This window comes from Diadema antillarum, unplaced genomic scaffold, assembly GCF_040938485.1.
Source record: "Diadema antillarum isolate AM-2024a unplaced genomic scaffold, OU_Dant_1.0 seq00000341_RagTag, whole genome shotgun sequence".
NCBI classification, from domain to species: domain Eukaryota; kingdom Metazoa; phylum Echinodermata; class Echinoidea; order Diadematoida; family Diadematidae; genus Diadema; species Diadema antillarum.
The window spans coordinates 952443-1096621 of record NW_027271354.1 but is presented as its reverse complement, the minus strand read 5'-3'; the positions used below and the strand labels follow the sequence as shown (position 1 = coordinate 1096621).

The following is a 144179-nucleotide window of genomic DNA, read 5'->3' as shown; positions in this document are numbered from 1 at the left end:
CATAAAGAAACTCAAAATGACTGGAATGGAATTCCCTTGCTGAAATCAGGAGACCAGAAGGTGGTGACTGATCCCCAAGCCCAAGTTAAAGCAGAGGTATTCGATGAGAAGTTCAAGCAGGCCTTCACAGCCGAAACAGACTTGCCCCCCCAAATTTTCCTCTTGCAGTGTCACCATCTGACACAATGCCAGATATCAACATCACCACCCCCCCCCCCCCCCCCCCCCCCCCCCCCCAATGGCACTGAAAAGCTGCTGGGGAGACTTCAAGTTGGCAAGGCAAAGCACACGGACCGGATGGAATCCCAGCTTTAGTCTTGAAGAGGCTGTCAAGAGTAGCCTCAGCACTTTGTACCATTCTGAGGCTTTCCTACCACTACCAGACAAGGGAGTCGACCGAAAAATTGTTCTGTATCTGATCGTCGGGGATATGTTTCGCAGAGACTGCCTCTGGCTTCACGGATCCCATCTATGGAGGAGAGTGATAACGTCAAAAAAAATACGACTCCTCCGGATCTTTCTGTCCAACAAGGGAGGTACCACACGACTGGAGCTGGAGGCTAGGAAATTTTGTTCCTGTATTCAAGAATGGGGACAAAGTGGATCGTGAGAACTATAACTATCCAAATATCCTTCACATGCATTGCCTGCGAGCTGATGGAACATACTTTAACATGACAGACAAAAATGAAAGATCATCAACTCATCAGCGCAACGCAAATCCCCGGCTATAAACTCGTAGCGTAGGCCCGTGCGGGGCTGCCAACTAACCGAGGTACGCAGTCCGACAGATCGCCCGAGCGCCCGGCCGGCCGGCCGGCCTTAATGAAGTACAAATATATTTACAATACAGTTATTGACTCAATTATTGTGACTGGAACACTATTAAAAAATATATATACATCAAGTACTTGGGCTAACGTTAGAGCTCGCTAGTGTAGAGCTTAGTCGAGTCTTACCTCGATTTTCGCAGCATTCAAAGCTAATCGTATGACCTCAGCAAGTCCTCGACCAGCAAAATACGTCAGTCGTGGTCGCCCCTTGTCTGCCATAGCGAATTTCTCTCTCCCTCTCGGATTTCTGAGTAGACGTTGATTGGGTTCAGCCAATTAGCCTCTTGAATGATGTAAAACGAGCGTGAGAATTAGTAGTGACTGATGAAACGTAATTAGACTAACATTCAACACCGTGTATTATGAAATCATGAACACATAAAACATGTACCGGTATATTTGACCGAAAGATCGGTCTGTATCTGTCCGTCGGGGAATGTTCCGCGGAGACTGCGTCTGGCTTCACGGATCCCCTCCGTGGACGGCGTTAATGGTGAAATACAAAAGAGTCCTCCGGACAGACGGATCTTTCTGTCTACCGGTATGATACTCGCCTTCACAACACAGGTTGCCTAATCGCTGCTGTCATACGTCCTAGCTAGCTAGCTAGCTAGCTAGCTCGTTAGCTAGCTCCGCAGTATCGTACGATCGTACATGGCGCCACACGGGAGGAGATTTATGTCTGCAGATCACCGATAGAGGGAGTTGTTCGAGACTTCACGATGTGCGAAGAAATACTGGCCACTACTCCTCAACCCGCGACAACCCAACATGTCTTTCATCAGATGCCTTTACTAAAGCTCACAATGTTAAAGATTTCGATAAAGTGTATTGTTTTGGAAATGATCAATAAAATCACATGCAGGATATCGTAACTTACCAATTGATTTCAATTATTTCTTCACGGTTTTCAAATTAGACTAGAAAAAAAATAAAAGGTATTGCGAAAATGTAAAAAATGACACTATAGTGACTTTTGACATGTGGAGGTAACAATTCAAAGGATGAAATGAGATAAGAATAAGGTAACAATGTTGGGAAGCAAAGTGACGTCCAATGAATAACGAAAAGGTTTTGTTCATGTAAAATTCTCTTCTCTGTGGTATCATGCTCATCTAATTTTTAGTCAAGTTTCACCTTAATTCATTTCTGTATGTTCTAGCAACCTCTAGATGAAAATTAAATCATTTGTACAAATTGATTACTATTTGTACAAATCAATTTTCTAATGATAAATCTACTGGGTAGTTGTGTTGACATTTTTTCTGTCTGTGGCCTTTGTATGAACAGTTTTGTTTAGATATCCAATGCTTGTCTATCCATAGTCTGAAGAATGATAAGTACGCAATGTACAGAGCAGTCGCCCTGGAAACAATAACATTTGATACATTAGCTAGATTTGTTTGCTTGTAGTGTTGTTTTGTATAAAAACAGAATTCTATCAGAAACATCTCTGTAGTTGAAAACGAACAAAGGGTTTATGATAATAAATCAACATTTTCTGTATAATTTCTCAACAGTCTCCTTTAACTGCCAGTTCTATCTGGAAATGTGATGAATTGTGACGTGGAGAGGAGATGCCGCATGAGAGAGAGGACTTGGACGAGGATTGAGAGCGGGAGAGAATATATAATTATTTTCAATTTCAATTTCAATTTATTTTCATATTTCTCGGTGTAAAAAAAAATACATCAAATATATCAAAATAAGATGATACATGATTTCCAGCTAGGATGCATAATAGAACATTGCAAACATATAGAACATTTGCTTCAGATATATAAGAGAAAACCTAGAAGGGACAAAGAAAAGGGGAGAGAGAACGACAGACAGATAATTCTACAGAACGGATGGGTGCACGCCACATTGTATGCTGATGTAAGTAAAGTGCATGAATTAAGAATTACGTAACACATATAATGGGACAGAGCGATATATAGATTTTGATTTGATATAGACTTATATAGATAAGTATGTTTGATGAGTGGGGCAAAGTTTAATTTTTCTAGCATAATGAAAAATTAATTGACTTGCTCAAGTAGGCCTACCTCTGTTATAAAGAAGGGGTTAAAAATCATTATGTCAGGAACGAGTAAAAGGAGTGTGTACTTCTCTTTAAATGATATTTTTGGAATTACTGATCTCTTTCTTTCATCTTTTGTGTGTTAAAACCAACACGTGCATTTAATTCTCGTATATATATAATACACACACACACACACACACACACACACACACACACACACACACACACCATATACATATACATATAAAATTATACATATTGATAAGTAGGAAGGTATACGGTAGCAGGGAGTAGCCAGATTTCAGAAAGTTATTTTAATGGTCGCTCATACAAGGCTTCATGCACTCACGTACAAATGGAAATGACTTCATACAGAGAGGACTTGGACGAGGATTGAGAGAGAGGGAAAGAATATATAATTATTTTCAATTTCAATTTCAATTTATTTCATATTTCTCGGTGTAAAAAAAGTATTTAGTGTTGTCGCACAATACTAAAATATGTATATATATTTCCCTCTGAAATCAACTCAATTCGAAGTTTACAATTTACCATATGATCATTATCATTTCAATCCTATTACTCTAGTGCAAGTGCTGTTTAATAGTACAGTCATATATAAACAGAGCGATGCTGTAAAGAGTAATTTCCTTTTGCATATGCTAATGTAGCCCTGATGAAGGTTTACTAAACGGACCGAAAGCTCGGCCAATAAAACACCCGCTGATAAAACACCCTGTACATCTATACATTCCTACCACTCCATCATACTTCTCAGAGTCTTGATTATAGTATATCATGAAGAAGCAACAATTACTTTTTCTGTACACGATGAGGTCAATTCCATTCAATATAATTTAATTCAATTCAAATTCATTCTCTTTTTTTGGTAGAACATAACAGCATAAACTGCACATCTTTTGGAGGCAAAGGTGGCATTGTGTGGCATTGTGAAAAAAAAAAAACAAGCCAGTGTATATAAAACATAAATTTATAAAACAATTCAATTCGATTTATTTATTTTCATTCTCATTTTCTTCCAACAAAATATAACACAGAATAAATCAGGAATTATATCATAAGCAAATACATTAGAATGTGCGAACCGAAAATTAACAAATATGATATAGAGATAATACATTTGTACACATAATCAGCAAAATACTACGTTATGTTTGGAGGGGGGAAAGAGAACTGAGGGGTCCACTAAAAAGCAATGATTGTGTTTTGTGAAGCACTCAATATTCATAACGAAACATTGTAATAAATCACCTATATAGGATTTGTGGGGGCGCTGTGGCATCGTGGATAAGACTCTATGATCCCGACTCCCGATCGGAGAACCCGAGTTCGAATCCCGCCCAGTGCTTACGTCCTTGGACAAGATGCTTTTGCCCAACATGTCCCTCTCGACCCAGGTGTACAAATGGGTAACGCTGGGGTAATAATAATGGCAGGGCCCTCTGGTAGAGCAGTGGTAACATTGAAGAGGCTACCCTGGGTAAATAAGACCTTATTATTATTGTTTTATTATTTTAGGATATACAAGCAATAAGCATGCACTGTACGAAAAATACATAATCATGAACGTTTCTGTATATGTATTATAGATAGATAGATAGATAGATATATAGATAGATAGATATAATGTACTACGTATGCTTTTCCTTCCGCCTGTAAATGACTAGTATGTTGTATAGGTAAATTGGCACCTCGTCTACACCCACCCTGTCCACTGTCCACCTAGTCTAATGCCATCTCGTCTAAACCCACTTCGTCTACTACCAACTCGTCTACCAACCATTTTGTCTATATGCCAATTAGTCTAATTATCATTTCGTCTACTAGCCATTTTATCTATAGTCCAATTTGTCTAAGTCACATTTCGTCTAACACCCATTATGTCTATTGACCATTTCGTCTATTACTCATTAGGTCTATGAATAAAATAGTCTACAGTTCATTTTGTCTAATAGCCAATTAGTCTACAACCACCTTGTCTAATAGTCAATTAGTCTAATAACCAGTCAGTCTACTCCCAACTCGTCTACTCCCAATTGGTCTACTCCCAACTCGTCTACACCCAACTCGTCTACTCCCAATTGGTCTACTCCCAACTCGTCTACTCCCAATTGGTCTACTCCCAACTCGTCTACTCCCAATTGGTCTACTCCCAACTCGTCTACTCCCAACTAGTCTACACCCAACTCGTCTACACCCAACTCGTCTACTGCCAACTCACCAACTAGTCTACTCCCAACTGGTCTACTACTAGTTATAGTTTTTTTTTTGTTATTTAAGTCTACTTCATCCAGTTTCTTTTTTCCCAGTGAAATAGGTTGAACACTCTTGGTGCCCCATTTGAATTTTAAATTTTTATGTTCTAATTATGACACTTTTTTAGGAAAAAAAGATAATGTCACAGTGTGAAAAACTTGATGTGTTATTTTTGTGGTGGATGTGTAATTTATATCAGAAGCAATCATGCAGCATTTATATGTCCAAACTCCAACACTCCATCCATTCAACTTTGATACACAATCATAAGTATGGTAAAAATGAAAATGAACACTTTGCAGAAGTACATTATCAGTATTCTTTATTCTGTCTGCCACGTACTGATGTATGTAAACGGTTAAATGCACAAAAAAGGTTGAAACATGCACAAAAATATGATTCATGTACAATATATAGCTACTACTGAGATGAATAATTTACTAGCCTGCAATCATGGAGGTAGAAAGGGGCTTCTACCTCCATGCTGCAATGTACTCAATACACGTTTCGCGAGGAACCTAAGGAAGTCCACGCGCTTGCGTACAAAAACCAGCCAGCACACTGATAGTCTTTGCTCAAGTGACACAATTGGCAATTTCCAAAAAAAAATCGCATCCCGCCAAGATCGCTGCATGCATGCATGCACGCGCATGGAGGTTAGTTTGCAGGCACAAACCCTTGTTGGTCGTAATAGGAGTCTGCATGTGCCAAGACTAATTATACACGTACCACTGCACTGCAGCCTCTCCCAACAAGGGTTTGTACAGACTTCTAAAATCAGTTTCTCACGGTGAAAATCAAACTCCACCCATGTGATTGGTTGCTTTCCAATGTCCATCACCATCTCTTGGGACTTGTCTGGCAGCACCCAGTAACTGGATAATTAGAAAGGCAGATATAGGCAGATATCACCAGTCCATGGGTGAAATAAAAACAACACTGGTCAGACCAGGGAGGTGACCTCCCTGGTCAGACAACCCTTATACCAGTGCACCAAATTCCAAGGGGTGTATCAGGTGACCTTTTCTTCCTACTCTGCACAGTAGTCCGTATTGTCATCTTTCCCCCTTAATCTGGCTCTTCTGTAAACCATGGAGTAACATATTATGCAGATATATGTGGATTCATTCACGTGTAAACCATGAAATGACTAAAATGTAATGAGATATTTTGGGGGCATTATTTACTATTCTGAACAAGATTTCAAGGCATGTTATAACTTTTTGCAACAATTCATGAGATTCCCCTTATCAAAAGAGCATACATATTATTCTAAGAGACGAAAATCAAATTTGAGATGGTCGAGATATCCCGAAACAGAGTGGTCCTAATGAAATGTGGGAAATTTCTTTTATATGGACCACCTTGCTTTACTTTGTTTTTGGATATTTCCAAATCCGACTTTCATCAAATAGAATTTTAACTTCTGTTTGATAATAATATCTCGAGTAGTTTCTATCTTGCAAAATGTCAAAAGCTGAATCATCATCTCAACCAAAATTACCATCCTTTAACACCTACTTGTTTTCTTTTTCTCGCTGGTATACTGTGTACTCATGGGCCCTAACACAAACCTAGGTTCATTGTAAGTGTATACCAACCTAGTGTATATGACAATCTAAAATTGATACCCTTGAATTTCATTATGTGTAGGTTCTGAATGAAACCTTAATTTTGAGAAAAGCAATGCTGAAAAGCAAAGAACAGTTCTTGTGCCTATGTAGGAACCAGACCCAGAAAAACATTTTACTTCTAAGAGGTTTTCTACTTCCAGGAGGAATTTTTAATAAGTGGAGTCAGAGATGGTCTTCTGTATAACTTCTCTCCCTAGTTTGATCTCTCTCCTAGCAAGTTCCGACAGTGTTTCAAATTCACTGTAAATTCCTCCCTATTCATTGGTCTGATAAAACAATACATTTCCAGAGTGAATGTATGTATCCATACATATTTTAAAACTTGTGATACTGATAGATATCAATGTAAAATCTCCTGGATGCTGCAGTTGATCATAACTTGCAATTGATTGCAATTCTCTATTCTATACTAGTTAAAATCATTTGCTGGTTGGCATCAATTTTTTTCCATCTTTATTAATTGCAAAACACTGAAAGAGCTAATACTTAGTTGTTATGTGTTCACTCAAAATGAGTTGAATCTACTGTGTCATAGCTGTAATAATCTAATTAAGTGCTTTTTGGAAATGAACCTGCAGTATGTTGGCAACAACATAATATTTGTCACTGTCGTCCAATGTTTTGCCATGATTTACAACATCATTCATATTTTTTTGAATCATTTACAATTTTGTGGATCAAACTTTTTGCTCAGTTGTATTTTTGGATTTGAGTTGCAATTTGGGAATTATGACCACTCTATAGTTGGCCTAATGTTATTTGTTTTGTTTGTTTGATAGATACTTTATTTTCTGCAAATCAATATACATAAACTGAATAATCGTGAACATGGGAAATATACAAAGTATATTTGAAACAGAGTCGTTTGACTTGCATAAACAATGATATAAAAGGAAATTAATGATATTACAGTATGCATGTCTATGCAGCTGGGATTACAATAACAATATTATATTTAGGAAATGATAATGGAGAGGGCCGCCATTGTAAGCATTGCTTGAAAAGATGGCCGGCCCGAGGAAAAGGTAGGTAGGTAAATTGGTAAACAATACACATTCTGCTGCGAGGATAGCAGGGGAAAATAAACTCTGATGTGTGAAGGTGGTGAATGTGCGTGCGAGTGCTTGAGAGTGCACAGGGGCAGATAGGCTGGGATTTGGAATGATAAAATTGGTTTGCTGGAAGAGGGAATGACTTACGATGTTGCTACTATCGGGAGACCAACATAAGTCATATAAATTAGTCGGGCTTAATTCGTATTTGAAGTATACTGTGATAAAATATACTTCTTTAAGTTTGCTTTGAATGAAAACAAGGAGGCACACTGTTTCAACTCTTCAGGAAGAGTGTTCCATGTATCCGGACCGTGATGTCTAATCGACTTTTGACAACACTTAGATATGATACATATAGAATTTTCAATATGCCTCTTTCCATTAAACAATATTGTTATGGATAAATACAAAATCACATGAACTGACCTACACTTTGTATCTCCCTCGATTTTTGAGCATTAGACTTGAAATTTGGCACATGACATTGAGGCCGCCATTGTAGAATTTTAGCTTTTGTCATTGTCAACAGTGTTTGCCATGGTAACAGCATTTTCATTAAAAAAAAAAATACAAAATTTTGTGGAACAAACTGCTCACTTTTTGAACAATTGATTTGCAAGTTGAGAGACTATAATGATCACTCTTGCATGTTAACCCTATAAAGCCCAAGGGGGGGGGGGGGCACATTGTGCCCCCCTACCATATTTTTGTTTGCTGCTCCTACACCCTTTACCCGATTTCAACCAAATTTGGTGACTTTTCCTAAAATCTTATTGCGCACATTTTGATGTATAATTTAGCTATGTCCAATATTGCTGGTTGCCATGGCAACCATAAACTGCCAACCATGTTCGTCAGATTTTGCATGATTTTCTGTTCCAATTTCAGTTAACAGTATAATAATGGATGAAATGGGGTTTTTCTTGGCTTGTAATTTGCTGAAGGACCAAAGGGTGAAGGAATTATGGTTGTGAATTATCATGAAATGGTTTTCTTATTATTTCCTATGTTTTCTATATCACATAGGCATCAAACAATAGATATAATAGAAATAATCAAAAATACAGCATTTTCCAAAGACTACCCTTTTATTTTGTGTTATCTTCACACAAGTTTTGCCTGTAATATCATTTGTTTATCATATTATCAATCTACAAACTCAAAATTACAATATTTTGGAAATATGAAATGCAATACCAATATATGTATCTACTCCAAGCAATACATCATAGGTTTTATATATTTCTTTATATTGCAATGAAAAGCGCCCCCATGTGTTGACCTTGAGAAATTTGAACCATAACAAATAGTGAAGGTTGACTTGCTTTTGCTTTTAGGTAAATATGAAAATGATTGATATAAAATAAAAAGATATATACTTGGGATAAAGAAATAAACAGAAAAAACATGATTTTAGCATATTTCCTATGTATTTCTTTATATTTTGGTAAATAGCGCCCTCTGTGGATGACCTTGAGAAATTTCAAATGTTGGGTCATGTAGAGTACAAGTTGCTCTACCCATGTGCCAAATATAACGGTCATACATCATATAATAAAGAAGTTCTATAGGGGGGGCACAATGTGCCCCCCCCTTGGGCCTGGAAGGGGTCAAAATAGCTTGTACTATTTCATTTTAGCAAGACAGTTGTGTGTGTGTGTGTGTGTGTGTGTGTGTGCGTGTGTGTGTGTGTGGTTTTCAGTCTGTCTGTTGCCATGACATGAGTATTATCTTACAATTACAGAATTATGTGGATTGATCTAACTCCCTCACTTATTGAGCATTAGAATTGAAATGTCGCATATATGTGGCCGCTACTGTAAAGTGAAGACATGCAAACTTCATCTCTTGTCATTGCTGGTCAATGTATTGACGTGATAACAGCATTTTTTTAAAATTAAACATCATACAAATTGTTAGTTGATTTTTAATAGCTAAACCCAGCAGTTTGTAGGATTTGACTTGAAATTTGACACATAATACCAATACAAATTCAATTGCTCAAAGTATTTCTTTCGTCAATATCAAACAATGGGATCCCATGGCAACATCCTTTTTCTATATTATAATTATATATAATTATATATATATATAAAGAAAAGTAACAAATCTGCAACAAAGTTCGTGCTGTATTCACCAACGGTTTATTTCTTCACACAAATTTTGGAGCGTCTCGCCGCCCTTTCTCAAGTGTTGATACTGTTGAAGAAATAAACCGTTGGTGAATACAGCATGAACTTTGTTGCAGCTTTGTTACTTTTCTTTTTATCTTGCGTGGACTACCTTATCAACACACACACACACACACACACACACACACACACACATATATATATATATATATATATATATATATATATATATATATATATATATTAGAGCTTACTCCCTCAGTCTTTGAACATTTGATTTGATATTCGGTACATGTGACCACTATATAGCATGTTGATACTTAAATTCAATCTTTGGAGTATGGAAAATCCGTGTTGCCATTGTAACGGCATTTTTCATTAAAAAATATTCACTTCTTTCGTCAGGGACAGACAGTATTTGCCACAGAAATAATTAACTTTTTGAATAAAAATCAATCAAACAAAAACATTGCTTACGCTATTTTCCTCAGTTTTGAGAATGTTGTTATAGCTTTAGATTTAGCACATTTTGGTAAACCATTATAGATTTTAGATATGCATATTGAAAAACACATCTTTGTCAATGTTAAATAACGCATTGCCATGGTAGCAACTTTTTTATTTCTGATAAAAAGCATACAGAAGCATTGTGTATTGACCTAACTCCCTCAGTTTGAGGTCCATGGGGTATTAATCACATTTAGTGATAGTTCTAGTCTGTATTGCATGTATTGTTGCTGCCAGTCCTCTTAGTCCAGCGGATATAGAAAAAATCATGCACTTTATGGTAAAAGCACCATACTTGGTACACATGTACATGATGCCAATATAAGTCATTTCTGATATGGAAGCCACTCTGATTCTCCCTTTGGCGGCCGTGGCGGCCATTTTTCAAAATGGCCGCCATGTGATATAGCAATAGTGTGTATTTTGGAAACTATAAGTCCGATTGTCGTGATTCTTGTACCAAAGTATAGGTTTTGAGGGTCAAGGATTCCAATAAAATAATTTTTGAGAGGATCAAACCATGGCAACCTACTTATTGGCGGCCATTTTGAAAAAAATATGGCCGCCATGTTAGATAAAAACATATCCTTAAAACGTATGGACAAAGGGTCATGACTCTGGTACCAACTTATATGTTTTTGGGGTCAAGGACTCCCATAAATTCAACTGTAAGTGAATATGAATCGCTTCATCCTACGTTTTGGCAGCCATTTTAATGCATATGGCTGCCATACAACAGAAAATGAATATTGTATACCTTCGAACTCAAAAGATATATAATCACGATTCAAGTGTAAAAGTATAGTTTTGGGGTGAAGGTTTTCAATTTAATGATGTTTTAGCAAAGTGAATAGGTTCATCACATCCTTTGTTTTGGTGGCCATTTGATAAATATGGCCTCCCTCCAGTTATATAGCGTACGAGTGTTATGAAAGCGGGATGCCCATTGTGGATTGATTCTGGTGTAAACGTTTGTTTTAGAGTTCAACAATTACTTATTCACTCATTTTTAGTATTCTAATGTGGAACATCTGGGCATAGTTAACTTTGGAAGCATTTTGGAAAATATGCTCAACTTCCTTGATAGGATTTATGTGTGTACAGTGTATGTGAAAAACATTATCTTCACAATTTCATGTCTGAAGTACATATTTCTCACGATTATACAGTTTCTAGAAATATAGACTCTCGCTTTCTCTGGTCCCTGGACCATGGAATGAAAATCATAGTTTCCAACCAATATAGTACATCTGTTTCCTTTGGAAATATGACACTAAGTGTGAGAAAATTTCTAAAGCTTATTGGGTCACTTACATAAAATGTAAACACACTACAATTATGTATGCCTGTGATCTTCACAATTTCATGTCTGAAGTACATATTTCTCACGATTATACAGTTTCTAGAAATATAGACTCTCGCTTTCTCTGGTCCCTGGACCATGGAATGAAAATCATAGTTTCCAACCAATATAGTACATCTGTTTCCTTTGGAAATATGACACTAAGTGTGAGAAAACTTCTAAAGCTTATTGGGTCACTTACATAAAATGTAAACACACTACAATTATGTATGCCTGTAAAATTCATGATTGACCAGGCTGTTCTGATACAACTACACTGAATCTTATACATCAAACGATAAAGTAAATACAATAGGTAGTATACAATACATCTTTATAGGTTTACATCTAATTGTAATTTGCAGCGTAGTGGGTAAAGAATCAGCCTCATGAAAACAAATCAGATTTTCTGCCAAAGTTTTGTATCCTATACCAACATCATTTCTTTTAGACAAAGCTGGACATGATAGGTTTTTTGTGTCATCATCTTGACATATGAATATGATGTACTTGGTCCAATCTGTTTCTTTCCTGGGAGCTGGTTTGTCTCGGTTGAAATGAGCTTTGCTTTTGAAGCCATGTTATCCTACAAATAAACCCAATTACCAATTACTTAAAAAGATAACATTTTATGTATATGTGCTTGACAGAGGTAAAGCAAAAAAATTATGTATACATTTTTTCTAGAAATGTGACAAACATTTTCGTTAAATGGATTTGTGGTTGTGAATTTTACCTTTTGATGTACAGTAATTTGTAAAGAACAAGAACAAGGAAAAATCAAATCATCTGTTTCTGTGTGTAGTTCTACTCTGAATACATTACTTGTTATAGTTGATCTATATGCATTAATTTTTATCAATGATTTTAGCCTCGTGAACTGAATTTCACCCTACCCTAACCCCAAAGAAACTATACAAATATATATTTCATGCATTTGCCATTCTCATATGGAATAAGAATTAAGGTTTCATAATTCAAAAGCAACTTCTACAGGTAAATGGACAGTGGGCGTTTCAACGCAATTTTATAACGTAACAGCACCCATCCAAAAACTACAAGAAAAATTATGCTAATTTATGAATTTAAGGAAAACCTCAAAGAAATACAAATGTTGGGGTTCATAATTATTGGAAGATAAAACTGCAGAATGAAATATTCAGTATATCGATCTTTCTACTTACCATCAGCACCAGTAGAAATACTGAAGACATTCTCCAAAGCGCACCTGCATCTACATAATTATGCATTAACGTTCATCACTGCTCATCAATGGATGATCAGGAACAATAATTGTTTTGGATTGTCAGAGCTCATTCGATTCCTTTATATGATTCCTTATTATTTTGTGTAACAGTTTTGACAAGGTCATACTATGAAATAATGAAAAAGAACTGAGAACTTTAGAAATCAATAGGTCTTATAAGACTGCAATAATCATGTTTTTGTGGCTGGAAACTATGACATTACACTTATTGTGCTCTCCTGTCTATGCATCCAAAATTGGGGGGAAAGTCTTCTATTCCATTCTCACCATTTACTCTACCTAACTGATATTCAACATAATTATCTTTATAGTATTCCAGTTATGTAACAATTGTACTTATGTGATGTTCAATACCTATACTTGAATAGTGAATGTGATAGAGGTATGATCAATCAACAGCAATCAATGAACAATAAAGAACTAAACGCCGCAACAACAAAGGAGGTTCATTTACCAATAAAAGGTGAACGATTCTTGTCAATGGGACAATACATATGGCAAGTGAGGGTGTATATAATAATTATATATGGTGGCCCCTCAGAAAACGGAAAGGAATATTTTTTTCGAAACCAAAATGAAATTGTCCAATTTGGTTGAGTTCTTTTCTTTCTAGACATGTTTTTGTTGATCATTAATTTGTTACTTTATTTTATCAAAGCTCAGCAACGGAGACTACCCAACAATTGAAGGTGAATTTTCGACAATAATCCTATTCAAGCATTCCACATTGTGATGTGCGGCCTCAATTCTTTGTTAGTCTCCCAAGGCAGTGGCTTTTGTTCGATGCTGAAATTTGTTGAATTGAGCTAAGAAATTTACGCTCAACCCGTCTTTACAAAAACATCTGTAGAATAAAAACTACTCAACCAAATCGGATGATTTTGGTGTCATTCTTCTTCTAGATAAATTCTCTATAACTTTATGTCATTCATTTTTGCATAAAGTAATGCAAATGTGAAAATTATTTGCGAAAACTCGCGTTTCCATTAATTCTATGCCACACTGTATATAATGTGTGTGTGCGTGTATGTGTGTGTGTGTGTATATACTCTATGTAGTGCGGCAGTCATATCTATCAAAGTGGACCTGAAAACGAGATGTGTTAGTTCTATTCATCAGCAAATGCTTGTTTAAAATCATTGACCCCCCATTAGTTTCAAAGACGTACAGTATAGTATTGCGGTGGCCATGTTTTAAAATGGCAGCCAAAACATATAGGATGTGATGGTTGTATACACGAAAAGATGTATCCATATAAATAATTGAACCTCAAAAACATATTTTTGTACCAGAATCATGAAGATGCATCCATTGGTTTTAAAGATATATGAATAGAATGTAGAGCGGCAGCCATGCCTTTTTTCAAAATGGCCGCTAATAAGTAGGTTACCATGGTTTTATCCTCTCAAAAATTATTTTATTGGAATCCTTGACCCTCAAAACCTATACATTGGTACAAGAATCACGACAATCGGACTTGAAGTTTCCAAAATACACATCATTGCTATATCACATGGCGGCCATTTTGAAAAATGGCCGCCACGGCCGCCACAGGCAGAATCAGAGTGGCTTCCATATCAGAAATGACTTGTATTGGCATCATGTACATGTGTACCAAGTATGGTGCTTTTACCATAATGTGCATGATTCACCCTATATGTGCGCTATATCCGCTGGACTATCTGTGGTACATTCTTATTATTTTCTGAGCAACACATTTTTGCTTGTTTGTTTACATTTCAATGAACTTCTGTTGTTGTTTTTGAAAGAAATGTAGGTAGGCTATTGTTCTTTAAACTGTAATATTCTCTGTTAAAAAAAAAAAAATGGGCGTATATTCCTTGGCAATGTAGCCCACATTATGTGTGGGACCTTGATATTTTGACCTGGCTATAGAAACTTCAAAAATTCATAACTTTTTCTTTTTCTAATTTTGCTCAAACTGTCACTGATATGTTCTAATAATGTTGCTGAATTCTCTCAATCCACATGATTTCAACGTGAACTTGCGCAGTACTTACTTTTACGATATCATCAAAACATATCTAATCTCTTTTCTGTTACTCCCCAAATTAGCCAAAAGCATTACAACATATATAATACTACAGTTATCAGGGTCATGGCTTTATGACAACATAAAACTGTTTAATTGAAATATCAAACAATCGCAAAAAATATTTTGATGATATCGTAAAAGTCAAGTTCACATTGAAATACATGTGGATTGAGAGAATTCAGCAACATTATTAGAACAATAAACACATTAGTGATTGTTTGAGGAAAGTTAGATAAAGAGCAAGTTATAACTTCAAAAATTCATAACTTTGTTATTAGGCTCTATAATATTATCCACATTATTCGTAAGATACATGAACGCCTATATTTATTGACTAATTCAGCTAAAACAGTTCGAATGCATGACAATTATAAATTTGACATTGGTGTCAGATTTTTACTTGAATGGATTGATCCAGGTTATAGCTATAATCTTATATCTCAGCTCCTATGGGCCTATTGGCAAACTATTTCGTTGAGATTTTGCTTTGGTGCATGTACAACACATTAGCAATAGCACGACAAGACATTACGTAGGCCTGAAGGGAAAAGTCACCAAATCATTAAGTATAGTAATCTATTACTGTAGATGAATAAGCCTTAGTAGATTTATCTCAAACTTCCAAGAAGGCGAATTTGATAAAATGCATGATAAGCAGGCACCATGCATAAATAGGTGAATTAACTTGGGTTTTTATATATATGTAAACTCGCATTCACAATTAAATCAGAATGTCACATACAATGTAAAAGCTTATTATAGCTATTATCTTTTTTTTTCTTAAACAGATAAAGGTTAGGCTCGTATAGACATATCAGTAGTTTTGTACAATCTTGTATAGCCCTTCATGAAATATTATAGAAATATGAAAGAAGGAGTTATATGACACATTGGATAAGTATGTCGGCCAGAGGCCAAGAAAACTATACATGTAAGGTAGACTGATATAAAAAAAACACAACAAAAACCTACAAACTTGTTCAGCTATTAATGCAAATGGGGAGTGAATTTTCAATGTACAAAAACAGAGAATGATTTAGGCCTTTTGTAGTATTTCTTTCATAAAGAGATTTATTGAGAGAAAGGTGAAAATAGAGGGAAAAATCATGTTGGTCTTGACATGATTCAGTAATTATGAAGAGTAGACAGACGGACAGAAAGAAAAAAGATCTAGTGAGAGCAAGGAGGTACTAGGCTTGCCTAGTACCTCCTTGGTGAGAGCTTGAACAGAGAGAAAAGAAGAAAACGAATAAACAGAAAGGGAATGGCTGGGATAGTTCCTTGGTTCCTCATGCAAGGAGGTCTCTCATTGCAGACAGTTGGAGCATTTCTTGCTCTAGAAAGTACATTCCGAGGTGTTACATAACAGTTCAAACCACCATCTGGCTTTCTACTCAGGTTGACCTTTATCTCAGTGGGGGTTAGCCAGACAGGCCCCCATAGGACATGTCAATCACGGTTACCATGACAATCCTCTCAGAATGAAGCTCTGCCGAATAAACATGAAAAGGTGTTTCTGGACTCAAAGGCTGTTGTTCCTCTCACCTCCCTGGGAGAAGCTACAACCAAGGAGCTTCAGCTCCTTGCTACAACACAGGGCCTATGGGACAGTGCCGAAGTGGGGCATATAGTAGTCTTGGCGCAGACTCCTCTACGACCAACAAGGGTTTGTGCCTGCAAACTACATGGAGGTACGGGTGGACTGGGGTGGTCGGTCGAAATGTAATTCTGTTACGTATGACTGACAATTCGTTTGTGATGGAGGATTGTAACTGAGCTAGTTTATCATTATTTAGTTATTTTACGGCCAGAATGTAGACTGGATAGTCATGTCTCACCATTGATTAGTATGTCTTTATATTCAGCATGTGCGGAATAATTAACAACTAGAATAGGCTAATAGTAATATTGATTTTTGTGCTAATCAAGGGCAGGTTTAATATGAATAGTTCATGACAGTGAGACGGACTGGACACTAGACAAAGTGGTATATTCATTATAAGCATGACCAGATGGAAATGATCAGTTTGGGTAAATTGTTGAGAGAAAAACTATATCAGTTGGGAGTACACCAATTAGGAGTAGACGAGTTGCTGGGAGTAGACCAATTGGGAGGAGACGAGTTGGGAGTAGACGAGTTGGGAGTAGACGAGTTGGGAGTAGACCAATTGGGAGTAGACCAGTTGGGAGTAGACAAGTAGAGAGTAGACCAATTGGGAGTAGACCAGTTGGGAGTAGACCAATTGGGAGTAGACCAATTGGGAGTAGACGAGTTGGGAGTAGACCAATTGGGAGTAGACCAGTTGGAAGTAGACCAGTTGGGAGTAGACCAGTTGGGAGTAGACCAATTGGGAGTAGACGAGTTAGGAGTAGACCAGATGGGTATAGACCATATTGGGTATGGACAAACTAGGGTTGGACGATATGATAACTAGACAAAGTGAATGTAGACTGAATGACTTGTAGACGAGGTGGGAGTAGACTAACTAGTAGTAGACAAAATAAATATTAGACGACATGGCAAATAGACATTGTGAGTGTAGACGATTTGGCTATTAGATCAATTGATTTGTAGACGAAATGCTCCTTAGACGAGTTGGGTATTAGACAATACGGGTAGTGGGCAAAGTGGCTATTAGACAATATGGGTACTGGACAAAACGAGATGTAGACCAAATGGGTATTAGACTAATCGGTAATAGACGATATGCCAGTAGACCAATTGGAAAACAGACAAAGTGGCTGTAGACGAGGTGACAATAAACCGTTGTATAGGCCTTCAAGGCCACTTGGGTAGTCGATGGTCAGTACGTACAATGCCGGAAAGGATGTTATCACCACAGTGTCCGACGTTCGTTCGTCATTCGTTCGCTCCCTCGCTCTCTTGTTTGTTCGTTTATAGCTGTTTGTTTGTTTGTTTGTTTGTTTGTTTGTTTGTTTGTTTGTTTGTTTGTTTGTTTGTTTGTTTGTTTTTTGTCTGTTACCAACTTTGTGCAAAATCATTCTGAATGAATTTGTACGAAATTTTTCGGGCGGATAGGAAAATTATCATTTTTAAGTGGCTAGCGGAATCATCGTCTGGGTTGCTTGTGTAGGACACTTTTGTACCATAGGATCAATAAGATCAATACAGAAAATAGCATTGCATCACTCGCACGGCATTCATATAGTTAGGGGCAATGAGGTACCTTTATAATGCAGCGGAGGTCTTACTTCATGGGTGTATGCAAGGGGGGGTCGGGAGGGTCGTACGACCCCCCCAAATTTTCAAAAGGTCCACTTTTTGTAAAAGACATTTTTGTTTTTTGAGGGCTTTTTACTCTATATAGGCCTACAACAGGGAAAAAAAGTGACCGGTGTTCCAGCAAATTGTCAAAAACCTCGTAAATTTCGTAACTTAGTTTTAATATGCCATAATTTACCTTATTTCTAAGCCGCGCTGCCATGCCGAAAAAGCCACTTTTGTATGCACCAAATGGCCCCATTTTAAGATACAAAATTCAAAAACTCCCTACCGTGGGAGGGGGGACACCCCCCTCCCACACCCTCCCCCCGCTCGGTCGCTCCGCTCCCTCGCAAAGGCAAAGGTCCAAAAATTTTGATTACGACCCCCCCAGAAAAAATCCTGGATACACCCCTGTACTTCTCGTGACATAAACACATGAGTTAACCTGCAATTGCACATCATCATTTTAAAGGTTAACTTTCATTGATAGCTCGTAATCAGACGAAGAGGTAGGAGGTTCAACCTTTCCATCAAAATCGGACCTTATCTGTACATAAGAAAGTACTGCCAAATTTTAAAGTTTGCTGTCTGGTGTGTTATACAATATAAGTGAGATTCGTAGCAACCATATTTTATACTCAAATTGGCAGCGGCGATCACTTCTAAAGCTCTCATTGACCCCCCACCCCTTCACCGAATAGAAACAATATCGTCACTAATTTTCATGATTTTTTAAGAGAAATCGATGAGAATGAGATGCGAGGCCTCTAACTTTCACATTCAATCTAGTAATTATATACAATGCAGCGATTACTGGTAGGGAAAAGAGTTTGCCAGCATCCAAGTTTCTCAACCATTGACCAAAAACAAGATTTTGATCATCATGTTTTGTGTTCAAACTACTTGAAGAGTTCTTTACTCACAGTGTTGATTACATTGTCCCATCTTCCAGTTTGTGTTTGATGAAAACTTCTGAAATTTAGAATTTCGCATTTCTTCATTAAATTTTTTTTCATTTTAGTTGGATTTTGATGTAATTGAAAAAGAAATATGGAAATAAAAAAGAATGGAGGCATCAAGGATCTATATAGGCTTACCTCCTTGGTAGCTGCTATTTGTTCACTGCTTCGTGAATTGTGACACTGTAAATTCTGGAACAACTTGAACGTATACAGTACATGTTTTTTTTTCCAAGCTTTTCTTTTTTTTTTTTTTTTCTTTTGATTAGGTATTTGATAGGAGGGGAAAAACGTTTAAGCAGACAGTTTCTGGACTCAGCATAGCAAGGTTTACCTCAGAATTTAGTCAGATTTCGTAAACCCCCAAATCAGTAGACATAAGGGTGGAGAGAGAGAGAGGGGGGGAGAGAGAGGGAGAGAGAGATGCATGATGATACAGTCCAGGATAATGGACCAGGGAGTATTACACTGATTACACGGGTTAGATAAAACTGGGACAATTTTGACATAGTTTATTAGTCTTTGATAGAGAGTCCGTTACTATATTTAGGTCTAGTGTCAGTGAAATCTGTTTGGTATTTGAGTTGGGGTGATATCTACTACTGTTTCTGCTCGACCTTTTGGGCTAATATAAACGTACATGCGTATATGCATACACATACTTGTACAGTGAATTCACTGACATTGAAATGAAAATTATGAAACTCATTTTTGGAAACTACAGACTACTAATACTACTAGAGTACTACTGTACTAGTTCACAGCCCAATGACGTCATTGGCAAAGTTTTATAACTCTTGAGAGCACCTTTATATCACATACAAGTAGGACGAGAGTGTACGTTACGTGTTATGTGGGATATGATACGAACGCGTACGGCGCACGTACATGATTGAGTAGCATGCTCGTCTTTACGTTTTACTTTGGAAGTGCGTCGTAGTGTTTACGCACTCACAGGTAGAGGAATGCGTAGTCGCGATAGCACGCACCGGCGTGCAACATACAAACCGCAGCCAGTAGCAAAGTACGTAGTTTGTGCAACTGCTACACATTGCAGATACACGTACACTGTATGTACACACACACACACGATCAAGACGATACGCCAGAAAACTATATAACCAACCATCATCAAGGCAATCGCAAGCAACGAGGTCATCAGGTCATGAATTTGGTTCGTGAAATGCGACATCTTACACTCTAAACCTGCCATTTGCGAATGATCTGCAATGGGAAGATAACAGCATTATTCTATCACTGAGCCATGATTACATTCGTCGTTCTCAGGGAAGGACACGAAGAACACTAATTCATGTAAAAACTGATGAGAGATTGAATGCACAGCATATTAAAGTGGAACCACACTCACTACACTACAGCTGCAGTTCTTAGGTGAGTTTGATTCATGGACATTTTGCTGTTAAATTTGATATGATTGTACATTGTAGAATGTATAATAACGTTCTGAGAGTCTATTTAACTGTTAAAGAAGTTCTACCACTGGCACTGCTCTGCATTACATTCAGTTCTTTAATATTATATATAGAATCTAGGCCTAGATTTACCGTAAGTTACCGGTCCATACTACACTAGATCTAGCGGTTAGACCGACTGTAACTACACGCAGCTCAGTCCGGGAAACCCGCTCATGAGGACCGCCCCCGCGTACGAGGATGGTCCCTCCTCATGAGGACCTCCCCCCGCCTCATGAGGCCCCCCGGGGAACGCCTCATGAGGCCCCCCATTCACTTCTTATTCATCTCACATCTGACGTATAAATTGTCGCAACTTTGCACGGTGATTTTTTGTTACACACACATGTCCACTATCCATGATGAAAAGAAGAAAAAATCCTGTCTGTTTTTTTTTTTTTAAATCGAGTTTTAATCACCCGATGCAGAGCGCCCATCAAAACACGGGCGCCAGCGCGTTCGCACAATGCAAGACTGCCGCACCTAGCGGCCTGATCCGACTAAATATTTTCGATGCTTTTTTCTGCGGCTCTCACCTCTCCGCGCACGAATTAGCCTCGTGAAGCTGAAGTCTGACATCTTTTTACACAAATTCGTAACGAGAAAAATTAAATCAGTACTAACCTGATCTTGTCCATATATTCCAAATTACTATTCCACACTGATAGAGTAGGTGGGTAGATGACATACTCCAGTTTGTTAGCAAAATAGTCACTTTGTAGGTATGACGAGTTCACTTTCTTGCATTGTGGGGGGGGGGGGGTGAAGCAGTGGAAATTGACCGAAGGCAAAAAAAAGAAAAGAAAAATAGATTGGTCTGTACCACTGTCGAGGACTTGTTTAACGGAGACGCCTTCTGGTGTCACGAAGTCCCCGTCATCCTACAATTACAAAAGAGAACGGATTAAAAAGAGTAAAAAAATGATAAACGAAAAGACAGTATAAGGGTAAATTACAGTATACTGGCAGCCAATCACGGAGAGCGCAAATCGCTCTGATTAAGTCTGAAAAGAGCGTAATTACGCTTGCTGATAGCAACCATCTGAAATACTGTATACGCCGAATATTTCGCGAGGTTTTTGTTTTCGCGAATTTCGCGAGTTGGGTGCTATTCGCGAAATAAAAGACACGCGAAAATATTGGCTCTGACCCCGATGTACTGTAAGTGTTACATATGCGTTTACATTTTCTCCATTCAGTACCGCGAATTTAACCACTCGCGAAATCGTCGGGAATTCCCGAATCGCGAAATTTTAGACTTGCGAAGTATATGGCGTATACAGTATTCATCCGATCTGCAATACAGTCCGTGATTCGGCTGTCGACGATTACATTTGTTTACATGTGTTTTCTTTGGTCAGTGCAGTATAGTATTTGGTCTGTATTCAAAGGTGGTTTTCGGGGGATTCGGGGGTGTCCCCCGATTCTGATAGCGATAATAGATCCTGACAATGCTAGTCTAGACTAGCCGTTAGAATTTACTTGAATTTACGATGTACTGTAAAACGAGGAATTTTCGCGCGCATTTTAATTTCGCGAATTTCGCGAGCGCCAAAATTTGCGAAATTAAAATGCACGTGAAAGGTTATTGTCTACACTACAGCTAACTACACGCAGCGCTGGCGACAGCGCTGCACCTCTTTTCCTTCGCGGACGTTGTTATCGTTCACTGTTTCCTTCATGAATATCTTTATTAATCGTGGAAAACTAAAATATAAGGAATTATCGTAATCTATGACCATCATTCAATAACCGGTATGCGATTTTTTGTTTAATTACGTCTAAAACTTACCGAAATCTATGGCTGAAATCAGGTCTGTAAACGTCCTTACTGCTTCACTCCTCATCTGCGTGTTAAATGAATGGCATTCACTCTCGTATACTACAACGTAGGTAGTCGGGGCGGAAGTGATGAGATAGTCGGATGACCCCGACTAAAAAAGTTCAAATCATTGCCGGTGCAGCACGCGCGGATCTACTACAAGCTTTACGTAACACATGAAACGCACGGGCGCACGGGCGTACGTAAAAAGCAACCACTTCTGAATGCGCATGCGTAGTAGTTTGTTGCTTTTGTGAAGCTCTCGAAGGAAAAGTTGCCACCGCACGATCTACTCCGAAAAATTCAACAATAAGGTCTGGATACCAACAAAACGCCGAATTCAACTCAACCATCAGGAAAATACGCTGTAGGTAAGTGTTGCAAATTATATTACTCTTAAAATCATACAAAATAAAAGGTATTTTATGTGATTTTGCGGTCAATAGTGACGGTCGTTTACAACGTTGAAACACTAACACATGTCAGACCCTGTGCGCAGCACAGTGTCTGGTCAGGCTACACTACAGCATAACTGTACATGCATTGAATGCCAGCAGCAATTCGCGAAAATTTCATGCCACGAAAAAAAAGCTGTCGGCTCCAATTCGCGAAAATTTCATGCCGCGAATATATCATGTTTTACAGTATACTCACATTTTTAGGAGTTGAGGATAGTCCATATCCTAGAAATCGATAGCAATTTACATGTAGGTGCAACAAGAAAACAATCACATAATCTATTTGCTGGTGCTAGCTTACAGTGCATAGCTGCTTACGCACTGTGTGGGTGCGCTTGACAGCCCACCATGTTGACTCTATGCAGTCATACAATAACAGTACCGGGTACCCTACACATAACAGCTTATGATGCGTACGTGTGCAGTGGTAGCGCGTATTGAGTCTGCAGAACGCGCGCATGTTTACTAGTACAGTGTACAATATGTATAGCAGTTGAGTGCGCACATGTCTATTGATAATACCCTGTACGCGTATATGCGCTGCCTTGCCAAACTAGTGTGTAGTGTGATTGATCGTGAATGACTTGTGTCAAAAAGAGTGAAAGGAAGAAGAGCTGCTACATTGTAGCTGTGATGACGTCATCATGTTTAAAATAGTTCTGTCAAAATCGGCTCAATTTTCTTTATCGATGATTTACTCGAGTTATCTTCATTTAGAGCAGTTTTCCGCTGAAACCACTCAATTTTCATAAAAATTGTGTGGTCAACCTACTTTTTGATGGCCGTTCCGTTTCTGGCCTTTTGGGGGGCCCCAGACGACGGGAAAGACAAATTTCAGCCCTTCCGGCTGAAATTCATCTCTAAGGGAGAGCCGCCGGAGATGGGGCCTTCGGCCCCGCCTCCGGCGGCTCTTATACACACCAATGATATGACGCAAAACCGGTATTCTGTAATTTCCCCCAGTATAACGTTAAAGAGTCCTCCGAACACACACTTGACACAGACAGCGACAGATTTTTCTGTCTAGAAACTAACACTATCAGGTTACTTACAGGACAGTGGAAAGTGCCCCCTAACGTTACTGAGTTATAAAGGGCCTTGAGTTGCTTGCCCGCCCCTGCTGCCACACAGTCGCTGTAAAAACGCATAACGTATTGTTAGACTTCTAACTTAGTTCTACTACAATTGTACGTACTAGGGCTGTACCAGGAAGGTGTAAAACACAAAATGAACATGTCAATTGCATTGAGAATATTCTTGACATCATTTTGTCACCTCAGATTCAGAAAGCCAGACTAGCGCACAACTGCCATTATTCAAATGTGGTAGATTAGTCTATATTTTGAATTCTGCAATGATGAACTCCGATGGTCAGGAATTGCGCTATAGAACATGTAGAAGAAAGTGGCATTTTATTTTTATTTTTTTTCTGTTCCATGGACTTTGCATGAGTATAATTTTGGTGGAACATATAAATTTTCATTAGTTTTGTAGAACTTTGTGGTTTTCACTATGATGGCGAGGCCTCGTTTGTCTGACGCTGTGCTGCCGGCTGGCGCACAGTCGGGCTACTAACTAATTTAGAATGAATAGAAAGCACGTAACAAATTACATGTATTTGAATATCTACACTGCATTACCTATACAGAAAGTACATTCATAATTGTGTAGAGATCAGCAGATTTTATCTTGAAAGAAGGGCAACTGATAATTATGAAAGTAAAATATGAAGTCCCTATTCAGCAGATTGTGTGAATGAGGGTGGCAATGACAAGACAACAGTACATTTTCAGTGGCGATCGTCATTGTTTGCAAAGCGATGAATGAACGATGCTCTGAAAGGACACGAAAAAGACAGCAAGTATATAATATTTTGTTAAGTGCGCTTGTAACAATTTTAAGCCGGATGGCAGTATTCGCGCCCCTGGCGAGGTGCGGGCCACTCACTATACATGTAGAATCTAGTCTGAGCCATTTTTACTTCTCAATTTTCACATTTTCCCTGCAGTGGGAGTTGGACAAGACACCTCCCCCCCCCCCCCCCCCCCCCCCCCCTTTGGTCGCTTTGCTCCCTCACCTGAATTTAGCCCCTTTCTCAAATCAAAATGCTGGCATTTTAAATATGACATGGTACACTGTAAGTGAGACCCCGTTTACAGTGCGAGGCTCGGCCGCGGCCCAGCCCACCTTCATTTCAGTGTAAACGCGCAAAAGGCCAAATGCGAGGCCAAAATTGGCCACGCTCTGGAGGTGGTCTCGGCCACGGCCGAGCCGCGGCCGAGCCCGGCCTTTTCTCAGTGTAAATGCAAACTGGGCCAAATGCGCGGCCAATTTTAGTCTGGCTTCCAAACCCTCTGCCCGTACTATTTCGCTATTCAGGATATTAACCCCCTCCAAGTCGAAAACTAGTATAGTTTAAGGTGGTTTTGTCCTGCAAAGGATTTTTTCCTTCGGCAAAGGCCTTTGCCCGAACGGTGACTTTGTCGCCACGGAATTTAGTTGGCAAAGGGTCTGAAAACCAGACAATACCAAATTGCGTTTGTTTACAAGCAGAGCCCCACTACGACAAAATATTGAAAGGTTTGAATCAAAAGCACGGCCGAGCCCGGCAGTGTAAACGGACAAAATTGCCGGGCTCGGCCTCGCAATTGAGGTTGGGCTCGGCCGCGGCTCGGTCCAGCCCCGCACTGTAAACAGGGTCTATGTGGACTATGTATAATTGTCATCCAGCCATGTGCAGTGACAAGTTTTTCTGATCAAGTCACAGTTATACATCTAGCTTTTTGTATTACGAGACTGTAAATATACATATACTGTACTGTAATTTCAAATTTACTAAAGTGTAAAAAGTTGATTAATGAATTGTGTCTGGTGATATCGAATGGCATAGTGTATGAGGAAGTTACAGTGAAAACTGCACATACAATACCTAATATAACATTACATGTATGTACAGTACACTGTACATATTATACTGTATAATTACTGTAGATGTACAGCTGTACATTGTAAATGTGTGCAGCTTTTGTGCAATTACAGATTTGTAGATGAGGAGAGCTTTGCCCTTGGTCAAATTCATCTTTCTATGTGACAGAAATTTTAAAAGGCCGAAGCAGGTGTCCTTGTTTGCTATTAAATGTACAATGTACATGTAGTGAGTTGACCTACAACACAGAGGCTTTAGTAGTTATTAAGAACAAGCAACTATCCCTTCATTGCAAGGTCAAGTCTGTTCCGGCAGATGTTTTCTTAGTGTGAACTCAATGATTTATTGTGAAAAAAAGTGAAGTCATGGACTCGCTGGCTCTACACCATGGCCTTTTTTTTTTCTGTAGATGTCTCTCTCTCTTTCTCTCTTTGCCTTGTAACTCAGTGCTTCTAAACAGTCAATGAAAACGCAAAGGGCACTTCCTGACCTGATTTACTTTTTCTTTCACTAGAGTACAAAATTCAAGAGTACAGGATACTAGGCCAACAAATTGTACATGAAGGCAAGCAGGTGTGAATGAAATTTCAGTTTTCATGGTCAAGAAAATGAATTGTGCTATGCCTGTTACTATCTGTGCCAGGATCATTGATTCTCACATGTCCAGAATATGGTAGATTGCTCCATGTCATAATGAAACATAAATGTATAGAAGGAACATACAGTACACACTAGTGTAGCTTCTTTTTTTGCGTAGAAACGTGTAAAAAATTGTTCCCTGTACAGCCACTACGTGTACAGTGTACTTTTGTACATTTACCATCAAAGCTGTAGGCCTGCAACTACATTTTGATTATTTAGCAGTTCTGAAGCAAACATTCTGCAAGATATTTGACTGCATTTAGAAGTCTGCCAAAATACTGTTTTTTTTTTTTTTTTTTTTTTTTTCAGGTAAAGAGTTCAGAATGCAGACAAACAAGGAAATAGCAGCAGTATGCCCATTTGGGCTTACCCATGCAGAACTTCCTCTTTGTCAGACAGTCTCAATAGGAATGCATGGCCTTTGTAGGCTTTGTGAATCTGAGTAACAAACATCCTGGATTATTGAAAAAGGCCAATGCTAAACTGATCTATTGTGTATGTAGTAAATTAAAAGTCCTTCCCACTTGAATAGTGACGATGCATTTTTAGAGCCTGCTATCAGGGCTGCAAGTCACTGGACATACAAATTTTGTATGTTGTACATGTACAGGTTGTAACCCATACTTCTCTGACCATGGTAAAAAAAACAGTGTTTACAGTAGGCCTTACATGTATTGTAAACAGACCAGCAAAAACAGCTCAAATAGCACTGTGTTTAAATGATGATTTTCACAATATTTTATTCTCATGGAGTTCTTTCTATCCTACTCTGTTTGCAGGAATTTTTGATGTCTGCATGCCGAAAATACATTTGTAACACTGCCATCTCAGAACCACTGAACACAGCAGCCTTCTCAGGACCAAGACGTCATTCCTGTATCAGCATCATCACCCTCTCAACATTGCCACTCTTCCAACCTCTTGCCAAAGCGAGTGAGCTCTCTGTAAAGCCCTCTGCAACCCCCCCCCCCTTCCCTCACTACTCTGACCAACAACGATGGCACACATTGCCCGACTCAGATGCCCCTTCCTGACGCACCTCCCCACGGGGTACGCCAAGCGTGCCGGCACCGCGCTCTTCTCCTACGCCGAGAAGTGTCCGGTCATGACTCAGCTGCTGTCTCGACACGCATCCACCAACCAGCAGGACTCGGAGAGCAGCAAAGGTAAGGAGGCCAAGAACTAGATGGTATTTTCAAGTGTTTCCTCTTGTAAATGCAGGCATCTATTAAAAGTGTCTAAAACAGGATAAGCATGAGGTTCTGCATGTTTGCACATGTGTACAGTGTATGTACATGAAAGTTCACATACAATGTACATGTACCAGGTACAGTGACAAATTGGATATCTGTATAAGAAAAAAAAGTTTTCAAGTGATTTACACCAGGCACTCCACTGCAGACTTGTCTTTCATTCAGCTCAAACAGTTTTAAGTTTATGGACAAATTCTTAGTGGGTTTCTCAATCTTTGCTTTGGGCCAATATATTATAGTCTTTCTTGTGTCATAATCAGCAATGACAGAGTTTCCTCTTTTCTCTTTGTTTGATTAGGGATTATTTCCAAGTTTAACTCACTGAGAATACAAATGTAGTTCCAAAGTTATCTGGAATGATTAGATGCAGATGTTGTACACAGAAATAGCACAGCCAGGAAGAATGTACATTGTAGACTGATTTTGAGCTCAGTTTAAATACCAATAGTTATGTTCAGACGGCAGGCCCTAACCTTGAGGTTTAGCTCTTGCCCCCTAACTACGACGTGTGTCTACACGACGAATCTTAACCTCGAGGTTACGAAACCTCGAGGTTAAGCTTCTGCCCCCCCCCCCCCCCCCCCCCCCCCCCCGTAACTACGAGTGGGTCCCACTCGATGTTAAAACCACAAAAGCGGAAGTTTCAGCCCACACTGCTAACAAGGCGTCTATTTATTCTATAGTCCAACCCTGTCGGACTCACTTACACTGCAGAGATAGCACTGCACTGATGACTTTATGCCTTTATGAAGATATTCGTCGAAAACATTTTTTTTTAGCGTCGGAGAAGAATATAGAATACAGTAGCGAGTTTGACGTGTTCAGTTTCAGAGATCAAGCGCATGGGAAGAAAAGATGATGTTGTTGTGTCGTGCGTCATAGGTTTTTCACGTGTAGTGTATTTGTGGTGTACGTTTGGGAGGTTGACCCGGAAGCAGAGGGAAATTGTGGGGGCTGGAGTTTACGGCGAGGTCACTCTTAACTTCGAGTTCGTTGTTTTTTGTGTCCACACGGTGCTTAACTACGAGTGGGGACCCCCCGTGGCTCGTGGTTAGAGCGCTAACCATAAGATTTCTCGTGGCTCGAAACATCGAGCAAACCTCGAGGTTTGCTAACTACGAGTGCGTCTTCACGGTCCCTAACTACAAGCTCTAACCTCGAAGTTTCCTAACTTCGAGGTTAAGGGCTCCCGTCTGAACGTAACTAATGCCTTTCATCTTATCACTTACGTGTAGATATGTACAAATGCACACCAGGCAAATTACGTCACGCTGAAAAGCCTTTTCGTTGATACCCCAACTACTTTGGAATGTTTGCTCAAGATTCACATTTAGATACTTTTTTGTAGGTCACAAGTGTGCATTAGGGAGGATTGACCACAAAGTATAAAACTGAATAGGGGAATATTTGGTGTTCTTTACGTGCATGTCAATAGCTATGGCAATTTGTCAATCAGTTGCCATAAATGGTAGGAGAGTTCATGAGGAAGTTCTACTTTTTGTTCTTCTCTCACTCCACATGGACTGTTAATAGTTGGTTTAAAAAAAATGCTGAAACATCGTGAGAAAATCTTTTCACACTTGTATGAAAGATAACATTGATTTTTTTTTTTCAACACTAACTGAGGAAATGAGGTTGCACCTGTTTGCAAGTGAACTTTGGAGGTACAGTAGAAATCTGCCACAGGGAAACTACAGTAGACTTCCTCACAAAGATCAATAGTCATTCAGTCTCACACAGGACCACAGGGTGTGATGAATCAAGGCGTAGCCACCTGATTGGCCATTGGATTTGGGTGCCTCTGTACCAGGAAGCAAGTGCTGTGAAAATTGTCAATTCATTGTGTGATATTCAACGTTCTGTGCTTTGATGCCAGAAACACCCATTTTCCCAGAGACATAATGGCAAGCCATTGTGCATCAATTGTACAATGCACAAAATGTGTGCTTTTTTTTTTCTGTTTGCATAGTTGTACAAACATAAAATTTGCAGGTCCTTTTTTTTTTAGTTAGAGAGAGAGAGAGTTACACAAGAGTAGCAATAAAAATTTCGAAAGAGAGGCACTACACTGTATGTGCGTGAACAAATTTGCATTGTATTGTATACAGCAAGGCACTCTACATAATAAAACAGTAGTTCTTAATGTTATAATAGCTTCTCCTTTCTGATGTTTGAAAAGAATAGATAACTGATTTATATTTCTGAGTTTCTCAAGGGGGTGATTTTTATGTCAACAACCACATGTAGAGTTAAGAGTCCTGCTAAAGTATCTACAACTGTACATGTATGATGTATTGATCACTGAAACCAAGTGTACAATGTATTATGATATGCACAAGCTTTATGTTGTAAAGTGTGTCATGTATATTAACGGTGTACACAATACCAGGCACATACAATATTTGATTGTCCCAAATGCAGTAAAAGTATTCATTTGATCGTAAATTGTGCTACTGTGTCTGCATGTTTTGCATGTTTGGTGATACTTATCACACTTTTTACTATAGCAGTGTCACATACAATTTTTGTACTCTGTATACACAGGTACATGTACATTATGTGTGTTGTACACTTCTGTACACCATGTGTAATATCCCATTTCTCAAACACTTGTCAGGTTGCGTACAATTATACAATATGATGATGATGATGATCCACAGCATTTGTATGGCGCCATATATCTGTCACAGAAACATTCAAAGGCGCAGACTCCTCCAAGACAGTTAGCAATTAAATGTCTGGTGAAAAATGTGAGTCTTGAGTGAGGCTTTGAAGTGATCCAGTTTGTCAATTTCACGGAGGAAAGATGGGAGGGAGTTCCATAGGCGAGGAGCAATAGAGGAAAACGCCCGGTCTCCGTATCCCTTGAGATGTGTGATGGGCACCTGGAGAGTGAGGCCAGATGAACGAAGGCCAGGGCGAGACTGCCGTCGCTCAATTAGGGAAGACAGGTATCCTGGGGCCAGACCATGAATGGCCTTAAAAGTGAGAAGTAAGATCTTGAAATCAATTCTGTTCTTGATGGGAAGCCAATGCAGCTCAGCCAGGACAGGGGTAATGTGATCATACTTCCTCAGCCCGGTGAGCAAGCGTGCTGCTGCATTCTGTACTGCTTGAAGTCTGTTCAAGGTTGCAGATGGAAGGCCAGCTAGGAGGCTGTTACAAAAATCCAGTCTTGATGTTATGAGTGAATGAATGATGCTTTCTGCTGCTATCCTTGTAAGCAGAGGTCTAATAGCTGCGATGCTACGAAGCTGGAAGTAAGCAGTCTGGCATACCTGCGAAACATGCCTATCCATCCTCATAGACTGGTCAAAGTAGACCCCAAGGTTACGGACGTTATCTGCAGGAGAGACAGACACATCACCGACCTGAAAATCCATGGAGACGATCTTGTTTCTCATTTGTGGAGAAGAAATGATGAGGCATTCAGTCTTGTCGTCATTGAGTTTCATGAAGTTCTTCACCATCCATTGTCGGATATCTGACAGGCATTCAGTCATCCTCGTAGCTGCTGCTGTTTCTTCAGCTGCCACTCTTGGATCGAATGTCACATAAAGTTGAGTGTCATCTGCATAGAAGTGGGGTTCTAAACCATGCTGACGTGCTATGTTCCCAAGGGGGGAAGTGTATAGTGTAAAGAGTAATGGTCCGAGGACTGAACCTTGTGGGATGCCACAGGTCAGGAAGGCCTGCTCTGACAGAGTTCCATTGATGTTCACAGACTGTCTTCGGCAATGGAGATAAGATCTGAACCATTGAAGGGCAGTGGCGCCAACTTTGAAATCCTGCTGCAGCCTGTGAATGAGGACTTTGTGATCAATTGTGTCAAATGCAGCTGACAAATCCAAGAGAAGTACCATGGCTGCTTTCTTGTTGTCAACTGCTCGCAAGATGTCATCAGCTATTTTCAGAAGGGCTGTCTCTACGCTGTGGTGTCTCTTATAAGCAGACTGCATCGGCTCATAGAGTTTGCAGACCTGGAGATGTGACATTAGTCTTTTGGCAACTACTTTCTCGAGGACTTTGGCAAGGAATGGCAAGTTAGATATAGGTCGGTAGCTGCTCATCTTATCCGGATCTAAGGGTGTCTTCTTGAGTACAGGAGTGACATGGGCGAGCTTCAGCTCATCTGGAAACATTCCTTCCTGTAAGGAAGCATTGATTATCCTGGAGATAGGAACGGCCATTAGTTCATAACTCTCTTTCACAATTGAGGTTGGGATTGGATCCAGGGAGCATGACTTGGCAGGAGAGCTGCGGATAACACTCTGTATTTCTGCTGGAGTTGTGGGCGCGAGTGTAGTAAGATGTTCATCACTTGAGGTTGTATCACTGTCTGACTCTGGCTCTACAGTAAGAGACATGTTCGACTGTAGATTGCATCTTATAGACTCAATCTTACCAATAAAGTACCTTGAGAATTTAGAGGCTACACGACCAGGAGAGAAATGATGCCCTAGTGCCACAGCTGATTCTGTCTTTCTGTACAGAAGCTTGTTGATGATGGCATAGAGTGCTTTTTGGTCAGATCCACAATCAACTATTAGTTTATTGTAGTAGGCAGCTTTGGCACACATGAACAACTGCTTGACTCGATTTCTCTGCTCTTTGAAGAGTTGTTTATCAGATGGGGCACGAGTTTGCCTCCATCGGCGTTCAAGCTGTCGCCGCGTGCGTTTTGCAGTAGCGATAACCTCACTGTACCAGGGGACAGCCGGCTGTTCCACAACTACACATGTCTTTTCAGGAGCATGTTTGTCCAACAATTCCCTGAGAACCACATTATACTGATGGACTGAGTCATTCACGGCACCACAGGTGTTAGAGAACAGACCGGAATGTTTCAGGTCAAACCTAAGCTGAGTCGAATCAATAGTCTTCAACTTGCGGTAGGTGATCTTCTTCTTCACAGGCTTGGGTTTCTCGAGTTGGAGGAGACAGTGGACAGAGCTGTGATCTGATATCGAGTCCTGGATACATACTGAATTTATGCCTTCCACATCAATATGGGTGATGATCAGATCTAAAATGTGACCTGACTCGTGAGTAGGCTCATCCACAATCTGCTGCAGATTATGATCTAGGAGAAGTCTCTGGAAAGCTTTAGTGTCAAATGTTGGATTGTTTGTTTTCCCAGTGGATGTTAAAGTCACCAAGAATGAACAATTTCCCAGTGAACAAGGAATGTCTATCTAACAAAACTGAGAACTCATGGATGAACTCAGTAAACGTACAACAGTTCTTACGTGATGGTGGTGGACGGTAAACCACAATTACCTTAATCCTTGCAGTACCATGTGACAAATCAGTTTCCATAAACTCAAATGATTTAGGTTGAATGTTGGTTCTTACTGCTTTTGAGCACAGACTTGATTTGTACAAAAGACCTACACCTCCACCCCTGCGATACTTCCGAGGGACATGAAGCAGTCTGTATCCAGAAGGAGTTACTCTCGCTGCGCTCTGGGGCTCGCCTGACTTGAACCAAGTTTCAGTCAATGCTAGAACATCAATATCATGGTCTATCAGATGATCCTTAATTAAATCAGATTTATTGCATGCTGATTGACAGTTAATCAGACCAAGAGTAAAGAGAGCATGCACAACTACAGGAAGAGTTGAACTCTCACTCTCAATAATCTGCTTCTTCTTACCACCACGGCAGCCCCTGTGACCATTGCGCCTCTTGTGTATTCCCAAGGTCTTCAATTTTCCATAAGTAGAAGCAGCTAACATGCGTTGGTTAAAGCTCATACCATTCCATATTGACTTCAGTTCACTTGTGCTGTACTGAATAAGTGGCATTCCTGGGGAGAGTCCACTCTGGCAGAGCTATTGACATTGGTGGTACTAAGAAGAAGCTACACAATGGACACTGCATGTCATCCTATTGTGTGTGATTCCGGTTGGTTGCACAGAAGAAGCACCCAGCTAAAGCCCATGAACTTCAGAACAAGACATGAAGAAGTACATATGGGACAGGCAGGCAAGTAAAAGTGAAATAGGACCACAAGCTGAGAAATTGACTCTACAATTTCTGAGGAGATGAAATTCCATATCAATCAGATAGATGTCCAGTGGTATCCAGGTATCAAACTGGTCAACTAGAAGCACTCACAAACTCACAAATCACAGCAGACAATGCAAAAAGCCAACAAATTGGAGGAGTCAAAAGAGGGGTCGCCAGCAAGGGCGCACACACTACAAAATATGGCATCAAGGATCCTGTATTGTATGCAATTGCACATGTACAATTGTACAAATGATACATACAACTGTACTTGCACAGCAAAATCTGTACTTTTTCAGAGACTCCAACTCTCCCGTTTTCGACGGGAGATTTCCCGCCGAAAGCCTATTTTTGCACAATCTCCCGTTCTCCCGTTTGAGATTTGATTTCTCCCGCCCTGGCTCTGTGTCTCCCGGTGGAAAGGATTTCTTACTTATTTCTATCGTATGTTGAAAAAATAAACCTTAGATAGCACCAGAGAACATTTAGAATCCTAGGAACTTCGCACTTCGCACACGTCAACTTGGAGTCTCCCGTTTGCTAGGGGTTTCCGGCGGGAGAATCTCCAGATCAGAAGGTGCTTGGGATTGGAGTCTCTGCTTTTTGTTACATACATGTAAACACAGGGGAAAAAAAATCATATTTCAAAGATGTATTTATACTATCAAATATATCAAATGTGCCAGTTACTTTTTCCCCACATTGAAAGTAAAGAGTATGATATCATAAAGTGCTGCGGAAATATTCAGTTCCCATACACGTAGATTGTGTCTAACTCTACATGTACAGCTGTACCACAAGTACAGTATTTGAACAAAGAGATGTACTGTATGCAAAAGTCAAAGTCCAGGAGGCATCAGGTGATGTGCACATGAGAAACTCACATTTACAGAGTACTGTTATTTCTATTCTTGTCAATGTAATTTGCATAGATGAAGGCGAGAAGCCAGCAGCAGCATCTGTCAGGAAGTGCCCCTTCCTGGCCCAGATGGAAAGCATGAAGAAGTTCTCTCCCGTCGTTGACACCGATATCATCAACGCGCGCTCTGAGTCTCCTCCCAAAGATCTCAGGAATGGTAAGCTCCTATGTACGTCTTGCAGAGAGAGTTGATTGTGATATAATCATGAGCCCTTTTTCAAAGATTGAATGTTAGAAAGGAGGGGGGGGGGGACAAATCAGTCATGTTTTCAAATGTTGATTTTTTATATGATGTTACAAATTGTGTACATTGAATTCATTGTAGATGGTAGAAGTTCTGGTATATCAGTGTGGAAATTATCAATGAATCAGATTTTAGGAGGTCAGTACAAAAGCATTCAAAGAAGATATACACTGTAAGGGTGCATTGCTCCTTGACCCTGCCAGGAACAGGTGTACATTGAAGACAGAGACCCCCTCCCAACCCCCCCCCCCCCCCTTAGCCCTTTAGAAAATACAAAAAGGGTACTCTGCAACCCTGGCTACAATTGTACATCAATACATAATAACCATTGACAATGGGAGAACTTTTCAGGTGTTGTGATTATGCAGCCACTAAGGTGTGCAGGCCCTGCCAAATATTAGTGTTTGCTGCAATGTACATATATACATATACATGTATGTACATGTAGACCCCACAGTCCTTTTCTAATTTCTTCATTGTCCCCCACGTTATGAAGACATACAAATTGTAGTGTATGCCCCGAATGGAAAATAAGGCCAGGGTACAGTAGATATGATGAAGCCATGACATCATCGCTGTATTCTTCATCTTTCTAAATAGGGTCATGTGTGTGCTCTACACATGAACAATGTACATGTATGCATTCCTGTGGGTGTGTGTGTCCTCTAAAATGATTGGCAAATACTATAAAGAACACCATGTACACCGACAAATATTTGCAGTGTATATAGATCAGGATTTACAATAATTTCTTTTACTGCTGTTAGGACATTCCCTGTAAATACATATTTGCCTGTCAGTTTGAAGTACAGCTGTAGAAGGTTTGTGCCAAAATTTGTTAAAGCTGCTGATAATAAAGGTTCCCTGCACTGTACGATACAGTCTGCAATGTCTGTAGGATAATGAAATTGCCTCGCACCGATTTCCATACCAGGGTCACTTATCAGGTTATCATTAGGCACATAAGCAAATCATCCAACATTCAATAACGTTGATAAGGAGGGAAAAGGTTTCTCACCTCAATCGGATCATTGGCTGAGGGACTGCATATACACTAACTCTGAACTGATAAGGCAAGAAAGGTTTCTCACCTTGTCATTTGCGGATCTTTACATTGGAACTAGAACTTGGATCATCCCCTGTTGAGGTTTAAATTGCTGAATAAACATGTCATTTACAATGTACAGTGTATGTGTTAATTGCAATACAATGTACAGTGCAGTCTGCAATGTACAATTTTGTACATGTAGCTGTAGACTAAACAAACCTCACACCAATTTCCATGGTGGGGCGACTGTTCAGGTTATCATCGGGCACATGAGCAAACGTTCTGACACTTTATAACTTTGACAAGGGTAGAAAAGATTATGATCTGCATACATATGCTTATTGTTTCCAAAATTTCAATTCAGTGGGCTGTTTTGACATGGGGGGAGGGGGGCAGGTGCAATGTGCACAGAAATGGCAAATATTTATTTTGTGATTTTAAACCTTGACGCAGGATGCTGAAAGTTCTATTAATTTGCAATGTAATCAACAAATGACGGGGAGAGAAACTCTCTTTTTTTCCATCAGTTTAGAGTTATGCAGTCCCACAGTCGATGATCCTCTTGAGGTGGAAAATCTGCTACTGTATTCAGGAATTCCCACACAGCTTCTATGAATGGAAAGTACTTGAAGTGGATGCTGTTAGCAATTTTCAATCTGTTAACAAATTGTTCAAAGCCCTAACTTTCAAATTTATAACCCTTTGAGGACAGAGTGATTTTGCTACAGCACGCATTTCCCATAGACCCCTGCCCGAGTACACTTGGGACTCGTCCTCAACGGGTTACAAATAGTGAAAACGAAAAGGAATGCCATCTGTAAGCCGTAAGGTGCTTGCTACTTGAGCTGCTCAGTTTTCATTGTGAAAAAAAAAACCACCACCAAATACTGTACGCAGGTGTACACATCCCAAATTTAACCCTATTACACTGTGTACACAGTATGTTCAAATGTTCTATTATACAGTGTACACATGTGCAGGTACTCTACCCATACATGTAATATCATGAGTGTAACATTTATTGATATCATGTTGTATGAATATTCCACATAATTGCAGTTCTGCAGTATTACAGTATAATGCATTAGATTGTGAGTAGACATGTATGGAATATTACAGCATACAGATTACAATACACTGCATGTACACAGTAGTTAATTTTATGTACCTGGTACAGTATCCAAGTATAACACATAATGTAGTAAGGTGGAAATGCTTGGAGTGATGCGCCATGACCAACATGGTGCCAGAAACTCCTACCGTGGTACCTGGTACTATAAATACAAGGCTGTACGTACCTGGTACAACATGAATATTCTATGATATTATTACTAATGTCCTAGGGAAGACTTTGCACCTCCCACATGCTGTATTTTCCTGAGAATTGTCGGTCATGTGCAAATAGCAGGTACTCATGTTACCAGGCGCAGGTGCTTCTCTCTGACCCTGCAGTGTCAAATCATCCCCTGTGACCTTTTCCGCAATTTGTGTGCACAGTGTCAACTTCTAATGGTTGACAGTGTATGGCTTGCCATCCCAGTAATGAGTCCCAGTGCTCTCCTTTGGCCTTTAAAGGGATGGTATTATACAGGGTACATTAGTTGAGGTGATGATTCAGCTTTTAACATTTTGCGAGATATTTAAAAAACACTGTATACCGAGCATACAATGCTATCATAAAAGGGAATTGAAAGTTTATTTGATGAAAATCGGTTTTGAAATGACACGGGATATCCAAAGACAAGGTAAAAAGGATCCTAATAAAAGTCATGGCCTGTCACATTTTATTTGGATATCTCAGCCTTATCAAGACCAATTTTCATCAAATAAACTGAATTCCTCTAAGAATTACACGTTCTTTCGTACATGTATGTACAATGTATTTCATAAGAGGTTGTCATCTCTCAAACACACTCACACACACACACACTCACACACACATACACACATAAAGTTGGAAACCTGCAGCCCCATCTAAACCAAAACAGTACCATCCCTTTAAACAGACTCATTCTTGTGATTTATAGTGTGGGTACAATAGTGGCAGGTTAGAGCTGTTCTACTTCAGTAACCTTGTTTGTGTAGTGTAGTCAAAGCAAGACAGGCTAAAAGCAAAACATACATGTAGTTTATACATTGTAGTTCTGCAACATAACTCTGAATGCTCGGCTTATTCACATACGTTTAGCTGTTATTAAAATACACACTTGAGGGTACATGTATGCACATACACATTACATTATGAGACATTCTAATTATTTGCCTTGAATTAAATGTACCGTATGCATGGTACAAACCATTATGGCATTAATGGATGAGTTAATTACCATCAATCTTGTGACCAGTTTCCTGGCAATTATACTTCATATCAGAAATGACTGGAATCCAAAACCAGGTTGGGGTTACACTATACATGTAGGCCTATGTGTACATGTAGTACACTGCATCACAGTCATTATGTCAGTAATGGCTTCTTCACACAATATTTTCTTCATAAACATGTACATCATCTAGTGCCAAGTGGTACTTCCTTGGTAAACAGTGAAGGCCCATATTGACAATTATGTACATGCTTCTTTATAAATGTACATGCAGTGCTTTTTCCTTCAGCAAGCGTGGATCAATGACAGACATACACGATGTATGTACCTGATAAATGAAAAATGACCATGTGAATTACGTGCATTTAGTTTTTCTAAAAGGAGAACGGTGCTGTAGAATGTGCTGTTTCTCTTTTTATACAGTGTGGTAACTAGAGGAAATGATGCCAAGTGTCATACTTTTCCCTGTGAAGTCCATGGAGCCATTCAAGGATATTGTCATCCCAATACAATAATACGGAAGTGAGAAAAGAAAGGAAAATATGAAAGGCCACACGTTGTTGTTTTGGTCCACAGATTTCTCTTTCCTTTTGAATTTGTTATTTTGTCTCTCTCTTTTTCTTTTTCTTATGGGGGGGGGGGGTGAAAAGAGCCACAAGCTTGTAATGCTGCAGCCCCCATTACCCCTCCCCCTTTAATTTGTCTTTCTTCAGTGAGGTAAGTTGATGTAAAAATGCTTATCTCTGCATAATATTTCATTTTTGGTGCACAGGCGTGGAAGAAGTGACAGCCTGCGTTAGCGATGCAGTGTTTGTCTCTCCAAAACAACAACCCCAGCCGGAGCCCAAGCCTAAGCCACTCAATAAAGAAGACTTTGTCACAGGTAGGGTGTATGTTGACAGGTGCATTGAAAGTAGAATTTATGTACTGTACAGTTGAATCATTTTGGGGACTAATGTCTGAGATTTATGTTTACTGTCAAGCATTTAATCGTTGGGAATTTACCTAAAGCCCTCACTCAATCATATATTGGAGTATTGAGGGTCAACCTCTTTGAGGTCATCTTGCTCTTGTAATGCACAGCGCACAGAGCATCACTGGATGAGATTAAGCATGTGAATAGACCTAAACTTCAAAGCGTCTTTTCTCAGCAACACTTTCCAAGAGGATGTGCTTCCTACATGTATTTATTATTTAGATAGGCTCGGAGAGTCCATTTAAATTGAGTGTTATGTCATTTAAAAGATTACAGTCTCTTTTTTTTTTCAGAATTTGCTCATATATGTTATTGAGAATCATGTTTGGCGATGTTTCAGTGGTTATTGTTATGTGATGCAGGGTCACATAATTACAAAGATTATATCCATGGCATGATATTTCTTGTGCTATCAATTGCACTTCTAGTAAAGATAGGCCATTTTGTTTGCATTTTCTCTTGTCATTATTGATTTGTTTGATTTGTTGAGTCCAATTAATATCAGGTGCAGTCCTAAGGTACATGCTTGCTTTCGTAATTCTTGCATCTGTTGGTGGAGTATGCACAATTTTCAGAAAATGTGGACGCAAATGTTGTTTGTACTTCTGCAGACCTAAAAAAGTAGGCGTCCATGGTTGACAAGCAGTCATAAATCATTTTAGGTTTACACTTGATAATGAGAATGAATTACTGCAGAGTGCAAGTGATACTAGCAGTCAAGTGGAGGGCATTTCATCAAGTGATTGTCGAGTGATTTTCACTGACAGATTGGCTCTAGTGTGATCAAATGCAAGGATTTCAGTGGCTTCGAACAGTTGTCAGTGACTGACAGGTTTCATGAAATACTGCCAAGATGTCAGATGGTGAGATTGTATGGAGTATGGATTGTCTCTTTAACCTTTTCATTGTCCATTTCTTTGGACAGCGTGCACAAGGCTATGGAGTTTTTTGTGCCAGTCAACACTCAAAGCATGCAAAGGGTTAAAGGTGACATTGTATTTTCATGATGTACTTGGTGTCCACAGAGAAGGGACAATTCAACTACACCAAGTGCTTCAAGAGCCTCGTCAATGCCAAGAAGCAGGACCACACCTACCGCGTCTTCAAGCGCGTCAACCGCGAAGCGGAGAGCTTCCCCTATGCCTACGATTACTCCGGGGAGCGCTTCCTCCATAACGATGGTCACCACGTGGCTGTGTGGTGTAGCAATGACTACCTGGGCATGAGTCGGCACCCGAAAGTGAAGCAGGCAGTGGCGTAAGTTTCTTGTATTTGTTTATCCAGGTTTGCTGAGGATGACCTAAAAGTCTGGCTCAGTGATGACTTGTGCATCTTATTGTTGCATACAAGAAGATCTTGCCAGAAAGGCTGAATCTGACAGTGTTGTTTAATTTCTCTTTATTATAGATGATATGTGGCAAGACATGGTGGTTCATTTGACTCTTTTTTATAACAGTTTAGATATAGATGAATGCTGTTGTTCATCACAAAACGTAAGATGAATAACAGTCTGTTAATCTAGAGTACATGGACAACTATACAAATTTACATGTGGACAAGTTGGCATGCACTGTAATGCATAATGATGAGCTAGGACAGTTAAAAAACTATGAATTTATCAACACTTTATAGAGTCAGTGGAAAAATAACTGCCAGCAGATACTTAACTGAAGTGTAAGAATGCAAAATGTGTATAAGCTCTTAATGGATTGTCATGCCATTGATTTCTGTCCACGCAGGGACACGATGGAAAAACACGGAACAGGCGCTGGTGGCACCCGGAACATCTCGGGAAACACTACGTTCCATGAGAACCTGGAGGCACGGCTGGCTAAACTCCACAATAAAGACTCCGGTCTTGTCTTCACCTCCTGCTATGTGGCCAATGACTCAACTCTCTTCACCCTTGCCAAGTCTTTGCCAGGTTAGTTATTTTTCTTTCTTTCTTTCTTTCTTTTTAAAGTCCAATTTGAATAATTTGTGTGCATTATGATTATTATATTTCCTTCTACGCAGGCAATGAGCGAGGAAGCAATTTTATTAGTTGCACCGAATGATGGCAGAAATTATTTTTTGTTTCCTTACAAAGGTAGTTTCATATTTAAGGAGTACAGCTAGTATCAACAGTATAATGTTATAATTCTTTGAGGATTGCAGTTGACTTCCCTTCAGAGTGTGCTGATAAAATGTGATATTTTCTCGAGAATTTGCCACATCATGGCCATTAAAGCACTTGGCATAGTAAGTGCTCTTCACTGAAATGAATAATAGAGGAACATTATTCCCTAAAATGCTGTTACACAATGTATGTGTTTGCACATTCTCAAAGTCTTTACTGGTACATTCATGATAGATATCATGAGTTAAAGGAATGAAAATTGGCCTGTCATATTATCAGTATTCAATATTAGACCAGTCTGCCAAAATGAACAAATGCAAGTGCATAACAAGGGATACTGCAAGCTCTCACACAGACTGCAATTACTGCTAACACAATGTATTACCTCATATTCCTCCCAGTGCGAAAGAATTTCTCATCTATCACCACCCCCAGGTCAAATGTCTAGCTGGCAATAACTCTCCAGTTGCTGTTTGTGGCTTTTCCCTTTCTTTCTTCTCAACGCCCCCCTCCTTTCTCTCTTTTGTTTTTCATCCCTCTGTCTTTTTATTACTTTGATTTATGGTTTCTCTAGATAAGAATTTCTCTTAAACATTCCTAGACACGATTCAGTTTATGTGCCTTGGCTACGTGTCCATGTTTCTCCCTCTCACAGTGTAATGGGTACAAGTGACATACGACCTGACCTGTCACGACTTCTAAACAATTCTTCCTTGGCACTCTGTCATGTTTAGCTTGTTTATTTTGAGTGTGTGAGCTGTATTGAACTAGTTTTATGGAAAGGATAGCCCTAGCCCCCCCCCCCCCCCCCCCCCAAGAAAAAGAAAAAGAAGACAAACAAATGAAAAACACACAACTAGGGGTGAAAGGTGATGGTATAGTGAGGAGCTGGTGGGTAAAAAGAATAACAAATAAAAGAACATTCAAAATAATAATGAAGTGTATTAGATCTCTTACACTCTACACAATACATTGCAGTTTTACCAAAGCCTTATAAAGGATAAGGCCACACAATATGTGGTCAAGAAATTATGAGTTTATCTCAAGTGTCATATACGGAGTTTAAAATTACGAGGAGATGTGATTTCATAGCATAGGAGTGAAACTGCACAGATGGAAATGTCATCCTCATTAAAGTAAACGAAACAGTGAATTCATATTTATAATGTCTATGTGGTAATTGTCCTTGATAAGATGCAAAGACTCATAACAAGCCATTGAAATTGAATGCGACTGTTTATAGGTAATATTGAACTTCTTAATGACCTTGTTAATCATTTATCTGTGATGGCGGTCGTTAAACTGTTCAGTCAAGTCTTAATTTGCCTCTATGCCATCCCATTCTCTGGCAAATGATTAATAATAATAAGGCTCTTTAAATCTCACCTACCCCCTCCCCCTTATACCTGTGGTTTATTCTTCCGTCTCATAATTCTTAGACATAGTCTAAAACTCACATGAAATTGCCTGAGTGCCACCTTTGTTTGAGTATGTTCTGCCTTTTGCATTGCTTAATGGTGCTAGTATGGTTAACAGGAGGAAATGATGTATTGCTTGCAATTTCCTGTGATATGATAATCTGTTTCAGTTCTTACGACATGCAGTTCTCTTGAAATGTTCGATGATTAGAAGTCCAAAATATTTGATAACTTTAGTTTCATACTTGGTTGCAACTTGCCCAGGGCAACTGATTGTCACTGTGAGGCAAGTAAAATGAATGGGCACTTGCTTTACTTGAAATATAGAGCCCATGCCCTAATGCCCAATTTGGAAAAGGGAGAAACATTTTTTTTTAATGCCCTGCCCACAATTCTGCCATCACATACCTAAATCAAGTATGTGTATACAAAGTAGCTCCAGTAATAATCATTTTCATTGCGTACTTGAATTTCGTCGATAACCCTTTTATTTTTTGCATTGTCTTGTTCTGCTGGCCTCTTCAGGTTGTGAGATCTACTCGGACGAGGGGAATCATGCCTCCATGATCCAAGGTATACGAAACAGTCGCGTGCCCAAGTTTATATTTCGGCACAACGACCCCGCGCACCTAGAGGAGCTCTTGAGCAAGTCGGACCCAACTGCACCCAAGATAGTTGCCTTTGAGACCGTCCATTCTATGACAGGTGAGCAAGTATTCACGTGTGTTAGATGACTTGATGTTAAGGGACCAGCAAATTTTGCGGGCTGTGGAATATGCACCTTATTGAAATGCATTTCTCTCATTCACTAATGTATGCATAGTTATGGACATTTTGTTTTTGATGACCTAGCGACACGCTGTTCCATCAATCTGTAATTGAATAATTTCAATACTTGGAATCCACTTTGCTACTGTTTCAGCTAAGCATCTGGCAAGCTTAACCAGTGATTTAATGTGTGCAAACACTTTGTCTTTATAAACTGGTCAATTGAGTTTAATACTGCACTGAGATTTTTGTTGGAAAAAAAGAAAAGAAATGTGCAATCAGTGGCATGTTTGGGGTGTATAATGAAAGCATAGAAATGAAACTGAATTACTGCATTGTTGTTGCTATGATTGCTATATTTTGAATTTTTGCCCATGGGAACTAGATATGGCTGTCTCTTAAAATTTACACAAAGTACAGTAGGTGATAAGCACAATCAGGGTATGCAATCATGACTTTCTCACTTTAAAAAATTGTAACTTCTAAAAGAATGCACCAACTGACTTAAAAATTCACATGCAGCATGCTAAGACATCAGTAATCACATGTGGTAAGACAATAGCTAATTTCTTCTCATTTACTGTTAATTATTAAAGGTTAATTACCAAAAAGTCCCCCAAAACCCACGTAATGCGTCAAAAAAAGCGTTTTACAACTTACGTAAAATCAAGATTTGAGGTCCATATTTTAAGTCTACCCCTATGTGTTTGGTATCAAATTAATGGATTTTTTCCTGGCATTGCTTGCATGCAATAAAAAACAGTGGTTCTTTCAGCTGGAGAAAGTTATAAGGTCTGAAGTCCCATCCTGGTAGGAGTGTAATGCTAGCTTATTTTTGTGACATTGTGACCTTTTAACCCATGCTGTACAGCTATACATGGAGAAACAGCTTATTTTTCTGCTTTTCCTGAAAGTACTGAAGACACACTACAATATGGTGCGCTGTTTGCCAATAAATGTTCAGCCAGTTTTGAGTTTTGAACCATTTTCAAATGCTGAGTAAAATAAGTGCAGCCGTTTTTCAGTATTTTCAGTGAGGTATATCCTAATTTGACTACTTTAAAGACTCTTTTCCCCTTATTGAATATCCTTGTTTTTTTAACCATGAATTGTACATATGTAGAAATCTATTGTGTGAAAATTTTAGCAAATTTGAGCAATAGGAACTTATTTTTTTATATTTTTACAAATTGCTGAGCATAAATAAGTGCGATACACACCCATGTTATACTGCATGAAGGTCATATGATAAGTGTTCAGTGTTCATATTTCAAAGCTTGTTCAATTTCTAAAGATATCATAAGCAAAAACATATTATTTTGGCTTGATATGTCATTGTTTGACTGTCACAGCTTGGATATCAACTCAAGTCATCATAAATCTCACATTCATTCTTCTATCTGTGTTTACAAATATGAGAATTGATCCAAACACTGTGCGCACATTCAAGGTCAAACTGTACAGATAATTTTTTGATGAAAAATATAATATCTTCCAAAGTACCAGCCCTAATTTCATAAAAATTTGTAATAATGGCCACTATATGTCTGTTACCTATTCCTGAAAGTTTCGCCTCTTCACTCTGTGGCAAAAGTGAAATATGATAAAATATGTAAAAGTGGTTTTATTTGAATTCAAAATAATGCCTACAAAATTGATCATCCATTTCGAGAAGTGAAAATATGAAATTCATTCATATTTTGTGATATGTCATGGCTATGTGCTGGTGGTGAATGAAAGAGATATTAGGAATATCTAACAGCATTATCAGATGAAAAAAACATTCTCCTTTTTTTAAATGAATTTTTCCAATATATTAGTCATTTCAATGTAATTCGACACCCCTAATTTAAATGCTAATTTATGCGCAGTTTAATGCAAAATTTTAACTCGTTCTATACATGAAATGAAAATTTGAACACTCAGCTACAACAAACAACAAAAAAAGCATTTTCACCTAGTTTTTTTCATTTTTGCCCTGTTACACAATTGCATACCCTGATTGTGCTATTGACCAGTACTCTCCGCATAATCGGGTAGGCTCGGGCAGAGCGTTTCTTACCCGATTTAGCGGAGTACCCGATTAACAGAAGAACACGTCTCATTCACAATTGACACACACAGTGTGTATGTACATGCATTGTACACTGCACCAAACACCTACACTGTATGCTTAACACTCGTGCTTGCACAGCACATTATACATACCTTGCACTTACTCAGTCACGAGCAATAATTTACACTCTTTTTATCACTCCCCAAATGGTCCATCTTCTTTGCAAATTAAGCAGAGAAGGCGATCAGCCGTGGAAAATTTGACATTCATGATTTCTTAAAGTGTTATATCTGCTATAAAATGTGGGTAGAAAGTAGATAACAATGAAATTTTTTACCCATTTCTGCAAAGAGGCAACCCGATTATTAGGTAATTTTAATGTTCATTGGAACTGATTTTGACATTACTACCCAATTAAACGGAGTACCCGTTTTAAGCGATACCCGATTACACGGAGAGTACTGTACTGGAACTCGTTGGCACCAGTGTTGGCTTCAAAATTACAAGAGCAGCAGGAAGAAACATATTATACTGTGAAATTGGCATTTATATGATGTAATCCGGTTCTCAGTAACCCTCTCTTCCTCTCCCTTGACCTACTGTCACTCTGCAGGAGCTATATGTCCCCTCAAGGAGCTGTGCGATGTTGCCCACAAGTATGGCGCCATCACCTTCGTGGATGAAGTCCATGCAGTGGGCCTGTATGGTCGCCACGGCGCCGGTGTCGGGGAACGCGATGGCTGCATGGATGACATCGATATCATATCCGGGACCCTGGGTAAGACTATGATTTTGCACTAAAGTTTGAAAGGTCCAGTGAAGATAGCCACATATAGCCTAGTACAATAGTTTGCGTTGTGTCTCCTACATGCAGATTTTATAGGTAACGTATGTGCATGAAATATGCTTCCTTCAGATGCACATATTGCATTTCACTACTGTCTTACCATCTACCAATTAAAAAAAAAAATAGTGGTGACGGGAACAGTGATTCAAATATGATCAGAAAATGCATCACATCTGAGATATAAAAAGTTTTACACATCATGGTTGTGTCAAAGATATGCACATAGCTAGCTATTTGTTCTATCAATTAAATTTTCAGTTTGCCTTACAGCAATTCATTGGGTATCAAAATCATGTCTTTGATTTGTCTGTAACTTTAGTATTTAAAAAAAAAAATCGTAAGAAATGTAGGTGCTGCAATGAAAGAGGAAAAAATGGATTTGTCTTCTAGAAACCCAGCTTTTGATTATGTATGATTGCAATCGTGCATTTAAATCGGCTAATACACTTTGGGATCACACAAGAGCACATCAAAAAAAAAGAAAAGATGCAAGCGCATTCACACCTGCAGAAGATTGCAAACTTTTAAAGGAGAAAAAAAACACACCTTTCTGTCATGAGATTAATTGTTAACGCAAATACTATTTTCTTCTTGATATGACAGGCAAGGCTTATGGCATGATAGGAGGCTACATTGCCGGGGATAGAGACCTTGTGGACATGGTGCGCAGCTATGCCGCAGGATTTATATTTACGACCTCCCTGCCACCCATGGTCTTGGCTGGAGCTCTTGCATCCATTGACGTAAGTTTATCTTTTCAGTGCCTTTTTCTCTGGCTCAGATTATGCAAATACTGAATATTTCATATGAGCTTTATTTTCCCGAATTTAAACAACTCGCCAAAATATCACCCTCTGGGTGCTAAATAGGAGAGCAGTGTACATATATGCAACATTGGCAGGCACTGGTTGCACTCAGATGTCCAGCTGACATTTGTATGTGCACACTACATGTCTGTATTCTAAGTACACACAAGCAGTATGATATTCGCATTCTGCATCGCGAATTCAACCACCTGCTAAATTTTCATACAACTCCAGATGCGCAAAATGTTATGCCCACAAAATATTTGGCATCTGCAGTAGTTACAGATGTATTGAATACTCTGCTGTCAGTTGGAAAGTCATGTTTTTTTTCTCTGTGCAAAAAGCAATGAGGGTGATTGTCAAAGGCTTGTATAGGATATTTGATGTATTAAAACAAGAATTCACATCCCACACACTCTTTGGCTTATACATTGATGCCAAGAAGCACTTGTGAGATAGACGTCTCAATGGCCTCGCAGGATAAGGCCTTCCCAAATGAAAAGTCATTTGATTGATCTTGACTTGACTAATAAAAGGAGCCATTTGCAAAAATCACTAGCGTACCCACCTTCATTTCTTGCACACAAATGCCGATGATCCAGTTAAACACTCACTGAAGGATTCACCCCTCCTCCATTTGACTATCTCTTTGTCCCTTCCTGTCCTGTTCCAGGTTCTTGCCAGCAAGGAAGGCATGGATCTGCGTCAGCGACACCAGGACATGGTGTCCCTGCTGCGAGGAAAGCTGATAGCTGCCGGACTGCCAGTCGTTCACTGCCCAAGCCACATCATACCTATACATGTGAGCATCAAAAGTTTCTCTTAATCTTTAATGTCACTATATTCTTCCTCATATTTTGTTTCTTTGTTTTCTCTGCCTTCTCACCATGGATGTAGGGAAATGATTTGCAATTGCTGCTTTTCGTAATCTCTTTTCTCTTTTTGTTTTTCTTGCCTTCCTTTATTTGTTTTCTTTTGGCCCTTTCTCTTCTGGTTATGCTATTCTTTCTCCATTTCTTTTTTCTTCATCAAATTTCGTTCCCCTCATATATAGCCATGATTTGACAGCACAAGTACCAATATAGCATGAATGATATTTCAGAAGTACTTTTGTTGTCTGTCAAGTTGTTGTATGAGCACTGAAAAACCAGGACATTTGGGGCATGAAAAATTTTGTGAATTAGATTCGACAGCCTTTTTCGCAGCTTGAAACTTGTTGCAGGCATCCTTTGCATCGTGTAGAGAAAAACTTCTTTGTGCTTTTGATTCTCACAAATCTTCACTTTTCGCAAAATTTGTGAAAGTTTCATGCACGAAAAAATTTCTCGTTTTACAGTTTGTATCAGCCAGATGTAATGATCGTCTAATCCAGTGTGAGAGAGCTGTGCCTCTTCATGACCTTTGGAGGGCCATCATCGATATCCTATTTTTTGTATGACAGTAAAGAAGTCTTGATCATGAAGAGCCACTTCTTTCTTTCAAGCTGCATCCTATGATATGTGCAGTTTTTTCTTACAGTGGCTGCAGTCAGTGGTGTTCAGAGCAGACTATGAGAACTTAGATAAAGGGAGGCTTGAAAATATTTCCACCATTCCCAGCTTATGTCCCTCTGTCCCATCTACTCTTCATTATGATTTTTGCTTCCCCATCCCGTGCAGGTGGGTAATCCCCAAGCCAACACCCGTGTAGCCAACTCACTCTTGGAGGACCATCACATCTACGTCCAGGCCATCAACCCTCCGACTGTACCGGCTGGGGAGGAGAAGCTGCGCGTTGCCCCGACCCCGTTCCACACCCCGGAGATGATGGACAAGTTTGTGGCCTCGCTGTCCCAGGTGTGGGCAGAGAGTGGGCTTCGCTTCAACCAGCCTGTCTGCCCCAAGGAGTGCGAGTTCTGCAAGAACCCGCAGAAGTTTGAGGAGCTGTCCGCACGCGAGCGCTCCCTTGCAAAGCAGCTGAGCTGTGGCCTGCGCCTTAACCAGGGGTTGACATGTATGAAAGCTTGAGGCCATGGGGGGCAAGGTACAGTTGAGTGGGCAGGAGTGGTGTAAAGGAGGTGTTCATCAGCATGGTCTTGCACAACAGTCGTATGAATACTTGGAACGTATGCCCTCACAGATACTTAAAGAAGTTTGTTTGAAAGCTGAAGAAATGAAGAGATTATAAAGAATAGTTTGTTGCTAGGAATCCGTAAGTACGTTTCGCATGCAAACCCAGGCATTGCCTGCTCGCGTTACCTGAATCTTATTCCTTTCCCTTCATCTCATCAGCTTTCAACTCTCTGTGGGTATATGTTGCCATGTAATCACTAGCATTTCCTTTTATCTGTCGGGGTAAGTGATGAATATCTTGTCATGTGCCTGTGATAAGGACCCATGTGCACACATAATGGGTCTGTGATCTCTTGTGTTGTAGACACTTGACAGCCCTTTACACCATAAAAACACTCAACTGTACCATGTGTGAGAGAGGAAGGAGTACCTCCGAAGGTCACTGAAAGAAAGCCAGTTCTAGAATCATGCTCTATGAGTTAATCATAAACTATCCCTTATAAAACAGTAGGGAGAACATCTATCTTTTCAAAAGTTCCTTTTCGTCTCCTCTCTTTTATTATGCTCTAAGTTTTCCTACAATGGCATCAGAATTTAATGTTCATAATGAATTGTTTTGGAGGGAAAATGAGATGATTTAGGCATTTATCAAGAGGCATTCTTTTTTCAGACAGGTGGCTACAATGCATGAATATCTGTATTATTTCATACATTTTACTGTCCTAAAGGCTTTCATTAACCATCATCTTGACATGAAATTGAAAATGATTTGATGAAATTCATCTCTGCATCAATCATAGATATACTTACAAGATGACTACAAATCTTTTATATGATATTTTATATGATATTTAGCTTCTTTACGTGCCAGCCTGTCCCGTCTTTTAGTTTTGGCAAGAACGCCAGTCACATTTGCTGTTTTTGGAAGTCTATTACTATGCATTTGTTTTCCTCCCTCTTTCAAAATTGAAAATGTGTCTGAAATGTTGACTGTAAAGATGAAAATCAGGCCAAACTGGGCCAAAGAAAACACCTCATGGATCACATCTATTTGCGTATTTTAAGGTTCTGAGCGTGATTCTAGAACGGAACGGTCTTTTGAAAATGATGATTTGAAAAAGAAGATAATGGATAAAACAAACAAAACAAACATTGAAAAAAAAAATCCCATCTAAGAAAAGAAATAGAATCAGTTTATGTATTTCTTTTAAAGAGATTTAATAGTACTTAAGAATGTGAAAGATTTTATTGAAGCAGTTTACTGCAATGTTGACATCTCTTTTGTATATCATGAAGTGACGAGGCAGAGAAGTCTGTCATTGAATTGACTGGTACTACCCATGGATGATTGCTGAGCTTCAAAGTTTATCACCAGCAAGAAGCATTTCACATTTGTTGCTCTTCATATTGATACAGCAATTATCATCAAGAAATTCAACCAGCGTTGCTTGCCATTTAGTAACAGTCAAGCATGCAACTTTTGTACCTGTATTGTTTGGTAGCATTGGTGTTGAGATGTTGCAAAAAAAAAAGTTCCTAGTAGCTGGCTGAATTGTTACGCAGTATGATTTTAATTGCTCATGGATTAATATGCAATAGGGGTTTCATGGTTTTTGTGAATGGTGATTGACTGGTTCATGTTAAGTTTAACGCAGTATGATTTTAATTACTCATGGATTAATATTCAACAAATGTTTTATGGTTTTTGTTAGTGGTAATTGACTAGTTCGTGTTCAGTTTGACTTTAAAATGAAAAGATTGATTTAAGATTCTGAGTGAAAGTATAGTTGAGTAACTGACTAATTCAATTACCTGATAGATATATAGCATCATTTCCAATAAAGTGATAATGTAAGTCTTTTGTGTCTGTTTGCAATTTCTGTAGGCATAACTGTAATTTTTGTTAATTAAGAAATTTTAAAAAAAAGAATGAAGCAAACTTGGAAGTCTCTTGTCTTTGTCACCTTTTCCATGATAGGGGTTTTTATGTTATAGGCAGTATTAAAGTGTTGTGTTATTGATGGGCAGCTGTCAAGGTCTGACACATCTAACATGCTCTTGCATATTAGCGATATTCAATGTGTCTGTCTACATATGCGAGTAGGGAATGTATGGTTTTATTTACGCAAAGATATTCCTGTAGTGCTGCGTCTATCATTTTCATTTGTGTTGGTGTAAGCCTTCATTTGAAAACAACAGTTTTCAATCAGCACAAAGTCGGTGATGGCCTGTCATTTTTATGTTTCTAACATTTTTCTCCCTTAAATGATGTATTTGTCAAATGAAACAATGTTATTGTTAGATTTAAGACTAGAGTTCGGAAATAATTTGTGTATTGGTTAATGAAGTCCATGTATATGTTTATGTGTAGAACAAAAGAAGATGTAGTTTATAATTCCATGGCTAACTGTTGAATAAGAAAGACTCACAGATATATTGTAAGCTTTACTGCAGCCTAAACATTTTCTGCAGGAATTACTGGTATTGCTCTCAGAAATTGAAGAAGAAGCATTCTAATTAGTTAACACCAACAAATATCTGCTTATGCTATCACTGCATTGATTCCAAATACTTCTTTGCATTTCATCTGTTAGCTTCATTCTGTCATTATATCGATGTGAGCGTGCAGGGGTTTTGCAGTATTTGCAGATGCATATATGCTACACAGTTTGCCCATTTTTATGCATCAAGCATCATCCATTCAATATGCACACCTGAAAGCAGCTTGTACACACAAATGGGAAAGGGGGACCTTGGTACATGAATATTGTACTTGGTCTCATAAACTAAATGATGATGCATCCATTTGTTAACCGTTGTTCGTATCTAGAAGTCATTGATGTACTATCCATTGTAGGATGCGACTGTCAACACAAGATCTGCTGGCAACTATTAACCTCACTCTGTTGCTGTGATGATATATCAACAGAAATAGATATTTATTTTATTCAGAAAGAGAAACATATTATATGAAATACAGATTAATAGAATTAATGGAAACTATGCATGGCATCCATTTGTTCTCCTTTCTTTGGTAATTGTATGTATGTTGTGCTTCTTATGAAAAGTGAAGATGGTGTGATTCTAGTAGTTTCTGTGATGATTATTTTCATAGTTTAGGTCAAATTTCATGAGATATTCAGCCATAAAATTACATACAACTTATTGTAATATTTTGTACACACCAACACACACACATGCATGTGAATGGAGAAGTGAACTCTATGCCAACCACTGTGAAGGGATTTACCAGATTACCCTGAAACTTGACATATTCCTGGAGCACAGTCTATTCATTATTATGTCAAGCTACTGTAAAACAAGGAATTTTTGCGTGCACTTCAATTTCGCGAATTTCGCGAGCGCCAAGATTCGCGAAATTCCATGTTTGCATTATATGCATTGAACGCCAGTGGCACTTCGCGAAAATTTCATGCCACGAAAAAGGCTGTCGGCTCCAATTCGCGAAAAATTCATGCCGCGAATATTTCATGTTTTACAGTATCAATTCATACCACTGCTAGCAGTTTAGAGGTGTTACTGAAAGATGTTGATGTGCATTGATTGTGTGTCATGTGCAGAAAATAGGAGCAAATATTGATAGAGCAGCAGAACATCAGTCATATAAACACATTAAAAAGCAAATTGTCTCTTTATTTTGTGCTCCATAACTTCAAATTTAGATAAAATGAATACTCGTTTCAAAACTTACCAAAACTGAATATCAAAATTCTTGACCCCATATACATCTCTTCGGTTATTTTACTTCAAGTTTGACCCGTATGACTGTTTGGGAGTAATGTGATGCTAGATAGCATATGATTGTGCACACACACACACACATACACATACACACATACAGATGCACATCCACACTTAAACCACATGAAGATGAGGAGGAAGTGCTCATGAAAACATGGTATGTAGATCCCCCCCCCCCCATTGACTTAGGAATAAGCGTGATTTCAAAGGTGAACTTCATCTTGTCAGAACACTTTCAAACAGAAAACGTGCCTTTGTCATATCATATCTAGTGTTCTGAAATCTGACTACACGCAAAACACTTCCTAAAGTTGTAGGGAGGCTGTCTTAAAGTGCAGTACAATATTAATCAATAGGACAATGTGATGAACATAAAATGTAATTGCATGAGAGTAGAACATGTCTTGTACACTCATGGGCAGAATATTTGTATTGTTCTCCCACGTAAGAATTTCTCTGTATCACTTTAGCAGAAAATTACTCAAAAATTAATGACAGTGAAACCAAACAAATCATATGTTTGGTGCAAACAACTACCAAAAAAAAGGTATCTGCAGGGCTAACAACCAGATGAGTAGTATTCTCTGCAAATTACAGAACTGTGCTTCAAGAAAGTCACTTGATACAATCGGGTAGTGCACATGCACAACATTAGTGGTGTGCTAGTAGTAAGGCACAAATGGGCTCAGCAGAGCTTTCAGAATAAGCTGGAAATAGCGCTCTTTGGGAAACCTTGACAGCCACATTGAGATGTTGGCTTTCATTCATTTGGAATAAATGTATACAAACTTCAGAAATTAAAATGCCATGGAATATGCACACACTTCAGAAATTGAAGTGCTATGGAATATACACAAACTTCAGAAATTGTAATGCTCCAAACAAGGATATTATACAGTCCACTGACTTCATCTCAAAACCTCTCCCTTACAGCATTTCAAACCCTTCAGATAGAATCTTCTGGAGGCCTATGTTTCCTTTCCCTTTGGACACCATCTATATCCAGCAGCACCACAGATACCTTTATAAAAGTAAAATGAATTGTGTTGACAAATATCATACACGACTGAACACATGAACTTTAAAGACAACAATGACAAGTTGCATTTTTTCCAAGTTTGAGCATTATCATGAACATCAAGTATCTCACTGAAATGGATGAGATCCATCAATTAAAGCATTTGGCCAAATAAACAGGCCAGCCTGCAGTGACTGAAGGTTTGTGTTTACAGTTTTCTCTTACTTTTTATGGTTCACAACCTTCAACATGGCCATTTGTCGGATAACCTGATCACATTTTCAAAAGCCATCCCAAACAGTCCTTTTTTCTCTCTTCAACACTTACCTTGCAGCGACAGAACATGTCTTGAATTTATGGGAGAGCCCAGGTTATCTAACAGGTGGCCATGTTGAAGGTTATGGACCATAAAAGGAAAGAGCAAACCCTCAACACAAACCTACAGTCATGCAGGGTGGCCTGTTTATTTGACCACTGTCATTGACAGATCTCATCTATACCTGTTAAACACTCATTGTTCCTTTATGATAAAACTCAGACTTGGAAAAAGTGCAACTTGTCATTGTTGCTTTTATCAAAGTAATGTGCTCAGTCATGCATGGTATTTGTCAGCACAATTAGGTATCAATGGAAAGAGGAAGAGTTCCCCTTTCCTCACAACCAACATTGCATTCTTCATAGTTGGCATTTATGAAACAGCAGCCCTCTAAAGTTGGATTACCTTTTTTTTTTCTTTCTTTCTTTTTTTTGTGGTAAATACTGTACAGTGGACTCCCATTATAACGAAGTCCTCTGGACCAGCAGTTTCCTTGAATTTCATTATATCGAAATTTTGTTTTAACCAAACAAATAAACTGTTCTCTCAATTCTGCTGTAGTCACTGAGCTTCTGCTTTGTGGCACAGCCTTAAATCAAAACAACTTCATGTTAGCAGAATATTTTGCTGTAAAATCATACCATTACTATTCAACCAATTTGGCATATTCCACTCACAAAAGAGCACATGGTCAGTGTTGAAAACAATGAGTCTGATACATTACCATCACCATGCCTCATGCACTTAAATAAAATGAACACACAATGGGCAGCATAAATTGCAATTTGATCAAAAACACAAGTTTGTGTCTTTATTATCCCGTTGAGAACGGGCTGATTTTGCTACAACACACATTTCCCATAGACTGCCAGAGTATCATATACTCGGGACTAGTCTTCAACGGGTTAAAGAAGTACATGCACCATGTACAACAGCCATGAATGGGCCATAATTTCACCCTGAATCACAGTCGGGATTAATCTGTAGTACTTCTAGTCCATCTGCCTGTTCACATGTTACAGTATTTGGTTGCCAACAGCTTGTTGCCAACAAATACTGGTAAAGATCAAATACTAGTAAAGATGTGATTAGTACATTCAGAACTAAAATATCCAGCATGAGGGCACACATATTCAGCTTTCTTTGGACTACATACCATAGGGGTGCGTTCGAGCGCTCTATATAAAGCGTACCGTACCGTACTGTGCAAGATTTAAAGCGTTCAAGCGCTCTATTGAGGAAGTGTACCTCATGGGCTATTTTTAGAAGAGGTCAAACATTTTGTAGCAAAAGGGTCATTCACGTGGCGCACTTGAACTACTTACAGCTGTCCCAAACAAAGAGATTGATGTCTTTGCATTGTGACGTATGCGCATGATACGCGCATGCTTTATAGCGAATTTTTGGTACTCTTTTGGTACGCTTTTGGAGCACATGGGGAAGTGGTCCACTTTGGCTCGGTACAGTACAGACAGTAAACTTTATGAGCATTCAAGCACTCCTCTGGTGCGGTTACGGTATGGTACAGTTCACTTTAGGAGAACGCTCGAACACACCCACAGATGAAGGTTTGAATTGACAGGCTTAAACTCATTACTACCACATATAACCAAAAACAGAGCATCTCCTCGAGGACATCATGCAATAATGCACTTTCATTTATGAAAAAGTTTGCCAAATGTTGCATCCACATGATTGTGCCAGAGCACAACTGCTGCAGAGAAAGATTTCAGCCATTACGATTTTGTTATCAATTTCATGAGAGCTGTCATTATAAGGCAAAATTTTTCAGGCAGCAGGGGGTGTGGAATGGATGAAATGTTACTTATGAAAAGCCATCTATTTTAGAATACTCAGTGTTGTACAAAAGTACAACAACTTGTCAGATCAAAGCTTATGTCCAGTCCATTAATCTGAATCACTGTTTAGATTTTTCAAAATTAACTGTAGTATGTTAAAAACATTGATTAACATTCACATAGAGTTGTTATTGTACTGGCCTGAAAAGTTTCCATCATTTCAAGGACCATGTTCCATTCAATAAAAAAGAAAAAGAAAAAAGACAATGTAGGAACATGAAAATTACTATGGCAACAGGCGGAGTTCCTGGAGAACTCATCGGCTGTTGCTGCAGTAGTTTGTAACGATTATATACAGAGAAGCACTGTTGCGACAAGCTTGCTTGCAACGAGGTACCTCTTTTAACGAGGTGAATTCAGCAGTCACAATTTTCAACTCCTGTATTTAGCTTGTCGCATTATCATGATTACAACTGCACCAATTACAACAAAGGAAAATCAGTGGTCGCGATGACCTAGTTATAACCAGTTTTCCCTGTATCTCACCAAGAATGTGTTGTGAGTCCTTGTCACTGGCCTTAGACAGTCCACCAACGTATCACATGCTCTGTCACAGTCCATATACAATGCAGTAGTTCATTGGCATACATTGAATTCTCCAGGATATGCACTGTTGTCTAATAGTGTGCTTTGCTGGAACTTGCCTGGAAGACTATTAGCATGTTTGAAAGTAAGAATGCTATTTTGTGGGTCACTCAGTGTAACAAAAATACATTGCAAATACTGTTGAGATTTAACAAAATCCATACTAGACTATCAAAGCAAGTAGCATTACTTGTCCTACATCATGATGGAAAGAAAGTCATATCATGCTAGTTGAGACAAGATTGTCAATGATAAGAATATGAACCCACACCTTCCATAGTCATACTAATTTGACCCTAACTAGCAGTAATTTGTACATCTGAAAGTTGACAATTCGAGCTCATATAAGCATACAATTTCTTTTTTTCAGGTCCATAATGTATTGTGCAATTAGTGGCATGAAGAAAACACATGGAAAATGTCAGAATGGTAAATACAGAAAATCATAAACAGAAATACAATAGCATGGGATTTCACCATATTTGCAAGAGAGAATGAAAATGACATGATCAGCAAAATTAAAAGCAAAATATTTTCAGCACTAGCAGGTCTGCATTTCAACACAATATTCATGAATCAGATGAAAATAAGACTTTATTTGCCAGAAACAATATGAAGAAATAACAAATAATATGTACTGTGCATAGTAAAATATCAAAAAAAGATAAATAACACTTCTGAAGTGGAAAATAATTTATTGTGGTACAGTAAAATTTGCATATATGTGCTACATATTATTTGCTCAAAAATGTTGTCTTTGACAAAGACCAGTAAAGTGAGTACATAAGGTCTAACTTATGAACAGAGAAACATGTATGAATATATTGCATATCATACTGACTTAGTATAACAACCACATCACATAGTTAGCAGATGTCCAAACAACAAAATCATATAAATGCGAACTAACACAAACTCACCTTCATTATCAAAGAAGAGAGCTAGAATAACTGAGATAAATGTATGTAGAAAAACAGAAAAGGGGGGGGGGAGACCTGGGTTCCATTGTAATGACATTCACGTCCAATCAAAAGACTAAAAAATTCAGCATCATTTCCTGTAGTCATCTATCTGACCCTTTTGCACTGTTTGTACACAAATTCATCTAATTTGAAAGCGTGTATCTGATGCATTACTGCACTTCAAGTAATCAGAAGGCATCAAGACAGACAACACCCTGACCCTTGGGCAGCTAAATACAAGTCTGTAATGCCACAAACAATTTGCCATAATGGAATAAACAGCAGACTTCCATGCATCTGTGTATCACTCTGTGTCTACTATCAATTTCAAGTAGATTGCCTACAAGTAACAGCGCAAAGGGATCGTATAATTTTGGTTGAGACCTAATTTTAAGTTTCTAACATTTCTAGGTGAGATAATGAGAAACCTCTTATGAAATATCACAGAGCATGTAATTCCATGAGGAATTCAACGTTTATTTGATGAAAAGTGGTTTTGAAATGGCTGAGATATCCAAAACAGAGCGATTCAATAAAGTGTGGAATCCACATTTCATTATGATCACTTTGCTTTACTTTGTTTTTGGATGTTTCAGTCATTCCAAACCTGATTTTCATCAAATAAACTTTGAATTCCTCATAAAATGGTATGCTCTGTACTATTTCAAAAGTGTTTTCTTGGTATCTCACAAAAAGAGCCCAATTCTCATCTCCACCAATACTGTACTATCCCTTTTAATGACTCACACATTTTACGAAAAGCTTGATCCTGGACACAGCATACTCCCACACCACGTCAGAATTTGTTAGTAACTTCCTGCTTTAATACGAAACACTTATAAATGTGCAGTATTTTATAATGCTAACCTGCTGATTTAAGATCTCATAGGACTGTTTCAAGCGACAACACTTCTCCTTATGGTACTTATCCATGCACAATTTCATTGAAATTCTGAACTTTGAATATCTCTTTTCCCTACAAAACAAGAAATATGTCAATACAACATACTACATTGCAGCTATGTGCTTGACATCTCTGACACACTGACCAGGTCCCTCTTGTGGGAGAACTGTGTAGCTCTTGTAAAAAAGTGATTAAAAGGGAGATTGACGGAGGGTTTGTCAATCCCAGCTTATCCAAGCTTATCCCTTAGATCCCTATTGGCATGTACTTCATTTGTATCAACCTCTCCCCCTAAAATCCAGAAGAGTGAATGGGCATTACCATAGAGAAAAAAAAAAATTCACAAGTCTTGTGATTTCATGATTGTGAAAATGCTGTTTTCATCAGTTTTGATCTGAATTTCATTGAACATCAACACCAGGAAAACATAAGAAATCCTCATAAAAATACAATGAGCACTGGGACAAAAGATTCCATACAAAACTAGCAAAATATTCAGGCACACATACAATACAGAAACTTAATATTAAAAAAAATGCTATGCATTTTGATCAGCCCAAAGAGCTCTTTGGTTAGCCAAATACTCTCACAATAAAGAGCTTTTGCCTGTGCATTACAGCAGTCACATAGTAATAAGATGCATATCTTTTCATTCTCGAAAATAAAAGCATTTGTTTTGTCACAAATATATCCTTGATATTTCATCCTTTTGATTGAATACAGTAAAGCAATCACACATTTTAGAAATATGTTAATTCAGAGTCAACAAGTACTTTCATATTACTGTATGAATGGTTCATAATACATTAATTCAAAGAACTTTTCATTTCTGATGAGAACTTGTCCAAAAAGAGATACAAATCCTCTTTCTTCCACATGCAATGCAGTCTACCAAAATTACTACAGATCTATTGAAGTGAAGATGCCTCAGTAGTGGAGGAAAAGTAGAAGTGGCAAGATTTATTTGTTATCATTTAAATATACTGTAAAGAATAGGTAGTGTCAGGGCGAAAGCACCATAGATGAAAACCACCGTGGACAGCGTGCTCATCTTCATCTCCCACTCCAGCTTTTGTTCTGTGTCGCTTAGCAACTCCTCCAGGGTGCCGGTATCGGCAGTCATCCCAACATCCGACATCAGCCGCAGACCCCGGACCTGATCAGCCAGCCTGCTGTTCCTTTCACTGATGAGCTTCTCAATGGCCGCAAGTTGTTGCCCCAACACCTCATCATTCTTCTTCAGCGTATCATTTAAGACATTCTTGAGATTCTTATGGCGGGAGGCCTCCTCCTCCTCTTGTCCAAGCGACTTCTTTAACTGCTGCAGAATGGCAGCCAGTTCTTTGCGGCTGCTCTCTGACCCGAAGTCCCCTGTACTGAGTTCTGTGACCATCATCCGCAATTCACGCATGCGCCTGTGATTGGCAATGCTGGACCCAGCGATCCCTATGAGCGTGCCCACAATGGAGCCAATGATGGACCAGTACTTTGTGCGCTCTTCCTGCGCTCGCTGCTTTTCGTGGCTCTCGCGGACCACGGCTGATAACTGCGAGAATGTCTCCCTCTCCTTGGCCTCCACCGTGGAGAACCATTCCTTGAGGCGGGTCTCATTCTGCAGCATGCGGTGCTCCTCTGTGGCCAACTCCAGAAACTTGGGGTCATCTCGTGGAGTGCGGTCGAGCTTGCCACGGATTGTGTGCAACTCTGCCTGGAGTCCATTCACTTGTTTGCTTGCTTCTGCAACATTTCGCCGAGCTTCAAGAAACAGTTGTTCCACCTAGCACATTGAACAAAGAAAAAAACTGCACATCAACTTGACAATTGTTAGAGATTGTTTCAAACTGAATCCCCCCCAAAAAAAAAAAAAAAAATATGATATTAGATATGTGAGGATTAAAAATGATATACATCTTGAGCTTTACTTTCCATCTAAACTTCAAATAACTTATACTTATATATTTATGCTTTGTGTGATGATAAAAATAAGCAAGTAGAGAAATGCAAAGTTAATTTACCTTGCCACCATGCCGTAATTGTTATGTTATGATAACAAATTTATGTACCGGTACTACCAAGGCGGTAGTAAATTTGCAATAGATCTACAATCGATCAGAATACTAGAATAGGTAGGAATATTTATGAAAATTTACTGACCATTCGAGTCTAATAAAATTTTACAAGTTTACCCTTTGATTCCCAATGCAAATGTACTGAATTCTATAACAGTTAGTAGTGCGAATTCAATTTAAAAATGACCCATTTCATTTTTGTCTTCTTTCCTTATTTATTCTCTAACTGTTTTAAGTGTTAGACTCTAAATCATCAAACTCAAAGAAAGGGCAGGGCTGCCTATTTGCAGCGTGACTTGAGCTGAGAGCAGTTATCTGCGCATTCCTGCAATATTTGGAATTCGTTCATGCATTTGTTTCGTAGTAGATGCACTCAACAATAGCACTAAACGCTCTTGATGTTTTACCTCTGCGACTCGATTTTGGGCAGACTTGACCTCGCTAATGCCGATGAATTGCTCGTATGCCTTCATAAGGCCTTCAGCTCGGCCGTAAGTTCCGGCGTGCATTCGACGATCGGTCCGGTGAAGACAGCTGATCCTGATCAGCCCGGCACCCATGCATCCTCCATCCCTGCTACGTGGTGAGAAGCATGGAATTAGCCTAATGAATGTCAGTCTTTTGTTATACAATCGTCGGGACATTTTTGCTTCTTTTGTTTCTCGGCCTGTGAAAATTAGCATGGGCAAATGTAGTAATAATTACACTAAATGACATCGACTTCGTACAGGTAAGGTTACAGGCTCAGGTCACCAACGCACGAAGTCACAGACGTCATCATCGGCATGGATCGTCTCCGACAATTTTGCTCCGGAATAAAAGACATCCTGATTGGAGAGAAATCGTCACCAGTGGATATTTTGTTCAATTAGAGCCCTTGTAATGAAAAGTGGGCGCGGCCAGCGCAATCTCGTGCACATCTATCTAGCAGTACACACATCATTTACGTACGCATCATACATATTGCAACACTCAAGTTGTTTACAGCATTGATTGGCAGACTTGGCAGATGAGTTTTGTGGTGACTGCGCCCTAAAGTAACATCTGATTATGCTATAACCATCAGCTACAGTTGCGACATCTGTTTCACCGAATTGAGAATAATAACTAACTGCCAGCAAAATGTCTAATACTTTCCAGCCAGGCACTGCGGCAGTGGCAGCAACGCAAGTGGAAATTTCGATTTCATGCAGGTAAAACACGTCGAGTGCAGTCCCATTAGCTTAAATTCGTGTTATGTAGTGAATATATTTAAATTAATACAATCAATACTCTATAGTCTACTAGACTAAATGTCAATACTCAATAGTAATAAAATTCAATATAAGATCTCGAGCTAGGACCTCTAGATCTAATTTATGTTATGTATATTTATTATCATTTCCTGGCCTGTCTGTGCTATGTGTATGTGGTGCGCTAACTGCGACCAGCAGCCCCAACGTACAACGTACAGTGTTGGGGCTGCGCCGTTTTGGCATTGAGATTTTAATGTTGTACCAAACGGATGCCGTTCCGGCGCTGTATTTCCTTAATTTTTCAACAAAAACTACTAGGAATACTTACATGGGTCGATTAAACCTAAATGATTCACATCGGCGACTGTTTGATGCATTTCATTGCTTATGATGCAGAAAATACTGTCTTATAAGGCAAATATCTTCAGCTCATCGATGCTCACTAAAACTCACAATCACTTGCACATGCGCATGTATTCAGTCGGTCCATTGACAGCTGTATCGCTCGCTACATGATGCATATTCATTTCACCTTATATGCACCGTGCGATGATGCATTATTCATATCCTTGAGCATCCGTAACGGTGACGTCACTGTTCACGCATGCGTAGATGTGTACAAATGGATATACACGTTCAAAATAGCAGCAAAGCTCTCCACTAGGGCCGGCCGCTTACTCCTAAAAAATGTGGAAAATTTTGCAGTTTCCAGATAAATTGGTGAGAAGAAACAAAGCAATGGGGTAGTGTATATTTCATTTTTTATTGTCGCTGTGTTTATGATAGAAATTTAGCCATGGTTTATTTGTGAAGTTGCCGTATATGTGGCAATAGGGAGTTGTTCGTGATTCTCACTTGAAAGAAACTGCGAGGTAGCCGCCAGGACCCCGCCGCAGAGCGGCGGGTCTCCGGGGCTAGTGGTGCGCCTGCCTGTCCCCTGCTGCATGGAGTAGCTTAATCAGTCCAAGAAACCCGCTCATGAGGACCGCTCCCGCGTACGAGGACTGCCCCGACTCATGAGGACCGCCCCACGCCTCATGAGGCCAAGGGGGGAACGCCTCATGAGGCCCTTTATTCACTTCTATTCATCTCACATCTGACGTATAAATTGTTGCATCCAATCGGTCGGATCAGGCCGCTAGGTGCGGCAGTCTTGCATTGTGCGAATACACTGGCGCCCGTGTTTTGATGGGCGCTCTACATCGGTGGATTAAAACTTGATTTTTGAAAAAAAAAACAGACAGGATTTTTTCTTCTTTTCATCATGGATAGTGGACATGTGTGTGTAACAAAAAGTTACCGTGCAAAGTTGCGACAATTTATACGTCAGATGTGAGATGAATAAGAAGTGAATAGGGGGCCTCATGAGGCGTTCCCCCCTGGGCCTCATGAGGCGTGGGGGCGGTCCTCATGAGGCGGGGCAGTCCTCGTACGCGGGAGCGGTCCTCATGGGCGGGTTTCTTGGACTGTAATTAGCCACAGCCACACGAGGCCCTATCCCACGGGAAACTGAAAGAAAGTAAAATTTAAACTAAATTAATGCCTAAGGGGCAATTGTGCACTTTATGGCCCTATATTATCGGTGCGAGATTTTACCCTAATCGAGCAGTGCGTGCGAATTCGAGTTCCTATCAGGCACCGCGGTTCGACAGCGGGTCTTCCGGCACTGTACTGTGTACATGTGTGTGAGATTTCGTGTTGGGATGCATGCAGTGTGTGTGAATGTGTCAACGTGCAAGTGCGTGATGAAAGATCTTACGGTACGCCACATGGTTGCTCTAACGCCCTTCCCTGCTGCCTGTGCGGCGCGGCGTCATCGAGCACGAGTTGTGCATTGATTGGCACACAACTGGAACGCAACGAGTGGTAAACTTCCGTGCTTCAATCATGATTTTAAATAAATGAATTTTGCGTGATATATTAAGCAGGGTATCACTAATTAAACCTATTGCGGAGGGCATATGTCCGCTGCGGCCTTGGCGGAATTATTCTGTAAAATAATGATTAAAAAAACACAAAATCTTATCTCGATTCATCAGTCTGTTAGTGTTTATTTCGTCTACACAGTCTACCAGACGCCGTGCGAAGTGTGTGTAGCTACCGATTTACAGGCAGCCACTACATGGACACACACACACACACACTAGCGCAAGCCTCACCCGCATGGTTGGTTTGCGCGATCAGCTAGCTCCGCAGAAGCGCCATGAGTGAGGCGGGCTTTTAGTGACCTTATCACTTGTCAAACGGTGTTCCATACAGCAAGAGAAGCTCGCCAGCTGCTCAGTGCGGAATGGTTTATGGGATATCACCTTAGCACACGGTGAATGAGGTACCGATAATATAGGGCCGTAAAGTGCACAATTGCAAATTGGTCCATTCCATGGAAAGGTTGCATTTTATGAAAATCAAACTATTGAGTATAGATGATTAATGAAGCTTAATTAGATGATCTGGTTTTGTTTACTCAAAGCAGCCTTTCACAACGGATATTTTGATACCTCATTTGTGAACATCGGTGAATGTGGAGTGGAGTTATGTCCGAAAAACCTTCATTTTTCATGAAAATTGCCAATTTTTGCAGAATTTATGTATGATTTCTGATACACTATTATGACCATAATACAGCTGGTGTAATTCTCAGATGGCTTATTTTCTGAATGTTCTTTGGTCATAGATTGGTTTTATGATGTTCTAGAACTTGTTCCGGCATCAGTAAATATTATTCTCTCAATCTCAAAATGTGGTAGTTGATAGCGTCCCATAAGTCACGTTTTTGTGTCCCATCAGTCACACTGGTTTTCCCTATCCTGCTACTGTACCAATGAGTAGATATTCATACCACTTGGCTCAGGGTAAGCACCAACCTTTTGCTACATTCAGGAAAGAAAATATCTTTCCAGAGTCTCTGTGTGTAAGAATATTTTAGAACTTACTTTCCCATGTGAAAAACGGTGGTCCTCAAATGTCCCATAAGTCACGACAGCAATTTTTCGTTGCTGTACGTAATGCAATGATACTTTTCAAACTAAGTATGGTGTTTTCATAAACTGTGATATGATGGATCTAACCATGAACTGAGAAAAATGCATTTGATGCAACTATTTTCTCAAAATACTGGTTTGAAATTGCCGACAATTGTCACTTTGTCCCATAAGTCACAATGGAATTGACCAATTAAGGATAGGTGCCTAGACTCTATTAAATTTGAATTTAAATTTACTTAACCTTATCCAAGTGATGTAAATTATTACTTTTGCATTGTCATTTTGTCGTTAACGTTTAAACGATTTGTTCAGCTTATGATTAATGGCTCATGACCTTGTGAATTTTGAAAGAGAAATTTCTGGGTTTTTTGTTTGTTTGTTTGTTTGTTTGTTTGTTTGTTTGCTTGTTTGTTTTTAACAAAGAAGAACAACCACAATTAACATCATTGAAGATTTGATTATATTAATATTTATGTAAGATGTCCATATTAAAACATGACAAATCTTGTTTCTGCTATTACAGAGCAAATACTAAGTTTTAGAAACCTGTATTGTTTCTGCTATTGTGTTTTGCTAATAACCTTTGTACAAATATACCGATATTGTATTATCAAGTGTCAGTAGCACAAGATTAAGAAGGGCTACCGAGAAATCAACTGAATGGTTTATGTTACTTTGTTTTCCACTCACAGGAACCTTAAGGATAAGGATGTACTATCAAAGTCAGATCCATGTAAGTCTCATCTTACTCTGCCTAATGCAGCATACTATGTACAATGAATGTACCTTTTCTGAATACCGTACCTGAATGATGTGACATAATGAATTATAATAATTGTCCAGAGTTATAGAAACTACAGTGTACCAGTGGTTACAGTGACTAATTGTGTCTAATCTGAAACAGTTACATCTTGTATTTTAAAAAGTCTGTGTCTGTTGGTTGTTATCTTTTAGTGCATAAAATGTGTATGTAGTACAATGATATTTAATGATTTATTAAACTTGCCAAACAATGATAATTGAATTTGAAATCTTTCAGTTTTCATGACCCCATGCTCTACAAGGAAATGTAATTTGTCTCACGTTATTTCAGAAAGCAAAAAACAAAAGCTACATCAGAAATAATGCTGTTTAAAGGGACATGCCGGAGATACCCAGTTTCAGTATAAAAAGAACAGATGTGATGTTAAGATTCAGTCAAGTGTAATGAGAGATTACTGATAAATTGTAAACACAATCAATCAATTTTACAGCATAGTATGCATCATGTAGAAACCAACATAAGTGTACTTTCCAATTGCAAAACAGTTTAAATTTGTATCAAACTCACGCTTTTTGCACAATCAGTTCTTAATACACTTTCTGTGTAGGTAGATCACTTTATTAGTTTTCTCATTGATTTATGTGATTTTATCCAGGTATCATGGTCATGGATCACATTGTTATTGTGACAAATTATAGATTTCCCCTTAAAAGAGTACATGGTCATATTTACAGTGTAGATTCATCAGAGCCCAGACACTAGGATGCTAATATTGTAAAAGCTATCTTGCTCTTCATCTTCTTTCGTGGCCAGATAGTGTTTAGTTTGAGCTGGCATTAAATTCTTCTAGAATTCTCCTTCAAGGGGTAAGGATAAATCATAGAGCCTAACAGTCTTATTGTTTATACTTTTTCTAGTCACATGTGTTTAATGTAGAATGTGATAAGTAGAATTTGTCTTATGCCGATATTTCTTTTTCTCATGCTGTTTTTCTTTTCTTCATTTCATGGACAACTTTCATGTTTGTACTGATCATTTCAAGTTTTCCTTATTTCTTTCTTTTTTCTTAAGTATGTGTAATATACACAACAACACTGGGATCCAAACAGTATCATGAGGTGAGCACCCATGTAGTCAGTGGGAACTTTTAGTTTGCACCTTTTTTTTCTTTCTAAAGTAATGTCATATTGGAACAAAAAGAAATACCATTCTTTTCTTTGACACTGAATAGTATTAAATGTCAGAGAAGCTTGGAGTCAAATTATGCCATATTCCTATCATCTGTGAACATGAGATGTAAGTCATCATGTACATGTATGAGGCCGCATGTTTTTATCAGATATCAAGGCAAAAATATTTGGACAGATTTATTGCACCATAAAATGAAAACTCTGTAAAGAAATCTTACATTTTCTGTTAATGTGTATACATACAGTACATGTGCATACTTTTTTGTTTCTTTTTCTAATGGCTCACAATTCTCTTCCCCTGGAAAAGGCAGGGTCTTTGTTTGTTTGTTTGTTTGTTTGTTTGTTTGTTTGTTTGTTTGTTTGTTTTTAATGGTCTTGGCAAAATAAAAGTCATGGATGTGCAGTAGATGAAAAGTGACAAAATGCAGTGACAATTGTTCTTGATAGATGGTGTAGATAAAACCTGGGAGCATTCTTTTCATTATAAATAGTGAGGATTCCTAGCTTGCTGTTTGCTTGGTTAACTCAGGGAAGTGGGAAGAGAACCTCTCACATTGGTTTGATACATACCAATGAGTATTTTGAAATCAGAGCAATACGTTGAATTCATACTTTGTTTTTGTTTTTAAAAAATCCTGGGACAATGGCCCTTAGCCCTAGTTACAAGTCATCTGCTTGTTGCTTGTTGTACAATTGTTGTAAAATGATTTGATTTAAAAGGTTTAGAATCTCCTTTCTTGAACATTTGTCAGAACTACTATGGAGCTGAGCCAAGTCTATCTTGTGTCGACCTTTAAAAAAAAATGAAGCAATCAAATTATACATGCAACCAGCATTTCATCTATATTACATCACACTTTCTGCTTGAAGCACCTTTGCCTGGTCATTAGCAAAATGTCACTGTACATTGTTTTTGTATGCTGCAGCTATGTCAAATTATGCAAATGCTAGTGGTTAATTAGATCTATGTGCATAATGGGTACTCATAAAAGTTTGATGATGCACTGTGTGTAAAACGGAAGGCAATGAAGTGTGCAAATGTTATTTTCAAATCAACAAATTTGTTCAGTAATGGTGAATTCATCACAAACTGGTATCCAGATACCCCATCATTCATTTGCTTTTCACTATGGTTATCATAGTGCAATGCAATGGCATAGGTTTACAAGCTCCTAGATCATTCACACATGTGTGACTCATACATCCACTTCTTATGCGTGTGTACTCAAACACATGTACAATGTATGCAGTGCTTAATTGGCAATGCAGAGCTCGAGACTGAAACCAAAACCCATAGAGAAATGTGGATTGAGTGAGAGCAGCAACATTAGTAGAGCACATCAGTGAAAATTTGAGGAAAATTGGACAATCGATGCAAAAGTTATGAATGTTAACAGTTTTGGTGTTGGAGCCACTGGATAAGGAGACTACTTGAGTTTATGACATCCTCACTGGACATCATGCATGGACAACAATATGAAGGAAATATAAAGAAAATTCAACATGCTTTCACTTTTCTAGCGTAATGAAAAAGCACTTAACTAACTGCTTTTAGAAAGCAGGGGGAATAATTACCGGTAAGTATCCTTAACATTATGTCAGTATCAAGTTGACGAAATGTGTAATTTTCATGAAAATTAAATTTTTGTGGAATTTTCTTTATATTTTCTTTATATTGTTGTCCACAAATGATGTCATGGATTCTAGTAGTCTCCTTATCCAGTCATTACAACACCAAAACTTTAAAGTTAATGACTTTTGCATCTAGTGTCCAATTTTCCTCAAACTTTCACTGATGTGTTCTACTAATGCTGCTGCTTTCACTCAATCCACATTGCTGTTTGGGTTTTGGTTTCCTCTAATCAATGTACAAAACCTGTATATTATGTTCATGGTACACAAAACTAATTGATACAAAATCTTTGTGTTTTTTTTTCTTCATCCAAATTTGAAAAAGAAATGGATTTTCTTCAGAAAAAGATGAAAATTGATGTGACCTCAAAACAGAGAATTGTATCTATATATCCATATGAATACCTAAGTTTCAGCAGTTCTTACAGTGGCATTTTCATGATAGCATTTTTGTTTCAAAATATGAATAATTTCTTTTCATATTTTTCCCTTTGAATAGAGAGGGTTAGTGCTCTGAATTAATTGTAATAATGGTCATCCAACATACAGCTGTAGTTGCCCCAGGGAGTCAGGTACATACATGTATCTGGTTGGCTGTTTGATTTGTTTGTTGTTGTTTCTTTGTTTTTGTTTGTTTTTTTTTCTTCTTTTTTTTTGTTGGGTGTTTTTATTTTTTTGGTTGGTTGGTTGTTGTTGTTGTTTTTTTGTCCCCGCCGAACGAGTTCGAGCAGGGGACTATGAAACGGGCTCCGTACGTGTGTGTGTCCGTCCGTGCGTCCGTCCGTGTGTGCGTCCGTGTGTGATCAAAATGTTCAAAATGCTACTCCTTCGCCATTTCTAACCCAATTTTGATTCTGTTTGCTTTATATGATAGCACTACATGGGAGCTTTGAAACTTCTATACAGAATTTCAATTGTGACCTTTGACCTTGACCTTTGACCTATATTGTACATTTTGCTTCAAAATGCTACTCCTTCGCCATTTGTAACCCGATTTCAATTCCGTTTGCTTTAAGTGATGGCACTAGGTGAGGGCTTCAAAACTTCTACACAGAATTTTGACCTTTGACTTCTTTGACCTTTGACCTTGATTTTTGACCTATATTGTATATTGCCTACAAAATGCTACTCCTTCGCCATTTCTAACCCGATTTTGATTCCGTTTGCTTTATGTGATGGCACTAGGTGAGGGTTTCAAAACTTCTACAGAGAATTTTGACCTTTGACTTCTTTGACCTTTGACCTTGATTTTTGACCTATATTGTACATTTTGCTACAAAATGCTACTCCTTTGCCATTTGTAACCCGATTTCAATTCCGTTTGTTTTAAGTGATGGCACTAGTAGGTGAGGGCTTCAAAACTTCTACACAGAATTTTGACCTTTGACTTCTTTGACCTTTGACCTTGATTTTTTTACCTATATTGTACATTGGCTACAAAATGCTACTCCTTCGCCATTTCTAACCCGATTTCGATTCCGTTTGCTTTATGTGATGGCACTAGGTGAGGGCTTCAAAACTTCTACATAGAATTTTGACCTTTGACCTTCATCTTTTTACCTATATTGTACATTTTGCTACTAAATGCTACTTCCGGCGGGGACATATATTACGCACCGCGTAATTTCTACTTTTCCTTGTTTTTGTGTGTGTGTGTGTGTGTGATCTCACAGTACTGTCAATCTTGATATTTTGAGGGATAAATGCACATTTTCCTGATCTCTTTCCCAGTACCAAAGAACAGAGAGGATCGAAAACTCCCTCAACCCAGACTTTGTCACCAAGGTCAACCTCACCTATCTCTTTGAGGAGTGCCAGAGGCTGAAATTTGAATTGTAAGTAACTTCCCTCATTTAGGTCCACCTGACTTCACAAGTTCTCAGGGCTCGACACTAACATTCTTCTGTAGTAGCCCGTTAAGGCCACAAAAATCTTTGGATTTGACATTTTGGTGGCCCGAAAAAGAAATGTAGTGGCTGAAATGAAAGGAATTGTAAGATTTCATCTGATATTTTAGCTACTTAATTGGGTCGCCAAAAGATAACCTTTTTCGAAATTTGATGGACTGACATCAATTTTTAGTTGCCCCAGGCTACCAGGCCAATGCCGATGTCAAGCCCTGGATCTGTTCTTATCTGTTTCCCAAATTGGTTACAATGAATATCCATGTTAATAAATATAAATCCTGTTGTTAATTCCTGTGAAATGTCTGATGTAGAGCATTGTACAACAAGTAGTTCCCTCAAATATACCCCCACCCCCCCCCCCCCCCTTAAAAATGTCACAACTGCCTTAGGGATTCTGTGAAATGTAATAATCAGTAACCTACTCTAATGTTACGGGTGAAAGCCCATATCATTTTATTTTTCATTTAAAAGTTACTTTATTTCATATTTATCAACCCAGCTCTATTTTGGAGCCACTCCCAGTATTTAGGAAAAAGAGAGTTACAGTATATGGTTTCTCTGTTGATTTTGAATAGCCTGGCAGCTGCTTTTACTTGCATTATGGACAACATGTAGCTTTCACTATATGGCATCCATACGGCCCAAACTGACCTCACACCAGCATCACAAAGATCATTTCTCATAGAAAAAGGTAGCCCATGTTAGCAGGCCCTCCCCACTGTCCCTCCCCTTGTGAATGTTACACATGCATTAAATCACAAGTTTGCACAGCTTGACTTGATTTGAGCGCAAGCTACACTACCAACAGAATGTAGCAGTAAGAGGAACAGAATGTGAAAGATTTTGAGCAGGTTTCTTTTCTCAGATAAGGTATCTTATGGTCTTTTTTGAGGAATTACTGTAAAACCATAAACATTCGGGGCTTGAAACGCTGGAATCGCTGACCATGATGGTGTATAGCTTTATACTGGCATTCAGTGCATTGTGTAGCAGACAAAAACTTTCATGGTTTAACAGTAATGAGATATTAATAAAATTGTGAATTTAACTGTTGCATTGTGAATAATCTCACATGGAATATGTGATGTATTAGGTTGGCAAAGTGTCATTACGTCAGGTCTGCAAACACAACCATTACTATGTGAAACCTTAAATTACTTGGTAATGACAGAGCTGCTTCCTTCCTGAGGGAAGCACAACTGATTTCTGCTTACCTTAATCACCAGTCAGCTTTATACAATTGCCTGTGGGCCAGCATTCTTGGTTTTTCACCCTATCTAATCATAAAATAATATGTTTACTGTATAGGCTCTTATTTTTGCATACAGTTATTTAAGTGAGTATTAAAGGAGGCCACAGACAATTTCTTGAGATGTTGTTTTCACGAACTGACACCGACGCTATCGCGAGTGCACTATTACCCTGGTTCACGCCAGCATTTTACGTGTTAAATTCGCGATCAAAAAGTGATTTGCGAAATTTGTGACTTCAAATTAAACCCTCACAAAAATAACAGCTTATACCGTACTTAATTTGTATAGATTGCAAACTTAAGTGAAGCATCCACAAATATCATGTTTAATCAGATTCTGTTGAATTCCTTATATGCAATACAGACGAGTTCCATTCTCATTTGATATATTTTGTACCTTCAGTGTACAAAATAGCATTTATGTGCTCAACATGTGTGCCTGCCCCTTGATTTGTGACTAAGTAAGCATCCAGTGGGCTCATGTCATGTTTAAAGGGTGTTTAATATGCAGTCTGACACCCTATCATAATATCAGGCATAATCTTGCCTCATTATGAGAGAGACACACAATGTAACATCATGCATTCTAATCACTGAAAGAGTGACAGTCTTGAACTGTTTTGGGAAATAGGGTTTGATCCAATTCCCTGCGCTGAACAAGTGTGACTCACTCTGCTTCTTTATCTGCTGCTTGTTATCTGTACTTTTCTTTCTGCCTGTCTCTCTGTTTCCCCACTGTACAGATATGACATAGACTCAGCAAAGAGCCAGCTTGATGTACATGTAAGAGTCAACTTCCTTCTTGTTAATCCGGCAGTTTTAATTCTCCTGTATAGTAGAGGAAGAGAGGGGAAGGGGGGGGGGGGGGAAGAGATGCTATCTAATGACAAATGTTTACAGGGATTCTGAAACCATTTTGAGCTATCATAAAATGAGGGCCAAATAGCCCTGTATTTAAACCAAGGATGTCCAATTTAGTCACACATCTCCTCAGGCATGGTTTTGACCATGTAGTGTTGTGATACATGTACATTATTAGTGTGTTTTAATTGTACAGTATACACTGTAGATGTAGCAAGCAGAGGAGAGAAAAAGACATGATTATCATAATCAGTGTGATCCGACATTGCACTGTGGGTTATTGGTTGTAAAGACTGTTGGGCCTAGATGTTCGATTCATACATTCATACCGGTATTTCACACACTCTTTATTTACAGTCTACCAGTACTTTCCTTTAAATGCCTGGCAAGAACATGCTGTAGTTGAATGTAATTGTGTTGTGTTCATGTGTGTGTGTGACAATCTTGTTGATGTACTTCTGTACATCACCCAAAGAGTTTAAAGCAAAATTTTGAACAAATGGTGATGTTGTAGCTTCCACAGAGATGTAAAGGATTATGCACAGATTGTTAAATCCGTGCATAGGCCTGATATATAAAGGAGACAGAAGGTGACTTACAGATGAAGCACAAATGATGCCAAATGAGCCAATTTATTTCACAATTCAGTTATCTCATAAAATGTTCTACTCTTAATTTTGTTCCTTGTTGGTGTTAGTACTAAGCATCCTAAATTGTTTAAAGGAAAAATACCATTTAATGCATTCAGTGATTTCGATTGAAGCTGTGAAACAAAACAAGAAAGAAAAATGCATGATTATGACCAAATCAAGTAGATATCAAGGAAGTTATGACTGTTTGAACACCGGAAGTATAGCGTCATGGCAGTTTGATGGGCATCCCCAAATAGCTGTGTTGATCATGTGACTTTGACGTCACATAGTGTCGATGGTTTACTGATGGAGCAATTCTTGCATGCGAAATGGAAAGAGCAGCTTGAGGACAGGAATTGGCAAGATGATTGAACTGATTTCTACACGTATGTATGTTGCTCAATTATCGTGTCAAATTTCAAGAAGATATGATTTGACAGTACAGTAATTGTGGTTGTCATGAATTTTTAATACTGTTTTTCACTCAGCTGCATTATACCTGCATAGTTTGTTCATTTGTGTGTATCTCAAACTTCAATACGATTTGCTTTTCTGCATGACTCACATACTTAGACTGTACATTTCACTTTCATTCACAAGATCAAATAGGTTTATAGAGAACTCAGATTTGAAAAGTGATGAAATGTAATTGGGGGGGGGGGGGGGGGATTAAATCCTCATTAAATCATCATGATCTGCAGTCACATGTGTTGTTACTTATCATTAGATGATAACTGTGTATGCCAACAGGTAAATGTTTGGTTTGTAGTATGTGTGTTGGGTTTTTTTTTTACTCTCTTCACATAAAATGTTGCAGGACTTTCTTGGCAAGCTTGAGACAACATTAGGGGCCATTCTGGGTTCCTCCAACAACAGACTGGAAAAGCCTCTGACGTAAGTGTTCCCTTGTTCATCCACTTTGAGGACGGGAAGATTTTGCTGCAACACGCAGTTCCCATAGACCCCTGCCTGAGTATGCTCGGCACTCGTCCTCAACAAGTTAAGGTTGAATTTAATATTAAAGTGAAGTGAAATCAGACGTACAGAATACAGTACAGTGTATCTGCCCATATTGGAAGTGACAATCATGTCACCTTACAACTGTCCCATTTGTCTGCACACAAATGAATTTAAGCATTATGGTTTTGGTCTGGTGAAATTATTTAGCAGCTGCAACCCCTTTCCTTTGCTCCTAGAAAATATCATTGCTAGTTTGTTGCAAAAGTACAAGAATTTGATGCAAAGGAAACATCTTATTCCCTTTGATTTCATGTTCAACAAAAAGAGGGTTCTGTTACAGGGTGATTTGAGTAGGGTTATAACATCACCTCTTCCAGTATGCACAATAACAGTTGCTATAAATAATATCACTGTTTTCTGAAAACATGTGAACTGCAGAAAATTTTTTACTTTATAGGTCCCATTTTTGGTAAAATCCTTCTTTATACCCAATGCTCACAACCGACATTGTATGTTGATTAGTAGTTAAATAGCAATGTGTCATGGAAAGCTTGATTAGGGATTTCTGTCCATCTGCAGCCATGCAAAAACACATCTATTTTACATCTGTCTCTGTTGGTGTGCCATAATCCATTCAGTGTGAGGACAGAGCACTGTTCAGAATTCTAGTGCAAGCAAATAATATCCAGTTATGCATGTTCAAGAATACACACAGGCAAATGTGTTCTGCATATGGAGCCTATACAAATTTTAGTGCAAGCAAATGATATCCAAACACATGTTCAAGGATGCAAATAGACACAATGTCATGTGTTCTGCTTTGTGTGCAGATGGTACGGTACTGGTCATGTATTGTTAAAGAAGAGCTGTGGACAGTTCTCGTGAATAGATGATTTGGGTAATCGCATTGCCATTACAGTATGTGTGTCCCTTTTGCAACCCTGAAAATAAGTTTCCTTTTGTAAGCTGGTATTATGTGGAGGTAGGTAATGTAGACCTTTCCTCAGAATAGTAAAAGTGGAAAATTCTTCATGATGAAGGGAAAATAAATACTACAGATTTCCAGTAAATTTATTTGGGCCTCCCCCCCCCCCCCAAAAAAAAAAAAAAGAAAGAAAAGAAAATGAAAACAAAATAAATCTGTTATTCTCTGCACAAAAGGGGAATCTACTCTCCATTGATGTGGGATTACTTTTTTTTTCTAATAATTCCTAGCTGTATTTCAGTAGGACTTTATGCATGATGTTTGGAGATGTTATTCGTCAACCATGCACAATTTTGTGACATTTGCGAAAGGGAAATAGAACCTCATGAAGTGTCTGGTGTGTATTTTCATAGGGATCATCATGGTAAACCATGTGGGACCATCATCCTACGAGCTGAAGAAGTTAGTGACTGCAAGGTGAGATCCAGAAATGGGATGCATTTGAGATTCATTGCCCAGAATTCAGGTCGGTAGTTTAAATTTAGATCATGTATTCCACACGTTTTGACTTCATAAGTGAGTGCAACATATTGTGTACATTAAACAGACATCCAGTAAAAACAGTGTGTAATGCTGTGCTGCCAAATGAAAGTGAAAGGTGTTCCTATTGCAAGCTTGGTCTTAGGCCATGGCCTGAATATAGAAAAAAAAATGTATACATTCAATTTAAACTACCTTGTGAGAATTTGGGCCATAACATTCAGGAACAATGTACATGTAGACATATATTTAGATTGAATAATGATGAGAAATGTAAGGAATGTGTCAATTTCTCTGCTCTTTAGGGTTAGCAGCATACCACAACCATGTGAGCATGAATGCGACAGAAATGATGTATACATTCAATTTAAACTACCTGGTGAGAATTTGGGCCATAACATTCAGGAACAATGTACATGTAGACATATATTTAGATTGAATAATGATGAGAAATGTAAGGAATGTGTCAATTTCTCTGCTCTTTAGGGTTAGCAGCATACCACAACCATGTGAGCATGAATGCGACAGAAATGATAATGAGTGAATGCCTTTTCTTTTAATGTACAGTATGTTTTCACACTCCATACAGTTGTACATTTACTTTCATTTTTACCTCAATTTATTAAACTGAAGTGGCAGGTGGCCTTGTTTACAGGATTTCCAGTGGTCTTGGCTGATTTTTAGATGGAACTTTTTCTTTCATGTATTCATGAAGATATTTTCTTGTAAAGGATCTAGTGATACTAAAAAAAAAATAAATGTAGAAGAACTTTTGCTTTATGATTAGATGTACAGGTACACTGTAAGATATGTGTTGTATAATATGATTCATGGTTCTTCCTTCATAGGATGAGGCAACCCTACATTTTCGTGGCAGGAAACTTGACAAAAAGGATTTCCTTGGAAAGTCAGACCCATACCTTGTTTTCCACCGGTGCAATGAAGATAACTCGTGAGTTTGTTGTTTCTTTTCACCCTTACTACAAAATTTTAATCACTAAATACTGACAAATTCAACAAAGTTTGGGTCCATCCCCCTGCCATCCATTCAATACAACCAGCAGTTTGGCATGATCACAATTGTTATCACAAGAAAATTCGATGGTCCCCTTACAGCTTGTGACTAGAACTCTCTGGAAAAGGCAAAAGCAAGCAATATCTAGGGGTTTGGTGTCCCATTAACACAATGAGTCCCCCAAATCACAATTCTGTAATTTTATGCTGTATCTTTTTACTGTACTTGTAATTGTCATGTTAATTGATAGTATTTCAAAGGATAGAATAAACACATTTGCTTTCTTGCAAGCCCTATTTTACTCATATATCTTTTTTTAAAATAATAATATCACTTGCAGAGTTATCAAGAGTCTCTAAACCACTTAATTATCTGGAAACACATTAGAAGATATTTTTCTCTCAAATTGGCACATTGTTGTTTTCTTAATTTGTGCAGATGAATTTCTTTGAATTTTGTTTCCTTTTTCAAAGTTATAGTTGCCAATGTAATGAGAACAAGATGACAATTTCTGCAGCAAAACCACTCCAGGAATATTTAGGTTAATGCCGACTATTTTATGACTTCAGGTTTCTCAATTCTCAGTTGACATAAATCACACATATTATTTTGATTGGTTGCAATGTTGCAGCCCATCCAGGGTTTGTTGGATAAATTCTTTGATATTCAGACACAAGAATGATTCCTACTTTGTGCTTATCATGAGTGAAAGTTAGTGAAAAATAGGAATAGATCACTTGAAGGGGATCGAGGGTTGGGTAAAAGAGAGTTTGAGATGTAACAGTAAAACTTGATTAGAAAAAGGATATTCCAATGTACTAACATAGTTTTTAAAAGGAAAAAGTGGTGTCTTCCTGCAACATTTTGTGCACTTTGTATCCAATATCAGCATGTGACATACTGTAACAAAGGATAATATTGTGCGAATAATTTTTCGCACTCAGGCAGGTAAGAAGAGTTTTGCATTTATTTAATTCTGTGGAATCACAATATCAACTACTGGAACATATGGCAAGTGCATATATTCATGTGCTATTATTTTTGCGCCAGTTTCTGGTTGCATGAAATGCACGAAAAATTTGAACATCGCAAAAGTTTCCACTTTAACAGCAACAAATTATGATATCACATGATGTAATGTTTTGTTCTGCAAACTGGCAATGCAGTTAATGCACATTCAGAGTCTGTACCAAATGTAGAGAGATTTCACAAATTTGAACAAGAAGTTCCCTATCGTATCATAGTTTGTCCAAGATGATGCCTTCCAACAATCACAGACCAGTGGTATACTTTCCTCTCCCACGACTCGTCTGTAAACAGATTTACGATATGTCACAAGACAGAAGTGATAAAGAACACGCTGGATCCCGTGTGGCGGCCATTCAAGCTCTTGGTGCGGACCTTGTGCAACGGGGACTTGGACAGGACCATCAAGGTGGAGTGCTTCGATTGGGACAGTGATGGCGGGTGAGTCCAACCACGCCCTCGTGTAGTACCAAGTATTGGACTCCCTTTTAACTCTTTATGTGCCATGGTGTATCAAAAACCCTCTTTGTGCCACATTATTCTGAGACATCAACGTAGTCATGCTTTCAGAAAAAACTTTGTTTTTCAAATCTATGTAACTTTGTTTTATAGATTTTTTGTTACCCTTGACATTTAATGAGCAAAGTTGTGGAGAAAATGCCAAGCTTTGCTTCAATGTAAATTGTGTGATGAGTCTATGATTGATTTTCTTTCAAATGATCTGTAGCGACATTATTGTAGATGCATGACTTTTGCACGCAAAACAGGGACAGAAATTTAGAATTTGTAAACCCGGTAGGGAGCACTGCTTGATATTCCATCACCACATAAATTGCAAGCTACCTGTGACAGGTATGGAATCACGAGAAACTCTCTTTCATTGCACAGTTGCGTTTGGCAATTTATTGATTTGTTTGGGCGGGTTTGTGCATTTCAGCGAAATATGCCAACTTGGCACGCCTTTGACTGAGTCGGGCGTGCAAACGTGGCACATAAAGAGTTAAAGGCACAGTTTAACATCATCATGGCTCAATTTTAAAAACTTGTAGGACTTTGCTGACAGAGTTCTATAATTGCATTTAAGTGAATGAAAAATCCTTCAAGCACACAAACAATGTTATGCTGTCACTATCAAGATGTTAGATGAAATAGAATCTTGCTATTAAACCAGTTTCTAAAGCAGTTTGTGGGAATGATGATAGTTGTAAACCTTATCACTCACTGCACATGTTTTCGTGTGATTTTTTTAAAGAATTGAGTGACCATTTTTAACAATTCAAACCATATCAAAGACACTGGTAGTATGTAAGTCCATGCAGCATTATAGATTTATTAAGCTGGAAACATTGTTGAACAATTTCCATAGATATCATTTGAACTCTAGGACCATCTGTGGCATTTTCACAGCAATAACAAGAAAGATGAGATGTTCAAATGACTGTATTATATGGCATTTGTTTGCTGGCTTTGAGGTTGGATAAATTTCAGTTTTAATATCTCAAAAGAGAAAAGAGGGAAAACACTGTGCTGTTTATACAGCTGTAGAGTTTATGTGATAATTAGTATTTCCTGGATAATATAGTTTCTTTTTTTGCATATTTTTTTTTGTTTCCATTTCAAAGCATACATGTAATAACATTTACAAAATTCAAATCTATTTGTCATAAATGGTGTGTAAAACATGCCCATAATTGTCCAAATGAATTATCCCACATTTTTTTTTCTTCCTCAATCTGAATTTTAGATTTCAGTATGATTAACAATAAAAGCTGTATTTTGTTGCGTAACCATTTGTCCTTCTAATAGTGCATGTTTATTGTTTTGCATTACAATTATCATAGTGCTGGTAATGCAGTTTGTAGCCTTGTTTCAAAGCCCTCATGCTGTATCAAAGTAGTCAGATGGTTAGTGGGTGAGGAGAGCTGAAGCCAAGGGCATCCTCACAAGGACATTTTAATACTGATTTGCAATAATCAAATGTAATCATTAATCATGAGCTGGTAAAAATCCTAATGTGAGCACTTCTCTTACTGATTGAGTCATGTAGTCATTTCAATCAATAGAATTGCAAGGTTCACCTATTGGCCGTCAGTGTGAAATGTGTTGCATGTTGAGCATTATATTGTGGAACAAAGCTCTGCTGATTGCTCGTGATTATTTACCACCAGTTAGATGCTGGCAGTAAAATTGTTCAAATACCACCTTGACACTTGCACATACTTGGATTTTGTGCATTGGCGTGCTGTGACCATTTAGTGCCGGTGCAGCAAACATTCGCAGCAACATGCTAGAGAATGCTGGCCAATGCAGTCAATATATGAAATGCTTGACAAAGTTTTCAACATATGTTCAAATTTTTTGCACAACTGTTATTTTGGGGCAACTTTCGTGAACCCTTTGTGAGCTATGCGGAATCCTTCGTGAACTATGTCATTCTAGCATGTGTCATATGTGGGTATGTATGGAAGTTGATGGACCAGTTAAAACAAGACTTGTGACCAACAAAGAGACAGAAAAAAAAGTAGCCACTGCAGGTATCATGTCATGGAGTGAATACCTCTGTGTGAATAATCATTGACACGTCAATATGTGTCCTGAAGATTACACATTTTGCAAACTATTCATGAATTTCACATGACCAAAATTGGACCTCTGCCACTATGTAAATAGTACAAACTGGCTCGCCATTCTGCCGGGCAGCACGGAAACCAAATTTGTGCAAGTGTCTGGACGTAATATTGCATGAGTTACAAAATTTGGAGGGGTCTCCAAAGGCCCTGTCACTGGGACTTGCATCTTGCTAGTGGCTTGACTCTGTCCTGCATGAAGACACTCTGCTTGCTTCTCCTACAATTAGAAGGCCTTTGGTAAAGCTTGCACAGTTTGTGACTGCATGTGTGTGCATGTGCATGTGAATGTAATTCTTTCTTCTTCTTTTTTCAAAAAAGGAAAAAAAAATCCCCTTTCTTGTTTCCTGCTGAGCTTTCCTGGCTGCCTTGAAAGACCTGTTCATTAACATTTTTCATGAATTAACTTTTGTGGCTACTAGGTAAAATTTTATCTCTTAACCCATCAAGACTCAAAAACCATGGGTGGTGTTCTGAGGTGTTATCTAACTTCGAGGTTAACTTTGTAATCGAATCGGGATATTAACTGCACCTTACTAATGTACTTACGGAATACAGTAGTGTGTGATTAAGTCCTCTAAATACCTAAAACTGTAAACAGTTACACATGAATGTTGTCTAGAGTTAGATTCTCTTTCACATGAAAAGCTACATCTGTATGTACAATGTATAGAATGCATGGACTTTGTCCTGCAATGGGAAATTTTCACTCTTATTTAAGCGTTTAAAAAAAAGACAACACACACCCAAGATTATGAGGCTTCTGTTTCTAGGAACATGATAAATGGGGATTCACCATAAGATGGAGGAAAATGAAGAATGTTCCATTATGCAAATCCTCTGTCTATGAGTCTGGTGGATAAGAGACAAGCTTGACAGATAGGGGGATTTGTTTGCAAGCTAGAAGATGTAATATTGTCTTTGTAGGGCTCAACCACAAATCAGAATATGACACTTTCTTGCTGATCTTTTTATTTCCCCAACTGATATTTTGCTCTGGTAAAGGCGGGTATTGTTTAAGAAAATTCCATTTCCTGTGAGGCTGTGGTGGTTCAGAGTGGGGACACAATATAATAGTAAGACTTATATTTATAAGTTTGTATCAAGGCATGGAAAATGGTGCAACAATGTGCTTTCCAAGTCTGTCAAAATTCAGGGAAACTGAGGCTAATGTCAGGCTTTTAAGCTGTTTCAAATAGCAAGAATATTGCACCATAGAGGTACTTCCCACATACCTGATGCCTCCATATAAAGTAGTGCCATATCCAGGTGCGACACTGTTGTGGTTGGGTGGCTATTAAGATACAGTGTAATTGACCCTGAATCTCAAAGTACAATACCACGCCATGTGAGCATGTTCATGCTGATTTGAATTCAAAACCTGTAAATAGGTCAATATCACACAAGCAGAATGTTTGACAGTTCATCAATTTCAAATATAGAATAATACAGCTTGAAATGTTAAGTTTCACACTATATTTTCAGTGAAAACCATATAGTATGCAGTTAAGAGGTAATAATATAATCGCATAATAATTTTCCATTTGATTTGTACTCATATTACAAAAATCATGTTTTTGTTGATTATTTAGCAACTATATCCCTTTTCCACTTAAAGTCATTGTTGGTAACTTATACTGCACCTGTACAGTGATTTTAAACAGCTCATTTGTATTGACATGATATCAACAAAGGGAATTTTGTGGAAGATTCACGTACGGGCCACTTGGACATTGCTATACTACAATTGTAGGTTTGCACATGTTCGCCACTAATGCCACTATATGTGAAACCATAACTGTCTTATTTTAGGTCCAGTTATAATAAAACCTTTGTTATTCAGTTTCTCAGATTTCAACTTGACTTATCAAAGCCAACTTAAGCATTGTGTCTAATATTCAATCGTAGGTTTCCCCATTCTAGTCTGTAGGCAGCAGAAGTACTGTATACGCCATTATTTTGCGAGTATAAATTTTCGCGAATCAGGACTTCCCAACCATTTCATGAGTGGTTAAATTCGCAGTCATGGAGTGCAGTACTGAACAGAGAAATGTATTGTTTTATGTGCACATCACATTCATATCGGGATCAGAGTCAATATTTTCTTGTGTCTTGAAATTTGTGAATCAAATATAGCACCTAACGCGCAAAATTCATGAAAATAAAAATCTTGCCAAATATTCTGCGTATACAGTACATCATCTACATTACCTAGTTCTTCAGAGGGGACTGAAATCTTTTGGTGCCATGGCTGCATACTTATTAACCCATTGAAGACTATTCCTGAGTATAATCAGGCAGGTGTCTGTGGGAAGTGCATGTTATAGCAAAATTAGCCCATCCTCAATGGGTTATAAACCATTGACCGTATACGTCATATATTTCACAAGTGTGATATTTTGCAAGTTAGGACTCATAAGACATTTCACGAGTAGTTGAATTCACGATCGAAAACCACAATGAAAGAATAAGAAGTAAGTATTGGATCCTTTCTTAGGAGAATTTGAGGAGAATTGTTAATTTCTCAAATATCAGTCAACTCGCAAAATTTTCAAAGAGAAAAATGATGTGAAATATGTCACGTATGCATTTCTTGCTTCTTTCAAGGTCATGTGTTTGAAATCCCAATTCGACTCGAAACTGCATAGATTCCCTGTTGTGATGTTGGTTGCATGCTGTATGTCTTTAGTGCATAGTGCTTGCTTGGTGGTAACAGTCAGTTTCACTTCTGGCCCCCCTTTTTTTTTCTTTTTTGTTTATTCGTGGGCACACTTTTCTCATAGTAGCCATGATTTTATCGGAGAGGCGACCACGAACATGAGGCAGCTGAGTGAGGGGCGGGCAAACTTTGAGGTAAGTTGATATTAATGTGGACAAATTTGAATGTTTGCTCACTAAAATCTTGATGAAAATGTAGGATGACATTGTACAGCACAAAATGTTACAAGTTTCTGCCTCATAGCAATAGCCCATACTTTAGCACCCACATGTGTGTGTTCTTGTGTTTGTGATATGCACTTTCCTACTGTAAGGCAAGATATAATTGCGGCATGAAAATTTCGCGAATTCAAGCAGACAGCCTTCTAGGCCATGAAATGATTGCAAATTGCCACTGGCATTCAATGCGTATAGTGTAGACAAGAAACTTTGCATGCACTTTGAATTTCTTGACTCTCACAAAATTCAAACAATTAAAATGCGCACAAATATTTCAGGTTTTACAGTGTTTGCATTTATTTCACATACCAGAATAAGTGAATGCCTGTACCATGAAAATTATTTATGGAGATTATTTTCTCATTTGCTTTCAACTTACTGTTAAATGAGGAATGTTCGCTTGTATTTCAATTTGGGGAATTTCACGAGTGCCAAGATGCGTGAAATTAAAATGCACACGAAAGCTCTTGTCTACACTATATGCATTGAATGCCAATAGTAATTCAAGAAAATTTCATGCCATGAAAAAGGTCATCAGCTCCAATTCGCGAAAATTTCATCCCATGAATATATCATGTTTTACAGTAATTATTTATCTTGTTCTTACCCTTTAAATCTGCTGGGAAAAAGTGGTGTTGGATTTTTTTTTTTTTTTTTTTTTGCCAAGATTAAGCAGAATCCGTTATGTAATGGAACTCTAAACTGCTGGATTGATTTCATAGCCACCAAATCTCAGCCTTGCACATTATCACATTTGGATGACAAAATCATAGTCTCTTTCATGTTTGTTTCTCCTCACAATCTTTGCTTTCAAGTGATATGCATTTCTTCACCCTATCTGTGTCAGTGACTTTGGACAGTGTGTACATTGCTGTTGCGTTTCTGCACCAGTCAGCACTCACAGCACTCAAAGGGTTATAAAGATATGTGACCCTGCATCACAAACCCAACAAAAAGTCACCAAACATGGATTGTCAGTTAAGGGCAGATTCTGAAAGAGTGCGGTGTGTAACTCAGTTCAAATGGACTCTCCTAACCTACAAGTGTACTCAAATATTGGAAGAAAGCACACATTCTGGAACTGTGTGTACTGAGAAAGATGGTCTAAAGTATAGGGTCTATTCAAGCACTTAATCTTACCAAGCTGTGCTAGCTGTGCAATGAATGGAACAAAAGCAGGATGTAAAACACCACAGCAACAATGAAGAGATGATCAGATTAAGCTGAAATTGAGCACGCTCTGTCAAAATGTTCCATCCTAGACCAATACCAACTTTCAAAGCAGTAGTATCATCTTTTCAAAAGTTGAAGAGTTGAAAGTGAAGAGTGTGTAAAGGATTAAGAGATGAAAAGGAGTCTGAGACATACCTAATAATACTATTCTACACAAAAAAAAAGTGTTCCAGAAAAATTGATAAAAAGTACACAATTTCCCATTTGTTCTATGACCCCATACATGTACTGTCAGGGTGGTCCACAACTTGAAATTTTAGCATGTTGCAAGCTCAGAATCTGAGAATATTGCAGAAATTGAATATGCGCGGAGCGCACACGATGAGTACGTAGTACGCAATATTTTGCTGCTTATCTCTCTTTGTGCTGCTTACATTCAATGTTCTCTCTCATGTTTTGCACACAAATATCTAAAGTACCTGGTAGTTTGATGTTTCTTATGTTATGCACATGTTTTGCACATTTTTAAATACTTTTACTTTGAGCTTGTTGCAAATTCTTAAGGATGTTGCATAGCATGTTGCTGGCTTTTTAGGATGTTGCACAAGAATTTTAGCATGTTGCAGCGACATGCTAAAACCCCTCGTGGACCACCCTGCTGTAGAATAATATAGAAAAGAATTGCTCATTCAGAAAATATGAAAAACTCGAGATTGACTGGGTTGACCCATTTCACCTGTTTTTGAGTCCTCATGTAATATCAGGGGGTGCAACTTTTTGTTGGTTTTGTGATGCATGGTCACATATACACTCCTCTTCAAGTACTTCAGTCTTCTTCATTCAGCTAGTGTCTCACCAGTCTACAGTTCCAAGTTTGAAATTTTCACTGTTGATATTGTTGAATAGATCTTAAACAATTTGGACCACTTGGCCAAAATTTTCAAACATGGTTTACATTTAGAACACCGTTAGAGCATTTACCAAACAGCAGACTAAAAAAGCTGTGGTCTAAGCACAGGCTAAATGAACTGATGGCAGCCAAAACCCACAAAAGTTGGATTGAGCATGCTCAGACTTGCTATGACTTGTGTCTATTAAACCAGAGGATGTTGCAAGATTGCCATAAATAATTCAGATAATGAGACTTGCAGATACTGTACGAGCTGAAATTTTCGCGGTGGTTTTATTTTCGCGAATTTCGTGAATCGCCTTTGAACCGCGAAAATAACAACACGCGAAAATAACAACGTGCGAATAATTAAGTTCAGTTAGACCCTCGCAACCGCGAAATTAATAAGACGCGAAGATGTCCTCCAAGTAGCAATTCGCAAAAATATCTGTACGCGAAAATTTCAGCTCGTACAGTACACATTTGTGTCAAACCCATGGGTAAAACTGAACACAGGCACTGAAGCATGTTAGCACATCAAAGCAGATTTAATTCATGGTGCAATAGATAGCTATAGCCACTGCAGTGACCATGAAGTCTGTTTTAATTCTCTCTTTTCACAATCAGTAAACAGGAAGCACAGACTTAAAGGGGAAAGACCACCCTATAAAAAATGAGTTTGACCAAATTCTGATGAAAAATAAGAAAGTTGTGAAATTTGGAAGGTGTGACCAATCAAGCAGAAATTGACTGCTCTGTGATGTTGCATGTGAGTTTACCTTCCATTTTTTTTGTGCATGAAATGTTTCAAAACCTCTCTCTTATTTGTTTCTTATCAATGATAAATTTCTCTCTTTTTTTTCGAACAGAGGTTGTATAGAAAAATATTCAGAGTGACTGTATTAGGGTGCACACTACGATTGGAAATTTATTGATATCAAATTAAAATATTTTATAGTACAGAGCAAATGGGGTGAGCTCATGTGTGACATCATGATATTGCCAATTTGTGTTTGATTTACTGCACCATAAAAAAAAAAAAATTTCTTAAGTGTTATCAGAATTTGCTCAAATTTTCACTTTCTCATTTGTTTATATTTTTGCTTCTATTCACACAAGCAAATTTTCCCGATGGATTTCCCCTTAATAATGGTACCAACTGTTTTGTCTGCTGCAATGTGTGTGTGTGTGTGTGTGTGTGTGTACAATACAATTTTAAGAAAAAGACAGCATTGTGCTTTCCTATTTTGTCACAAGTTACAATTGATGAATACACATTGTATTAAGTTCTACACTGCCTGACCTTTCTTTTGGGGGGGGGGGGGGGGGGGCTATTAAAACAAGGCAGTGGGGGAAACATTTCCTGGCAAGATTTGCTTGTCTTAGACCTGACATAACATTGCTCAGATGATACAGGGGGCAGTACTGCTTGGAAGACCATGTTTGACTTAGGCGCAATGGACAGTCAATTGCTGGCAATCCAGAATGCGTCCAGCATGCACGCATTCTCTACTTCATTTCCGGACGCAGGCATTCTGCCTGCATTGAGAATCCTCTACTGTTAATCCCTTCAGTCTTGTGAATGGAGGTATAATATACTGTACAAGTATGAATGGATCCAGCCTCTTTGATGGCTAAGAGAGGCACCTCAGGGAAAGATTTCTTGACAAGATTTGCATGTTTTATAACTGGCGCAACATTACAGGGGCAGTCCTGTTAGGAAGATCTTGCTTAATTTGCAAGAATGAGTGGGTCCAATCGTGACTGAGCATTCCCCCACTTGTTTCTCCATCCCACAGCTCATTAACCCCAAGAAGAAGGCCAAGAAAAAGAGTTACAAGAATTCGGGAACCATCGAGCTGCTCAACTGTGTCATCCAGAAAAAGCACAGCTTCCTTGATTTTATCACCGGTGGCATGCAGCTGAACTTCACAGTAGCTATTGACTTCACAGCTTCAAATGGTAAAGCAGGAAAGATATATGTGATAGTAATTCTGTAAATTCTGAGACTTCTGCCATTGTATTAGGTGGATGGAAAAGAAAAGCATCCATTCTTGTTTCATACTCTGTGTGTACGTATGTGTGCATCACTCTGCGTTACTACTGTAACTCTTTGTGTGCCATGGCGTAAATTCCCTGTGTGTCACATTATTCTGAGACAGCAACATAGTCTTGCTTTGGGAAAACATTCTGTGTTTCAAACCTATGTAGCTTTTATAGTTTTGTGTTACCCTGGATATGTACACTGAGCAAAGTTGTGGAGAAAATGCCACGCTTTGCTCTGATGTAAATTGTATGACAAATCTATGTGTTGTTTTTTTCTTTCAAATGACCAGTAGCTACGTTATTGTAGAGGCGTGACTTTTGCACACAAAACAGCAACAGACACCTGGAATTTACTCACAAATCCAGTAGGGAAACGGTTTCATGGCACTGTGGCATTTGGTGATTTATCGATCGGTTACGGCGGGTTTGTGCGTTTGAGCAGAATATATATGCAAACATGGCACACCGTCAACTCTTTATGAGTCAGGCGTGCAAACGTAGCACATAAAGAGTTAACACGATGTAGTGGGACATCACTCTTAAATTGTATTGGAAGTATCTCTATTAAAAATTATTGATATTACAGTAAAATATGTCACAGAACAGGCAAGCTGTAGACAAATCGTGTCACAGCAATAGTGGTTCATGGACTATTCAAAATGATGCTTGTTCAGAAACATCACATATGTGACCCTGCACCTCGAAACAAACAAAAAGTCGCCAGACATGAATTTTTAGTTAAGACCATATTCTGAAAGAACAGACTTTAAGCTTTAAAATGATGTATAACTCAAATCAAATGGACTCTCCTAACCTATCTAAATATTGGAAAGAAAGCGTAAACTCAGGAAAAGTGTGAACTGAGAAAAGGGGCTCTGAAGTACAGTGTCTATTCAAGCGCTTAATCTTTACCAAACCTTGCTGGCTGTGCGATGAATGGGACAAAAAACAGGAAGTAAACCACCAGAGTAATAACAATGAAGAGATTATCAGATTAAACTGAAATTAAGCATGTTCTATCAACACATTCTGTCTATAATTAATGCCAACTTTCAAAGCAGTAGCACTATCCTTTCAAAAGTTATTAGAGTTGAAAGTGAAGAGTGTGGACAAGGTTTTTCAGAAATGAAACAGGGATTCTAAAGACACACCTAATCACACTATTCTACCAAAAATGTTCGAGATAAAATGCTAAAAAAACACATTTTCCTGCCCGTTTTATGATACCAAAATTTAGCATAATGTAAAAGAAGACCCGCTCTTTCAGAAAATATGAAAAAGTCAAGTTCGGCTAGTTAGACCCATTTCACTTATTTTCAGTTCTCACGCAAAATCAGTGTGTGCGACTTTATGTTCGTTTTGAGGTACACAGTCACATATTGTTTAATATCTTGTCCTACATACTCATATTCACATCACCAACTCTTCTGCTTCTATCAGTGGTACATTGTTAGAGTTAGGGTCAGTCATGTTTAAACTACCTGTACACTACTGAGCATCATATTCATGAATTACGCTCTGTGCTTGCAGGAAATCCCGGTCACACCAACTCGCTCCACTACATCAATCCGTACGCACCCAACCACTACGAGCAGGCCATCACAGCGGTCGGTGAGATCATCCAAGACTACGACTCCGACAAGCTCTTTCCCGTACTCGGCTTTGGGGCCAAGATCCCGCCAGCGGGACAGGTCTCTCACGAATTCCCGGTGGTACGTCCTCCCATCACTGAGAATGCTGCTGTTCATAGTTTATTGCCTCAGAAAAATTTTGTTATTTTTTATTGTGCTATGAATGCATGATGATTGTCTTGGGGACATTATTTGAAATACTCTTCTGTAAGATTAACATTACAAGTTGCCCCTTATGTCTTGTTTTCGAGAATTGTGATCCAGTCTTCAAGGATATTGATGAAGTAAAAGGGAGGAGATTTTGCCTGGTGTTACATGTTAATTTGTGAGTCCAGATTTTGTGAGAGAAGGACACTGCAATTAACAAATATGTCTCCACAAAATATCATGAAAAGGAACTAAGACAAGGTCATAGTGCAAGTGTTTGCAGCATTACTACACTAAGGATCTTCCAAAAACTATTCTTTAAGATCAAAGAAAATGTACCACAGTATAAACATCAAGTTATGACATAGCATGGATCTGCTTCCCTTTCAGCATGTTTTTGACTATGTACATGTATGTAGGTATAGAGAGAAAGAAAGAAAGAAAGAAAGAAAGAAAGAAAGAAAGAAAGAAAGAAAGAAAGAAAGATAGATAGATAGATAGATAGATAGATAGATAGATAGATAGATAGGTAGGTAGGTAGGTAGGTAGGTAGGTAGGTAGATAGATAGATAGATAGATAGATAGGTAGGTAGGTAGATATATAGATAGATAGATAGATAGATAGATAGATAGATAGATAGATGATAGATAGATAGATAGATAGGTAGGTAGGTAGGTAGGTAGGTAGGTAGATAGATAGATAGATAGATAGATAGATGATAGATAGATAGATAGATAGATAGATAGATAGATAGATAGATAGATAGATAGATAGATGATAGATAGATGATAGATAGATAGATAGATAGATAGATAGATAGATAGATAGGTAGGTAGGTAGATAGATAGATAGATAGATAGATAGATAGGTAGGTAGATAGATAGATAGATAGATAGATAGATAGATAGATAGATAGATAGATGATAGATAGATGATAGATAGATAGATAGATAGATAGATAGATAGATAGATAGATAGATAGATAGGTAGGTAGGTAGGTAGGTAGGTAGGTAGGTAGATAGATAGATAGATAGATAGATAGATAGATGATAGATAGATGATAGATAGATAGATAGATAAATAGGTAGGTATATAGATAGATAGATAGATAGAAAGAAAGAAAGTGAGAGAGATAGAGATATTTAGATATAGAGATAAATATATATCAATTTACCTGATAGTATACTCCCCTATATGTTTTAATTTTCTGTTATTGATACTTTCAGAACTTTAATGCCCAGAATCCATTTTGCCTTGGGCTTACTGGAATCCTCCAAGCCTACAAGGCCTGCATCGCACAGGTCCAGCTCTACGGCCCCACCAACTTCTCACCAGTCATCAACCATGTGGCCAGGTGAGTGGTTCTCTTGGGAAGGCATCTATGCTGCTTCTCAGAAACATTCACAGCATGAAATTTTTGTGAATTGAAGCAGACAGAATTTTTCGCAGCATGAAACTTTCTTGAATTGCCACTGGAATTAATGCATTGTGTAGAGAAACACTTTCACTTGTGTTTCACTTTTGCAAATCTTAGCTCCTTGCAAAATACACATACATTTTTATGAACACAAACATTTCTGGTTTTACAGTGGATATTTAAGTCATGTCCAACTGAGGTTAAAGGGATGGTACAGTATTGGTGGAGATGAGAATTGGGCTTTTAACTTTTTGCGAGATACCAAGAAAATACTTATGATATATTACAGAACATACCATTTTAAGAGGAATTCAAAGTTTATTTGATGAAAATTGGGTTTGGAGTGACCGAAACATCCAAAAACAAAGTAAAACAAAGCGACCGTAATAAAGTGTGGGTCCCACACTTTATTAGAATCACTCTTTTTGAATATCTCAGCCATTTCAAAACCAATTTTCATCAAATAAACGTTGAATTCCTCATAGAATTACATGCTCTTTCATATTTCATAAGAGGTTTTTCATTATCTCACCAAAAAATGTTAAAACCTGAAATTAGGTCTCAACCAAAACAATACGATCCCTTTAACGCCCTAAGCTGCCCTTTAAAGGTGGTAGCACTTCTGTTGCATGCCATTCAAATCTCCACCAAAGTTGGTCAGAAACTGCATGTGGTGTCAAGACAAGCTCACTCTAAATTTTGTGCCAGATTAGCAGCGCTTATCATTGCAGAGAGAAATGTGAAGATTCTGTGAATTCCTGTTTTTGCCTTGACGTGTTGATAACTACATGTACACGTGTATTTGCTGTACGATGACGAGAGCCTGTTTGACAAGTTAATGTCAGAGTGAAGATATACAAACGTGGCCCTCTGTGTATTGACCTTCTGCCATATCAAAGTCACACATGTACATCTCAGACCAATTCACCTGATATGTCTGTCAACCCAAGAGATGTAGGTGCATTTTTTTTTTTGGTGTGTGTGGGGAGGGGGGGGGGGGGGGGGGGTGGAGGGGGAGGGGGAGGGGAACACACTGAAAACTAGACAAGGGCTCAGGGATAAAGCCAACCATGACCATATCTGTTGATTGAGCCTGTGTGATGATACTGCTCAGTGCTACAATTGTACGTACTAGATATCAACATCGACTGTCATAAATGATACCACAATCAAATCACATATGCTTGCCTTGTCTCCCAGGTTTGCTCAGCAGTACCCGGACGGCTCCAACTACTTTGTCCTTCTGATCATCACAGACGGCGTCATTTCAGACATGGAGATGACCAAGATGGCCGTCATCAATGTGAGTAGGATGTGAAAATATTTATCATCGACCAGCCTCGACTGTATATCCGGAAAACTTAAATACCTGGACAAATTGACAACTAGACAGTCTTTTGGATAGTCTTTTGGCTACATGTATGCTATACAGACCTAACACACTGGTTATAATCTGTGCGTTTCTTGTCAGAGAAACATTCTGTAAACCAAGTTTAAAACGATTCAATTTGATAGTTTGTGTTTCTTTCCCATGTAGTGAATATTGCAGCACAGTGCTTATAGACACATATAATACAAACACAATAGCATGGACAGGTGGAATTATACTAAAATGAATGAGGATGAGACCTGAGTATACTTCGGGCAAGTGTCTCTGGGAAATGCGTGTTGTAGCAAAATTATCCCATCCGCAAGGGGTCAATGTGTTTTGTTTGCCAATTGGCACACATGCTGGAGTACCATCCTTACAGATTGGCATAGATGCTTTGAAACTAGTTGCCATTGAATAGAGATTACCTAATCCCTCGAATTTCTACCTTGTCACCATGGCTTTCCTGGTAGGCTGATGCCCATTGCTACACCAAGATTAGATGGATTATGGAAGGTTAATGAAAAGTCTTGGCAAGTTAGCCTTACAGGAACCAGTTATACCCAGTTCCCAAAATGTACAGGAGAGTGTCTGCTTTCATGACGTACTGTATATTCATGTTCCCACTTATTTGTATTTATACCGAGTTGAAAAATAACTTTTATCAAAAGATAGAGTTTGTGCTGTCAATATTTGTTCTTTTTCTGTCTTGAAATTTCATACATGTATTTGTGCATTACTTTTTCCAGTGTAGCAGTGTTCTTGTTTTGTTACAAAACTTGTATGAAGATGGACATAGCAATCAAGGCTGAGCTCACTAGATTTTCACTTTCTGTATCCTCGTTCAGGGTGCCCTTATAGTGTATAACAAAATATTTTGCAAGCCAAGCTCACGCCCCTTTTATATCTCACATCCAAACTATATTTTTCATAGTTCATTGGCACATGCCGTTGACCATGGAAATGAAATAAATGTATCGCTTGACTGCTTTTGAACAAGTGGATTACCATCCTGTCCATTCTTTGTCAATGGGTGGAAAGAACGTCATTTGGGGCATTGAAGGTTCTTGGAGAATTACTGAAGGAACAGGTTAAGCTATTGATGTGCTAGTTCATGTTAAGGATTAAACAAAGGTTTTTAGTACTGCCGGCGCCACGTTTTCAAAAGTGGGGGCCCACATCTGGGTTTCATGAGCTAACAAGCTAAAAAAAAAAGCCTTCAGCGCAACTTCTGGTGCCACTTCATGTTTCTTCAGCTGACAAGCAAAAAAAAAAAAAAAAAAAAAAAAAAAAAAAAAAAAAAAAATCTTCACTGCAAACACAAAGCCTTACCATGCTCACATTTCAAGGTTTCTATCTATTTCTAGTGCCTCTTACGCACTTCCGGGGTAAAAAAGTGGGGGGCCCAAAGTGGTGACACCTTATGTATTCCTTTGTATAGTGCACCTCCCCCCCCCCCCCCCCACCATTCCACGAGCCATGTACAGTGTATAGCTGTGTTTGACATTCGACTCTTGTTCATTGTCCCACATTCATGCATGGGCATTGCATGATTCATTGTCCTGTAACTGTAATAAAGTTAAAGAGATTGTAATGTCATGTTTTTGTTTTGTACGTTAGCGTTTTTGTGCAGAGGTAAAAAGGTATATATTGTGCAGGAGGACACTTTTGGTACATTTTTTTATACGATTCCTCATCCATTTTCATCTTTTCTAGGCGAGCAAACTGCCCATGTCCATCATCATAGTCGGTGTAGGACCTGCTGAGTTTGATGGTGAGTGTGCCTCCCTTTTTACCCCAACTGCATGGCGGATGTGACATGAGACCACATCATGCATACACTCTGGCACATTTAGTCAAACCTCCGAAATAAACTAGAATTGTTCCCCTAAATCATGAAATTCAAAGGACCCATAATTTGATTGTTTTTGTTTGTTGTTGTTGGGTTTATTTGTTTTTTGTTTTTTGTTTTTTGTTTTTGTTTTTTTTAGGTGGGCCAGAAAAGCTACAAGACCTGTTTGTGCAAATGCAGCAGCTAGTTGTTTTGATATGTTAATGGAGCCTTAGACCAATTATGTGCATAACCAAAGTTGTATTCATTTGTTTTATATGGAAAAGAATACATACATCAGTAAGATTGATCACAAATATATTTTTCCTGTTTACAGCATATACAGAAAATGAAACTTACTATTTTGGTTATCAATTGATCTTATAGACAATTTCAAGATTGGATCCTCTTGGAGAGAGAGAGAGAGAGAGAGCAAGCAAAAAAATAATAAGAATAAATGAATAGAAAGGAGTAAAAAAACATTCAGTTATTCATCAAGTGATTCATATGGTTGTATTGTGCAACTCTGCCACCTGAAATGTCACATCTCATCTTCTTTTTACAAAACTGAACAGAGTAATTGCATCTGCTGTGTTCAGTCAAAAGTTGCATGTCTAAAACATATCTGTTTCTCCTTAATTCCCCTGTGTAGCTATGGAAGAGTTGGATGCAGATAAGCAGGCACTGTCGTATAGAGGCAGCGTGGCACAGAGAGATATTGTACAGGTGAGTAAGGCTTATGCAGAGATGCCGAGCATTACTTTTGTACGGTGCTACAGTGGGATCCCATTATAATGAACATGGTTAAAACATTAATCTTGTTTCGAAGAAGTGAAAATTCAGGTTCCAAACTTATCTTAATGTGCTTTATTTGTTCAGCTATAATGAAATTCTGGTATAATAAAAGGAAACTGCAGGTCTTGAGGATTTTGTTATGATGGAAGTCACCTGCACTTTGTCTGTTTTTAGCCAAAACTACTGTTGGTTTCATGGAAAATGATTTTTTTCCCCCAAATTTTATTAGGACACACAGAAAAGGGAAAAACACTTTTTTTTTACCAAAGATGTGCCTTTTCTTCCTCATCTAACATTATACAGATAAAGTGATGAGTACCCGTAAAGAATTTAAGTAAAGAAGTGCTAAGCATTGCCTAGCAATATGTGCTAAAGGAGATTTCTTCCTTTCATTCTGGGCACACCTAAAATACTTGAAGGAAGCCCTATGTTACTTTGATATCAATATGCATCGTTTTGATTTGTGTCTTTAGACTGTCTTTACCATACTGAGATAACATTTTCTGTGCATTTTCTGTACCCATGTTTGTTAAATGTTTTCCTTGTTTTGAGGTGTGAGTCACATGAGAAATGAATGTCAATAAACAGATTAATTATATATGCATCTGGAACTTTGCATGTGTACAGGTATTGCTGACCAACTAGCAAGAGAAATATGCATGATTTCAGTGAAATATTTCGTCTTGTGTTAATGAGATATCTGAATATCTCACATACATGTAACATTTTTACTGTACGTGAACTGTACAGTTACAAATTACAAATCCTACTGACATCAGTAAACTTCAAGACAATAATGTTTGACAAGGGGAAGAACTATCACATTATTTTAATGGAAAATGCTGAGAAAATATTGTGTTTTAAAGTATCCCATTAATGTTCCTGACATATATATTCTAAGCATATTATTGTAAGGCATTTCCTCTTACTCCTTCCCCATGCCTGACTGTGTGTTCTATTCATGAAAGGTGTCGACTGTTAAGATCAGACAAATTGGCAGTAGTACATGAATGAAAATATTTGGAAAATGCAGCTATGTTTTAATAGTTGTCGGATCAGTGCCCCCCTCCCCGCCCCCTTGAGAGCATTCTAAGTGTCAAATCAACTCTTCTACACCGTCCTCCAGTTTGTTCCATTCCGGGAATACATCACCTCGTCGGGCGGTAACACGGACATGAGCCAGGCAAGGCTTGCTAAGGACGTGCTAGCTGAAGTACCAGGTCAGGTGACTGGCTTCATGGAGAGCAAAGGGATTTCGCCCAGTACTAGCCCCGCCCCTCACCAGTCACTCAACACGGCCCTACCTTCAGCCCCACCACCTGCCGTGTAGAGCAGTCTCCAAAATCTGCCTGTGTTTTACACATTCGTGTTAACCAAAAACACAATGCTGATAGTACTATTCATGTATGAAATAATGTCTTTGTGTGTGTGTATTTTTTTTTTATAATGGCTTATACAATATGTGAATATCATCAGATATATTTAAGCACAGTAAGTCTGTTCTAAAACTCTCAGTATCAAAAACAACAAAAGAAAATAACAGAAAACTTTGACTGCTGCCCTGATTTGTAGTGAGCGTCTCACTTCACCGAGACTTAGACAGTTTTTTTTCCTTTACTACATTCATCATACTGTACCTACCACAGCACTGACAAGAATGATCACAGTTTTATTTTGTAGCTTGTTTTCTAGTTGTCGCCATGCAGGTGTTAGTATGGTAAACTGCAATTGTGAATATTGTGTGTTATTCAGTGAGCCCCGTGAAAGCTATCACAGACATTCTTATATTATAGACCATTTTTATTAAAATAAAGTATTAGAATAAAGTGCAAAGCATTTTCTCCACTGTATCTTTGTACTAGAAGATGCTTTCCACTGATTTTTGTTTTTGTTTTTGTTAATTTTATTTTGGTAAATTTTCCTTGAAAAGAAAGAGACCATGTTAACTTATGTTGTATGTGACAATTTCTTGTAATTGTTTTGATATTTTACTGTTAATTCCATTGAAATACCATGTGCCTACCTCTCTTCAGCATTTCCAGAGATGCACTTCTGTAAAATGCCACTGCCTCCATAAAATAGATGGACAGATACTGTTGTGGAACCAAAAACTAAAAAAGAAATAAAAATGAAATGGTGCAGCTCTATGTATGTATATAATGTAATGTGATCATAGTGGATGAACATAACTGTTAAGATATTTGGCTTCAAGAGACAAGGTTTAGTGTTTATCAGAGATTTTCAGTCACTCTTCTTCTCCTTACAAAATTTTATGTCAGTTTTGGAATAGTTTTAGAAATCTTCCAGAGAATGCCATATGCATCACTGTTAATCATTGATTTGTAATTCTTATAATAGTGGCATGAATATACTTCATCCCTCCCCTCCGCCCTCACACACACACACACACACACGCACACACACTAGATACGTTGTAGATATATAGATGAATTTAAACATGACTTTCATAGTGATAAGTCTTTGCAGTGGTCATATTTTTGTTTACTCTTTCATACTACTAAGGAATATCAACATTTTGCAGTCAATCTACACATGTTCTATGCTTACGGAGTAAAGTTTGTGCACAGTCTTCATAGCTGTAATAAGTTTTTATGTCATTAATGAACATATTCATCACAGTACTGTACTAACTCTCATATTGTGTCAGAATGGCTGACATTGCCACATGGGTGCCTATCAGAGCCTGATGTGATGTCTGCAACAAATTTGCTCTTTAACCTGTTGAGGACAGACTGAATATGCTGCAACACGCATTTCCCATAGAATATAGTGAGTATATATGACTATACTTGAGACTCATCCTCAACAGGTTAAACATTTCTCTCCTTTTACTATTTATTTTTTTCTGTCATAGTATACAAATAATGACTGCTATGAGGGGCACAGTTAAAATTGTGGGCTCAAGGTGATGTGAAAACCTTAACTATGCCCGAAGCGAAGCTGAGGGCATGGTTATGGTTTTCACATCACCGAGGGCCTACATAATTTTAACTGTGCCCCGAATATCAAGCAGTCATTATTTGTTTTATATACCGAAAATATAGATTCTGAAATATAGATACCGAAAATATAGATTCTAGTCTCTTTTACAGCACTCGTAATCAACGCTGATCGACAGCGCTGCGGTCATATCGTGGGTGCGTACATTGAGTGATTATCTATGTGTACGTCCGTACCGTGTAACGTTACGGGATTGCGACCGTCTCCAAACCTATTTACAGAGCACAGTGACCGCTAGTCTCTTTTACAGCACGCTGATCGAATGCGCGGCGGTCGTATCATTGGTGTGTACATATGAGCGATCTATGTGTACGGGGTCGCGACTGTCTCCAAATCTATTTACTAACTGTGCCCCGGCCCCGGTCACAGTAACTCAAAAATGGGGCACAGCTATTTTCATGACTCCCATTTTAACCAATCAGATGAGAGGATTCTAGAAATGAGGTATATAATGTATCATACATCCTGTCCTCAAAAAAAAAAAACAATAACAGTTTGTTTTCTGACACTACATTAGGTGATACTTCTTTGATACTTGTGTAACTTGTCAGGTGTGTTTTGAGTGGATGATTGTTATTTGATATAGATATTTCTATGATATAATATTGGATATGGAATGATAATCAATGTAAAGTTTGGAGACTCACAAATTTACATTTTACTCTGTTATAACAAGTTATGATCAAATCTCTGTGAAGACTTGTCAGTGTACTACTATCATGAGTCAAGATATCAGTGTATTAACGTAATGTCAATAAATAAGAATATTTATATACATGACTGAGAATATCAGGATTTATGATATTGAGTTATGATAATAATTGTAAAAATGTTAAGCATTATGTATGTGGATTGTATGGACACCAGTTATTATGTAAATGAAGTTTACATTGTACTGGATGTTGTCTTCTTGTATCAAAGAGCGTATGACCTGGTTTCAGCAAGCCCTCGAAGTTGTCAGATGTACCTCAAATAATCATGGAAACATTAATTGCACACACACGGTGTACCAAGTTGCTTCCTTTTTAATGACTTTTCCATCCCATGAATGATAGTCAGTATTTAGGCTCAGAGGAGGGTTTATATATAGTGTTAATTTGTACCTACAGGTGAAAATATTATTCTCACATGAAATTCCGTGTGTGATACAGGAAAAACCCCATTATGATAAGCTCATTTACAATGTGGTACTGCTTTTAAAGACTTAAATTGGGTGGTTTCGATTTTCTACTACTGTTTTTGTTGCTTGTCTCTTTCTTGGTATGTTTGCAATGATAAACCGGTCATACATAAAGAGGTATTTGGTGGTTCCAGCAACCTCTTTATAATGGGGTATTCTCTGTGCCTAGTTTTGCTAGGGCACTTGATGGTGCTTGTCCACATGGAACAAATTGTTTAACACCAGCAAGTGCCTGTTTGGTGTTTGGTTTAGTTATGGAGCACTGCTTTGGTTCTGATCACACATACCTTCACAGTTTTTACATCTGTAGGCATTTCCAAAGTGTAGTTACAATTTCCACTCAAAATTTGCTTCAGACCAGTACTTGAATGACTTGACTGGTGATCCTTTCTGAGAGGTGTATATGTTTAAGTATGCCTGTCCCTTGAATGGGAAATGTGGCAACAATCCAGAGAAATTGTCACCATAGTATAATCACTGAATGGGCTTTCTTGATTCAGTCTAAAGGAAAAGGCATATAGCTTAAGATAACACTTTACAGTCATATGTGTTATATGCAAAATAATTCAGAGTAACACTACATATTATTATCACGGAGTATATCAGGTAGGGCAATTGATGCAAGTTCTTGGCATGAAGAGATGTGACAGCAAGTTTCAGTGGTACTAAATTGTCAAGCAAATCTATAATTGCATTGGGATGTCAGGAAGGCACTGTTGTGGCAGAAATATTGTGTGGTACAAAAGCCACTAATACATTTTTAGTTAATGCTGAGATTGAGATGTAAAGTGCATATAATTTTGGTTTGTTTTGCTTTTACCTAAGAAAGATGTCATTTTAAAGGTATCACTGTCTTAGGTAAGTGACCTCAGTTGGATACTGTAATTGTTCTGTAAAGCTTTACAACACCATTTTCCAATCTGCCTTGCCAAAATATATTGGTACTCATATTTTGTATCGTATATGATATGCCATTGTGGTACTATATTGCCAAGCATAATATACCTCCTTCAGTATGTTACCCTTTAAGCTGTAATGACACATGTCCTGTGTTATGTATGTCTTTGAAAAGTAGATGTTGTGCTGTTATTATAGGAGCAAAGTTGGAACTTTGAACTCTTTATAATAAGGGGGGGGGGGGGGGGAATGTCTTCTTAACTAATAACATGACAGCTGTGAGAGGGCAAGTACTGATGATCAAGTCCTTTGAATCCTACATCCAGAAAGCTGGAAGAGTTTGCAAAGATCTCAAATGAAGACTTGGTTATGTTGATTAGAGGGGAAACTCACATAACAGGGTATGGAGTTAGAAACCTTGAGGATATTATTCCTTGATAGAATGGAAGTTTCGAATGTGAGCATAAAATCCCACGTTTGTTCAATTTGTCGTGGTTTAATTTGATCATGAATTAGATTTACAATGTGTAGAGTGGAAGCTATTGTTTGTTGTGTTCAGAGAGAAGCTGCACATAATTGAGATGAATTTGATGGCCAGTTGACCTTGTTATGAGGTTCCCATTTAAAATGATATGCATGTATTTTCAAACTTCATCTGGTGACATGATGTTAGAATACCTAGAAGTTTACATATACCTTCAACCACTTTATGAATGCAGGTTGAATGAGCATTGTAGTAGAATATAGACAAGTATTTATCATGACGCAAACAATTTTTTTTTCTTTTTCCACTAATAAGTATTTATCATGCTACACAAATAGTGCAGTAGAATCATAGTCATTTAACGATATTGAGCTTTTAAAAAAAACAAAAAATCTAAAAACAAAAAAAAATCCCCAACCGAGCATCCCAGAAAAATGGTATTTTTAAAACAGATGGTTAGCATACTTGACAACTATTGTAAATTCTATCATGTACATGTATATCCTTTTGCCTTTACTTTTCTATGCTTAGGGCTTTCACTGTGTAACAAACATTCAAACATGTTAAAATAAGCTGTTAGGGCTATAAAGTGTAGAATTACTATCACTACACATGAACTTTCATTTAACTTTTCATTACAGGTTCTGTGGGTTTTTGCGTTATTTTTCTACGACAGATTCACTTTTTTACTCAATATTATTTTGTGTAACAGTAATGCAATGTATTTATGATGCAAATGTAGCAATTTAAAAATACGCTGAAAACACTAGACCGGTGTGTGTGTGTATTAAAAAGTAAGTAAACCTAATTGTGAATGTCTCTCATTAGATGAATCCATTGCTTGCCTTTTTTGTGTTTGTGTTTCCTATTTTTAATGAAAAGAGAATCAAATCTTACTTGTAGTGGCTTTGTAGCATTGTGTCACTTACCCTCATAGTAATGTGTATTGGGCAGGAAAACAAGTCGGGAAACCATATTTGACTTTAAGTCATTTTCAAATTAGTAATGATTATGCATTGGTCTCTACTCATCAACTAATAATCATTGATCGAGTCAATTTTTTAGAGATCTTTAAAAAGGTGTTTGTATACAATCTACATCTACAAGTAGAGGGTAACCTTGACAGGACTTTTGACTGCTCAAATACTTTTCAGATTTACGGACTTCAGCAAAGTTATAGCATAAGAAAAAAATGTGATAGAGGACACTACATAATGATGATGATAATGGTAACAGTGATGGTGGTGGTATGAAGAACAAGAAGATGGAAAGAATAGTATTATCAATAATTCTGTCATTATGATCATTATCACAATCCTTGTCCTCATTGTACACAAAATGTTAAAGGTCCAGTTTACCTTTGGGAGCAGTGAGTTCAAAAATGTTCAAAATATCACATTTGATGCATATGTGTAGGTCTGTTGTATCACTTAACATCCTACCATATAGAATTTTCGCAATTAAGCCTAAAATATAAGGAGATATCAGTGTTTTTCTCAATAAACCGTAACTGTAGACAGTTTAGTCTGGAAACATTTTATTGTAACTATTGTTCACATTTTGTGTATTTAACAACACTTGACATCGATCATACGGATTCAAATTTTTACAGTGGTTGTTCCTATCCCTAACTCACATTTTAGAACTATTTTAAAGCACTAATGCTGGGTTTTTGTTTCATCTGCAAATGGTAAATTATGCCTTTAACATACTAGTACCCAACAGAACACACACATAACTATCTATTAAACCTCTTGTGGCCTCTGGTGAGCCAAAATCAGCCCTTGCCAATATGCAAAACTACTCCAAGTATTGTTGCTCAAGCTTGTGTGGCATTGATCAAGTTTGGCTTTTATGGCTTGGGTTGGATTTGGGGTTGTAGAATACAAGTATGTATACATGTTGTAGTCAATCCCAGCATGAAACCCAAATCCTGCGAATCGAGACAGAGGAGTCCCGTTCCAACAAGGTCAGATAAACAAGAATCTGATCCCAACACGAATATGACATGCACGCATACATTTCTCCGTTCAGTACTGTACATGTACTCCACAATAACAAAAAATCAAACACTAAAAAAAATTGTTGGGAAGTCCAGATTTGCCAAAAAAAAAAAAAAGTACAGCTGCTAAATACACAATGTATACAGTATTTACACAGTGTACATTTCAACAACAAAAAAAGTTCAAACCCTCTCTCACACCAGACAATCTTTCATTTCACCCCAGACATATGGGTACAGCAATAAGCAAGAAGTACTCAGCATGAGGACATAGTTTAATATTTACTCCTTTTTATTTGGTGAATTATGATCATGTTCATTTTTTTTTTTTTTTTGGTAAGTCATGATTTACATGAAACAATCAAGTCCCAACAGATCTGTTCTCTACATTGGATTTTTTTTCTAAAAATTGTTTTAAAACTGATATGCAGAAAGCACAATTCAGTCCACTTTCATCATGACTTGACTGGGAGACTGCTTTTTGATAGTTAGAAATAAGACTAATGGTTTCTTGTCTAGATGTGAGGAAATGATTTTACTACACAATCATTTTTCTCTATCGTCTGTATAAAAAAAAAAAGGAAGGGCAAGAATAAAAATGGAATGTAAACTTCATTTAACCTTTTGAGTCTTTAGATATTTTGTCACTGTGACATGCTCAGCTCAAAATGCTTTGCATCATATTGTGGTACATGAACTGTACGAACACAATTATCGCTATTACACTTGTATGTCTTGTTTAAGGAAGGCATGTGAGGCAATCATAAGCAACGACTGACATCAAACAACACAGAAACTTTACCAATGTGTCACTGTGCTGCATACTTCCTGCTCTTTTGACTCACTGCATCTCATATATTTCTTAGTGGAGCGAGCACAATTTTAAAACATAAAACCGCGTAGTACGTGGAAGTGTAAGTATATGACATATAACGAGTGGATCGCCTTATTAGAATGGGAAGAAACATACTCCTTGATTTAACCCTGTTGCAGTGAAAAATGCAAGACTAACGTGTGCAAAAGACATTGGAATTGTGAGATGCTAGATATTACAGGGTCAAGTATACATAACGATCAATTCACTCCACAAACAAACAGACAGACTACATAACAAATCTTCAATGGTAGGAAAACAGAAACCAAAGCCAAAATATGAATGTGGATTGAGTGAAAGCAGTAATGTCAGTAGATACATCAGTGAAAGTTTGAGGAAAAAAGAACAATTGATTACAAAATTATGAATTTCCAAAGTTTTGGTGCCGTCATTTTTGGATAAGATGACTACTGTTCTACATTTTTCAAGAAAAGTGCACATGTATTCCATTTACTTCTTCTTGACATGTTATGGCAATTTTTATTTGAATGTTAACAACGTAGCCAGAATTTCCTGTAATTTGGACATCATCCAGCAATGACTGCAGTGAAAATCTATTACAGTCTTTTAATTGATTGCCTGATTTTCCTCCAACTTTTACAATGTGTTCTGCTAATACTGCTTTTATCCAATCCTCATAAATGGGTTTTGGTTTCCTTTAAACATTACACATCTTGTAGTACATGATACGGTCTAGTAAAGACAAATTGCACGCATTGATTTTTCTGACAGACATGAAAACAGGTCTCATTGCAATCAAAGCCTTATTTTTTGTAGCATTTCTAGCTGCCTGCAAGTGTCACTGCTACGTAATCCATCCCATAATATGTTTTCATACACTTTCAATTCTGAAAATCTCTAAAATTGAGAATCCATAACATAGATTCAGCAAATATTTATGTTCCACCTTTTCCCTACACAACCTTTGGAAGGATTTGTAGTCACACAGTACATAAACTGCAAGTAAGGATCGAATAATCTTTTAAATCACCACAAAAATCTCTGTTCATCCGGATTGTTTGGCCAATAAAACGGTTTATGCAGGAAAAGATACAATGTTCCCATGTTAACAACACTGTACAATACAAATTCCAAGACAATCTGGAAGTAGGACTGGATATTTGTGTTGATTCTGAACAGCAGGTAGGGAATGATGAAATAGCGGAACTCGAGAAGCTGTTGGGGCATGGTGGCTGCAAGGAGGCAAACAAAATAGACAAGCTGCCACAGCTCACCTTTGTGAGACAAAGAATCACGGATAGTCCAGCCGGCAAAGAGGTAGCCCGGGATGAGGGCAAATTTGACATACTCATGTCGCATGAAGACGCGATGCCAAATGTAGAAGACAATGTGTCGGTTGTCTGCAAGAAGGAATGGATGCACGAACGTAAAACGGTGGATGAAGACAACCATCATCCCAACAATGACAATGTACGTCAAGGGATGCTGAAAGAGACTTTTGACGAAGCGGACAAGTTTGCCGACGGACACGGTGAAAGGAAAGGCCAGGCCCGCTGTGAAGGCAGCAAAGTAAAACAGCTGCGGGGCATTGAAAGCCGCTTGATGGTTGTCTCGATCTCCAACCACAATCCCTTTGTTGACAAACACAAATACCATGAATCCAAGGGTAACAAGAGCATACGGCCAGAGTTGCGCGGCGGCTTTGAAGATGTTGGTCAGTGAGCTGATGAACTCTACTCCCCGGCTCACTGAAGATGTTATGGCCCCCAAGACTGTCTCACTTGTCTGTGGCTTGTGCTTTGCTGTTAGATCAATCAGCCTTGCCAATGTGATGCCCGCCATGAAGATTACCCAGACGACATTGGTCTGGCGGAAGATGATGGCATCAGCTGCAAGGATGCTGGCCATAAGATGGTTACCACGGAGACAGAAGAGGTGTGCCAGCAGGATGAAAAAGGTGGAGCCAACATCAGTGTAGTACAGGAACACAAAGAAGTAGAGCAGAGGGAACGATGCAAGAGACACCGACGTCAGGATTATCTTTATCTCTTCAGTCTTCTGTGAGAGACATACATTAAAAAAAGATAAGACATAGTGAATGTGCTAAATTAAGCATAGGTAATGTTCGCAGTCCTCAATGACTCTGATTGTAATTTGTGCTTAAATCTGAGGACATAAGGCATCCACATTGTATTTCCATTACTTCTTTAAACAACACACAGAGCCTTGCAATACATGTACCTGCAGACATTAGGGTGAATTACAGCTGTAGTATTGGCTCAGTTTAACAAATATCTTTTAGCATAGAGTAAGAAAAACAAACAAACGACATTTCCAAAATTATATGTACTACATGTACTTTTAAATTCATATGCATTTGTACCTAGCAAATATAGTACCTACATTGTATAAAACTTCACTGCTTATGCACAAGACATGACTAAATCATGGCCGGCGGAACTGTGGGGGCCATGGGGGCTCGGGCCCCCACACTTTATGTGCACCATACAAAGGAATACATAAGGTGTCATCACTTTGGGCCCCCACACTTTTTTTAACCCATAAGTACATTGTAAGTGGCACTGAATAGAAATACATTGTAGATAGAGATCTTGAAGTGTGAGCACAGTAAAGTTATGTTTTTCCACTTAAGAAGACCTTTCTTTTTTTTTTTTTTTTTTTTTTGCTTGTCAGCTGAAGAAACCATTTTGGAAGGGGAGAGATGAGCTGAGGACCTTTTTTTTGTTTCCTTTTTTTTTTTTTTTTGCTTGTTAGCTCATGAAACCCGGAAGTGGGCCCCCACACTTTTGAAAACGCTCCACCAGCCCTGTAAATACCAGGTAGATGGAGGGGGTTCGAAAAAAGGGGGGAGATGTATGTATATTGTGACAGCTTCAAATCATTGGAACCAATAAATATCCAAATTAGAATAATGCCAAAAGTCATATTAAGGTATTAAGCTGTGTGCTTTACATTAAAAGAAAATGTACATTTATTATGTGACAGAAGATAAAAGAACAGGCCAATACAGTAAAGAGAATAATTCAAGTTTTCTGATAGCTTGTCTACCCCCTCCTCGCCTCCCACCCCCTTCTATCCCCTTACCACAATCTTCATCCCTTCTCACAGATCAGGTGTTGGAAAGAGAAATCAGAAAGTATGTTGTAAATGTAATCTTGGTGAATTTTGAATTCTCACAGTATTAGGACAGTGGATGACACAGAGGGTATGGTAGATGATGAAGAGGCATCCCACAGCAAAGAGAATGTTGATGGAGCGGAGAGTGGTCACTGAGCACAAGTCGACGAGGTCAGCCTCCAGTAGAAGGGCAAGTGGCTTGAGCAGTCCGACAGAAGACAGGTAAAGTCCAGGTAGAGTTGTTATCTTAGGGTTCCACTGTAACAGACAAAAAGCAAAGCATTTGTAAGCATCACTTTTGTGTCAAGTCAAATATGTATCATTCACCAGCACTTTGAGAATCTCATTATATAATATAATATTATAGGGTCAATGAACTTTGGAGTTTAAGCTGCACATTTTAGGTTATCATATGCGCACTAAAGTGCATGCTCTAGTTTCTGCTGGGGCGAGGCGGGCAGCCGGGGCAGCTATACACAGCCGAGGGTTTATGATGTAAGAAAAACATCTAGGCCTATATTGGGAACTCAGGCGATTTTTCAGCATGCATGCATATGGATGGAAATCATCGATCTCCATGGAGGAGCAATATCATTGGTGGAAAAGTAGCTGCTTGGCAGAGCCAGAGGACTGCGCTCTTAGAGTGCTTTTCTACTTCTATCTAGTTTCTACTACTGTGATGATTCTGACAGAAGAAACTTAATTATGCAATGGAAAATAAAAATGTTGTGGTCATACAAAACAGCAATCTTTTATAAAAGTCAGTACCACGTCGTACTAAAATCTACATCAAGTCTTTATTTCACTGCCCTCCTCCATCGCCTATCGAGTACTCTAACCATCAGGTTTATAATAAAAACATTAAACAGTGATAAATTCACTAGGATTCTCAACCACGCGAAATACAATACGAGGGACTATCATAAAGTATACCTCGGTGAAAGATCCGTTGCAGTACAACTGGGCTTGTGGAATGTGGAATATTTCGTCCATATATGGTGAGGGCTGCGTCTTATCAACCTCCATGAATATCATCAATGTGACAGCAACATGAACAGAGGCGACGAAGAACACAAACACATCACTGAATTGTGCCATTTTGTATGTTGGCTGAACACACCTTCACAACTTCACCGTCAACGTGTACAATCGAATGGATCGATCATCCAACCACAGATCACCCAACCGCGATCAACAGTAAACCCATAGTCTTTACCCTCTTCGCGTTCATCAATATTTTCTAAATTAATGTGTAGAATATTACTCAAATTTCTAATTCTCAATGTAACAACATCGTCATTTCAGTTTACATTGTATGACCTTAACTTGACTCTCTTTAAAAGTTGCTAATGTCCTCAGTTTCATTTTACAAGTGGTTCAATTTCCGAAATAATTCCACACTTTATACTGTAATGTGTCCTTTGGGATTAGAAAATTACGCAATAGCCTTAACACACGTGGGGACCTGAGAATGCGTACATTGATTCGAGCGGCCATGATCGAACACTGGACTGTACTCAGGTCGCGTGGAACACTGTACTTCATATTCATCAAGGCCTCTTCCAGCTGAAGTACACATGTAGCCTACTGCGGGATTTCGTATATGCCAACCCAACGTGGGCGTAAGTAGAACCAATTGGAGGTGTGTATAGCATGGTATCGAGCGAGATGACAACATTTTAGGCGTGCATTTCTATATAATAGAGCCATCACAATAAGCATTAGCCTATAGGATATTTGACCCGGATCTACCACCCGGTATGGCATATAAATCATCTCTTTGCCGTCATATTCTCTCCATCAACCAGGCACATCATCTGTATAACCTTGTGCAGCCATCCGGTTTCAACAACAGACAAAACTGAACGCCGTATGATACTCCATCACCTCTCACCCGGCATTATACTACCCTTTGACAGCATTGATCCCGCGGTAAATTATATTTCCATGTGTTGCAGAGACTCCAACTCTCCCGTTTTCGACGGGAGATCTCCCGCCGAAAACGCATTTTTGCAAAATCTCCCGTTCTCCCGTTTGAGATTTAATTTCTCCCGCCCTGGCTCTGTGTCTCCTGTTCGAAAGGATTTCTTACTTATTGCTATTCTATGTTGCAAAAAATAAGCCTTATATAGCACCAGAGAGCATCTAGAACCCTGGGAACTTCGTGCTTCGCACACATCAACTTGGAGTCTCCCGTTTGCGAGGGGTTTCAGGCGGGAGAATCTCCAGATGAGAAGGTGCTTTGGGTTGGAGTCTCTGTGTGTTGTTGGCTAGTGATAGGAACATGATGTACAGTAATTTGTTATGTCGATTTCGTTTTGTTTGTTTTTTCTTCTTTTTCTATTTATATTTATGCCCATGTGTTTGTGCATCATGATCGACAGTGGGATATGGAAGAATTTAAATGTGATTCAAAACTTATGACTTCAACTTGGATTGTCGCCTGTGATAAGCTATAGGTTCGTCGGGTTTCTATAGACCCTACTTTTTCATTAAATATTCTGCTGATTATCAGGTCGTGCATGGAAGATGTGAAACTAGGTGTATGGCGGAGAACCTTACTAACTTTACACACTTTTCTACTTCACACAGCTGTTTGGCAAATAATATATATATATATATATATATATATATATATATATCAGAAGGATTCGCCAAGACATTGTTCCAACAGAAGGGTGTGGGGAGGGGGATCAAAAGCAGTTGGCCCTGACACCCCACACGGTCCCACACCTATACATCGCGTAATAAAAACATTCCTGCGGGCCCGCCGCTGATATCTATTTTGAGGAAAGAATATAGGCCTATACATACGAGCCTATATTTCATTTGATACAGCCATCATCACGAGAAAACCACCGAACTTAAAAAAAAAGATAAGTAAAGCAAATCAGGTACGCTAGTGACTATTGATAAAATTGATAGTTCCGATATATTCGTTAATGTCACTTACCTGATCGTTTCTGCAACTTTATGAATGAGGCCTAATTGTTACCATTGTTTCGCAGAAAATACGAAGCATAGTTGAAATCAACTGTTTTGATATTTACGCCATCTATATTTTATGGTTTTCATATATCAACCAAAATGTATTCGTTGTTCACCGAATCAGGTCAATTTTGCTCTGCCTCTAAATCTAAGCATGGGGGCCAAAATTGACAGTGCACGACCTCTTCGATAGGCATAACAAGGTTAAATTCTACAATTAAAAAGAATAATAACCACAATGCAAGTTCAGAATGTCAATTAAACAAAATAAAACGGGTGTACTGTTGCCGAACAATGCATCTCCCTGTGGCCTGAATAGAGGAGCGTGAAAACAGGAAATACGAGGAAACCTTTCGTTTGCATTCCAGGACATGGATTTGATATTCCTACACTGTGATCGCATGAGGAGATCGCTACAATGGGTCGAGATATGATGTTTTGTAAATCCCTTTGTTCACGTCGCTGTAGATAACCTGAAGCATCACAAAGTTCGATTTCAGGTACACTATTGCAAGCCCGCCAGGGTTTGGTATTACAAGTATAGGCTTCGTGTTTCTATGAGGTATGACTCCGCATATATTTGCTAAGCATACTTGGGCGGTCAATTTGTTCTACTAGCTGTATAGCATCGTACTTCGTGCTGAGAAGATGTATTAGTCCTGGTTCCTGCAGATACAAGAGCCCGGTGGGACGACACGGATGAGTCAAATCTGCATTGACTGGGTTTTTATTTGTACGTGGAATACGTTATCTAAGCTTCTGGGAGGGCTCTTTACGAATTATCTTCTTTCGTCGCGAGGACTACAGCACGCCATAAGAAAATCTACCGAGAACGGAGATAAAGTCTGTGTAGATACGCAAAAACAAAGTTGAGTAACATTCTTCTCAAATAGACTGTTACATAGACATTTCCACTGTGTAATCGTATGTAAGTCTAACGGCATAAAGGTATCACGAGGTCCAGGATACGATTCCAAGAGCTCAGAGGTTATATACTCCTAAACAAGAGGTGAGCATATTTCCTTAACTATATTAGCTTGTCCTAACCTGGTGGGTGGCAGATCTTTGGAATTCGTGCATGTCAAGAACAGCGTACGGCACATTGTATACTATTAGTATTAATATTTTGTAGAAGATAGCCGCACATGTGACACTGTACGTAGTCAAAGCAGTAATTTCATATCGGTTCATCAAATGCTCATATTTCGCAATCGACTGGTTGTTGATGCTGATATTGATTTTTGCTACTTTATTTGTATCTTGGTTGTTTGTCAGACGAGTGTAAAAAAATAATAATAATAAAAAGTTAGTCTCGTTCCCGTAAACCAAGATTTATCTTAGCCTATTTATTACCATTCTTTCCTTGACCTCGTTGAATTATTCATCTCACAATATCATGTCATTTTTTCCCTTCAATTTGTAGTCAGAGGATGATAAAAAGCAGTTTAAAGGCTTGATGGACATAATGTTTTACGCCAGTGTAGATAAAAGCGAGTTCTATAGGCCTACGACATCCAACAGAGTTAGTTTCCCTTTATCATCTCAGTCAAGTCATCATTCTTTTTTACATAAGTCCTCCTAAGTATGTCCCTGTCTGTGTTCTAAATATAACGATGTGTTTTTCTCTTTCTCCTGCATTCTTACCAACATAACTACGTATAAAAAAATGTTTTGCATTACATTCAATCCAGCTTGTATTTTATCACTTATTTTACATTATGAAATCTAGATTGCTTGCGTCCACGATGGCACATGCTGATAGTTCCCTCTTTTTTTCTCCCTTTTTTTCTCTTTTTTTTTCCTCTTTTTTTTTCTTTTCTCTCTTTTTCTCTTCCCAATCATCTTGATGTCAGTTGACATCGGTTCGTTTATTGTGTTTTATATTGATGTTTTGTGTATTTTCTGAGGGTCCCATATCGTACAAGCTTTGCTTCTTAGTGGGACCCTCCACTTCCATCCTCATCCTTAGTTGACTTGTATTATACGCTTTTTGTATGTAACAAAGATGTAATCGCATCTACTTCTCATTTTCATAATTGTTTTATGTACCTTTTCAAATTTTGTTCTGTATTACAAATATCCCGTGCATATGCAATGTACATAATTTTTTTGTTCATTTTGATGGAGGTGAAAATAAAGTTGAATCTTGAATCTACGTGTGTCTTATATTTGTAAGTATATGCATGTTAACTTACATTACACATCTGTGTGAAATACTAACGACAGTATTTTAAACAGATGGGCCTTTGTTGTTGTTGTTGTAGTTGTTGTTGTTGTTGTTGTTGTTGTTGTTGTTGTGTTGATATGTTTTGACAAAATGATATGCGCTGGGGGGAGCTCCACGTCCTATCATATCGACCTCTGAGCTCTGCATTGATGTATGGTCACTGATGGGTCACCTCGATTTAAATGAGCTAAGCGCATGCTCATCTACAAGGTTATTAGATTTTTGTGGAAATGCAGTGCTTAATGCCACTATTGTAATTCCCGAAAGCTTCAAGCTCATCGACTAATGATATTGTGCGATTGAGGGACAAACCCTAACCTTGCCTGATTCATGACCTATAATAGTAAGGGCTTGTGACCCCGCTTGTGACAACGGAAACTATACAAGCTCAGAGCTTTGCAATCGTAGCTGTAATCATAATTACGAGTTCGTGTTTTTTTTTTAAAGCAGAAAGGGGAATTGTACGATGTAAGTGTGCATTTATTGTGAAACTGTGCACGGTACCGTGTCATGTACAGGTAGGTTCGTATGTTCGTATGTGTTTTGTTCGTGTTTCGTTTCACTTGTTTTCAGAAATGTGTGCGAGAAGTGTTAGTGTGGGTATAGGTATCTAGCACAATGAATAAATTTGATCTAAGTTAACTGTTTGTAGAAGTTACAGCAATCTCAACTTTCAATTATATTACATGTAAAATAGTAGTAGCCACTACAGCCGATCAACTGTTAAGGGATTTTTATAATGGCCTTTGTAAACTGACGTAAGGAGGGTCGATCTTCCCATCTGATTTCAAATGGGAAAGGATCGGGAAAGACGTAACATCAATAATAAGCTCAAGCACGTCCACAAGAAGCCCCCGTTGTAATCTTCATAATGTTATTATTCACTTCATAGCTTTGGCAAATCACAAGAGGATAAGATAAAAATGGAGTGCAGTTCCACGCCTCGATCTTGACCCCCATCGTGCAATTGTCGTGTCTGCCCGTATTGGAATTGCAGTTTGATTGCAAGAGTCAACAGATGATGTGTTACAAATAGTTATCGTCACATTTAATTCAAAGTCCAAAAATGTTCATACTGGTTCGTTTGTTTTCTCCTTTAACGTTTTACCCTTCAATCCCACGCAACAACCATGACAACAAATTGAAAAAGAAATCTCAAAACTCCTGCCGTTTTCATAATAAGTCATTGTAAGTCGTTTTCCTTTGAACGACCACTGCAGGTGAACATCGCAATCAGCTGATCAGTGGCAATACTTTCGACGAAACAGACCATCAACGTCCACTTTAAGGTGTGTCCATTGGTCACCATGGTAACCCGTGTCGCAAAATGTCTCTGGCTTCTCCTGGCTCTGTCTTCAATCCTCAGCGGCGCTTTGGCTCAGCACGTCGCCCTAACCCTTGGCGTGGAGACGGAAGTGTACGAAGTGCCTTGCAACCAGTACAAGTATTTCACAGTGGAAGCCACCGAGCCCTGTGAAGATCTACGTGTAAGAGTAAGTAAAATAACCAAAATATGACTCGGCAGATTTTACTCCAGCTTAATTCTGATGTAAATATAGCCATTGCCTGTCATCCACTGCTGTTAGATGTTTGTTCCGTAAATTACCTTTTTTTTTTTCAAAATAAAGTATATAATTCTTTTATTAAGTTAATAGTCACGTAAGTGCGATAACATTAAAGTATGGCAAGTCCCCTCCGGAGATGGAGATCGTCTAACTTTTCAAGTTGTTGCAGAAAAACGTGACTTTACACAGCTACGGTTAGAGTCAACACTCTCGGTGCGTTATGTTGATCATCCCTTATTGTCATCTCAGAAAGGTCCATCGTGATTTCTATTTGACTTATATTCGAGTGCACTTGTATATCATGCTTCACCCACTGGCGTAGCCAGGGGGGGCGATGGGGGCGGTCGCCCCCCCCCCCCCCCCCCCTAAGATTTGGACCGGGGATTTGGGAGGCGGAAAAAAAATGCGTGTATACTGTATGCATGCACATGAAGCGGGTCTCCTTTGCAACCTTTCATCAAATAAGATTTTTTTTTTAATATTTCACTCAAAGTGTGCACCAGATCGTTGAATTTCAATTCAAAATATGCAAAATCTCTCGTGCCCTCCCCCTCTGTGCCTCTTTCCCTAGCTAAGTACTTTTTTTAGATTTACAAAAAAAAATATGAATAATTCTGAGTGCACAAGACTTATCTCTTATATTCCGAAAACTCAAGGTTCCCTCATGTATAAGGGGAATTTCCCCTTTTAATCGACCCTTTCCTCCCTCAGCCCCCCCCCCCCCATCAGTTTTTTGTTTTGTTTTGTTTTTTTTTTTGGGGGGGGGGATTTCCCAAATGTTGATTCCATCAAATATGCGTATACGAGATATCTCAATTTCAACCTTAAAAAGGCAAAAGCTCCATCGGAAGGGAAGGGTGGAGATAACACTCGCCCACGTCTTCTCCCTGCTCGCCCCCCCCCCCCCCCCCGCCATGCATAGAAGTAGACTGTGACTATACCCAGATCGCTTTATTTCAATTCTAAAAACGCAAAAGCTCCACGAGCGGGAGGGGGAATCCCCCTTCCCCTAAGCTCTACCTCACTAGACTTTATACATACACCCAGATGGTGCACATTCGGAATAAGAGCTAAATTCCGTGATTTTAACACTTCGATGAAAAAGTATTGCTCCAAAAATTTGCACCAGATCGCTGAATTTCAGGTCTGAAAACGCAAAATCACCTTCATGTGGCAGGGGATATGCCCCTATCTACACCCTCGTGTGCATGCTTTTTCTGTTTGATTGCTGAACAGACAGCGTTCATGATATTCAGTGTAAGAATTAATACAAGAAGACTAGTGTATTTAAATTATACCATTTTATAAGCAAATTGTTCAATAATAATTTACACTAAAATATACTGCTATACCTTGAACAAGTGGGACTGTTTCACGTCGATAAAACGCGCAAAAACGTGCATCAAATTGCACCATTTGCAATATCAGAATGCAAAAAGTTTTTATCGTGGGAGGGGGGACACCCCCCTCCCACACCCTCCCCTCCCCCTTCGCTCGCTCCACTCGCTCGGGTTCAGTCGCATTTATGATATTCAGTGAAAAGAATTATACAAGAAGTGTATTAAAATTATATCATTTTATAGGCAAATTGTTCAATAATAATCTACACTCAAATATACTGCTATATACCTTAAACAAGTGGGACTGTTTCTCGTCGATAAAACGCGCAAAAACATGCATCAAATTGCACCACTGGAAAATCAAAATGCAAAAAGTTCTTACCGTGGGAGGGGGGAAACCCCCCTCCCACACCCTCCCCTCCCCCCTCGCTCGCTCCGCTCGCTAGGGTTCAGTCGCGTTCATGATATTCAATGAAAAGAATTAATACAAGAAGTGTATTCAAATTATACCATTTTATAGGCAAATTGTTCAATAATAATCTACACTAAAATTTACTGCTATATACCTTAAACAAGTGGGACTGTTTCACGTCGATAAAACGCGCAAAAACATGCATCAAATTGCACCATTTGCAACATCAAAATGCAAAAAGTTCTTACCGTGGGAGGGGGACACACCCCCCCCCCTCCCACACCCTCCCCTACCCCCTCGCTCGCTCCGCTCGCTCGGGTTCAGTCGCGTTCATGATATTCAGTGAAAAGAATTAATACAAGAAGTGTATCTAAATTATACCCTTTTATAGGTAAATTGTTCAATAATAATCTACATCAAAATAAACTGCTACCATAAACAAGTGGGACTGTTTCACGTCGATAAAACGCGCAAAAACATGCATCAAATTGCACCATTTGCAACATCAAAATGCAAAAAGTTCTTATCGTGGGAGGGGGGACACCCCCCTCCCACACCCTCCCCCCCCCCCTCGCTCGCTACGCTCGCTAGGGTTCAGTCGCGTTCATGAAATTCAGTGAAAAGAATTAATACAAGAAGTGTATCTAAATCACACCCTTTTATGGGCAAATTGTTCAATAATAATCTACATCAAAATAAACTGCTATCATAAACAAGCGGGGACTGTTTCTCGTCGATAAAACGCGCAAAAGCATGCATCAAATTGCACCATTTACAACATCAAAATGCAAAAAGTTCTTATCGTGGGAGGGGGGACACCCCCCTCCCACACCCTCCCCCCCCCCCCCCCTCGCTCGCTACGCTCGCTAGGGTTCAGTCGCGTTCATGAAATTCAGTGAAAAGAATTAATACAAGAAGTGTATCTAAATCACACCCTTTTATAGGCAAATTGTTCAATAATAATCTACATCAAAATAAACTGCTACCATAAACAAGCGGGGACTGTTTCTCGTCGATAAAACGCGCAAAAGCATGCATCAAAAATTGCACCATTTACAACATCAAAATGCAAAAAGTTCTTACCGTGGGAGGGGGGACACCCCCTCCCACACCCTCCCCCCCCCCCCCCCCCCTCGCTCTCTCCGCTCGCTCGGGCTCGGTCGCTTCGCTCCCTCGCACACTAACCGCCCCCCCTAAGATTAAATCCTGGCTACGCCGTTGGCTTCACCCCCAGTCGACAAACTCTGTCTGTTCTTTGAGCCCGATTTTCCGATCGCTGTCCTCGTTTACAAACATGTTTTTGTTTAATGTGTCAGTCACATCAATTGTGTCTCAAGCGTCATGCAGATATTTATATCAAGCAATCCATTAGAGATAAGGGAAAACATAGCTCACAGACGCTCCGTGGAAAACAAATATTTTAGGCAAACGATATGAAAGGAATTGATTAATTCAAATAAGTCCCTCTCTTGTGGGACAATGTGTCTGAAAGCGAGAGAAAAGGTAACCTTTCTTAACCCAGAAACTTTTTTGACTTTTCTTCCATTTTCAGTGTTATCATTCGTGTTATTATTCTATACAATAATTCCAAACATTTATGTAGAATTACGATGATGAATATATCTATAGTAATAATCACGATTATACTTTGATAAACTTATGAAGCGATGACTGTAATCGGGAGTCTTCATCAGTTCAAACATTAACTTCAAGCATTGAGATACAAGGTGGAAGCAAACTTCGTTGCATGTTTCCTTTTCTCTGTCTATGATGAAACAATGCGTGTTAATCCCCATCTTCAAGCTTCTTCATTTGCCCTTGTCTTTCAATAGACATATCCCCCTTCTTATTATTTTGGCTTCGTTTCTCTAGATGGACCCAAATACTTAAGATAGATATTTCCTACTAGTATACATTTTTCTTGGGACCTGAAGAATAAGCTCTACAATCAAAGGGTCCACCACCATCAATCGCAAGATTCCAGTTTAAGTTGTGTTTTCTAGTATTTGATGCTGCTGATTGGTAGAGAAAGATTTTACTCATTGACCGGGTGATATACTCGCACCCGTTGTCCTCCTCAGGTGAACCACGTGGCCGGCGAGCCCGACCTTTACATCTCGCGTGGGCCCCAGGAGACGCCCGTGTTCACCAGCCTGGCTTGGTCCTCCTACGCTTGGGGTTCCGAGTCACTGACCATCTCCAGCTGGGATCCCGAGTACCAGCTTGGCACCTACTACATCGGGGTCCTGTCCTATTGTGGCTCTGACGTGGGAACCGGAAGCACTCGTAAGCGAGCAGGGGATATACATCCAAATGTTTGTTTTGTATTTAATGATATTAATGATAATGATGATAATAATAATTGCATTCATGGCGCTCTATACGGGTGTTTCTAAGGGCGCTGGTGGTGTTTGTATAAGAAAACTAGTAAACACAATAATTTAAGGACAATTAATGCAAAACCAAAATAACAGTACCGAAATATGTATATTCATATATATGGTATATATATATACAAATACATATACAGTGTATGACTGTCCAAAATGTCATGTAACTATGTCAGCATAGAATAAGCAGTATATAGCACAATAGTACGAGAGGACTTAAGATGATAGGAAAAGCACCTCACGGATAATAACCTCATCTAACAACGATGAAAAAGATAACAAAAAGATAAAATATTCGACTTCTTTGTCCATTACATCAAACTCTTGACACACTTGCCATATCAGTATAGGTCTACACGGTGACTTTAGATTGCTCTCGAGAGTGGTTGGCCGTGCTTTTTCTTTTTTCTTTTCTTTTTGCTGCATATTCGTATAGGCCTATTTCTTTTTGATGAGCAACAAGCAAACTTGCCCATCCAGCATTGATGAGGGAATATCCCTATAACACTCGATTTATGTAGTTTTTTTTCTCCTTTCCACTCAGCTGCCCAGTTCTCGGTGATCGCAGAGCACGTCCAATCAGTGCATCCACACGACGAGATTCCGATCGACGGGTCTGTAGCAGGCAACATTAAGGCCGATGGTTACCAGTACTACCGTTTCTGTCTTCCCTCCAGTTGCGTCAATGTCAACGTCGGTCTCACCAACTGCCTGGATCCAAGCACGTGCCCGACGTCCTATTCGTACCCAGAGCTGCTCGTCTCTCGCTCCATTCAGCAGCCCACAATCAACAGCCACGCGTGGAAGTTGGCGTCTATCGAAGTGCGCAGCGTGGCGCTGCAACACGATGACCCCGACTTTTACCCGGGCCACTATTTCGTCGGTGTCTACGGGTGGTGCACGCCCGACCCACTCTGCTCCGACTTTACGACGTGCGGACCATGTTCGTACGCCAACAACACCGAGTACGTTCTCTCGCTGAACGTCGAGGAGGTGACGGAAGGCTGCACACCGAAGGCCCCGCTGGAGCTGTGTACGGGGGCGGCGGTCGCCATGGCTCCCCTGTCTATCACAGTTCTCACCCTTTCCTTCCTCATCGCCGCGTTCGTCTCAGACGAGTTCTCGGCGTTCCTTTGCTAGTAGATGCAGGACGAACTCCACATCAAGAATTGCACTCAGAGTTCTCAGAACATGTTCCGTGGCATGTCAGCAACTCACTGTGAAGTGGCGACAAGATAAGGACATTCTTGTAGAGACTTTTAGCTAATGAAAACCAAGCAAAGAAAGTTCTGACAAAATGGACGTAAATTATGAAGTTGACATTAGATTTCTGCTCTGACACCAGATTGGTAACTTTGGCATGTCACTTGTGCTGGGATTACTTGGCAATTGCGACAAGTATTTGGTAGCCTATTATTCATCGTAGGCCTACAATTATTATTATTATTTTTTTTTACAAAAATCGTTCGCTTGAAAATATCTGATCTATGTAGCTACGTATGTACAAGAACATTACGCAATACACACCATGTACCAGAGTAATAAAGAACAGACAGACTCATTTTCGAGAATAAGTTGTGCAAAAGAGAGAGAGAGAGAGAGAGAGAGAGAGAGTGAGAGAGAGAGAGGACAATTTGAAAATGCATTGCCACAAACTGTAATGTCAAAGAAAGGTTGTCCGAACTCCGCCGATTCAGATAGTTTGTAATAGATGGTATTAAGAGTTTCATCACCTATCATAAACCACAGTCAACTGACAATAATCTATGAAAATAGCAGTATGAATTGTGGGAAATGAGTCTAAAAAGGGGTAATCGATTTATTCTAGAGGACCATTGAAGACCCGAATTATTTCAGCTCTGCCAATAGCTATCTATATATGCCGATTGTTGAATTTATGGTTACAATGGTAACGCTACATATGTGTTTGACGTGACAGTTTCCTTAGACGTAAAGGCTCTTTCCCCCATTTGATGTCTACTATTGCAAGGTATTCGTTTTAGAGTAGAAAAGCTCCAAACACTTTACGAAGTGTACATGGAGTGTTCTTACTGACGAATGATATATCTCAATGTAATGTTAATTGAATCAACTTGTATTTGAGTAATGATTGTAACATGTTTGAAATGCCTCGCATTTATAATAGTATCAGACAAGATAACTGCAAGTGAAATTTACAAAATGGGCAAATTGCAATTCAGACTGTTTTCATTTCGACATTGGCTGCGTTTATTAACTTTCCCCTGTTTAAACGACTTTCAAAAGCCGTTTCCAAAGCCCTTTAGAAACGGCTTCCAAAATAGTTGTGTTTATCAACTCTTCGCGAACACGATAACTGGCCTGTCACTGCACAGCTGCATTGCGCAATTCGACCCGAGGAGAAGAGGTCAAAAAGGCGTGCATTGTTCGTAACTGCAGTACAATACTACAAAGCCGTTTCAAAACAGCTTTGCGTTTATCAACTTCAAAAGGCTTTTACAATCAGGTTTCTGAAAACCTGTTTAGGAAACCTGTTTCGAAAGCCACAAAATTGCGGCTTTCGGAAAGGCTTTCGAAAGGGCTTTCCAAAACAGCTTTGCGTTAATCAAATCGTAAAAATTCCTTGAAAGCTGTTTGGAAAACCTGTTTCTGCCGAGAAAAAGGGTTGATAAAGGCACCTATTGTTATTTTCATTTTCATCACCTGAAGGAGATGTGAAGATATTGGCATACGTAGTGTTTAATGTACTTTGATATACATTACCAGGAACGAAACGGGATTGCAATTCTTAAAATCATAGAATCACTCAACCAACTGCGATATTGATATTTGTGGTAGTTAACTTTAGTAGGTTTCTCATCCCCGCGGCAAATGCGAATCAAGTGACAACGAAAAGTGTGTGTATTCAGCGTATTCGTGTTCGAGTTTAGTTGTACAATGTATACATGTATCATTTCTTTCATCTTGCTTGTATATTTGGTGAAACATAGAGCCGCACTTCTCAACCTTTTTTTTTTCAAACCGCGACCTACTTTGCCTCCTACGTACTGTCTCGTGGCCCAGATGGATCAAAATTAATATGAACCCTTTTTATTTTATTTTTGCCCGACATCGCTGCCCACCGGTTGAAAAGCACGGAAATAGAGTATATACGCAAATCATCAATGCAAACACACATCATATCAGCTTCTTATGGAAGTGCACCATGCAGGAGTGATATACTGTATACCAGGAATGTTTATAGGGCATATATATATATATATATATATATATATATACTAATATATATATATATATATATATATATATATATATATATATATATATCGTCTGAGATTTCTATCTTTGGCTATATAACTTATATCCAAAGCGGAGGGCTTGCAAAGTGTATGAAATATTTGGCGACAAAAATGACAACGTGGGGAATTGCTCGAACGTAAAACGGCATTCAAACTCATAGAAAATAACCAGCAAAGCTACTGTAACGCAAGATTTTATGTGGAGTTACTTCCCCAGAATCCCGGGGTCCCTACCATTGCCCCCCCCCCCCCATACACACACATTATAGTGTAGGATAAAATGAAATAAAAATCTTCAAACTCTGCAAAAGGACAAAGAATAGACTTCGAAACTAAACTTGTTTATCTTGAGCGAAAAGTTTGTTGACACGAGAGGTCAGTTCTTACATAAGTTTCAGTCTTTAAAGTCTCAAACATTAAAGTAATTGCATGCTGTGGTTTACCTTTGTTCTTGTTCTTTTATCTTTCTCGAATTTTGCGCCAGTGATAAGTAGGTATGTGAGCTTTCTTTGAATCCATGTGAGTAATAGGGTCTGTAAATGCCATGGTAGAATATGTGTGACACTGAGCAATAATCTACCCTCGTTGATCTTTCGTGAAAAGAAGATGCAATAGTCTCATTTCTACGGCAATGTTCTTTCCTGGATTGCTTGTCTTGCTTCCAATAAATGATAATTCTTATCCTGCATGTATCGATGCTGCTCTCTAGGCAGTTTGCTCACTTTCTTAACCTTAATTGTCAGTAATTAAAACGCCCATCCTAGCCTGCGTGCCAAGTTTTTGATTTGGGTTTTGTTCTGGATGTGTATGTGTGTGTGTGTGTGTGTGTGTGTGTGTGTGTGCTGGCGCGTGCGTGCGTGCGTCTTTAATTGTGTTTAGGTAAAGCCGATATAATATGACAGTTTCTTATTGAACGTTATTATTTGGTTGAGTTAAAGGATATAGAATGGAGGGGTGTTTTCTCGAGCTCACAAAGCAGTTCAAATAGAAGTAAGTGTGTGAATGCCTTGATAACTTTGACGAAATTTGTAATATTTCGGTCAAGAGTAATAAATATCCCATCCTAGAAGGAAAAGATACAGTAATTGTTTTGGATTCTCTGGAGGAGGAAAAGAAATTTGCGATAAGAGCAGGCAAGTTTGGGTTTTACTTGCAAAAATGGGAACATTTGGAGATTTGGAGAGATGGGTTAGTTCTATAGTCTATCCCCGTGGTTGGTAGGGATAGATGTACAGATTGATGGTGTAAACAATGTACTACAGTATTTTTTTTTATTGTTTTAAATCTTTTCCCCCGCGTCGGACGTACGATGAGTTTTGGTTTTTGGTGTAAGTCTAGGAATGTTGTGCCAGGTTGATGGAAAGACCTTGTCGAAGGAAAAATCTGTTGACATGATCGAGGCATGCCGACACGCTGTTCATGCGCGAAGGAAAACAAAACTGAGATAATTCTGAACAATAGTCTGTGCATCCCAGCAAGACGACCACATATGCATAATTAATATGGGGGTTATGCTTGTGCGTTTTCCTTATCCCAATTTTTTTATACTGAATTCCCATTTTGCGTTACAATCAGACATAATAGTAAGGGCGTGTCTTTGATTGCACCACATCATTAGAACAAGTGACAGCTAGACAAGTCGTCGCTTACAGTCTTCTCTCCATGTGCATGCCTTGTACGGCATCGGTTATTCGTCGTTTGACACTTGGAATAGTCCTCTACCTTTCCGGTTCCCAAGAACTCGCTGGTATGTTTTCTTATATTGTGCATCTTTCTCATTTCACCATAACTGTAAGGCCATTTTTTTTTGTCGTATGGCAATGAAGGTGCTGCCTAACTCTTTACAGTCTCGTTCGCCATAAATGGCCCCCGCGCTGTCAACCGTCAACTGGATGTGTACTAGTTGTATATAAATTTTATGAACGTTCAGGTTTTCATGCGCGTCATGTACAAAGCACATATCGTTACAAGTCAAAGGTTTTTCATCCTGTCAGTTAGAAATGAATACTTAGATGAACACATGCATATAAGACGTTTTATATAGACATGAAAGTCGTGTGTAATTATGTCCACTTTATTGTTGACATCATAGTCAGCCAATGATCGGCATCTTGTATTCAAAATTACTTTAAAAAGCCATAGAAGTACCTATCTACTCTTTTCCTTTTCAAGAGAAGATTACCTATTATCTCCACACTACTCGAGTTTATTGATCATTATATCAGAGGAATATCTTCAGGTCTATATACGTATATATATATATATATATATATATATATATATACATATGTATATATAAATTCATTAGGAAGAGAAATGTAATGCATGCATATTATATATTGTTAATCTTCTAGCAGAGAATCATTAAGCTTAGAATGACTGACAGTTTCCAGGGCAAGGTGTTATGAGAGTTGTCAGCCTTGACTCAGTCATCAGCCTCTGACAATTACCATAGTAACAGTCGGTGAACAGGGCGTCTGATCTTAGCCAATCAAAACCAATTATTTTACAGAAATTGTCAGACACTGACAACTTGTCGGGGCTGACAACTTTCATGAAACGATGCACAGGAGGCTATTACAGTGTGCACAGGGTGTACAAAGAACACAGCGTGGGTCATGGTTTGTCAGTGTTCCTCACTTGTGCCTTGTTTGCTCCATTATAATATGTCAACCTGCCGGAATCAACACCAACACTGATAATAATGGCAATGATAACAAAAGTTGTATTTATTTTGCAGTGCCATACTATCACACACCGCACTCTCTTCCAGCCGTACAGTTGAAATTAATCAAGCACAAGTTCCAGGTCACGAGAATGTATTTTTGTTTACTCTGTTACGCGTTTCATTTTCTTTAGTTTCTTTTGTTTTCTTTTTAAGTGATTTAACCAAGCGCAAGAAGAAAAATGTCAGCCTACACGAGCACTGTTGTAATTATCCGTAGGTGCAAGGTCATGTGAATTTGAGCATGGACGTGACAACCATGAATAATGAAAAGTCAATCTCAATTTGTAAGAGGTTTGTGCTCGTTGGTATTGTTGTTGTTGTTAATGTTGTAGCCCTTGTTGCCTTATAGGCAGATTCACCTCCCCCTCTTTTTTTTTGGGGGGGGGGGGGACTGACGCGGCAAGACTGTGAACAAAAGCAATCAAAACCAAATCAAAGTTAAGCAACTCAAGTATTACAAAATAAATACAACGAAACTTAGGCATAGGCACAACAAAACACATTTGTGTGTGTGGAGGGGTGGCATGTACTTATTTAGGCGAAGATGATTTATTATGCATCCTGACCATGCATAACACGCCCTTCTCTTGTCACAAACCAGTTGAGCAATGTTGAAGGTGTGAACCCAGGAGAAAACACGAAAGCCTTTTTATACTAAAATAAATACTGTATTGTCTACCCCCTTCATTCTTTTTTTTTTCTTTTGGCACCTCTAAGTTTTGCCAAGCCTGCAGTCTTCATTCCTCCAGTCCAACGATCGATTACCATGTCCAGACGCGCCATCGACATCCACATCGCCCTGGTGGCTCTTTTGATGCTAGCCAACGTCATTAAAAGGCGAAGGCGAACACATCGAGTTAACCCTCGGGACAACGTCGGCCGAACACTCGGTTGCCTTGTGAAGAGTACCTGTACTTCAAAGTTGAGGCCACCCAAGTATGCAGGGACCTTCGTATAACGGTCAGTGCTTTTGTTCTTTTTATTTCTTTCTTCTCGCGTGGCTGTTGTCGCTGATGATACCGATGATTTTGTTATGCTGATGTAAATTGTCGGTTTCGCTAAGTCTTGAAACCAGTCAATTCTAGCTACTGCTGTTTCCCAGCAGATTTGTGTGGCATTTTCCAATGCAGTAAACAGGTCTGAAATGCATACGGATAGCAAAGGGCCTATGTATCTTTCTCACCCTCCCCCCCCCCCCCTCTCTCTCTCTCTCTCTCTCACCCTCCCTTTTATCTATATGTCTATCTTTCTGTCTATAATATACACTATTTTCTTTCTTCCTTTCTTTATTTCTCTCTTTCTATCTATTTATCCATCTATCTTTCGTTGGTTTTGAGCCAATAAGCAGACTCGTATCCAACCGTCGCCTTGTGCTTCATTAGAAAGCTTTTAGATTTTCGCGAAGCGGACATTAAGAGAAAAAAAGAACGAAAAATAAAACAAAAAACTCTTTTGAACACGCGCAAATTTGCTCATTCGCGCTGTCGGTTCCGAGCTATTCTTGCGTCCGCTCAAATTCACACCGCATGGAGCTACTTGATGCAATGGTCCTATCGGGGCGCCATCTCACTTTGTATAAGCTGCGTCCTTGCGTAATCTAAAGCTGACTGTACTTTGCAACACGGCGCAGGGAGAGGGGAGGACGGCCAACGCAATCATCGTCGTCTTAAAAATCGAAAGCTTCCTATTAATTTCGAACCTATGCAACCAGCGGTGTCTGCTATTCAGTGGCAATGCATGACATTGCTGACAGTCTGAATAGCTCGTGTCTCTTCTCCCCCCCCCCCCCCCTGTTAACCACGGACTATCAATAATGAGGTCTTTTGATTCGAATCCCGCGGCAGCAGTGACTGTACCCCTCGACAAGGCACTTATTTATCCTCACTGCTTACCCCTTTTTTTTTTGGTCTCTTGTTTACAAGCATTCATTACCTCCCTAACAGACTGCCTAAAACAACTCACAATGCTATTTATGCAACTATATGGGTACAATAAGCAAAATAGATTTATGCAGACCTATTACTTCTCAGAAGTCGTATATTATCAGATTATGTCTATGGCTGACTGTATGGCATTATTGGTTCGCCCCTAATCAGATGACGCCAGTGCAGGGTGAGGCAGACATCTACGTTTCCAAGGCGCCCGAAGAGTTCCCTACCTCTGACAGCCTGGGCTGGATATCCTACGAATGGGGAGTGGAGGCACTGACCATCAACAGCTGGGACCCAGAGTATCAGATCGGCAGCTACTACATCGGTATATATGGGTACTGCTCCAACGATACTGGCGTCGACGTTGCTCGTAAGTGAGATCGGTGACACATCTGTCAATTAGCAAATAACCGAAGGGGGGAATGATAATTACTACATTATGTGCTTCAAACTGCAGTACGTTGATGATTTCTAAGTATTACGAAAAAAAATTTAAAGCATCTTATCGAGTCGCCCATCATGAATTTCCTTTAGATTTAACTTGGAAATTACAATCTCACTATTGACAACGTAACGGCCCCAACCCCCCCCCCCCCACATACACACAAACACACTCAAATCGCCCGAGTTCTCGACACTCATGCACTCTGCGTCACAACGGCTTCCGTCATCTACCATTATACACGTAACTGTCATTTTACACACGCACGCACACGCACACAAACACACACACACTCTCTCACAAACATAACCAAGCCTTCTTTACCTGCTTTTTCACAGAGATAAGGAATGTTCTGCAGAGTTTATACACTTTTATATCCATACACACTAGGTTCTACTCTTTTGAAAAGAACATTAACATGTTAACTCTTAATTCGTTTAACCAAGATTACTGTTACAAGAGATGGGCAGCTTCCTTCACTATTGTAAATTCTTTGCTTTGCTTTTACTCATCGCGAAAGGATATAGATTTTAAACCGAGAAGTTCCTGTGTAGAGCGTTAGTCCACATATTCAACAAAAATGATGCGATAAACATAGATCTAACCATTAACTGAGCTCATCTACGGAAGATGTAGAGTTTGTACTTTCGTTAATGTGACCGATTCCCCGTTATATATTTGTATCTATGGCCATGCTATACTTGACTTACTTGACTTAATTGCATAGGACAGTGTGTCCCTTTGCTCTCCTACGAGTGATCCTTCTCCAGTTTGGTCTTCCCTGGGCTTGATGTTCAGCCTCTTTTAGGGGAATGCCCAAGTCTCTTTCAATTTGGTCTCTCCAGCGGGCAGGAGGGCGTCCTGGTGGTCTTTTCCTGAGAAAGTTATTCTTGAAGGCTTGAAATGGGATGCTATATGGCATGCTATACTATATCATGTAAAATAAAATAAAAACGAAAGGCGTAACATTGCCGTTTTTTTTTTCTCATTTAAACATCAATTGATTATTTTGTTACCTTAAGTAGGCCTATATACCAAATACATGTTAAATCAATTGATGCATATAATAATTTACCTATCTGTGCTCCTTTTTTTTTCTCAGCTGTTCGAGTAACCGTCCTTGCCGAACACGTAAATAGCAACCCACCTCATGACTTCCTCGCCGTCGGGGATTCAGTATCTGGCCGAGTGGATGCCATGGGTTACTCCTACTACAGCTTTTGCTTGCCGTCTCGCTGCGTGCAACTGAGGTTGACTCTGGAGAACTGCGATGACCCCGACGAGTGCCCCAGCTCTTACGCCTACCCAGACCTCATTGTGTCGCGCACCGAGCAGTCGCCAATCATCCACAGCTACTCCTGGAAACTGGCCGAGTCGGAAGGAAAGACGATCGTCTTGGATCCAGACGTGGATTCGTTCTGCGCGGGCTACTACTTCGTGGCCGTGTACGGGTACTGCGTACCGGACAACCTATGCATCAACAAGGCGTCGTGCGGCCCGTGCTCGTACGCAGGCAACCACTCCTACACGGTGTCCTTGGAGACGCTGGCCACCACGGCCATTGCAGAAACCTGCGATGAAGACGCGCCTTGTAAGGGTGTACGGTATCTCTCCTCCATGCTGCTACTGATGGCCGCTGGGCTGTCAGCCCTCTTTTTCGAGCTGATCTGATATTGTGTCTTTTTGATTAGCTGTTTCTCATTAATTTTCCTGACGCAGTGGAACCTCGTTATAAAGAGGTCGGATATAACAAAATAATCTTAAAACACTTTCTAGTTTCTAACTCTTTACATTTCTTTGTTTTTGAGCTCTGGTGTAGTGCGAAACCTTACAGTTAGGCCCTAAAGCCAGATAGCAAGGTAAATTTTGTATTTTTAGGTCTACGTTATAACGAAGATTCCATGTACTATCAAACATGCTTCCAGTTTACACGTATATAGTTTTCTGTATGACACTTTTGTATGATATATCTAACCTATATTTTTTTTTAGTATGTCAGCAGGATGTGGATGAAATTTCATTTATCATTTATCTTTCAATTGAATGGCAGTTTAGTCTGTGAGGATATTACAATTTCATTCTTTTTAAAATATAGGCATATATGGTTGTTATATTAAGTATAAGATTTACTTATTCTATCGTGATATTGATAGAGAAATGGTAAGAAAGAGGTAGGATGAAAACCTGTCTTGTTAAAAGAAGCAGAAAATTGGTAGTAGGTCATGTGAGAGATAGTAACCAATATTCTGTATTACTAGCAATAAGAATATCACCAAAATGGTTGGTCGATTCTAGTTCATGTCTTCTATAAGCTGTGATTTTTCAGTCCCAAGTTTCTTTTCAAGTGTATTTTTAGGTCACCGACCCTCTTACTAAAAACAAAAATCTCTCATCTCACTCCGATTTAAGTGCTTATTCACGTCGATGTATAAAGAACATGCAACTGATGTATATGTATTGTATTCTTGACAAATCTCACAGAAACGAATAAAGTCATGTTGAAAATCATTTTCAGCATAACCACATCAAATATTAACAAGTACTAGTACTGCCTTTTCATTGCGATAAAACCAGGTCATTCATGAATCCACTCCCTACCTACTTTTTTTTTTTGCATTTTGTTTTGTGTAAATCCTACCAAACATCCTTTTTTGTTAATTTGTTATGAAATACGTTCTTCATGTTATCAACCATCATTATGTATATTAATTGAAAAAAAAAAACACTAGGTAGGAAAATCAAAGGAAAAAAAGGAAAAGAAATAGTCTGCACTCCATGCAACGGTACAAGCAGAACTGCATAATAATTATCCCGTAGTTGTGCTTGTGTGTCCTTTTTCTCAAATGTTACTTAATTCACATTTCGCTTAACATTAAAGGATGATAATGGTTGTGCTTCCGATATTGTAGTTTAGAAAAAGTTATAGAAATAAATTGATATTGAAAGTTGAGAAATTGAATTGCACTAATCTTTCCTCTCTTTTCTTTGCGTATACTCCCATCGCCATATCTATAGTCAATGGTTTTCAGTATTACACCAGGATTTTGTTGCCACTGCAATGTGCTAGTGTAGTGCCTGGTTCCATGCATGGAATGTTGTTTTTGTTGATGTTGAGAATTCTTTTGTTTTTTGCTGTCTTCGACAATGAGGATGTTTTATTCGTGTACTGGTGTAGATTTTCAGCTATCATTAAAAGAAAGAAACAGGGTCAAGACGAAAAGGAATATATGACTGACGCATCAAAATATCTGGGTATCTACTTATATTACCATCGCCGGGTCTAGAAGCCAGTAAATATTCTAGCTTCTGCTTTTAGCCAGCAGAATAGTGTCACGTTATGTTACGCAACGAGGATGTTAGATTTCCAAGCTGGTATGGGTCTTGCAGTGACAGTATATACGTACATCATGTTCGTACTGTGCTACATGAAATGTTTTCAACAGCCCTCTTCTCATGCCATGGAGTCACGCGTGTATCTTCCAGGTCCCATAGTCCTTCAGTTCATGAAGTATAAGAGGAGACTTCAAGCCTATAAAGTCCAAGCTATTTAGACCTTTCCCAGGCCCAAGAGGGGGGGGGGTTATGTCTTTGTTATATGATGTATCACTGTCATAATTGACACGTAAACCTAGAGCAACTCGAACTCTCTACAGGATCCCACTTTTGAAATTTCTCAAGGTCATATATTGGGTGTATTCACCACGATATTAATGAATAAATAGAAAATATGTTAAAATCATGTTTCCTGTGATGAAATATCTTTATCATTAGACCAATCACTTTCATATTGGTCACAAAAGGAGAGCAATTCAAACTCCACTACATTGTATTTGTTTAGGTTGAAATTTTATCAGGTTTACCACATGGGGGCGTTATTTACTGCGTAGCAAAGTTATACGAGTACATGACTGTATATGAGACCTACGATGCATTGTTTGGGATAGGGGCATTTGTAGGTATCAATTTCCTTAACACTGGAAATCTTGAATTTGTAGATTGATAATACGATATACAAATGATCTTTGCAAAATACTGTCTTATCAATTAACCTATTTCTAATCCATCTATTGTTCTGATGCCTTTTTGTCACATGAAAAAACATGGAAATAATGAAAAGACCATTTCAGGATCACTCGCTAGCATAATTACTTTATATTTTGTTCTTGAGCAAATTACTGCCAAGGAAACGCATATTGTGAGCTGAAATTGGAACTAAAAAACACGCAAAATCCGACTGACATGGTTCTAAGTTTACGGCAACTAGTGATATTAAACAAAATTAGATTATGATGCAAAATATTAGCAATAAACTTGCAGGGCAAGTCACCAAATTGGTTGAAATTAAGTTGAGGATGAATGGCAATTTTTTTTAACATTAAGAAAAACAGTTTTATTCATTATTGTTTTAATAACCATCAACCAATGTCCATGCGACTATTCAAATATTACTCAGGAACTTTGTTTAATTGACTTTGTCACCTCCCTGCCTTGTGTTATATTCTTGTATAAAGTTAAAGAAGGAATGCAGAAGTAAATCAAACCAATCACATCAAATGAAAATATGGTAGGGACACATTGCCTTCACCCCCCCCCCCCCCCCCACCTCCTTGGGCTGTATACAAGTCACACTCGTATGACCGAGTGACATATTAGTTACGTTCAGACGACAAATGAGCTCTTGCCCTCTAATTTCGACGTGCGTCCACCGACGAAGCTTAACCTCGAGGTTAAACTCCTGCCCCTTTGAGTGCATTGATTTTTGTGTCTACGGTGCGTAACTACGAGTGGGGACCCCCGCGGCTCGTGGTTAGAGTGCTAACCCTAAGATATCTCGTGGCTCTAGCAGCGAGCTAACCTCGAGGTTAGCTAACTACGAGTGCGTCTACACAGTCCTAACTACAAGCTTAACCTCGAGGTTAAGGCTTGTCGTCTGTATATAATTATACACCTGTCGCTATCAATATCAATATCAATATCAATATCAATATCAATATCAATATCAATATCAATATCAATATCAACATCAATATCAATATCATAGCGATACAGTTTATAAACGCCACGCCTATTTTTGGAAACCTCCGATGACGAGCCAATCAGCAGAATCGCATACTCAACACACGTCTTATGCTTCATTAATTCCGAACTCACGCAGCGAGTGACGTCTCCTACTAAAATGAAATAAAACTGTTGTGTATCAGATTGAACAGCCCATGTCACATTTTTCTCCCCCCCCCCCTCCTCATTCTCTCCTCTCTCTCCCTCTCTCTTTCTGAATATATGTGTGTGTGTGTGTCTATCTATCTATCTTCTATCAATCTATCAGTTCTATCTATCTATCTATCTATCTGCCCATCTGCTATTCTATATACGGAGTGTGCTGTTGTGTGGATTAGAACATAGATGTCGTACGGTCCCTGGATAGAGTCACCTGACAGGGATCGTGCCACTAGGCAAGGCTCGCATGCGCGCGACTCGCCTCACTATAGTTGCCCAGACTTTTTGCGATGGCTTCTGTACAAAAGTACTAGTAAGCTTAATTGCTTGACTACGAATAATCGTCACAGTTGAATATAGGACAATACATGGTAACAATAGTAAAAGATTAATTGACCATTTAATTAATAGACTTATACCGAGACTTTAAGTATAAAAACGTCCATAGGGGGGATGTACGTCTGAAAACGAGGTATCTTATGGGGAATTTGTTCCAGAGGGGAAATTTTTGAATTCCCTTAAGGTTTTGATAATGTTTTTCAAAGTCTTATCATTGATCTTGGGCCTCGGGACTACTAGGGCACATATGGCATAGTGTGCATAGATTGATGACTGTACCATCAATATGATTTAGGGGAGATTGGCAGGGATGCAAAAAAAAAAATGCGTGTACATATATGGACGTGCATAAAAACAAAACAGGTCACTGGGGGAATTTAGGTATATCTACTTTTTTTCTGAAAAAAAAATTTCTCATTAACATAGAGAATTTAGTGGTATAAGATCCATTTTGTGCTCTTCTCAGTTCAATTCTGCATTGAGCCAATATTAATACATAATTTTTCAAAAAGGGCAATATTTGCCTTTTTTCTGAATATTTTCATGCTTTTTATCAAAATTCCCCCCAAACTATCATTTAATCCGCATTTCCCCTTATGGCTGGAAATAGCATTATATATATATATATATATATATATATATATATATATATATTATGTAGAGCTCGACACTAACGGTGACCCGGTGGCCCGGGGCCACCAAAAACGCAAGTCGGGCCACCCAAATTTCAGAAATGAAGATTTTGGTAGCCCCATCGGGCCACCAAAAAAAATGAATGTTTGCCTTTACTTTTAGAAATGGACAGCGGCAACCATCGGCTCCGTACGATGATAAAATAAAATGTCTGATGTTTTATTTTATGTTCGAATGTAAATAACAACAACAATTAGCTCCGGAAGATGCTATTGAATAATATTAATGTCAGATAATTGCTTTGACGTTCGGAAATGAATAACAATAATATTCAACTCCGTACAATGATTAAATAAATGTCGGATGTTTGCTTTTACTTTCGAAAGATAATAGCAATAACAATCGGCTCCGAAAGATGCTAAAATGAATGTCAGATGATTGTTTTTACGTATGGAAGTGAATAGCAGTAATATTCTGCTCCATACGATGCTAAAATAAATGTCGGATATTTGCTATTACATTTCGAAATGAATAACAATAACATTCAGCTGCGTTTGATGATAACGGGCCGAAATCGAAATGGGGTTGTACAAAGAGAAGTTATGACGAGACCTACATGAAAGCAAGCTTGTTTGGCTGTAAGCCCAGAGTAACTAATTTTTTTTTTTTTGAAAAAGAAACAGAGAACGCATAAAAGTTTAGACCCGAGGCGATTTGATAGTACCAAATCATAGCGGGATATAGAAGCGGGGTATGCCTATTATGTAATCAAAATCTGTTGTTGTTGATTTAAAGAAAGAAAAGAGAGAGAGAGAAAAATGGGGCCCTATACAAATAATATAATCAAAATCTATCACAAGGTTATATTCAGCAAAACACAACAAGTGACATGTACAGCTATGATTGTATCGAGCCATTGGTGCCAGGCGGCAAATCTGTGTAGAAAATGAGAGAGAGAGAGAGAGAGAGAGAGACGGGAAGAGACGAGGTACGCATGGAGAGTACGGAACTGGTGACCCTGACGGCAAGGCGCAATCTGCAGCAGCGCGTTGAAAAGAATGTTTGAACGGATAATAACATATACCACAATATCACATAGTAAGACATTGCAAATTTATTCAGCATGATGATAAAATAAAATGTCGGATGTTTGCTTTTAGGTTCGAAAGTAAATAGTAATAACATTCAGTTCCGGAAGATGCTAAAATGATTTTCGTAATGATCCCTTTGATGTTCGGAAATGAATACGAATAATATTCAACTCCGTACGATGATTAAATAAGATAAATGTCGGATGTTTGCTTTTACTTTCGAAAGAAAATAGCAATAACATTCAGCTCCGGAAGATGCTAAAATAAATGTCAGATGATTGTTTTTACGTATGGAAGTGAATAGTAGTAATATTCTGCTCCATACGATGCTAAAATAATTATATGATATTGGATGGCCTTGAGATTAATACAAGGAAATATTGGACGAGCTATGCACAAATATTGGACGAGTCGAAGACGAGTCCAATATTTTGCTTAGCGAGTCCAATATTTCCTTGTATTAATCGAAAATAGGACATTCAATATCATCATTATTATCCTACAGAGGATTTTAGCAAAGAATGTTTTCACTTAGTCCTACCCTTTCTGTCTCCGACTCCGAGTGCTGTTCCTACTGTGTAGTGATCCTGACATGGGGTATGGTACATGTACACTCTTCAGTGCAAGTTAATCCACTTCAGTCTCTGATAAAACAGTGATCTATCATCCAAGGTAGCCGTCATGTTACTGTTAGACCGATATCTAGCTAATTTAGACCAGAATTAGATGTATTTGTATCCGAGATCTCAGAAACAATTCACGTCGCATCTACCGTAGATCGTGAAAGATCGAATTAGGCTACTACTACCACAACTAGTCCTACTGTGCTGTATATAACGTACTTGTACACACGTACGTAAATGTACAGTAACTGTAATATGCATATCGCGCATGCAAATGCAAGCGCAGCGGCGGCGGCCGGCTACATTATATCGCGCGCGTGCTATCTAGCAGTAGCGCTGAGCATGCAGAGCTGCAGATCAATCGTCGCCTTGCGCCTGCATGCACAAAAAAAAAAAAAAAAATGCAACTTGTTTTCATCAAACCTAAATTTAACTCTGTTATGAAAGTGATATTTTGAAAAATTGTGTGAAAAACAATTTCAACTAATTGACATATGAAATTTGTTTGTATAAACACAGAATTTTAGAAGAAACGATATTCTAGTTAATTCATGATTGACCAATCACAGACGTTTTTACTTCATATTTCAGGTCATCTCGTATATATCTCAACCAATCACGGTGCAGTTTATAAAAAACTTTGGGGAATCCCCTCTTGCCCTCCAATATTTTATTTTCGGATTAACGAACCTCTAGGTACTTAGAGCTTTGGTGTTTTGGAATAACAAACCTTATATCATTTTGGGATTAACGAACCTTCGGAATAACAAACCTTATTTCATTTTTGGATCAACGAACCTTCGGAATAAAGAACATTGGGCACTCTCCAACTACTCTGCATCTTCACTGATGAAGCGAAATCGCCTATACACCATGTTAAGTTACTGATCCCGCGTTACTGTTAACACAACGCGGAATGACACAGGACGTCCAATTTCTGGCATTCCTACCTTATTCTTTCATACTTCAGTAATCCTTCGTACCTTCATTCGAAATTCAAGTTCTGTTACTCAAAACACAAGCATACGTTATACAATCACAAAACATTCATATTATGCGTCTTTCGTGAAGTAATTGCAATCAGAATGATTGTCAAACTCTGCGGCCAAGTGTACGAACAGTTTTCTCTGTAATGAGGTTTTCACACTGGGCTTGCGTATAGAGTTGCGTAGAGAGAAAACCCGTAATTATTGTCACGCTCCAGTTATCACTCGAAAAAAAAAAAGACAATAATCTTATTGATTGTCACGCCCCCTTGGGTGACTTCAACTACTTTGCATCTCACCAGTCCCCGCTATTCCCTGCTTGTTGCCTAACATACAGGGGTGGTATTCTGAGGTCGTAATTAAGTCTGTAATTAACTTCGTGATTAAGTCGCGAAGTTAATAGGCCCTTAATCATGGGCAAAATCGGTATTCTGAGGACGTAATTAAGGTATGATTAAGTCCCCTGTAATTATCTTAGGTCCCTCCCATCTAATTGTTATTCCATCCAATCAGACGCGTTGTTAGAAGCCAAAATGATGATTACACGCGCAAATATGCCCTCAATGCGCGCTCCTCCACGCCCCCTGTCATTACAACCCAAGAGCTCCGTGCGCACACTCCGGTATTTGATTACAACCCCTCACCTACGCACGCGAAGATCTCAACCTCTTTGCTCACATAAAATGACAAAATTCCTCGCAGATCGGCTATATTTCTTTTTTTCTCTGAATTCTACGGATACCATGATAACAAGATTCAACCGCTCCTCGGTTAAGGAAGACGGTAAGCATCGTTGTGGCAGAGAAAACACGATGTAATGCGTGATATCGGAGTAGTTAATGACACTCTTTGGTATCATTAAGTTTTCCATTAACTTTCGTACTTAATTACACCCTCAGAATACCGATTCGTAATTAACTCTGTGATTAAGTCCTCTCAGAGGTGCACGCGCATTGATACGCGCAAACGCGTAGGTCCTTCCCGCCAAAACGCTTGTTGCTATGGTAGTTAATATACCCCCTACTTAATCATGCTCTCAGAATACCAATTCGGTAATTAAGTGCTAATCAGACACTTAATTAGCTCTCAGAATACGGCCCCTGGTATTTCTCCACATTTATGGAAGTATAGGGGCATGATCTGCAAGGACAATCAATAACAAGAACTCCCACACTCTTCATTTTGGCAAAGTATGCCACCAATAAAAATAGAGGTATTAGCCTCCTTTGATAGCCTTGTAACCGCTTTGGCTATTGTTCCTAATGGAGTCCTATGAGCACGCATTGATTCAGCGATTATGCCTATTTAAAGGCATAGAACAGTATTGGTGGAAATCAGAATTGGGCTTTTAGGTTTTGCGACATACCAAGGCAACATTTATGAAGTAGTACAGAGCATACAATTTTTAAGAGGAATTCACAGTTTATTTGATGAAAATCGGGTTTGAAATTACTGACACATCTAAGCACAAAGTAAAACAAAGCGATCGTAATAAAGTGTGGGCCCCACACTTTATTAGAATCGCTCTGTTTTGGATATCTTGGCCATTTGATGTATGCCGCCACGTTCTTAAAAGTCGAAGGAAAATATAAAATGTAAAATAATGCAAAAAACATACTCTGTCTGTTTGTTCATGTGCTTTTGTTATTTCACCGTTTAATGCATTCAAATTTGACATGATGATGAAGGATGATAGGCGGTGTCGTTGACCGAGCCGCATCATTAGAACCGGTGCCAACAAGACGTTCGATGAAAGAACTACGAAAAAAAAATAATACAGTGTAATGCAAAACAAAGAGTCTCTCTTTAAGCAAGACACGGACAGCTACTAAGTATCTATGAGTTTGAGCTTTTGTGTTTCTTCAATCTTCATCTTTCCGTCACTCAATTCTTAATTCGTTTAAGGCGGTGCCTTTTGTTTCGCAAGGGGTCATCAGAAACATTGCCAACAAGACGCTCGACGAAATACATTACAGAGAAAAACAAACAAACAAAACAACATAGTCTCTCTCTATAGGCATTTCTTAATATCTGTGGGCTTAAGCTTTCCTTTACTGAATTTGCATTCCATCGAGGATGTTATAAAGGGTGTGTCCTTCAGTGCACCAAGTCATTGCATCCAGTAACAGCAGGACGAATCCATCAGCCACCACACCAGCAGTCTCCCCTCCGTGTTCATGTTTGTGCGGTATTGGCCACAGACAGGCAAAATAGACCCCGAGCTGTCGGCTATTCAGCAGCTTACTGGTATGGTTTCTTGTCGTTGTTGCTCTTGTTGTTATTCTTGTTGTTCATTTCCTTTTATTCTTATTTTAACATTTGTGACCTAGAACATTTTTGTTCATAATGAAAATGCTACCTGATTGTTGTGCAGTTTAGTCTCGGTGGCCATAGATTCCCCCGCTTCTCACTTTCAGCCGGATGTACAGCTGTATTTGAATCTTTTGGTTGTCCGCTGACTATTTCGTTTATGTTTGAATGAGTATTCGTACAAGCCCCACAGATGCCGATATAAATAAAGCCTAAGGTTCATAAAGTCTCATTGACATTATTATGTAAGATTATAATATTATATTTATATAATATTGACTGGCCCTGAGGGAGGTACCAGAAAATATTGCCCAAACTGAAAGCATATTGCCCGAGTCGAAGACGAGGGCAATATGTTTTCAGTGCGGGCAATATTTATCTGGTACCTCCCGAAAGAAAGGCCAGTCAATATCATAATTATTACCTATACTCCTAGGTAAATTTAGAAAATATGTAAATACGGCTATACACTATATATGCTACAGATCAAGCCACATTTGACTACCTGTACACCATCAACATGTTGAATAATTGCAAAATTGTTCATCAATGTATCATTCAACTACAACTTCAAAGATACATGTAGTTCTAACAGGCAAACTTCAAACTTCTGAACGTTCTTACACTTTATTTTTACTTCTCTGTTTAAAGTTTGAGAGTTGTAAAACTAATGGTTACTGTGCAATCACTGATCACAAATGGACTAGGTTAGTCATTGCCTAGTGCTGCTGTAAGTGGTCGACCTTGTATGAGTTGATTTATCAGCGTTCTTCTGCGGTGCGTGTAACTGACACCCTGGACGTCCTGGAATGTTTTCTTTTCGTGGTCGGTCGGAACGTTTACGTTTAAAGCAGAGAGGTGGGGAGAGAGATTCCACTCTTTCTCTTCCCACCTCCCCAAACCGGAAGATTGCACTGACTGTTACTGTTACCATGGAGGTAGTGCTGTTACGCAGCGACGTGGCGAAAAGCATATTGACTGCTGACCTTTAACCCTGCAAAATAACAACTCCTGACCTTTAACCCTGCAAAATAACAACCGGAATTGCCTGGCAAAACTCCCTCGTATAGGTAATGATAATGTATATGTCAACTGCTTCTGCGATATTAATCACGATATCCCCTAATAGGTGAATAATTTGTTGATCCCTCTAATGGAGAATATTAGGTGTGCCTATTATTTTGCCACCCCTAGGTTTTACCAAGATTGTATTCAAATCACCTCCTCCAGAACAAAGAGTATCATGTTCGGACGCGAAGTCGACATCCGTATCGTCCTGGTGTCTCTTTTGGCGTTCGCCAAAGTCGTCACAGGGGAACACGTCGAGTTAAACCTGGGAACAGCGTCGGCCGATTACACGGTGCCTTGTGAAGACTACGTGTACTTTAATGATGAAGCCACCAAAGTTTGCGTGGACCTCCATATAACGGTCAGTACTTTTGTTGTTCTTTTTTGCCGTCTCGCGTTGTTGTTGTTGTTGCTGCTGTTTGCTATTGAACATTAAGTTGTTGATGATGATCATAGGAACACTGTTGCTGTTGTTGTTGTTGCTGTTGTTGTTGTTGTTTTCGACATTGTGGATGTTTTTGTTGTTGTCTTCGACATTGAGTATTTTCTGGTTGTTGTGCAGCTGTAGATTTGGTAGTTTCGGAAGGTCTTGGAAGTAGCGAATTCCAGCTACTGGTTTGTTCAATTCAATTCCAGTTCAATTTTTATTTCGTTTTTCGACAAAAACGTATAGACATCACTACATTTCTTGGTAAAATGAGAAGAGTGTACAACGATTGTGGAACATTACGATAATTATTGTCATGAAAACTCAAGTGATCAAAGGGAAGTAGGCCTGTACGAAACAATGCGCAAAATTCGAGAAATGAGGGACCCATTATCAGACAAAGCTTGTAGGATGTTGGCTCCTCAGGACAAGAACATTAAAGCACAGGAAAATGTCTTGAAGCCCACTGAAATGACAGAGCAAGAAAAACAGACACTATAAGTACACACTAGTAAACATATAACGGGACTGATTAGGAGTAACACCAAAGATCCTATACACTACATGGAGTGTGTAGGATCTTTAGTAACACTACTTAAGGAGACTTAACTACGGAACAAGGCAAGATGAGACATACTTACAAAATAGTAAGAGAAGAACGTTCAACAGAGACGGCGATCTCGTCTGTAGTACAATAGTATATCGTGATGCAAGCGCGAAAGTATACTAATCTTATATGAGTGTATTAGTACAATATAGGAACAAAATATGCGTAACAACCTATAGGTCCTAAAGCAGGTTCTCTGACAGATTATTACACAATATAACAGCTGGCTAATTCAATTCTGTAGAATAATAAGATTGTGATAGAGAAAAATCCAGTCTCCTTTCGAACGACTAAGGGGCATTTTAAATATCAAGATTCAAGGATTTCCAATGATTCTGGCCAGTATAAGGAAATGTGTTCTTAATTATAAAATCGTTCGAAGAAGAGGTAAATAATATTCATTGGAATGTCGGGTTGGATGTTCGTGAAATACCGTAGCTGATTTTTCTAGAAACATAGAATGGAAGATAGAATGTCCTAACCTAAATTGTCCTAACTTTAAAGGGGAAATCGAGTCCAAATATAAGTTAGTCTGATAAAAAGAGTAAAATCTTACGAGTTCAACGGTAAAAAAAAAAGTTAACCTTATTTTGCCGTCTGCCCGATGGTTTCTGTTTTTTTGTAACCATATTTCGGGGGTGATGAATCCGAGTCTGGGTGATGCAACTCTTACATCCTTCGGGGTTTTGAGATATTCAAGATGGCTGCCAAAATGACCACCAAAACCGGAAATTTCTATGTATTTCCAACTAAATCGTGAAAATTGAAAACAATTGGTGATTTCACCCCATTTCGAGGATGCTGAATCTGATCCGAATGATGCAACTCTTGCATGAAGGTCCTGAGACATCCAAAAGATTAATTTCCATGTATTTCCTTATAAACCAGTCCAGGAATTCCATAAGGGGGGGGGGGGGGGGGCTTTGTACAAAATTAAAGGAGCTCGCTCCCCTTTTAATCCTTTTGTTTTAACAGCAACAAAAAAAAAAGATAAAAGGGCCCGTGCTCGGATCCGCCGCTGTAAATGGTAAAAAATTGAAAACAATTATTGGTTCTACCCCATCTCGAGGGTGCTGAATCCAAACTTGCATGATGCAAATTTGAATCCTTGAGGCTTTGAGAATATGCAAGATCACTGTCAAATAGCCATCGAACGGATATTCAAATGTATCTCATTTTGAATGGTAAAAAAAAAATGAAAACACTATAGTTTGATGGTTTTAACCTTTTTCTTTGGGAGCTCGAGCATAATCTGTCTGATGCAACACTTGCATTTTGCAGGGTTTTGAGATATTCAAAATATTTGCCAAAATGGAAAAATGTAAACACCACCATAAGTATTTCCTTCATCATAGAGTTACTTCTAATGGTGAATAATTGACAGTCTTACCCTATTTCGAGGGTGAATCCGAGGGGCAACCCGAATCTGGTGGATGCAACTCTTGTATATGCTTGAGGGCGAAGGTTAGGTTTAGTAGGGCTATTTTGTCGATTCAGCCAAATTGGTATAATGGCCGCCACGATAGTTTTTTTAAAGCAGCACAAAATCTTCACAAATTCCGAGTTTGGCTTTCATGAGAAGCATAATGAGAAGCATAATACGCTTTGAGAAGCATAATACGCTTTCATGAGAAGCATAATACGCTTTGTTAGCTTTCATTATAAAATAGCACATGCTTTAGACGACGCTTCCCATACTATAGGTGTTTTTCTCGACTTCTCGAAAGCGTTTGATACGATAGACCATGATAGTAGACCAGCCAAACCTCAAAAAAGGCTCTAGATAAGGATTCGACGGCATTTTTTGTTAATGCTCCGTTCTCATGCTGAAAGTCTTGCAAAAATACTAAGGAATAGCGTACGGCCGGATGTCACGCGCGTTTTTGCCGAAAAATGTCATTTTTAGCACAAAATTCAGAAGCATGTCAAAAATAACGATTTTTATTTTTTGCTTGCATTCAATTGATATTTGAAAGATCATGAGTTTCAATTGTCCCTTTTAATGAAATTACGATTTAAATGTGTTTCCTTAGCAATTTAAAAAGTCATTTTGTACAGCCATATATGGGGCTCTCAAATGTTTGGGTGTTGTTTTCTCGAAATAATATTCACAGATTAATTAACGTTCTGCAAAGTTTGCTTTTCCAAGCTAATTAGATGATCTTCCAAAAGTAATTTAATGTTTTATAAAACTACAAGTGCTTCTTTAATTGAATGTGTCAATATTATTTCTAGTTTTCTTGAAGAAATCTTTACTTTTAATCAAAACTCTGAACTTGCAGGAACTCAGAAAATGCATTTTCGAGCATTTTCCAGTAGCCCCGCGCAGCTTGTGTGCGCGCAAATACTTAATACGTGTGCGTACGTCTACCCCTACGAGCTAGCTACAGGTAAAATCTCTCGCGCGAGAGCTGCATGTTTCGGTCGTTGAGTTGGAAACGTGGTGACTGGAAAAGGGACTATTTCCTTCGAATGTAAGTAACTTAGTAAATAAATACATAGTTCTTTATTGCACTGCATAACGGAACTTAAAAATCTGTTTTGATCTAACAGTTAGATATACAACTTTGATCTGAGACTTGGTTAATATCAAGGTTCAAGCGCAAGTACTACGTTATGCCGATGTCTTTCATTAATGTATTTCGCACCGATCCTGTGGGCGCGGGCATGCCTACCAACCCCCGGGCCGCCACCCGACCGTGCCGGCGGTGCTTGCTAGTGGAACACCGATTATTCCGTAAAGCACATCTTGACACGGTGCGAAAAGAGGCCTAACAAACATTAGGTCTACGTCTAGATTTAGGTGTCTTGTTCGTTCGATCTAGGTTTGTAATCTATGGCCTCATCACATGCAGTTGGACTGAATCCTCGTCTACTGTTAGGTCTAATCTATCTAACGGTTACACTCTCTCTAACTGTTAATACAACTGTACTTACGTAAGTGTTAGACATTCTAGCTAGTAGTAGTAGGGGGTAGTGTCACTCTAACAGTCTAACGTTAGTGTTAGTGTTAGAATGTACGGCTACGCCTGTTATTATGCCAAAACAATTCAATCGGGCTAGGCCCTATGATAGTATAATCACAATGAACTTAACACCTAACGTTAGCACATTAGCAGTTGTATAACGTGGACAGTACAGGCCCACTACTACTAACGTTTTACTGCGCTGGTCAGATGTATTTGTAGGGCTAGAGCCAGGTCCAGGGCAAGGGGCTGTAGTCTATACAGAAGGTGTAGATGTAGATCTACCAACGTTTAGAGTCTAATATACTAGACCTACAATATAAAATCTAGGGCCGGGGTCTGAAGCATAAATAGCTGGTGTCTGGAATTAGGATCTAGGTCCAACCTTAGTCAAGATCTGGGCCACTGATTCTACCTAACGTTAGAGGTTTCTAGTAACCTACTACTCATATCTAGGCAGTTTTGCTGTAAAGACCCAGCTTACTAGGCCTAGCTAGACCTAAGCTTAGACATCTAGAGGTTCTAAAATCTATGCATAATGATTATACTATATATGTAGGCTAACTTCGGTCAAAAAGTTAATGTTAGATCCAACATTAGAAGATCCGAACATTACCCATTAGCTCTAATGTGAATTAGCTAGACTAATGTTAGTCTCTAGAGCAGAGGTCTATTAAGGTTGATTCCACTCTTTCTGGTATTTGTAGACCTGTGGGTTCAGAAAAAGAGTCTAGGATTTAGGCCTAGGTGTTTTATATAAAAGCGAGTCTACAACCAAGTGATCTTGCCATTCGAATATGCCCGAAAGAGAGAGAAAGTGTTCAGTCCTGACTGCCAACCTCTTCTAATCTGTGAATCATTTACATGTACTCTTCTAGTTTACAAATAGATCTAGTCTTTACTCATAAGTACCAAGTTCTTATGTTAATGTCTCAAAGAATAAAGGTTCATTTGAAAAAAAAATGTAAATATTACATTTTTAATGGATCATTTATACCGACTCACTGAAACCTAAATATCTTCCTTCTTCTTTTTTTAACTTTTTAAAAAGCTAAAAATATATATCATCTTAATAAAAGAGATATATTTTCAGTTATAATTGATTTGCATGGGGAACAAAGAAAATTATGTCAATATCAAGATGCCTTTTCAAAACAATTTTATTTTTTGTTCACTGTTAGCTTATAATGTTCTGCTTTAAAGATGAAAAAAATTATTTGAGTCATGTTGATTTCTGTTTTCAGCTAGATGTACCAACAAGTGGACAGACTGAGTCTTGTCTTCAAACTTCACCAAAGAGAGAGACATAGGCCTATCCTGACTTGCCAAAATCTAATTGTAAAGACTGAGCTCTTTCTACCTGCAACAAAGTGCAGAACAACCAGAAGGTAAGAAACGGTAAATGTCTTAAATAGCGGTTTAATTTGAAATATCTTTTAAATACCAACTTACTAAGTGTTTGATTATCAAATGTATCACTTCAGTGCCCAGTTGAAAATAATGCCAAATCTAAATACATTGAGTATCAAATATTCCTATTCCATTTGAATAAATTGTAACAAGCATATTTTCACTTTGACAGTTGCTTTACAATGCATTGTACAAGTACTTTGCAAACAAAAAGAGAAGAATAATCTTATACACGTGTATCTCCATTTATATAAGAAGGGGAGCAAATCTATGATCAAATGTGTATTCTTGTTTTCTTGTAAATTCATTGCATGTTCTATTGTAGAGGATCATATGAAAGAATGGTATTCTATCTACTGAAGATGAGATCATATAAAAATCAAACATAAATGTAATCAAGTAAGATATCATATGTAATGAAATATTTCTCAACCATGTCAATTGGCACAAGTGTTTAATGTGTGCACAGATGACAATACGTCTGTAGTCACAAATCAATTAACTTTCCATTGTTATTATGTTGCGTTAAGTATGACGTAAGGGTGATATGCTGTGATGTATTGTTCTTTATTTTTATCAAGGTGTCAGCAACAAATGGACATGCTGAGTTTGAGATCACATCCACTAGAGTGAGGGGGAGATAAAAAAAATGTCTTGACTGCGATGTGAATGCCCTTTCCAGCTCACAAGTAAGTGTCAACGATTTGAAATAAGGAATATCATCTCATGAATACAAACCGATTTATGCAAGGAAATCATATCCTAATCCACATACAAATGAGAGCATGATACAATCAAATATTTGTGTACAGGAATTACAGGTGTCAAGATGACTTCCATCCTACATAATTCATTTTCAGTAAGATATGGCTTTAGAGCATCAAAGATGGTAATAACAATGACATGATTAA

The 144179-nt window shown here is 38.7% G+C and overlaps 5 protein-coding genes and 1 long non-coding RNA gene across 8 annotated transcripts in view; 4 read left to right on the top strand and 2 right to left on the bottom strand.

Moving 5' to 3' along the window:
- Window positions 1-27372: 27372 nt before the first annotated feature.
- Window positions 27373-50659, top strand: LOC139730896 (5-aminolevulinate synthase, erythroid-specific, mitochondrial-like). The gene is made up of 10 exons (XM_071641773.1): window positions 27373-27800; window positions 34833-34976; window positions 39205-39315; window positions 40434-40665; window positions 41148-41332; window positions 43471-43650; window positions 46383-46547; window positions 47220-47359; window positions 48096-48224; window positions 49081-50659. Exons 1-10 carry the CDS (start codon window positions 27632-27634, stop codon window positions 49426-49428), a joined length of 1803 nt encoding a protein of 600 aa, XP_071497874.1. The 5' UTR covers window positions 27373-27631; the 3' UTR covers window positions 49429-50659.
- A 9151-nt stretch (window positions 50660-59810) lies between these two features.
- Window positions 59811-61672, bottom strand: LOC139730884 (mitochondrial potassium channel-like). Its single transcript, XM_071641759.1, has 2 exons — window positions 61356-61672; window positions 59811-60656 (listed from the first exon to the last, which is right to left on the bottom strand). Exons 1-2 carry the CDS (start codon window positions 61629-61631, stop codon window positions 59850-59852), a joined length of 1083 nt encoding a protein of 360 aa, XP_071497860.1. The 5' UTR covers window positions 61632-61672; the 3' UTR covers window positions 59811-59849.
- A 286-nt stretch (window positions 61673-61958) lies between these two features.
- On the top strand, window positions 61959-97646 carry LOC139730895 (copine-8-like). Of its 2 annotated transcripts, none has more exons than XM_071641771.1 (17): window positions 61959-62141; window positions 65860-65900; window positions 67002-67048; window positions 70484-70587; window positions 72655-72694; window positions 74222-74298; window positions 75703-75766; window positions 76678-76781; window positions 78165-78311; window positions 83284-83350; window positions 87296-87458; window positions 89073-89254; window positions 90548-90675; window positions 91939-92041; window positions 93824-93881; window positions 94591-94664; window positions 95860-97646. In XM_071641771.1, the coding sequence occupies exons 1-17, from the start codon at window positions 62071-62073 to the stop codon at window positions 96061-96063; spliced, it is 1674 nt and encodes a 557-aa protein (XP_071497872.1). In that variant the 5' UTR covers window positions 61959-62070; the 3' UTR covers window positions 96064-97646. The 2 variants fall into 2 exon arrangements, with proteins under 2 accessions (XP_071497872.1, XP_071497871.1); XM_071641770.1 differs by having other exon boundaries at window positions 83281-83350.
- A 5248-nt stretch (window positions 97647-102894) lies between these two features.
- Window positions 102895-107419, bottom strand: LOC139730882 (dol-P-Glc:Glc(2)Man(9)GlcNAc(2)-PP-Dol alpha-1,2-glucosyltransferase-like). 2 transcript variants are annotated; one of them, XM_071641757.1, is made up of 3 exons: window positions 107224-107419; window positions 106351-106548; window positions 102895-105210 (listed from the first exon to the last, which is right to left on the bottom strand). In XM_071641757.1, exons 1-3 carry the CDS (start codon window positions 107386-107388, stop codon window positions 104179-104181), a joined length of 1395 nt encoding a protein of 464 aa, XP_071497858.1. In that variant the 5' UTR covers window positions 107389-107419; the 3' UTR covers window positions 102895-104178. The 2 variants fall into 2 exon arrangements, with proteins under 2 accessions (XP_071497858.1, XP_071497859.1); XM_071641758.1 differs by having other exon boundaries at window positions 102895-105207.
- Window positions 107420-112812: 5393 nt separating this feature from the next.
- On the top strand, window positions 112813-120150 carry LOC139730891 (uncharacterized). The gene is made up of 3 exons (XM_071641767.1): window positions 112813-112998; window positions 116904-117108; window positions 117757-120150. Exons 1-3 carry the CDS (start codon window positions 112813-112815, stop codon window positions 118350-118352), a joined length of 987 nt encoding a protein of 328 aa, XP_071497868.1. The 3' UTR covers window positions 118353-120150.
- Window positions 120151-143918: 23768 nt separating this feature from the next.
- The window catches only part of LOC139730881 (uncharacterized), a 1667-nt gene continuing 1406 nt past the window's right edge, over window positions 143919-144179 (top strand). The window contains exon 1 of the long non-coding RNA XR_011710947.1: window positions 143919-143957. This is a non-coding gene — a long non-coding RNA (uncharacterized lncRNA). The remainder of the gene's footprint in view (window positions 143958-144179) is intronic.

Coding starts and splice junctions, on each gene's coding strand:
- LOC139730896 (XM_071641773.1), top strand. CDS start 27,632: ATGGCACACATTGCCCGACTCAGATGCCCCTTCCTGACGCACCTCCCC. Junction 41,333..43,470: donor CCTTGCCAAGTCTTTGCCAG/GTTAGTTATTTT, acceptor TGGCCTCTTCAG/GTTGTGAGATCTACTCGGAC. Junction 46,548..47,219: donor TATCATATCCGGGACCCTGG/GTAAGACTATGA, acceptor TTGATATGACAG/GCAAGGCTTATGGCATGATA.
- LOC139730884 (XM_071641759.1), bottom strand. CDS start 61,631: ATGCTAATTTTCACAGGCCGAGAAACAAAAGAAGCAAAAATGTCCCGA. Junction 60,657..61,355: donor CCCAAAATCGAGTCGCAGAG/GTAAAACATCAA, acceptor TCAATGTGCTAG/GTGGAACAACTGTTTCTTGA.
- LOC139730895 (XM_071641770.1), top strand. CDS start 62,071: ATGTCTAATACTTTCCAGCCAGGCACTGCGGCAGTGGCAGCAACGCAA. Junction 65,901..67,001: donor ACTATCAAAGTCAGATCCAT/GTAAGTCTCATC, acceptor TTTTTTCTTAAG/TATGTGTAATATACACAACA. Junction 94,665..95,859: donor CACAGAGAGATATTGTACAG/GTGAGTAAGGCT, acceptor ACCGTCCTCCAG/TTTGTTCCATTCCGGGAATA.
- LOC139730882 (XM_071641757.1), bottom strand. CDS start 107,388: ATGGCACAATTCAGTGATGTGTTTGTGTTCTTCGTCGCCTCTGTTCAT. Junction 106,549..107,223: donor GCAACGGATCTTTCACCGAG/GTATACTTTATG, acceptor TGTCTGTTACAG/TGGAACCCTAAGATAACAAC. Junction 105,211..106,350: donor TCATCCACTGTCCTAATACT/GTGAGAATTCAA, acceptor TGTCTCTCACAG/AAGACTGAAGAGATAAAGAT.
- LOC139730891 (XM_071641767.1), top strand. CDS start 112,813: ATGGTAACCCGTGTCGCAAAATGTCTCTGGCTTCTCCTGGCTCTGTCT. Junction 112,999..116,903: donor GTGAAGATCTACGTGTAAGA/GTAAGTAAAATA, acceptor TGTCCTCCTCAG/GTGAACCACGTGGCCGGCGA. Junction 117,109..117,756: donor CGTGGGAACCGGAAGCACTC/GTAAGCGAGCAG, acceptor CTTTCCACTCAG/CTGCCCAGTTCTCGGTGATC.